The sequence below is a fragment of the Prionailurus viverrinus genome, chromosome A3, assembly GCF_022837055.1.
Source record: "Prionailurus viverrinus isolate Anna chromosome A3, UM_Priviv_1.0, whole genome shotgun sequence".
NCBI lineage: Eukaryota > Metazoa > Chordata > Mammalia > Carnivora > Felidae > Prionailurus > Prionailurus viverrinus.
In genome coordinates, this window is record NC_062563.1 from 27075219 (window position 1) to 27203822 (window position 128604).

Genomic DNA, 128604 nt, shown 5'->3' on the forward strand with positions numbered 1-128604 from the left:
TTAAGTCCAGGCCCTGACATTACTGGCTTAAACTCGCCGTTTATGATTGCTTGGTCCTTCCCTTTTAATTCCATTTACGTCCCTTGCTTTGTCATCCTGGTATTATAAAAGAGAAAAAGGCTCAGGGAAGTTGAGTGAATGTGTCTAAAATCAATAAATGGAGAAGGTGGAATTTGAATTAAGGACATCTGGTCCTAAAGATCATCAATAATCAGTTAGAAAATAATAGCAGCGAAAAGGGGGGAAGATCGCTGTAATAAAAACTACAGCATTTAAGAAAAGATACCTAAGACCTTTATCTGAAAATTAAAACCTGTAAAGCTTGGTTGAATAACTATAAAAATAAGTAAAAAATTTTATACTTTGTTAGTGGGTGGGGAGGTCCAATATTGTAAAGCTTTAATTTTCCATATGAAGGGTTCAAGGCAATTCCGATGAAATTTCCAATATAAAACGTTTTGTCATGGAACTTGCCAAGCTGATTCTAAAATTCATATTGAATAGGGGCACCAGGTGGCCCAGTCTGTTAAGCATCTGACTTCGGCTCAGGTCATGATCTCACAGTTTGTGAGTTTGAGCCCCGCGTCCGGCTCTGTGCTGACAGCTCAGAGCCTGGAGCCTGCTTTGGATTCTGTGTCTCCCTCTCTCTCTGTTCCTCCCCTGCTCGTGCTTTATCTCCCTCTGTCTCTCAATAATAAATAAACATTAAAAAAAAATTTAATTCTGTTTGACAAAAGGAAAACAAACAAGAAAGACTCAGTGAAATATTTCCAACACATAGTACAAAGAATTAGAACCCAATATATAAATAAAAAAATCTCCTATGAATCAGTGAGAAAAGGACCAAAACTCAACAGGAAAAAAAAAAAAAAAATGAGGAAGATGGGTAGTTCTTAGAAGAAGAAACAAAATTGGCCATTAAAGATAATGCAAAGGGGGTGTCTGGGTGGCGCAGTCGGTTAAGCGTCCGACTTCAGCCAGGTCACGATCTCGCGGTCCGTGAGTTCGAGCCCCGCGTCAGGCTCTGGGCTGATGGCTCGGAGCCTGGAGCCTGTTTCCAATTCTGTGTCTCCCTCTCTGTCTGCCCCTCCCCCGTTCATGCTCTGTCTCTCTCTGTCCCAAAAGTAAATAAACGTTGAAAAAAAAAAATTAAAAAAAAAAAAAAAGATAATGCAAAGGGACACTCCCTCTGTTTGGTAGATGGGATGCTGCCAGATTCATGAACCCCTTAATAAAGCCAGTTGGACCTTCAAATTAAAAAAGAAAAGAAAAGACAAGACATGCAAAGGTGGTTGGCCTCAACTAGTAATACTGAAATTTAAAATAAATTTAAATTTAATTTAAGCAAGAAGGTACCATTTTTCACCCATATCAAACATGTATGCCCTGTGACCTAGGACTTCTATTTCTAGGTTTAGTTCCAAGAGATATTCATCTACTTTCACATAGAGGTACAGAGGCACGGTTACTACAGCATGAATTGAGCACCTACCATGTGTCAGTCACTGTACTAAATGTGAGGATAGACTAGTGAAAAGACAGACAAAATCTCTGTCCTTGGGAACCTGACATTCCACTAGAGAAGATAGACTCTAAACAAGGTAAATAAATGATGTAGTATATTAGGAGGTGGTAAATGCAAAATCATTTGCTCTCCAGGCCCCAAGGGGCAGATAACAATGACAGGAGGAAGGCAGGGGCTGGACAGAGACAAAGGAAGGACAGGGTCTGCCTACACTGTGGCCGCCCACTTTCAGCAGACACATCAATCACCCAGCTACTAGGGACCTGCAGGGCCATGGAGTAGCCAGGCCCAGGCTGGGGTGGAGGTAAAGGGAGCTCGCTTTACATTAGGAGAGCAGGGGCAGCAGACCTGTGCTGGGTCCAGGGCGTACTAGACAGAAGGTGCTCAGTAGGTGAGTGAGTGAATGGGCAGTGCCTCGGGCCAGGATGTGTGTGAGAACTTCCCAAGTCGTTCCAAGGGGTGAGCCTGACCCAAGGGATTCATCTCCTGTCATTCCTTCTGCATTGATGACATTCTAGACGGAGTCTCAAGTTCCCATTCTTCATGAATGGCAGACCGTGAGGTCTGAAATCACCAAAGCAGCATTTTAGAGCTGAAAGGGCAGACACATCTGGTCCAGTCTACCCACAATTTCGCCATCACTGTTTTGGCCTCCATGTGAAGGAGTGTTGTAATTTTAAGTAGGGTAGTTCAGGGACATTTGGACAAAGACTTGCAGAAGGTGAAGAGTGAGCCATCCAGATAGCTGAAGGAAGAGCATAGCAGGCGTGTTTTAGAAATAGCTAGGAAGTCAGGGTGGCTGAATCAACTGGACAAGGAGGAGAATGTCAGGAGATATTCTGGCAGACCAACTGGGCTTTTGTGAAGACTTTGATCTTTACTCTGAATGAGGTGGGAGGCCTGGGAGGGTTTTGAGCATTGGTTAGCTCTCTGCTTTTAATGGGATAATTCTGCCTACTGTGCTGAAAACAGAGGGAAGGAGAACAGGAATGGAAAAAGGGAAATCAATTAGTAGGCTACTGCATTGTAGTTGTGAGAAATTGGAAACCACCTAAATGTCCGTAAGTAGGAAGGCATTTTAATGAACTGGGTATAACATGGGCTACTAAGCATCAGTTCAAAAAGAGTTCGATTGATCCGGACTGACAGGGAAGTATTTTTGAGACACATTTTTGGTTAAAAAACAAATTGCTGATTGATATGAATTCATTCTGAAGCCATTATGGTTTTGTTACATTTATTTTTTTAAGTAAACTCTATCCCCAACGTGGAGCTTCAATTCATTACCCAAGATCAAGAGTCGCACGCTCCACAGACTGAGCCAGCCAGGCCCCCCTGAAACCATTATGTTTTTTTAAAAATATGCAAATACAGAGAACAAACTAGGGGTTGTTAGAGGGGAGGTAGGTGGGGGGGATGGGCTAAGTGGGTGATGGGCATTAAGGAGGGCACTTGTTGGGAGGAGCACTGGGTATTCTATATAAGTGATGAATCACTGGGTTTTACTCCTGAAACCAATACTACACTGTATGTTAACTGACTTGAATTTGAATTTAAAAAAATATGCAAAACAATGCTGTACTTTTTCTGTGGGTGTGTATAAATAATGACATCTAGCACTTACCTGGCACTTACCATATACCAGGCACTGTTTGAAGTACTTTATACTTATTAACTTATTTCATCCTGATAATAACTCTATGAGGTAGGTAATGTCCTCATTTTCGCCTTGTAGATTGAGGAAATTGAGACTCAGAGAGCGTAGACAGCTTCTCTAAGGTCACACGATTTGAATGTGACAGGCCAGAATTTGAACACAAGAAGTCCAACTCCAGAGGCCAAACCCTTAACCGTTGCCCTACATTGCCTCTTCTAAACACAGATGTATGAGCCGCCTGGGTGGCTCAGTTGGTTGGGCATCTAGCTATAGCTCAGGTCATAATCTTGCAGTTTGTGAGTTTGAGCCCCACATAGGGCTCTCTGCTGTTAGCACAGAGCCTGCTTCGGGTCCTGTGTCCCCCCCCCCTCTCTCTGCCCCTCCCCTGCTTGCCCCCCCCTCAAAAATAAATAAAAATTTTAAAAATTAAACACAGATGTATATATGACAGAAAGGTATGAAAGAATTCACAACAAACTGACAAATGTGGGAACTTCAGAGGGAAGGAATTAAACTGGATTGTGGACAGAAAGGATAGATAATGTGGGTTTTATCTTTGCTTTAGAAAAGAATGTGGCCATGTATTATTTGTGTGATTTGAATTTATTGTTTTTTATAATGGAAGTATGGTAGGGGAGAGAAGTCTGCGAAGGAGAGAGGAGGAGGAGGAGCCAGTGGGGTGGAAAGTTACTCAGACTCTTCAAACTCTTATTTTTTGAAAGTGAGAGAGAAGAAAAGAACCAACTTCTACCCTTGCCCCTCCCAAATCTGCTCCTTCATTCTGTGCCATTAGATGTCAGTCCCTCCGACATCTAACCAGTGGTCACCAAACCAAAAATCTGTACTTGCCTTCCAGCTTGATGGAGTCCTCCTACTTCGTGGAGAATAGACACCAGCCAGTCATTGGCTATGGGTGGTGACTAACTCTCAAATACCTCCGGGCAGAGTGGCTACAGTCACCCAAGAACACTTGCCTGGAGAAAGTTGCAAGTGTGAGCCATTGGTGACAGCCATCCAAAGGATCCCTGAGAAGGGGGCACCACTCTGTCTTCCATAGTTCCCATCCACCCAAGCAAAGGGAGCTCTACAGGTGTTTCCTGGTCTTTTTCTTCATGGCTGATGTGTAATTCCTCTTGGGGAAGGATTATAGAGATCTTAGGAATCTGTGATTAAAAACAACAGATGAATGGATCCATAAGGGGTGATGAATGGATCCATAAGGGGTGGTAAATCCATGCAAAGGAGTAGTATTTTTTAACAAAATCAATTGTACTGATACATACTACAACACAGATGAACTTGAAACATACAAGTAAAAGGAGCCAGACTCAAAAGGACAAATCGGTATGACTCCATTTATAAGAAATTTCCTGAAGAAGCAAATTCATAAAGACAGAAGGTAGATTGATGGTTGCTAGTGCTGGGGGTGGGGGGGAGGGAATGACCGCTGATGCAAGGGTTTCTTTTCAATAAGCTCATGTAAAATCAGTGGTAGCCAGGCTCAAGTGGGGCCTTTGTCTTTTGGGAAGAGGAAAGAGAGAGAACCCCTTGAAATTCCATCCTCTTCATTTGTAGTGGCCACTGGCTTGGTCCGCAGGCCAGATACTTCAGTATGTGTGATCTTTTCTGTTTAAATAGGTTTTTAAATTACAAAAAAAAAAAAAAATGCTTATGACAGAGTGGAAGGTATATATAAGGTGCTGTACATCCATGACTTCACTTAATCTTTGCAACAACCTTGCCAGGTGGGTGCAATTACATCCAATTTCCAGATGGAAAAAACGGAGGCTCAAGAGAGGTGACATGAACGGCCCAAGGCCACATACCAGAGTTAAGATTTGCAGCGAGATCCATCTGGGTTCATAAACATACATGAAGTAAAAGTGAAAAAGCCCTATGCCTCTTACCACACCCCATCACCAATCCCTCTCCCTCAGTTAAAAAATTAGTATTAAAAGATGAGTATGTATCTTTCAGAGATCTTTTCATAAATATAGCAAATCCTCATATCTATATCCTTACATACTTATATTTATGTACTTTTATATTTTTGTATGTTTATTTTAATTTCTCATTTTAAAAGTAATGCTTTCTTACTTGTAATATATTTCCTTCCAGTCTTTTTTTTTGTCTAGTTTTTTAAGATTTTGTTAAAAAATTTAGTTATTCTGAGAGAGAAACAGAGCATGCAAGCAGGGGAGGGGCAGAGAGAGAGAGGGAGAGAGAATCCCAGCACACAGCTTGAAGCAGGGTTCTATCTCACAAACCATGAGATCATGACCTGAGCAGAAATCAAGAGTCAAACACTTAACTGACTGAGCCACCCAGATGCCCCATCCTTCCAGTATTTTTAAAATTGATTGTATGAGATATTGAGTAGGTACAAATACAAATATATGTATGTATAAAAAATGAGGCAAAAAATTCTGAATATATATGTACCATTCAATTGAATAAGAACATTTCCATTATCTTTCAAACTTTGAATTGTATCTGATTCCCCAGTTCATCCTGAGCCCACCCCTGTTAATGTGCAATAGCTATCTTGAATTTTGTGATTATTCCTTTACATTTTTAAATAATTTTACCACATGGGTATATATCCCTGTATTAGTTATCTATAGCTACAGTGCAGCTTAAAATTACAAATACTATCTTTATACAGTTTCTTAGGGTCAGAAATTCAGTTTAACAGAGTGGTTCTGGCTCAGGGTCTCAGATGAGGTTGTAGTCAAGCTGTTGGCTATAATCACCTGGAGGCTGGGGCAGGAGGAGTTTCACATGACTGTTGGCAGAAGGTTTCAGTTCCTCACCACACATGGGCCTCTCTGTACGGCTGCTCACAACATGGCAGCTGGTTACCCCCAGAGTGCGTGATGAGAGAAAGAGATAACCTAGTCTTGGAAGTGACATACCATCACCTCAGCCATTTGCCATCAGTAACATAGAACAGCTCTGATATATTGTGGGAGGGGACTACACAAGGACGTGAATACCAGGAGGGAGGGATCTTTGGGGGCCATCTTGGATGAGGCTGGCTACCACAAATCCTCCGTGGTATGTAGATTAGTTTTTCCTGTTTTCAAACTATGTATAAATGGAATCATACTTCATTATTCTCTTACAATTTTTTTCATGCAACATGTTTCTAAGATTCTTTCATGCTGTATGTAACTAAATCCACTTATTTTCTGATTGTATCATATTACTATGTATAAATATACTACTGTTTGTTAAACCATTTTGCTATAATGGACACTTGAGTAGTTCCAAATTTTTGCCATTATAAGTAGTACTGCTATAAATATTCTTTTAAATTTTTTTTAAAAATTATCTCTACACCCAACGTGGGGCTCAAACTCACGACCCTGTGATCGAGTCACATGCTCCTCTAACTGAGCCAGCCAGGTATTCCAGATGCTATGAATATTCTTATACTTGAATCAGTACATATGCAAGGGTTATTTTAGAGCACATATCAAAGAATAGAATTGCTGGGCATCATCAATTCTACTAGGTAGTAATCCATTTTTTTCCCCAAAATTGTTCCATATTCTTGGAACCACACTTGATTTTATTGGATTTTCTCATTTTTGCCAGTCTGTTGGGTGTGAAATGGTGTCCCACTGAGGTCTTAGTTTTCATTTTCCTTGTTAACTAGTGAGGTTGAGCATCTTTTCAGATTTACTGACCACTCTGTTCCATTTCTCTTTCGCATCTGTGTAAGGATTTTGTCTTTATCACATTGATTTTCTAGCCTTTCTCCTATGCATGGTATTTAGAGATGAGATTGTATCACATATCTAATTTTGTGTACTTTAAAAAAAAATTTTTTTAATGTTTTATTTATTTTTGAGATAGAGAGGGCACAACCAGGGGAGGGACAGAGAGAGAAGGGGACAGAAGATCTGAAGCAGACTCTGCGCTGAGAGCAGCAAGCCCCATGCGGGGCTCAAACTCACAAACTGCAAGATCATGACCTGAGCTGAAGTTGGATGTTCAACTGACTGAGCCATCCAAGAGCCCCTAATTTTGTATACTTTTCACTTAACATTACACCACAAGCATTACCTCATCATCTAAATCTCAGCAAACATGTTTTTAAAAACATGTTTTCCAGGGAGCCTTGATGGCTTAGTGGCTTAAGTGTCTGACTTTGGCTCAGGTTATGATCTCATAGTTTGTGGGTTCAAGCCCTGCGTGCAGCTGTGTGCCGACAGCTCAGAGCCTGAAGCCTGCTAAGGGTTCTGTGTCTCCCTCTCTCTCTGCCCCTCCCCTGTTCGCACTCTGTTTTTCTCTCTCTCTCAAAAATAAATAAACATTTTAAAAATTAAAAAATTAATCATTAAAAAAACAGTGTTTTCCAATTAAAACAATGTAGTCATGTTAGATAACACAGAAAAGTATTAAAAAAAAAAAAGAGAATCACCCATAATTTGACTACTCAACAATAACTACCTTTTGAACTCTGGTATAATTCCTTCTATTACATCTTGCATGTAACATATATTTTTATAAATCACAATTTTTGTAACTTTTAAGTGTTATGTTTGGAGCCTTTTCCCACTATATTAAATATACCTCAGTTAACAATCTTAATGTGGGAATTTAACCCATGCAAACCGTCACCCTATTTATTGCCCTTCTTAGTTTTAATGTTTCTTTCTGGTGTTATAAATAACCTTGCACAAACATCTCTGTGGATAAATCTTTGGATGCATTTCACTTCTTAAATTCAATTCCAATCAAAGATCATTTCTCAATGATCTTCCCAGACTGGCGTTTAAGGCTTTTGGTAAATATTGCAAAATTCCCTTCCCAAAAGGCTCTATCCATCTTTCCAAAATATAAATCTCTTCACGTCCTTTCCTGGCTGGCTCCTCCAGTGTCTATGCAGTGTCCTGAACACGCATTTACACATTTACATTCAGTCTCTGCTACCACCACTCCCTTCTCAGCCATCCCAATTTATTTCTAGAACACACAATTGACTCTCAGGTTAGACCTCCATGCCTTTGCTCAGGCAGTGCCTGCTGCCTAAAATGCCCCTTACCTCCCTTCTCTTCCAGGCAAAATCCTTTTCTCCTTTTAAGGACCAGTTCAATAAAGCCCATGTCTCTGGGCTGGGTTGATCTGCCCTCTGCTGGACCCCCAAAGCACATCATAGACTTCCATGATGATAATTTTCATATTGACACTGGAGGTTTCAAAAAGGAAAGCAGATCACATCCTGCCCCAGTTTAAAACTCTCCCATTGAACACAATAGAAAGTTCAGAAATTGGCCCCATACACTTGGGAATGTAGATTATGATAATACAGACATATCAAATGAGTTGGGAAAAGATGATAGTCATGGGGTAACTGGGTAGTTATTTGGAAAAAAAAAATTGTGGATTCCTGCCTCACAGCCTATATACCAAAGTGACTTTATGATGGCACAGGATTGAAATATAAAATATGAAGCCAAGTAAAAGCTAGATGAGTACAGATAATTTTTTTTCTAATATTGAATTGAAGAAAGTCTTCCTAAAAATGTCATAGAACCTGGAAGCCACAAAGGAAAAGACTGATACATTAAAATACATACGAAGTAAAAGTTTGTCCATGGTAATAAACTGGAAAAATATTTACAGCTTAGATGTAGAAAAAAAGGATAAAAATTCCTATAAATCAATGAGACAAAGCTCAATGGAAAGACCAACTGAAAAAAAGGCCAAATGAAATGAATAGAGAATTCACCACAACAAACTCCCCCCAGAAGAAGACTCATCAATACGAAAAACTGCTCAACTTCACTCTTGGTGAAAAAATAAAAAGAAGAAAGAAAAATAAAAGTGCCTCTTCGTTTTTATCTATCTCAGTGGCCACACACTGCAGTTCAGGATGTGAGGACAAGGCACTCTCATATTTCACTGACAGGAGAGGACAAACTGGTACAATTGATGGGAGAGGACTTTGCCAATATCTATTATAACAAAACAAAAACAAGTTCATGTACTCACTGGCATTCTACTTCCAGGAATGTACCTAACATAAACTCCCACATACGCAGAATAACGAATGGATGAGTTATAGTATTGTTTGTAATAAGAAAGGAATGGAGACTACCCAAATGTACCCAAAGAGAATATTAGGCAAGTAAATTAAGGCAGGTATTTATATAAAGTTGTGTGTTAATTTTAAAAATTGAGGCAGGGGCGCCTGGGTGGCTCAGTCGGTTAAGCGGCCGGCTTCGGCTCAGGTCATGATCTCGCGGTCCGTGAGTTCGAGCCCCACGTCGGGCTCTGTGCTGACCGCTCAGAGCCTGGAGCCTGTTTCAGATTCTGTGTCTCCCTCTCTCTGACCCTCCCCTGTTCATGCTCTGTCTCTCCCTGCCTCAAAAATAAATAAAATGTAAAAAAAATTTTTTTTTTAATCGAGGCAGACCAAAAATGTAGAGCTCAGCCAGAAGAGCAAGATGTAGAAGTGTCTATAGCAAGCTAGCATTTGTGTAAAAAATCTGTACACATAATTTGCTTGTGAATACAGTGACCATCTCTGAAAGACTACAGAAGAAAGTGATTGATGTGGGGGGAACTGTGGATTGGAAAGCAGACGTGGGAAGAGGACTTACTTTTCTCATTCTATGCTCTCTGTATATTTTTATTTTTTAAAAGGAGTTTTTTTAGTTTATTTATTTATTTTGAGAGAGAGAGAGGGAGGGGCAGTGAGAGAGAGAGAGAGACAGAGGGAGAGAGAGAATCCCAAACAGGCTCTGCGCTGTCAGTGCCGAGCTTGATGTGGGGCTTGATCCCACAAACCATGAGGTCATGACCTGAGCCGAAATGAAGAGTTGGTTGCTTAACCAACTCAGCCACCCAGGAGCCCTTTGTATATTTCTAATCTTCAGTGTTCCCGTATACCTATTTTTAATTAATTAATTTAACATAAAACACCTCTCAATGTTTAGAGTCAAGTCTAACTCACTTCTATGGTCAACTTTCCAACCTCCTGCCATGCCACATTTCCCCTCCCTCAACTTGCTTCTCCAGTTTCTGGAACATGTCAACATCTTCCTGTTCTGAAGAACATTCTGCATTAAGCTGTTCCCTCTACCGAGGTTGCTGTTCTCTAGTTTCTCACCATGGGTCAGCATTTTCTTATATTTTAAGTCTTGGGTTCTAGGTCTCTTTTCCAAGAGGCCACCCCTGGCCATCCCACATAAGCAATTGTTGAACAAATCCCTCTCTCACTGGGCTGGCAGGGCAGGGTTTACATCCCTGGGTACCCAGTCTAAAGCAGCACACGCCCTTCACTCTATGACAATAACCTGATTTACTTCTTTCATAGCACTAGTCACTATTTGCAATTTCCTTGTTTGTGTATTTTCTTAGTTGTTTACTGTCTCCAGCTCAAGGGTTTAAGTCTTCATGAAAGCGGGGATCATGTCTTGTCTTGTTTCTATCTTCAGCAACCCAAATGATAAACATTTGTTGAATACATTTATGCAGCATATACTATGGACCACACACTGTGCTACAGATTTTACAAACAACAACTCTTTCAATCCTCACAATAACTGAGTGAGGGAGGTTGTGTTTTCACCTATTTCACAGTTAAGCAAATTGAGGCACAGAGCAGTTGAATAACTTCCCCATCTGACAAGAGTTGGAATCCCAGACACAACGTTCTTAGTTATAACGCGACGCTTTTTAGATATATAAACACAGATAGAGGACACTGACTAAATGAACGCACCGAAATGTGAATATAAACGTTGACTTTTTTGGGGGTTTTTTGCGTCTCCATATTCCCCAGATCTGCCGCAAGGGGGCGCTCCCTCACAGGTCTTGACGCCAGTCCTCAAGGCGCGCACTCCCTTTGCGTCTCGGGCTCGCGCGCGCTGCCGCGGCACCGGAAGTGACTGAGCTTGCAAGTTCCCCCGGTCTCTTCAGGGGAAACTGAGGCCGGCTCGTTCGGAAGAGACAGCACGAGCCGTCAGCCAGGTAGGCCGGCCCGGGTCCGCAGCGCGGAACTTGGCTACGAAGAGCCCTCGCGTCTGGAAACTACCTGGCCGATGAAGGGGGGACGTGGCCCCCCACGGCTCGCGGGGCTCGCAGGTGAGAGCACCGCCTCCCCTGTGCGTGGCAGGCGCTGCGCCCAATGGGAGCCCTCGCCGTCCCGCTTCCGTGCCGACTGGACTTACTGATTGGCTACGCCGGGGCGGACCGCCGGGGGCGAGACCCCTCCTTCTTGAAAGGGCTAGGGGGCGCCCCTGAGGGAGAGCGGTTGCCTGGCAACGGGGCGGTGGCCCGGCGGGTACCCGGCCTAGCGCGCGGGAGAAGCCACCAGGCCGCAGCCCACCCGCCCCGGGCTCCGGAGACGTGCAGCCCCCGGCCCCCAAGGCCTCCCGGGGGCGCCAGGAAGCCACCTTGGGCCTGTCCTCAGGAAAACGTGGTCTCAGCTGGGCGGGGGGTGGGGGGGAGACGTTCGAGCAGGCCTCAGGCCCTCTCCCTGACCTGAGGAGAGGCCCGGAGCCTCACCCTCACCCCCTCTTTGTGCAGGGCGCCGGCGGCCATTGTGTCCGTGCGGGGAATGGAGGACCCGGCAATCCCCCACCACCGCCGCTACGTCCAGGGCCTTTGGGGAATTCAAAGAAAATCGGCGGTGTTTCTGGGGGGTCCCCGGCCGTCAGCCTCCCGGAAAGGCCCGGGGATGGCCTTTCCGAAGTCAGACCGCAGATCCGAGGCAGTTTCCCCCTCCTTCTGTCCCTTCTCGAAACCTTGAACCCCATTGAGAAGTACCTTCAGGGTTTCGGAAGCCTTACCCCGGGCTGGTACTTAAATAGAAACGACAACAACAACAAAAAACCTAAACCCCACACCAGCCACCTCCGGGAGAGTTCTCCTGGCTCCCAGTAGGAGGCGGAGAGCCAAGGGGCGTGCAAGAGCGAGGGGGCTGGGCTCTCGGGTGGCAGGAGGCCGCTGCCGAGTGGCCGCCCTCGATCCGGGCGATGGAGGAGGAAGCAAGCGAGGGGGCCGGTTCCTGAGCTTCGTAATTCCTGTATCGCCTTCTGGGCTCCCAGCCTGCCGGGTCGCATGATCCCTCCGGCCAGAGCTCCTTTTTTTGCCAGCCGCCGTGAGGCCGGCTGAGTTGCCGGCATCCCGGCTGCCACCTCTTCTCCCGACCTATGTTACAAAAGATCTTCCGGGGGTTGCACCTGCCTGCGGTCGCCTGAGACGGATTTGAATGTAGGTGGTGCGGGGGTGGGGATGGGGGGCAGACTGCCCGTGCGGGTGACTTTCTGAGGAAGGCATTTCGGAGAAAAAGGGGTGGCTGGAGTAAAAAAAAGAAAAAAGAAAAAAAAGCCTGTGTGATGATTCAGAAAGAGCCCACTGGTGCTTTCAATTTGACTTCATTGAAGTCTCCTGGAAGCTAGACCCAGACCTTCCTAAGGGCCACAAAGAAACCAGTTCTGGTACCTCTAGGGGGAATGGGATATTGTAGGGTAAATGGCATGCATATTAATTTTTTTTTTTTCCTGAAGCTCTTTCTCTTCCATCAGAACCTTATCTTGGCTTTGGATCTCAGAAGAGAACCACCAAGCAGAGACCAGACTCAGTGAGTGAGCAGGTGTTTTGGACAATGGACTGGTCGAGCCCATCCCTATTATAAAAATGTCTCAGAGCAACCGGGAGCTGGTGGTTGACTTTCTCTCCTACAAGCTTTCCCAGAAAGGATACAGCTGGAGTCAGTTTAGTGATGTGGAAGAGAACAGAACTGAGGCCCCAGAAGGGACTGAATCAGAGATGGAGACCCCCAGTGCCATCAATGGCAACCCATCCTGGCACTTGGCGGACAGCCCTGTGGTGAATGGAGCCACTGGCCACAGCAGCAGCTTGGATGCCCGGGAGGTGATCCCCATGGCAGCGGTGAAGCAGGCGCTGAGGGAGGCCGGGGATGAGTTTGAACTGAGGTACCGGCGGGCATTCAGCGACCTGACATCCCAGCTTCACATCACCCCAGGGACAGCATATCAGAGCTTTGAGCAGGTAGTGAACGAACTCTTCCGGGATGGGGTGAACTGGGGTCGCATTGTGGCCTTTTTCTCCTTCGGTGGGGCACTGTGCGTGGAAAGCGTAGACAAGGAGATGCAGGTATTGGTGAGTCGGATCGCAACTTGGATGGCCACTTACCTGAACGACCACCTAGAGCCTTGGATCCAGGAGAACGGCGGCTGGGTAAGGACCACGCCCCTTGTGTGTCCCTTTCTCTTGGCTTCTGGTCAGAGAGATCCCTAACAGCCTCTCCCCTGCTTCTCCATACTGTTGTGCCGGGTGATTATTGGAGGTATTGTTTGTTAAGGAGATGTGACCGGCCTCCTTGCACCACAAGAGGTTAGCTGTTCTCAAATACAGATGACCTAGATCTTGAAGGACCAGGCAGCTTTCATTCCGGTCACCCTCACGGCCCCGCTCTTTCATACTTGTGTTCCAGTTTCCCAGCGGAAGAAAACAGCTTGTGTGTTTATTTGGCCCCAAATCTTTGCGAGTGGGAAGTGAGTCCAGTCAGTGCTCCCCTCACCACAGAAAGGGCTGCTGAGTGTAATGCCTGTGAGCCCCTCCATTCTTACTCCCCCCGGGATGGCAGTCCTGTCCTGGGCTTCCCTCCCACAACTCAAGTTCCCCTTTATTTCAGCGTTTGCATACATGTTCCTCTCCTCTCAGAACAGGGCACGGCCAGGCAGAAGTTCCCACTGGCTTGGATGGCTGAGGATGGTCAGATTCTAGGGCACTGTAAGCTGTGCCAGTGGGCTGGCCGTGTTTGCGCTGCTCCCCTATGTTCCTTTGCTCCCAAGTGTGTAACTTTCTGCATGGCTGGCCTGTTTGCCGAGCTCTTGCTGTGTCACGCATTAAGCCCGGGGACTTTGCACCTCGCTGCCTGGGGTCGGTTGGGGAGCTCCAGCTGTTCTGCCTGTTGCTTTCCGGCCAGGGCCCTGGGGCCTCTTCATGGAGCACTGTGTGCTGGCAAAGCAAGAACCCGGTCTTTGGGACATTGAGATTCAGTGACAGACTTCGGGAACAGACTGACCTAGGCTTCAGTGCCAGCCCGGTCACTTAACCAGCTGTGTGACCTTGGACAGGCCAGTTTACCTTGAGCCTCGGTTTCTTCCACTAAAAAAACGTGGCAAGCCCTCTTTGCCTTGTAGGATATTGTAAATCTCGGAGCTAATGCGCGCAGTGACTGGCACCAGCAAGTTTCCATAGTAGTAGTTGTTACTGGTTCCAGACGCACTTTCTAGGCCCAGGAGTCATGCCTCATTCCTTTCTTAGGGAGGAAGAATTCTCTTGCCCATCACCAAATTAGGAGGAGACAGTGGTGAGAGGTTCTTTACCAATGGTCATTATAGGCAGTTTTTGCTCTTCCACAGTGAGATGGGTCCTAATTTCCTTGCTTCTGTCCCTGCGTAGGGGAGGTGCAGGGCTTCTGAGAGGTATTTGGTCCCCTCAGAATACCCAGAAAATTGAGCAGGCTTTGGGAAATAAGTCATCTATTGAAGGAGCTGAGGTGGAAGGGGCCTTGCACCGGGGACTCTGGAATGTCAAGAATGCAAATTATCCATAGGCTGGGCCTAGGGCGTGGCACTTCAGTTTACCTCTGAGCAAGAGACCTCCTAGTTTGCCCTGGAACCCTTCCCCCGTCTTATTTCCCATTTATTTGCAACTTCATTAACTCTTCCTGCTGCTAGTTCTTGTAAAATACAAAGGGGTCAAGTCAGTAGAGGTCAGATGACTGGGGTGGGGTTGGGGAGGTAAAGGTGGAGAGCTCTCCAGCTAAGGCCGACCAGACTTGAAAGCCATTCTGTAAATGAACTCCCTGGGGGGATAAATGATTAAATAGTTCCTGTTGGTTTGTGTGATGACCTCGCCGTTCCCTCCTGCTTTGATTCTCTTTGGGGGCAAATATTTGTTCAGCTGATTCCAGGAGGGATGGGATTCCAGCGCTTTAGACACACCCTCTGAGGCATCTCCTAGTAGACTTGGGCCTTATGCCCACCTTGCCCAACTATTGTCTTTGGCCAGTGGTGCTAATACCAGGTGGGTTGTTGCCAGCTATTAACAAAAGACAGTCTGGGAGAGGAGCCTGTTCCGTCGGCCAGCCTCTGCAGAGGGCTACGTGGATCAGAGAATTGCCAGTCGCCCAGTATTGTACGTAGAAAGGTTTTAGACACAGCAGCATAGGGTGAGTTCATCAGATCGCCCCTGGATTGAAATTCCATCTTCTGTCTCTTTGCTCAAGGATTTTCAGAGCCCGTTAGACAACATACCATATGTTACTTCCTCTTGGTGAACAGAGGGGTTGTGTGCAGAAGAGCAAGTTATGTCAGCACCATTTCTCGGCACACATGCTCCCTGAGGCCAGGACATAAAGAACATTTGGCTGGGGATCCTTTGGCTAGAAGCTACCCACCCATCCTGTTTGAGCTGCACAGACTGGCTGCTGCAGTGGCATCTCAAAACCTTCCTGGAGGCTGTGGTGGATCCACGAGTGTAGGACTTCTGGGCCATTATCACCTTGGGGTATGCTCTAAATTTAGCATCCCTACCGGAAAGGGGAAGGAAATGAACCTTTATGGAGTACATCTTATGTATGAGGCATTGTGTTGGGTCTTTTATTTACACAACCAAAATTTATTGAGCATCTACCATGAGGCAGGCACTGTGCTGGCCATAAGCTGCACGTGGTATCTTCCCTCGTGGAAATGACATGCTATTTCATAGAACCCACACAATAACTTTCCAAGGTAGGGGGGTTTATTCCCAGTTGACATGTGAAACTCCTGATAGCTAAATGACTGGCTCCAGGTATCCCTCAACCAGTTAAGTGACTGAGTGAGAGTTTATACCTAGGTCAGCTTGACTCCAAAGCTTGAAGTCTTTTCCATCCCATATCAGGTTGTCCTGGGAGTAATAAAGTGATCCAGACATGCTGGCACAGAAAGCCAGAGATGCAGTAAGGCCAAACAAAACATGCCTGTGGAGGTACTCACTCTGGTCTGTGATGCTGGCATTGTGCAGGTAGAACAGTGCCTTTGTTGGCCATAGCAGGTCCCAGGTAGTCTGATTCTGGCACTGGTAAAACTCAAGTGGGTATTAAAGGTTTTGCCTAGCCAGAGTGACCTTCTTGTTAGTTTTTTCATTGTTAAACCCTCTCAGGCTTAGATAAGAATCATGTGCATGTGGGGAGAAGGTGGCCTGCTTCAGATCTGTCTACTTAATTGTGGGTGGGTTCCAAGGACTGGAATTTCAGTCACAGCCACACCACGGCCTTACTGGAGTCACATGGCAAGATGCTGAACCTGTTTGTCTCTGTTGTCCATCCATCTCTCTCACCTGTAAAATAGAATAATGATAGCCACCTGCCATAGCTTGACTCTAGTAAAGGATCTAGAACAAAAGCCCTTCCTGGGCTTTAATTGTAGGGTGGAAGAAGCACCTCTTTAATGAGTGGGCTCTCTTCCTCAGAAAACTGAACTTTGGCCTCAGAGTTTCTCAAGAAACAAAGCCAGCTCCTGAGATAATCATCTAGATTGGAATATGATGTGACCTTCTCTGTAGGAACAGAGTGTTTCTGGGGCTTTCAATGGGAATGTGGACAGCTTTAGGGTGAGGACCCAGGTAGACTAGGCCATTTTGGGATCGCTGTGCCTGGGAAACCCCTAAGCCTGATGGAAATACCATTGCTGAGAGCAATGAACAGTGTGTGGGGAGAGGAAGCGTAATTTGGCCTTTCCCAGGTTGCATGGCTCTGTGATCTTCTAGTTTCTATAGGTTTCTTCTTGCCTATTCTGGCTTCTTTGGCATGGGTATATGCTTAGCTGAAGCACCTCAGTGACCTTTGCAGATCTCAGCAGCTGTTGGCAGTTCTGCGGTTTTCTTGGGGAAACCCCATTAGAAACCCCAAACGTGGAAATTTTTAGTAATCTCATTCAGGTCCCAAAGTGAGGTAGAAATGTCTCAGGGACTCCACCTCAAAACACCCAATTCTCCTGGATGTACATTTGACATTGCTTTTAAAATTCTGTCACCATCACAGAATTTTCCAGACTTCCTGGGACTAATTTCCCCAGTGGCCCCATGGAGCCCTTCAGCCTCTGCTAGAAAATTACCCAGGTGTTTTTTCAGGGGGTCTTGACAGAACCCAGAAGATTTTCTTTTCTTTTGTGTGGACAATCACCACATTTGTTTGGGCTGCAGGAAGCAGCGGTTGTCAGCTGTCCTTTCCCCAGCAGGTATCTGTCCTGAGACCATGGACTTCAGCAATTTTGCGTACCTACAGCCTTCCATCATGGGGCTTTCTTTCAGCAACCATGGTCTTGTCCGGGTTTAGCCTGGATAGATTTAGGGGTAATTCCCAGTGAGCTGCTCTTCGACAGAAGCATAATCTCCTACTACCTTAATTAGCAGGGCCCTGTCCCCACCCCCAACCTCCAACCTAATTCCACAGAGTCCTCCCTCGGGACTCCCTCTTTTTTCTTTGAAGGAGTCACTCTGCTCCTGGAGCCACTTCTCTTCTGTCCCTATAGCCGACAGTCTGTCTTCCCCGTTCCCAGTTGGCAGACCTGAGTCAGACAATCCCACTGGGTCTTTTTGTTTAGCCTGGGGAAGAGAAGACTCAGGAGAATATGATCACCAGTTTCAAATATCTGGGAAGAGGGCCTAAGCCTTTTTTTATTGGTAAAATACCCAGCAGAACTCGAATAAATGAGAGAAAAAAACAGTGGTAATATTAAATGAGTGTAAAGACATTTCTAACACGATCATATCTCTGCCAGATTTAGGGGTTTTCCTGAAGGTCAAGTCTGCATCTTGCCCAGAGGTCTTGGGCATAGCAGGCACCTAATGAAAGAGATGCCCACTAAATTTCTGAAGAAACACAGCTATCAAACCAGAAACCAGAATAATAGTAATGGAAACTCCTTTACCTGATGGTTCAGTCATTGATTCAAACAGTGTTTATTGAGCTTCTATGCACAGGCTGTCCTAGGTACTAGGGGTACTGCCTTAAGTAAAATGAAGTTTTGCCCTTGTGATGCTCACATTCTAGCGGGGAGAGACGGACAACAAACATATAGTTATGCGTATATGACATATCAAGTGAGAGTAAGCGCTGTGAAGAAAATAAAGCAGGTTGAAGTATAGGGCATGCCTAGCAAGGGAGGTGGGGCTGCAGTTTTAAGAGTGGTTAGGGAAGGCCTCACCAAAAAGTAATATTTGAGCCCAAACCTGAAGAATGTGGCAGGAGAAGAACTAGCAAGAGGGAGAGTGGTTGGGATTGAAGGGGGAGAGGTGGCCAAAAGCCAGATTGCACAGGGCATTACAGGCCACGATGAGGACTTGGCTGTGGTTGAATGAGTGAGAGACCAGAAAAAAGTTTGGAGCATGGGTAAAGTGATCTGAATTCTGCAAGGGCTGCAGCCAGGAACCCTGTGATGAGGTTGGTGCAACTGCCAGGTTAGAAAGAATAGTGGTTTGGATCAGGAGCCGGAAGTGGGAGTTGTAAGAAGGGACTAAGAGCATATGGCCAAGCTTGCGCATGGCATGTTGATGGAGGCCACATTTTTTAACCACTAGGAGGTCATGAAATCGAGGCTAAATAAGCTAGATGTTCTTCAGCGATAGTTCTGTCCAAATGTGGTATCCCGAATGGTTGTCCTCCATTCTAGCAATATTTCTGTTTGAAATGTTGTCTGGGCCTAGGTCCTAGCTCACCCACATCTAGCTGTGTGACCTTGGGCAAGCTTCTTGAATTCTCTGAACCTTGGGGCAGATGATATCTGCTTCATCAGGTCATGACAAAGACCTTATGAGGCGTGCCCAAGATGTGTAGAGCCTGGCACATGTTGTTAGCATAATGCCTATCATTTTTATCCCAGAACTCAAGTCAGAAACCCATTCAGCATGGATTCTCCTTTTTTGGGCTCCATGCCCCTCCAGCACATCCTCAGGGCAGGGTCCTAGCAGTGTTTTTGTCATGGCAGGAGTCCATGGTGTTTCTGTGCTGTGGTGGTACAAGCACTGGTCATAGAGTCAGGATCCTTGTTCTGTCATTCTGCTCTGACTCACTATCTTATCTTGGCCAACTCACTTCACCCCCAGGCTCCAGTTTCCCCCAAATCTGTAGGACAGAGGGTTGAAGTGGACAGTCTAGGTAGGAATCTGGTTGTCACTGGCCTTAAGCCTTGTGGCCAATTCCACCATTAAGGCATATTAATTACATTTGAGGATGGCTCTTTCCTATCAACAGCTACAGCACTTGAGCTATAAAAATTAAGTAATTCCAGTGTCAATACAGGGTACTTTCTCACTGACCCCACAGTAATAATATTCTACATTTATGTAGCACTTTGCAACTTCCAAAGTGCTTTCATATCCACCTTGCCTTTTTGATGCATATAGCCATGCAGCGGGGTGAGCCGGAGGGAAATCAGGCTGAGAGAGGTGAAATGGCTTGCCCAAGGTTACACATCGGGAGGAAGAGGCAGGGTTTGGATTTGTGGATCACTTGACCACTTACTTGCTGTGTGACCGTGGACAAGTCTTTTAACTTGTAAATAGCCGCAATAATAGTGCCTTGTTCTGAAGACTCAGTGAGTTAATCTACTTCTTAATGTTCTCAGAGTAGTGACTGTCAGTATCAGCAGCAAACAGCAGCCATGTCCTAGGGCTCCTTCTGGCTTCCCGTTTATTACATATTGATTTTTGCAAATAGTGTTTTTGCAGAAAGAAACTGCCTCTGGGACCTTCTGGTACTTGGTTTCATCCCTGATGAGACTCTCAGGCCAAGCTGGAGCCTTACAGCTAGCTCCAAGCTACAAGGCTTTTTGGGCAGACTCCAGAGCTCCCCTCGGAACTAGAGGTTTTTCTCTCGCTCTTCAGGAAATGCCATTGCAATGACTTCCATGGACTGCTTCCTGTCCCAGCCCTGCAGCCGATTCCTGCTGGTGAGAGTGTAGAAACTGGAAAGTAATGTCCCTAAAGACTCCCCCCTCCCCACAAACTACTTTTTTTGGACGTGTCCCTCCCTTTCCTCTTGTCAGTTACTTTCTTTGCTCCCTCCCCCTTCACCCTTCACCTAGCTTCTCTCCCCAGCCCTTGGTCAACCCTTTAAGATTTGAAAATGCATTTCCAGTTAGTTCTGTCAGAACAGTTCTGTTCTGGGGGCCGGCCAGAACTCCATCTCTCTCCCAGGCTCCATCACTCAGTAGCAGTTTCAGTCTGGGACTCCCCCTAGAGGGACATTAAGCCTGTCACTTGCAGTGCCTTGTGTCATCCATTAACCCTGAGTTTCCCCTGAGGTCCCTACCCCCCGCCCCCCCATCCCCCTGCACAGGATGGAGACTCCTAAGAGAGATCTTAGAGGTTTGGCACGTATAAATCCTGCCTCTTGGAGACTGATGACGGAGGATGGAGTGAAGTGGAGTCGGCCCCTCCCCCCTTCACCTTTCAAGAGGAAGCTAAAAGGTTGAAAACCTTGTTGGACAATCATCTGAGGAATGGGAGCTAGCTTGGGAGGGGATTGGAACGCACTCAACTATGCCTCAGATCCTTTGTTCCGCTCTTGAAAGGGAAACATTCCCCTCCCTCCTCCCTGGCCACACACACGTGCCTTTGTTCCCCCCGGTCAGGCCAGGCGGAGCCAGGAACACAGTGTCCCTTCCAAGGAGCCTGACTTGTCTCCCCAGAGGCTGGCTTCCTGGTCAGCAGGATTGAGATTTTTGCTCAGGAACCCCCCCCCCCCCCCCCCCAGCCTCTTGTCCTTTCCATGGAAGAGTCTTTCTCTCAGCAGCTGAAAACTTGACTACAGAGCTGTCCAGGGACTTCCCTGGAATTATTCCATGGGATGCCCACATCCCAGGATTAAACAGTCCCTCCCTCTTATTCCACTTGGTGATTAATATTATTGTTAACATTACTATTAATAGCACCTAACATTTATCAAGTGCTTACTCTATGCCAGGCATTGTTCAGAGTGCTTTATATGTATTTATTTATTCCATTCGTCTAGCTGCACTTTGAAGTTGGTACTGTTATTAACCCCATTTTACAAGTGAGGAAACTGAGGTACAGAGAAGTTAAGCAACTTACGCAAGGTAGCACAGGTAGAGGTAGTAAGTGGCAAAGCCTGGGAGAGTAGTTTCCAAGCTCCCACTTTTAGGTACTCGGCCCCTGCCCCGCATTGTACCAGTGTTTAGATGATGGTGGGTATTTATCCAGCGCCACTCACGTGACAGGCCTTTTACCAACATCATCTCTTTGTTACTGTCCCAACAACTTTACCATTATAGGACACTGAGATTTGGAGGGTTTACTTAGCAGGAGGCAGAGTCAGGATTTGAAACCAAGACCATCTTACTCCAAACCCTGTGTTCTTTTTCTCTACCCTTCTTAAAAGCCCTACAAGGTTATCTTCATTCTATGGTTGAGAAAAACTGAGGCTCGGAGAAAAGTGACATGCTCTGGGCCTCATAAGCTAATACCAGGGCGACCTGGGCTTCAAACTCGAGGTGACACTTTTAACACTTTACTGCCTTAGTAGTCTGTAGCGTGATGATAGTAGCTTTTATGTGCGTGTGAACGCTGTGTAATTTGTATACATCATTTCACAGCGAGGTAGGTGAGGTGGGTATGTTTAGACCCATTTCAGGAAGGAAACTAAGGCAAGGACTCTTGTCCCACAGTAAATGGCAGAGTCAGTCTTACAAGTCTTTTTCTGGCTTTTAAGGCCTGAATGCTATATATAATGTCTGCCTTCCCTAAGACTGTTCATTGCTTGAAGCTGTCCTTAGAGTTTTATTTCATTTGTTAAAGCAGCAGGTACTGATGAATGTTTTACATGTGCTAAGTGCTGGGGATACTGTGGGTACTGGGGTGAGTAGACCTGGGTCCCGTCCCTCAGTGGTCTGTTTCCGTGCCCCACACCTGGGGCCTTGCTAGTATCCTTCTGCCATCTGAGTCAGGCTATATGTATCACCCGTCTACCCCCTCTATTGCCAGACACACCAGGCAAGGTTCATTATAGTTAGTGTGTACTGATCACCTTCCACACACCCATAGATAAAACTCCGGACTCAGACTTGAAGCTTAGCTTGATTTCTTGCTCTACTACATAAGTACTAGGCATATCAGTTTCAAGTTCTCACCCTTAAATCTGAGAGAATACCAACTCATCAGAGTAAGGGAGGCTTAAGCAAGAAAGTGAAATTTAAAAGTGCTTTTTAATAATAATAACAGATACTGTGTGTTGAGTGTTTGCTCTGTGCCAAGTGCTACATTTATGCCCTTGATGTTAACCATCTTGTTTGGTCCTCACAACTGTGTCAAGACAGAGAATCCAGAGCTTCAAGAGGCTCTATAGGGGCGCCTGGGTGGCTCAGTCAGTTAAGTGTCTGACTTCAGCTTAGGTCACGATCTCACAGTTCTTGGGTTCGAACCCCACGTCGGGCTCTGCTGACAGCTCAGAGCCTAGAGCCCGCTTCAGATTCTGTGTCTCCCCCTCTCTCTGCCCCTCCCCAGCTAGCACTCTGTCTCTGTCTCTCAAAAAAGAAAATAGAAATGTTGAAAAATAATAATAATTAAAAAAAAAAAAGAGGCTCTATAATATGTCCACACTAACATACCTCTCAGGAGGCAGATCTGGGTCTCGCACTCAGATGTATCTGGTGCCAAAGCCTACCCTCAAGCCACTGCGTCATTGCTTCTTTGCAGGTCTGGACTGGCTTATTTTACCCTGAGTTCCTGGCACAGGGCCTGAGGTTGGGTAAGGGCTTGGCCAGCATCTGCTCAATGAACATGAGGTTATTATTAGATGCAGGTTAGGTGACAAAAATGTCTGTGTCCCTAAGGAAGCAAACTCATTTGCAGCAGGAGGAATAGACCCGAAACACTCGGTGAATGGCTCCAGGCAAACTGTGCCAAATCTGTGGTGTCGTTTCCAGAAGCAGAAGAGGGCAGACCCACTGGCTGCATCCCACAGATGCCCTGGAACTCTGCCAAACCAGGCCACTTCCACCATCAGCTATTCAATTGATGACTCGGTCCAGAGGCCTCCACTCCCAGGCTGCATCATCAATATGCGCCTTCTCCCTTGCCAACTGCACTGCCAACCCAGACCCTCTCCTGCGCCAATAGTGGAAAGTGTCAGGAGGGGAAAGATCACCAAAGGCTTGAATAATAGTCTTCTCAGCAGTGTGGCTTTGTGCAATGCAATGCACACTGAATCCTCAGTTTCCCCATCTGTAAAGTGAAGATAAGAGTCATCCCTTAATGAAGATAATAGTAGTAATGTCTTTCTCATGGAATTGCTTTTTCTTCAGCCTGGATCACTCTTCTCCTAGATCTGATCAGGGCTGTCATCTTACCATTTAAGTCTCGACTGAAATTATCACCTCTGGAGAAGGCACCCATGTTTACATGTTTACCGTCTGTCTCCTCCAGTAAAATCTCAGTCCCCTAGAGTGTAGGAGTTTTGTCTCATTTTTTCCTTCATCCCCAGCATCTAGCAGAGTGCTTGGCATGTAGGAGACACTCAGCAAATATTTCTTAAATGAGTGAGTGACCCTGTAGCCCACCTAGCACAGTGCCTGACGCAGTATACTCAGTCAATGTTAGGCATCATTATTACCTATTAGGAAGATGTGGACCATGAAGGCTTTCAGTAGTTGGAAGGAATGTGCAAGGGCAGCCTTGGTAGGTAAGAACCACTCGGGCAGATCTGGAGGGTAGAAAGTGATGCGTTTGGGAGGTAGCGAGAGGGCAGACTGGCTGAAGAGGGTCTGGGTTGTGAGTAAAGCTGGTCAGGGAAAAGGAGCAGTGACTGATGGCAGAAGTCTCTGGGCAGAGGGATAGGGATGGTTGACAGTACAGGTGGGCCCAGTGGGGAGAGGCCCAATACCAGAGGGATGCAGCCAGGTCTCCAGTGACGCCTGGGAAAGAGAATCTCTTGCCAGCTGGGACACAGCAGGGAAAACTGCAGGGAGATAAAAGCCAGAGGCACCTGTGACCTGTGGATCAGGTAGGCTGTCCGGGTTGTTATTTTGGGGCTCTGGGGCAGGTGCAGATTCAAAGGTTTGATTGAAGCCTTTTGGCAACTCTTGTCTCAGTAGGGTAAACATCACCTGTCTCCTGCCACCTGTGGCAACAATGCCAGGAAGGTACCCTAGGAAGGCCCAAAGGGGCCCAACTTTTTTGCTGCCCTCATGGAGCAAGAAATACCCACCATGACAGGCCACTCCTTCCCTGTCGTACAACCCCCTTTCTGAAGGTCTCAGGTGGCAATAAGACACCTCCTGCCCAAGAGGCCTCCATGGTTCTGGCCCATGGAAGGCAGGGGCAGGGCTTTGGGAGCCGTTGACAGCTGGGCCCAGCTGGGGGAAGGGATCAGTTTGGGAGCAGGTGCAGATTTCAGGGAGGGCGGGGCCTGAAGGGAAGTAGGGATCTTGGTAGACTACAAAATTGCCCTCCCCATCCCCCAGCCACAGCTGGCTTCTCTAGGAACCTGATGACCTAGTTACAATGCTTAGAAATTGTTAGCTTAGCTTGCAATTTAGGGCTGTACCAGTCTCTCCTTTCTGAGGCTTCTTAGGTCCAAAAGGTGCCCTGGCATTCCCCCAAGGGGGTTCCATGTGAAGGATATGCACTGTATCACATGTACGGGCTTCTTGTCCAAGAAAGGAAAGAACCAATCAGGTTTCTCCCTTCTTCCTTGATGTGCCCTCCACCCACCCAAGGGAGAAAAGACTCCCCTGCCCCCACCCATGCCCACTTCTTTCTCTCTCTGGGGGGTTGATGGGTGGCAAACAAAGGTCACAAACCTCTTACCTGGAGGTTCTGTAGAGAGGGAGACTCCTATTCCCCTAGAGATAGCTTGAGCACACCTAACCATTTCCTCCTTACCTTCTCATCTGTGTGATGTTAAGGCTGGATGGAAGGGGGTGAAGAAGAATCTTTTGGGGGCTCTGGAGGCTCCAGCCCTGCCAGGCAATAGCTGCTCCTGGTGTTCCTGGTGTCTGCCTCTCCATGGCCTCCTTCAGACAAATTTCATCACTGTTAAGAGGCACAAAATTTGGCAAACCAGTACTGGAGCCTACTTGCCCTATAGTTATCCTAGGACAAATTACTTATCTCCCCTAGCCTTAGTTTCCTCATTTATAAGAAGGAGGTAATAATATATAGTGCTTTTCTTGAAAGACTCTTGGGAGCATGAAAATAACTGGTAAGATACATGGAACACTTAGCATGGGGGCTGGCATATAGTAAATATACTAAGTATGACAGCTACTATTACTGCTATTATTATCAGAGTGTCTTCACAGGTGGTCAAGTTGCTGTGGTCACTATTGGCGCTACTCTCCAAGAGAAAACTTTTAGGTTGAGAGAGTATGTGGATATCCTTTGAACCAAGAGCTTGGAGATTTTAAGATCCTGAAGCTGAGGACAGTGGTCTATAACCTTGTCCTCCACCTCCTCCACAAGTGCCCCAAGTCATGCTCTGTTCACAGTAATCGTGGCTGACCTGGCATTTGGCAATAGGGCGTATTTGATCTTTGCTGAGTACCTCCAGGAAGGCAGGGCCCTCCTCCTCTGCATTATTTACCGCTGTGTCCCTAGAACCTGCCACAGAACCTGGAACATAGAAAGCACTCAATCATTATTTGTTGACTGAGTGGAAGGCTTAGTGAGTTGAATATTTAAAGTATATAGAAGTTGGGGCGCCTGGCTGGCTCCATCTGGAGCGTGTGACTCTTGATCTTGAGGTTATAAGTTTGAGCCCCACGTTGGGTGTAGATAGTACTTAAAAATAAAATATTTTAAATAAAATAAAAATAGAAGTACAGAGAAGCACACCTAGCACATAGTAGGTGTGTGACATGTGTTTGAACGATTAAACAAAGTGTTGTGAGGCCTCTGAGTTTGTCCAGGATGGCTCCACTCCTCGTTTGCTGTGTGGCCATAAGCCTCTTGCCCAACCTCTGCCTGTTGCCTCATCTGTTGCAGAAAGATAACACCCGCCTTGCCTCCCTCGTGGGCTAGCTGTGAGGCCCAGGGAGATGATAGATGAAAAAGCACTTTGAGAACTATAAATATTTGGTCTTGTTGCTGTTCCTTGACGAGGTCACAGCCATAGCTGTGTCATTCATTCATTCATTCATTCGTTCATTCATTCAACCAACAAGCATGTTTTGAGTAGAAGCAATAGCTGGCTCACTTATCTGGCTTCACGAATTTGGACAAGTTACTTTACTTCTTTAAGTCTGAACGTCCATAAAATGGAAACAATACTCTTTTCACAGGATTGTTGGGAGGAAGCCGAAAGCAAGGCCCCCTGAACTTATCAAGGCTGAAAACTGTCTCTCTCGCTGTCATCAACTATGATGAGGCCTAGCACTTGGTGGCTGAGGGTTTAGTGACATTAAGCCATTACTGCCTTCTGTAGTCAAATTACCAGACAAGGCCAGAACTCTTGAGTGTGACTCAAATGGGAAGTAGAAATGAGTGTTCCCTCCTAACCCCAGGATGTCCTCGCCTGCCTAGGCTGGACTGCTGAGTGGGAGATCTGACCCAGCCAGGATCAGTACTGCTTAAACATAAAACCATGAGGCACAGTGGGCCTCACCCCACGCTCACCTCTGATTCAGAACAAGAACATCCCACCCCTTGTTCTACCCACTTCTCCGTCTGCTACTCAGCCAGAAAAATTTCCCTTTGTTCACAGCACCCACATTCATATGAAACCCTAGGGGTTACCATATCAGGGAAATCTTCAGGGAGTCCTCAGAAACAGCCCTTTGGGGCAGGGTCTAGTGAGGGAGCCCAAGTCTAAGTTCAGGGTCTCCTGGGACTGGGTCAAACAGCAGGTGCAGGCATGAGGCCCCAGGCTGGTGGCTGAGTGACGAAACTGAGAGATGTATAGGGCCAGACAAGAAGCCAACCTAGAGGAAACTGCCTGCCTGTCCATGCAGGTGTGTGGGCACCTGGGGGCAGTTTCTGGTTTGAGTTAGTGGTGGAAGTTGGCTTTCGAAATCAGTACTCCAAACCTCAGTGAGGGAAGCCCGTGGAGCTCCAGGGCAAAGCCTGCAGTTGGCACCCAGTCTGGGCTATAGAGTCCGACACAGCTGAATTTGAATCCAGGCTCCATCACGTACCAGCTGCTTGTCCTTGGGCACATTCCTCCCCTTCTCTGAGCCTCTGAAAAGTGGAAATAAAATAATACCTGTCTCAGTTTTTCATAAGGATGAAATGAGATCATACATGTCAAGCTCAACACAGATGTTAGAGTAATTTTAACAACAGTATTTTTTGTGCAGTTCCACTTAAGTGTTCATATGTATTAATTCTCTGAATTCTCAAAACAGTAGCACTGAGGTAGGTACTCTTACTATTCTCATTTTACAGAGGAGAAAAGTGAGGCATAGGGAAGTTTAAGGAATTTGCCCAAAGACACAGCTACTAAGTGGTGGAGTCATGAGTTGAACCCAAGCCTGCTGGCTCCAAAGCCCACGTGTTCTACCTCTGGATAAGGAGGGCCCAGTAAATGTTGCTGCTGTTACTCTTGTATCCTACATTGTAGCTGTCTGTGGTTTTGGCCTATCTGCTGAATTCTGAGCTCAGTGAAGGCAAGAAACCCATCTTAATCACCTTCCATCCCCAAAGACCAACATGGTACTCATAGTACTCATTAATATGTGCTTAATGGCTGAGAATATTCCCCATCTTCATTAATCAATCAGTAGCTCTTTATCGACCATTTCCTGTAGGCTAGATTTGAACTAAATCCTGGGAGGAATGCAAAGTACAACTGTGTCTCTGTAAACGGAAGATTGGGTGTGTGTATGGTTGAGGGGGGAGAGGGGGAAGCATTCCAGAGCACTGTGTCATTGGCAGAAACTTCCACACAGGAGGCAAAAACAATACAGGTGGCTTGGGGATGTTTTGCAAGCTGGGATTCCCACCCCTCCCTGACTGGGCCGCTCCCTCCATCTTCTGCAGAACAAGGTGGCACAGATTCCCTACTGCTGCCCTAGGCAGAAACCGCTCCTTTGCACCCTCTCCAGTGAGGAGGGTGCATCTTTCTTGCTCATGCAGCTAGTTCATGGGAGCCTAGAATGACAGGGAAAGAATCCGAAGTTTGGAGCTGGGAAGGGACCTTAAAAAAAACACTACTGCCAAACCAGGTTGGGGGGGGGGCAGGGAGGGAGGGGGGCAGGGTGGCTCAGTTGATTAAGTGTCTGACTCTTGGTTTCAGCTCAGGTCTGATCTCACAGTTTGTGAGTTCGAGTGGAATCTGCCTCTGCACTGACCGCGAGGAGCCTGCTTGGGATTCTCTCTCTTTCTCTGCTCCTCCCCCACTGGTGTGTGTTTGTGTGTGTGCGTGTGTGTGCGCATGCGTGTCCACACTCTTTCCCTTTCAAAATAAATAAACTGAAAAAAATTTTTAAAAACCAGGTCCAGATCTTACCACATTCTTGCTTGTCAACCTCTACCCACTTAGAATAAAACCCAGAGTCCTTACCAAGTCTGCTAAGACTTGCATGATCTGGTCCTGGCTGCCTCTCCCATCCTCCATCCATTCCTCCACTCCCTCTCTGTACCCTGACCACAGAGGCTTCTTCTGTTCCTTGTTCCCGTCACACTTGTCCCTGCCTTCAGGCCTTTGTAGTTGCTGTTTCCGCTACCTAGAGTGCTCTGCCCTGGTGTGTGCCTTGCTGGTTCTTTCCATTGACTCAGCTCCCAGGTCACCTTCTCCAAGAGGTTCTCTTTGACCTTTTGTCTAAAGTAGCTGAGCTACTTTGTTTAGTCTTTTACCTGCTACATTATCTAGTCTTTTACCTGCTTGTATTTTTTGTCATAGCACTGATCTCTGACATTTTCCTTTTGTGTGTTTACTTGGTTTTTGTTTCTTCCACTGGAATACAAGTGTCATGATTATAAGGACTTTGGTTTGTTCATTATTTTATCTGTAGTTCCTAAAACTCTAAAACTGTTCCTTGCAGGTAGTAAACATTCAGTGAATGATTTTGGAACAAATGACTAATGACTGAGCAAATGAACAAACTTGAGATGTTGTTTTCATTTTACACATGAGAAAACTGAGGCCCAGAGAAGTGAAGCCAATAAGAATTGAGAGTGTTGTTTCAGCTCATCTTTTGAATGCTAAGGGCCAAGCACTGTGTTTAGTGATTTACTTGCATTATCTTTGTTGCTTCTCTTTAATTGTTGTAATGAGTTGTTTGGAACATCATTTTTTGTACACCATTATAGCATTTACAAGAAAACTAGAGGAGCGGCTTGGTCGATTGAGCATTTGACTCTTGATTTCAGCTCAGGTCTTGATCCCAGGGTTGTGGGATCAAGCTCCATGTTGGGCTCCTCACTGAGTGTGGAGCCTGCTTAAGAGTCTCTCTCAGGGCATCTGGGTGGTTCAGTCGGTTAAGCTTCCAACTTCGGCTCAGGTCATCATCTCAGTTTGTGAGTTTGAGCCCCGTGTTGAGCTCTGTGCTGATAGCTCAGAGCCTGGAGTCTGCTTTGGATTCTGTGTCTCCCTCTCTCTCTCTCTGCTCTTCCCCTGCTAATGCTCTGTGTCTCTCTCTCTCTTTCAAAAATAAACATTAAAAAAAATTTTTTTTTAATAAAAAAAAAGGTTCTCGTTCTCCTCTCTCTCTCTCTCTCTCTCTCTCTCTCTCTCTCTCTCTCCTGCCCCTCTCTCCCACTACTGCTCTTTTTCTTTCTTTCTCTCTCTCTCTCTCAAAAAAAAAAGGGAAAAAAACCCTAGACTCTTATTTTTTTTATTGGAACCCCATTCTGTTTTACAAAGAGCTGGAGGCAACTTAGGAAAATTCATGTAACTAGAAGGATTTAGCTAGAGATGTCAGGTGAAAGAAGAGTATGGGTAAGAAAACAAGAGCCAGAACTGAAATAGGGTCCACAGAAATGGATACTTGAGTCTCTTTGAACTGAGCAGTTTTTCTACTGTTGTTATGATTGATTACTAAATTATGCCCAGATTCTTGAAAATGGTTTTTTTATTTTTTAATCCAATCACCAGGCACTTAGCTGGCTCAGTCGGTGGAGCATGCAACTCTTGATCTTGGGGTTACGAGTCTGATCCCCACATTGGGCATGGAGCCTACTTTAAAAATAAAATCCCAGGGGCGCCTGGGTGGCTCAGTCGGTTGAGAGTCCGGCTTTGGCTGAGGTCATGATCTCGCAGTCTGTGAGTTCAAGCCCCACGTCGGGCTCTGTGCTGACAGCTCAGAGCCTGGAGCCTGCTTCAGATTCTGTGTCCCTGTCTCTTTGCCCCTCCCACACTCATGATCTGTCTCTGTCTGTCTCAAAAATAAATAAACATTTTTAAAAAAATTATAAATAAATAAATAAAATCCTCTCACACACTTGACCTTGAGATTGTCCCGACTGCATATAATAGTCCAGGATTGTTGGCTTCCTCACCACCTCATCAGCTGGACTCCTGGACTAAGGCAGCATGATCTCTTCCTTCTCATTTACCAAAAGAGCCAGTCCAGCAGGGAGGAGCCTGGCCCTTGCCTCAACCCCAACTTTGTCTCAAAGAGAGCCTTTTCCCTAAAAGATTAATTGAGATATCACCCAATTGAAGACCCAGTTCTTAAGACACTTTGAACCAAATTAAAGAGGGAAGACATCACATGAAAAGAGATGTTGTGAAAGCCACCAGTAAATGCTAAATGCCAAGTAAAAGAAGCACATCACAGCAGAGGAGCCATTAAAGCTGGAGCTTACCGTAGAGAGGGAGAAGAACTGGTGCTCCCAGCAGGGGGTCATGTGAGCTAAGATGTGCCAACTGGGATGGACTCTTGAGAAGAGACCCATGAGCAGCAGTAGTCCAGTTGGGAGTATGTGTGGACTGGCCCCTCTCTTACTAGTTGATAAAGCCAGAAAGGTCAGTTGGAGCCAAATTTGTGGAAGCCTCAAGTGCCAAGAAAAGATTCTGAGGCCCTCCTCGGCAGCCCTGGTATCCCAATAGATGAGTCATTGCCAGGCATAGATGCCCATCCTGGCTGCCTGTCAGTCCACTGATTCCCAGGTAGCAGTGCCAGCATCTGAAATGGGAGCCAGGACCTTGAACGGACAGTGAACAGAAGAGTAAGTGTGGGGCATTTGTCAGGTGAGACTCTGACCGTCCTGGGTGCATTCCTTCATTTTGGTGATTCATCAAATGTTCATTGGGCACCATTTACATGCCAAGCTTTGTGCTAAGTGCTGGGGGTGCTGTGATGAGCAAGACAGTCAAGGACGCTGCTGTCACAGAACTCTTATATTAGTGGGGAAGACAGCTAGCCTGTAAAACAAAATGATTCCAAATAGAAGGTTAAACAATGTAAAGAAAATGAAACTGAGTAATGGAGTATCTAGGGAAGCAACTTTATGCAGGGAGATCAAGGAAAGCCTCTAAGGAGGTGACAGATGACCCGAGTTAACCTAAGTAAAGGGAAAGAGCCAGCCTGGGAAGATTTGAAGCAAAGATTTTGCAAACAGAAAAGCAAGGCAGGGGTGCACTTGGCTCATCCAAGCTTTGGGCCAGTGCAGATACTCAGCTCTGACAGCGGCGTGCCCAGTCTGGGCCTTTGTTTCCTTTTGAAATGTTGTAGATGATGTTCTTCACACCTCCCTCACAGACATCCAAGGGGAATAAGGGTGACTGCCATTTATCGAGCACCTGTCGATAGCCGTGTCGGGTACTCTGTGCATTTTCTCATTTAATTCTGCCACCCAGCCTGTGTGGTACATGGTCTGTTGGCCCCAGTTTCTCTTCCAGTGAGGAAACTGAGGTCTGGAATGGTAACGTTCCACGCCTAGGATCCTGCAGCTTGTACACAGTAGAACCTGGATTCAGATCCAGATTGGTGTGGCTCTAAAACCAGAATCCTTTCCGTTGCCCCACCTTTGGAATGAATGAAGCATTGTTAGTTCAGGATGTGCAGAAAGCCACTTAGCAAAAACAGGGTAGAGGAAGAAGCTTGGGATAAGGGTCTTGAATGATACCTACTATCCTTGCCAACTGAGAGGACTCTTTTTGCTCATCTTGAGGAGGATGCCTCTGGAGCCTGGGGTTACTGTTGGCCTTTGCCAGAGGCATGTTCGGACTTAACCAGCTGAGTATCCCCCAGTTTCCTGCTTTTACCATCTCAGCTGCTGGTCAGGAGGTTTGGGAAGGTGACATCATCTAGCTGAATCAGCTGCTGCTTCTAGACACTTTAACAGGAACCGAAAGTCATTGCTCCTTCCTTTCTGCTCTGCAAGTCTCTTCAGAATGAGGCTAGGGTACAGGTATTCCACCTGTCTGCAGGGGGTTGGGTGGAACAGTGCTCCCACTTTTAGAGAGCTGGAAGGTTCATTTTCTTGGAGAAAGCTGTCCTCAAGGCTTCCCAAGCTAAAGGATCAGTGTTCTTGGGAAATAGAAGGATTCACAGGAGGGTGAATGTTTGTAGTACCTCTATTATTTATTTATTTATGTATTTCTTTATTTATTTCTGTGTCAGTGTGGAATTTTTTTCTAATTTTAATTCTTTTTTTTTTTTTTTTTTTTTTTTTTTTTTGAGAGCAAGAGAAAGTATGTGTGGGAACGGGAGGGGCAGAGCGAGAGAGTGAGAATCTTAAGCAGACTCCACACCCAGCGTGGAGCCCAAACAGGGCTCAGTCTCGCAACTCTAAGATCATGACCTGAGCCAGAATCAAGAGTCGGATGCTGGGGTGCCTGGGTGGCTCAGTTGGTTAAGCGTCTGACTTCAGCTCAGGTCATGATCTCACAGTTCGTGAGTTCAAGCCCTGTGTCGGGCTCTGGGCTGACAGCTCAGAGCCTGGAGCCTGCTACAGATTCTATGTCTCCCTCTCTCTCTGCCTCTCCCATGCTCATTGTCTGTCTCTCAATAATAAATAAACGTTGGGGGAAAAAAAAAAGATGCTTAACCACTGAGCCACCCAGGTGCCCCTCTTCCACCTTCCCTGAGCCCTGTGACCTCGGCAAGAACTCCGGACCCTTCTGATCTCTTTCACCTAAGTCCAAGGTCCAGGCCCAGCACTGTAGGATGGGCAAACAAAATGTTATTTGTGGACTTCAGCCTTCTGGCATTTAGAGTCTGGTCAAGGGGACAAAAACCTTAGATTTCAGAGCAGGGCAGCCGCCACACTAAGATCTGTTGAAATACCTGCCTTCGCCTCTTGACCCAGTGGTCATAACATAAAGGAGAAAGATAAGTGAAATACATTTAAGAAAGGAAAACAATCAAAAGAAAGTAATAAAAAGATGGCTCAGTGCCAGGTAAGTAGGACAACAGATGGCTTCTTTGTGCTGTGACTTCGCCTCTCTCAGCCTCACTGTTTTCACATGTAAAATGGATTTCACCAGGGTTTTGGCTCCTTGGGTCATTAGAATATTACGTAACACATGGAAAGCATTCAGCAGTGCACCCGGCACCCAGGGAGTATTCATTAAATGGTAGCCCTTTAGATAGGTTCTCAAAAGAGAGCCAGCCCATTGGGTTAAAGTCAGGGAAAAGGTGGGCTTAGAACTGGACTTTGGAGCTTGGATACACTTGTGGATGGATGCTGATCATCTGCTGTGTAGTCTTTGACAGTTGACTTTTTACCTCTCGGAGCCTCTGTTTTCTCTGTAAAACATGGGTCCTGTTAGAACTCACTTCACAGGGCTATTGAAGGAGTTATTAAAGTGCTATATTAATGGGGCACCTGGGTGGCTCAGTTGGTTGAGCGTCTGACTTCGGCTCAGATCATGATCTTGCAGTTTGTGAGTTCCATCCCCGCGTTAGGCTCTGTGCTGACAGCTCAGAGCCTGGAGCCTGCTTCGGATTCTGTGTCTCCTTCTCTCTCTGCCCATCCCCCGCTTGTGCTCTGTCTCTCTCTGTCTCTCAAAAATAAATACATAAATGTAAAAAAAATTTTTTTTTAAGTGCTATATTAATAGTGGAAACCACTGACTAGAGTCCCTCTCCAGTATGTGCTATTGCTGTTTCTTAATTTGGCAGGGGAACTAGCCTGGGTAAAGACTAGAAATGGGATGTGGGAAGGCCCAGCTATTGCTCATTCCCTCTCTCACCTAGATCAGCTGTCTGCTTCTGCCCTTGCCTCCCCCCCCCCCCATCTGATATCTATATAGCAACCAGTGATCTTTTTTTTTTTTAATGTTTATTTCAGAGAGAGAGAGAATGCACACACGCAAGTGGGGAAGGGGCAGAGAGAGAGGGAGACGCAGAATCCAAAGCAAGCTTTATTTAGGCTCTGAGCTGTCAGCACAGAGCCAGATGTGGGGCTTGAACTCACGAACCATAAGATCATGACCTGAGCCGAAGTCAGATGCTCAACCGACTGAGCCACCCAGGCTCCCCACAACCAGTGATCTTTCTAAAATAGAAATCAGGTCCTGTCGTTCTTCACTTCAAGACCCTCCAATGACTCATCATTCGTGAGAGTAAAAACTGAAGTGTATACAGTGCAGGGACAGATGGAGGACAGTCCCCCAGAAATAAGTGGCCTAGGCTTATTCCTTCTCTGAAGCAGCCCTGCTCCTGTGTCCCTGTGTGTGTGCGTGTGTGCAGGCACAAGTGAATGACACAGTGATGATGCTATGCACCCAGGACATTTCATAATAGGGCAGGACATTGACCACTGCCTTGGGACTCTTGAAGGTCATCAGGGCTGAGAAAGCTAAGGGCACTCCTCCCCTCCGAATCTGAGTCATTTCCTGAGAGATGTTGGTCATTCATTCATTTGTTCATTAACAAGTATTTACTGAATGCCTGCCATGCATTAGGCACTGAGCTATAGGTTCAGTACACAGAGCGAACAAACCAAAGCCTCTGTTTTCACTGTACAAGCAATGGCAGAAGCAAGAGACTAATAAGAAATTGGGCAGGTGAGCATGGACAGCAGCAAGAGACCAGTAAGAAGCTGGCTGGGTGACAGTAGGAGTTTGTATCAGGATGGAGGTGTGGCAAAAGTAGTGAGTAGGGAAGTCAGAGCTTCAGTATAATTTGAAGGTCGGGCCAACTGGGTTTGTTGATGATTGGATAAGAGGTGTGAGAGAGGAGTCCCAGGTTTTTGGCCTGAGCAACTGGAAGGAGCTTGCTGCCATTTAATGAGAAGGGGAAGATGTCATGGCCAGTGGAGTTAGACTGCCTGCATTCAAGTCCTAGGTTGCTTGCTGTTTGACTTTTGGCAAGTGTTTGACTTCACCAAGCCTCAGTTTCCTCAAATGTAAACCTGTCTCGGCTTTAGGCAGTTGGATGCTGCGAAAACTTCATGTTTCTGAAGGGTTTAGGACAGTGCTGGCATACACTAAGTCCTCAGTAAGATTTAGCTCTGATTATTATTATTGTGCAGGGCAGGGAATCCCGTGACCGAGCAGGCAGCAGGTCCCACCCCACCTCCGCCACCCCCTCAAGGAGCCCACCCTCCAAGAGGCAGCTCAGACACCATCTGTCCAGCAGAGAAAAGCCACAGGGAGACAGCTTTCAGGGGGCATTAGATAGATGAGCCCTTCCCAAGAAACTTAATCTCATTCTCAGCAGGTGCTAATCCCAGCAGCCTCCCTTGGTATCTGAGCCCAGCCCACCCAGTTCCTTTTCCACCCCCACCGTGAGTCCCAGACCCTCTTCCCCTTCTCACCAGCCCCAACTGCCAACCAACACACTTCCTTACCAGATGGAGAGGCTCCAATAGGAGGAAACTGCCATCTATCTGACTGAACCGAGTCCCTGACATGTATCAGGTCACCAAGGGCTTCAGGTGCCACCTGTCCAGAGCCCCATCCGCCTCCCTCCCCAGGTGCCAGTTCCTGGGCGTGGTGCTTGATCCAGGCGGATTCAGCCTGGAGCCAGCTGGAGCCGGGGACTCCCATTGTGCCCCAGCTGCTGCCTGCCCTCCTACCCACAGGCCAAGAAATAGGCTTAACCCTTTGGACACCACACATGTAGTGAGAATTAGTGGTTGCAGTTCTGACTGAGAATTGCATTATTTTCCAGCACACCATTTTTGTTTGTTTAAGAAACTTATTGTAAATACAACAGTGTATGTAATGTGTATATAAGGTTTCAAGAATAGGAAAAATGATCACCTGTAAACTCATCACCCAGTTTAAGAACTCAAACGTTGGGGCACCTGTGTGGCTCTGTCGGTTAAGCATCTCCTGATTGTGGCTCAGGTCATGATCTCATGGTTCTTGAGTTCGAGCCCTGTGTCGGACTCTGCACTCACAGTGCAGAGTCTGCTTGGGATTCTCTCTCTCTGCCCCTCCCCCCCTCACATGCACGTGCTGTCTCTCTCTCAAAAAATAAACTTTAAAAAATTTTAAATATTTTTAAATAATGGAAAAAAAGAACTCAAACATTCATGAACACCTTGGAGCTCCCTTGTGTTGCTGTCTCTAGTCACAGCCACCTCCTCCCATTCTCCTGAGAGTTGTATTTACCATTCCCTTGCGTTTAAAAAAAAAAAACAGTTTTACTATATAGAGAGTATTTTGCATGCTATTAAGTTTCATTTAAACATACTATGTGTGTATTCATCTGTAGTTCGCTTTTTTTAATTCAACGTTGTAAGATCCATCAGTGTTAAGTGTACAGCTGCAGTTGGTTCGCTTTCATATCCCCTTGTATGATTATGTGTCTGGGTATCCATTCTACTGTCAGTGGTTATTTGGGCTGTTCCCTTGTTTTTGCTATTTCAAATGCGGTTTTGAATGCCCTGTGTATGTCTCCTCCACATGCACATGTTCTCCAGTGTGGTGGTTCAGAGACTAGACTGCCCATCAGAATCACCTGGAGGCCTTGTTAAAACACAAGTTGCTGCCCCCCCCGCCCAGTGTTTGGTTCCGTGAGTCGGGGTTGGGATCCTGGACCACACTTTGAGAATCATTGCTGTAGGGAATGCACCCAGCAGTGGAATTGCTTGATGGAAGGTCATGCCTAGATTGCTTTCCTAGATCTGTGTTGGTGAGAGTTTACACTGCCACCAGCAGCATGTGAGTTTCCATTGCTTTACATCTTTGTTAATACTTGATATGGTCAGACTTTAAAATTTTTGTAGAGCTGGTGGGTATGAGATGGTATCTTGTGGTTTTAATTTGCATTCCTCAGATTACAAGTGGGGTGGAGAAGCTTTCCTTACTTCTATTGACCATTCATGTTTCCTTTTTTTGTATAATACCTGCTTAAGTCTTTGCTCTGTTTCTTTTGATTGGCTTTTTTAGGGATTTGTAGGAACTCTCTATATATTCTAAATACTAATCTTTTGCCTACATGTGTAGGCTCTCAGTTTATAGTTTGTCTTTTCAGTTTCTATATGTGTCTTTTGATTATTAGACTTTCTTAATTTAATGCAGTTTAGTCTTCTATGATTTATACTTTTATGTTTTGTTGAAGAAGTCTTCCCTTAACCTGTGGTCCTAAAGACATGTGCTTATATTTTCTTCTAAAAGTTTTAAAGTTTTGCTTTTCACATTTAAGTCCTTAGTAGATCTAGAATTGACTCTTTTGTCACCTTAAAGTTTTTGCTGGCGGGATACCTTTATTTCTGTGGGTTTTAAACGTCTACAGATCTGAATTATTTATAACTTGAGTTGTACCTGGAGCTTATTATGTACACTGCATTAAAATTTCATATTGAACAAAGGTGCCCTCTTTGGAAAAGAGTTTTGATCACATTTAAAGCCCTTCCAAGATTTTTTTGATTTTTCAGATCTTAGATATAATGGTATTGCGTTTTTTTTTTTTTCTTTTTAATATTCCTTCTTTTTTAGAAATACATACTGACCTATGTCTGGACTTTGCTACAAAATAATACCAGGGTGAAAGAGAGTGTTTGGGAGCAGATGAAATCACATTGGTATTGAGTTGATCATTGTTGAAGCTGAGTGAGTGGTGGATACATGGTGGTTCGTTTTATCATTCTACTTTTGTACGTGTATAAATATTCTCATAATGAAATATCCAAGGACTATTTTCAGAGTTACTTATGGAGTAAAGCATCTTTTCTTATACTTTATCAGGCATTTGTATTTCTTCCAGAGCCAGTTGGGTCTCCCATATACTACCAGGAGTCCCCAGTAGTGTTCTCAGCAGGAAAGCAGGAGATTAGTTGTTAAGAAAAACAGGAGGGACTGGGAATAAAGGTGGGATGCACCAAGAGCCCACTCCCTCCAGGACTAGTTTCCCTCCCTTCCTTTTTTTCTTCCAGAGCTATTAGGGATAATTTTTTATTTTAACCAGAGCCTTCTTTCCCTGTTATTCTACCTGGATAGCCTTAACCCGGGGGATAAAGGAGCATCCTCACTGCTGGTCCTCCCCCATCTTAATAGGACCCTGAGACAAAGGGTCAGAGATGGTGGCAACCCTAGTGCAGTTAATCACATAGTAGCAATGCTGTTTGGCATCCTAGGATGCAAATACCTGAGTTGTCGTTTTTCTTCTCATAGTGTAATAACTGGCCAAAGCGTCAGTCTCTGGGGAGCCCCAAATGCATGTCGTGGGAGAATCAAATTTTTTTCTCTCCCACTCTTTAATTTTGATGTATTTTCTTGGAATGGGTAATATATTCAAGTGTTTCAAAATTCAAAAGGAACAAATGCCTCCCTCCCACCCCTGGCTCCTAGCTGCCCAGTTCCCTTGCTAGGAGAATAGACTCAGTAGACACAAGCAAATGCCCGTATGTTTCACCCAGTTTTTACACAGATAGTCGTGTGCTATGCACACGGTACCTTGATTTTCTCACTTAGCAGTGTCTCAGAGGTCATTCCATATCAGTCTATCGAGAGCTTTCTCATTCTTTTTAATAGCTGCATAGTATTCTGTACATGATACTATCTTCAACTTTATTTATTTAATGTTTATTTTTGAGAGAGCAAATCCATGCGCTTGAGCACGGGAGGTTCGGAGGAGGGTGGGCAGCAGATCCTCACTGACAGCAGCAAGCACAATGAGGGGGTCGAACTCACGAACCTTAGAGATGATGACCTGAGCCAAAGTCAGTGGCTCAACTGACTGAGCCACACAGGTGCCCCTCTACTCTATTTAACTAGTTCCCATTAGTGGGCACTTTTTTGCAGTCTCTTGCAGTTATAATAGCGATACTCAGTAAATAGCCCTGTCGTATTTGTCATTTGGCCCATCCATGTATGAATATGGGGTTATCTGTGGGGGATAAATTCCTAAGAAGTGGAATTGCAAGGTCAAAGGATAGGTGCACCTATGATTTGATAGATATTGCCAACGTGGGAATATGGCAGTGGTGCCAGTTTACAGGAGCATCTTTTCTCTATGCACCCCTTCCACTGAGGCTGGGTTTGATTCAGCACGTTTATTGAGTGCCTTACAGTGCTGGGTCCTGGATACAAAGATAACACTTTCATGTATCAAGTAAAATGGTTACTATGTGTCAAGCACAGGCAAATACAGCCACAAGGAAGCCAACAAGGAAGGTTTTTGTTTTTGTTTTTGTTTTTGTTTTTTTTTCAACGTTTATTTATTTTTGGGACAGAGAGAGACAGAGCATGAACGGGGGAGGGGCAGAGAGAGAGGGAGACACAGAATTGGAAACAGGCTCCAGGCTCCGAGCCATTAGCCCAGAGCCCGACGTGGGGCTCCAACTCACGGACCGCGAGATCGTGACCTGGCTGAGGTCGGACGCTTAACCGACTGCGCCACCCAGGCGCCCCAACAAGGAAGGTTTTTAAATGAGAAAACTAAATAAAGCTCAGAAAGGTTAGATAATGTGCCATGGTCACTGGCCCAAGCTAGTAAGTAGCAGAGCAGAGTTTAACCCCAGGTTTAAATCCTCTAATACCTATGCTCTTAAAGAACACCCTTGACTGCCTCTCAGGAGGAATAACATACGGTCTTAGAGTCTAACACAGGTGAGAAATTGGGCTCAGAGAGAATAACTGGCCAAAAGAACACACAGCCAGGAAACTATGGAGTCCCCAAGGGGGAACCCCCATATGTCCATTTGAGGCCTATGGTCTGTCTGTACTGAGCTGCCTCCCTTCCTTCCATGGAAAGAATGTCCAATCTCATTAGGATTCCATGAAGAGAACGTTCTCCATCCAGTTGCTATAGAGAGCCATGAATCACCGGTTCTCTATGTGCATGTGTTGACCATTAGAGGTACCTATAGACAAAACCCATCTATGATTAATATACTAATGACAATATAGTTGCTGCTGTTTATTGAGTACCTATTGTGTGTAATATGCTATATAAAAGGTACCCTGTGTTGTATTTTTAACTCTCACAATAATCTTGCTTGGGAAACATTATTGTCCCCATTGTCCAGATTGGAAAACTGAGAATAAGACAAGTTAAGTAATAATCCCAAGGTCAAATGCTAATAAGAACAGAATGCAGATCCAATCCGTTAGACTCACAATCACTCATGTCCATGGTCTCCCTTGGCTCTCTCTTCCTCTTCCACTTGTCCATATCATTTAGTGCTCTCTCGGGAGGGTGAGTCTGGCTCACACTGAATGCTTTAGAGAAGAGGGCCCTTTAGCTTCCATTCACCCTCTCCCCCCCCACCCAACTCCTACCCCAGTATAGGGTACTTAGCATAGGGTAGCCAAAGAGCAGGCTGCCACGTGATGCCTGAGGTTTGATGATGCCCCCCCCCCCCCATACTGGCTTAGAAAGGACCCATCTCCCAATTGTGTAGCAGGTGTTCTTTGAACACCTGTCATGTACTGCTCCAGTGGGAGAGAAGTATAAAGTACAGGCCTGGTTCTCAATAACTTAAATCATAAGACTGCAAATACCAAAGTAAATGGAACAGACTAAAAGGATCAGGGTTCACAGGAAAGAGGAAGCATAACATAATTATAATAATAGCAAACAGTCATGGAAGACTATCGGGGGTAGGGCTTCTGCCCATTTTATAAACACTCAGAGTTTGAGTGATAAGCCCAGAGTCGCACAGCAAATAAGTGTCAGAGCTAGGACTCTGAACCCTCCACGGCCTCTGAGGGGAGGGCATTGTGGGCTCTGTGCTGGGTGGCCAGGTAATGGGGGTCTGGAAGGATGGGCCTGATGTGGATGAGAAGGGAGGTCAAGATGGAGGATGAAGGCTGAGAAATAGGGCTGTTATATTCCTAAGATATTATGGCTTGCACTTTAAGCTCTCCTTTTGAATGTGGGGAAACCCAGGCTTGGGTCATAAAGTAACGGAGCAGGATCATTAACTAAGGTTTGTCTAGTGTTTCTTTGTGTCCATACATTATCTCATTGAGCCTCTCTCTGACTATGCTAGGAAGCAGAGAAGGTCTTACCATGGAGAGAACTGGGGTCTTCTGACTTTAAATCCCAAGTCCTTTCCACCATCCATGCCACCTCCACATTTCTATAGTGAGAGAACATAGCCTCAGCAATCAGACACACCTGGGTTTGAATCCCTACCTCCTCCATTCTGTCTCTAGGATCCTAAGGTTTGCAAATTGGGGCAATTCCAAGTAAAGAACAAGCCCCGAGGGAGGCAGGCAGATGGCTAAGGGATGAATGACACAAAGGAGACACAATAATGCTAAAGTTCTTGTAGTGCTTTTTCTCAGTGCACTTGCAAGTATTTGGTTTACATATGAAGAAAGTGAAGTGACTTGCCCAAGATCACAGTGAGTTAATGAAAGGCAACCTGGGGATTAGAACTCAGGTCTCTTGTCTCCTAAGAGAGCTTTTCCCTTATGCGACACTGCATCTCTGAGGGGGCCCACGGGGAAGGCCTAGGAATAGAATCACGGCCTTGAAACTACTAGAGCCAGAGAGATCATCTGGTCCATTGTCTACACTTGATAGATGACAGAAGTGAGGCCCAGGGTGCTCAGTTGACATGTCTGCAGCCAGATGGAACCACCGCAGAGCAGGAGTAAACCCATGTGTCCTGACTCTAAAGTCCCAGGCCCGTTTTACATTACCATGCAAAACTTCCAAATTGCTTCTTTTCTGTGCAGATCGAAAAGCCTCCCTCCAATGCCAATAATTGACAGTTGGAACAACTGTTTAGTTTGGGGAGTTCCTTTCCAAATAGAATCTCATTCCCTCTCTCTATCTGTGTCTCTCTTTCTCTCAATTCTTAGGGTAACATACTAGAATAGGAGGGAAAAAAAAAAAAGCTTCAGTGGAAGATTTGGTAGAAAAAAGATGAACATTTGATAGAGTCTCCGAAATCTAGGGAGGTCCTCAAAGCCAGGAAATAATTTAGAGGCCAGCCCCATCATCTTTCCCAGCCAGCTTACCACTTGCCCTGCCCTCCTCACAACAGGCCTTCAGAAGGCCCAGCCTTCCCTTGGCAGCTGCATCTGGTGAACACCAACGGAAATCCCTGGTATTTTTCTTTGCATGCAACCAACCATGGAGATGTAGGTCAAGCATTGCTGGCCTGGCAGTTACAACAGCAATAGCTTTGCTCCCTGCAGCTGCAGCCATGTTTGCTAAGCCCCATGAGGATGGGAAAAGGATGTTCCCCTCCACACAGATAGTGAATCCTCAAGGGCCTGTGTGGGTGGAGCCGGCTGGGACTTAGGAGGGTGCTGGAGAAGACCATCTGGAATGTGGGGACTAGGAGGGTAGCTCTCTGTCTCTCTCCCCCTGAACGTCTGCTGTGTGTGCCTAGTGGCAGGATTGGCAGTGCCTCTTCTCCGCTCAGCTTATCATCAGGGATAGAGGAGGCTGGGAAGGTCCCATCCAACTCCCTGAGCTCAGCTGGGCCCCAGGCCTGCACCTGAACCCCCACGCCTGTCTGGTGTTTACAGGATTGAAGCTGCCACCCTTTGGGACCCAGCCTGTTTTCATTTCTTGCTCTCAGCTGTCTGGTCTCCATGGACCTCACCTACAGGTTTGTGCGTGCCCGTCCCCCACAATGCAGCCTCATGAGATTGCTGTAGCCTGGCACACTTCTCTTTGGTCTTTGTTCTCTCCAGCAGAGCCTCCAGTTCTGTGCCTGGTCCAGAGGATAACTTTTCTGGCCCCTCACACAGGCTCTGTTGCTTCAACCTAGCTGTACCTTTCCCAAGACTCAGTTGCTTTGTGTACATTCTTGGGGGGGTGGGGCTGTGGTTTTAAGGCACTAAGGGGTTTACCTGTGTGGTTCTTCTGGACTGATCTCCAACTGGCTGGCTGCCTCTGTCCTGAGCTTTCTCCTGCTCTGGACCTCCTGTGTCTCTTTTGTAAAGGTGTGAGCCCAAGATCGATAGATACATGTATCACTGACCTTCAAGGTAACTTATAGGTGATAAGCAAATGGACATTCTTTTAATAATGTTTTTATTTTATGTTGATTTCCAGTGCGGCAAATGATATTGGTGTTCTAGTTATAGTAGTAATAACTTAAGTTGCCTTTTCATTTCGTTTATTCACTTGGCAAATATTTACTGAGTATCTATTCTGTGCCAAGCACCATTCTAGCTACTGGGAATATCTGCCTTCATGGAGTTTATATTCTAAAAAGAGAGGTGGTAGGGAATGGAGGGTGGTGAGGCAGCATTTGGGGCTTGGGGGGTTGTTTGGTTTGTTTTTTTTTTCTTTTGGTTTCTGTTTCTTTTAAATAAAGAGTGATTGGGAAGGACTTTTCTGAGGAGGAGACACATGGACAGAGATCTACATGATTTGAGGGAATAAACCATGTATCGATCTGTGATACATTGAATTGCTTTCAATCTGTGGTAAGAACATTCCAGACAGAGGGAACAAGTACCGAGGCCCCAAGTTGAGAAGGGTGTGCTTGGCGTGTTTGAGGAAGAGCAGAGGAGGTAAGTGTGGCTAGAACGGAGTGAGCAGAGGTAGAAGGTAACGGTTTGTGCGAGCCACCACGGGACACTCTGGCTCCTCCTCTAGGTGACATGGGAAGGCAGTGGAGTGTTTTGACCAGACAGACTGTGGACGCTCTGGTAAAGAACCATAGCCAGGGGGTAAGAAGCTGGGAGACCAGTAAGGAGGTTGTTACAGGCAGAAAATGGTGTTGGTCTGGACCAAATGACAGTGGTGGAGTTAATGAGAAGTGGTAGGATTCTGGATAAATTCTGAATATAGTTTCAAAGAAATTTGCTGACAGATCAGTACTAGGGAGGATATTTAGGAATGCCTCCAAGGTGTCCCACGCTTCAGTACCTGGAAGAGTGAAACAGCTACCGTTTACTGAAAAGGAGAAAGATTGCAGGGGCGCCTGGCTGGCTCAGTCGGTGGAGCATGCAGCTCTTGATCTCAGGACTGTGAGTTTGGGCCCCACGTTGGGTGTAGAGATGACTTAAAAAAAAATCTTTTTAAAAAATAAGTAATAAGTAAATAAATAAAAAGGGAAAAGATTACAGAAAGAACGGCTTTTGGTGGGGGAAGAGTAGGGATTGAGAGTTTCCAATACATTTATTTAAAGTTTTTAAAAGTGAGTCAATTGATAGGAATGTCAATAATAACAGTGATACACGGAGAAGGCCAAAACAGTGATGGCGAAATTGTGGGTAGACTGGACCAGATGTGTCTGCCCTTTCAGCTCTAAAATGCTGCTTTGGTGATTTCAGACCTCACGGTCTGCCATTCATGAAGAATGGGAACTTGAGACTCCGTCTAGAATGTCATCAATGCAGAAGGAATGACAGGAGATGAATCCCTTGGGTCAGGCTCACCCCTTGGAACGACTTGGGAAGTTCTCACACACATCCTGGCCCGAGGCACTGCCCATTCACTCACTCACCTACTGAGCACCTTCTGTCTAGTACGCCCTGGACCCAGCACAGGTCTGCTGCCCCTGCTCTCCTAATGTAAAGCGAGCTCCCTTTACCTCCACCCCAGCCTGGGCCTGGCTACTCCATGGCCCTGCAGGTCCCTAGTAGCTGGGTGATTGATGTGTCTGCTGAAAGTGGGCGGCCACAGTGTAGGCAGACCCTGTCCTTCCTTTGTCTCTGTCCAGCCCCTGCCTTCCTCCTGTCATTGCCATCCAGCCCTCACGGCCTGGAGAGCAAACTGCTTTGCCTCCATGAGAGCAGAAATGATTTTGTCTCTTTCTTCATCCCGTAGCGTTCCCAGAGTTATCAAGCTGGAAAAACATCCTCAAAGGCCTCTTTCCCTGCCTGTTGTAGGTGAGAAACAAGGCCAGAGAGACTAGCAACTCCCCTAGCCCACAAAATCCATCAGCAAATCCTTTCAGCTCTACTTTGGTGTTGTTGTTGTTGTTGTTGTTGTTGTTGTTTTTAGTTAGTTTGTTGTTGTTGTTTTTTAAGTAAGCTCTACATCCAGTTGGGGCTTGAACTCATGACCTTGAGATTAAGAGTCGCATGCTCTACCAACTAAGCCAGCCAAGTGCCCATCAGTTCTACTTTTAAAAATAAACTCTGAATCTGACTGCTTCTCACCGGCTTCCCTGGCACCATCCTGGCCAAACCACTATCATATTTCTCTTGGATGACTACATCACCTTCTCACCAGACCTCTTGCTTCCACCCTTGCCCCTGGAGGTCTTTACCCAGCAGCCAGAGGGACTCCATTAAAACCAAAGTTAGGTTGTGTCCCTGCAGTGTTCCCTTGTCACTCAAAGGACAAGACCACGTTCTTGAATTGCATTCAAGGCCCTGCACAGTCTGACCCTTGCCTACTGCCAGACACCATTGTTACCGTTCTCCCTCATTCATTTTCCTTAGCCATACTGGTGTCTCCTGTTTCAAGAGTGCCCAGGTATGTTCCTGCCTCAGGGCCTTTGCGTTTGCTGTTCCCATTGCTTTCCTCACATCCTTGTGATGCCTGTACCCTCACTTCATTCAGGGCTCTGATCAACTGTTACCTCCTCAAGAAGCTTTCCCTGACTATGGGTTCTAATTCTCCTGTCTTCCATGTTTCTGTCTAACCCTTGTTTCTCATTTATTTTTCTTCTTAGCACTTGCTACCATCTGACACATTTATTTATTGCCTGTCTCTTCCCATTAAATTGTAAACTCACGCAGGTAGGAATTTTCATCTGATTTAGTCACTGCTTTATCCCCAGTACTTAGCATAGTGCCTGGCATTTAGTGAGCACTTAATAAAGATTTATGGAGTGAATGAATGTCCAGAGCCAGCAGGACAGCTTGTCTGGTCCTTCCTGCAACCTCACAGCTCAACCCACAAAGGGGTCATGATCTGTCTTAGAAAACTCAGATAAGGGGCGCCTGGATGGCTTAGTTGGTTAAGAGGCCGATTCTTGATTTCGACTCAGGTTAGGATCTCAAGCCCTGCATCGGGCTCTGTGGGCTCTGCACTCAGAGTGTGGAGTCTGCTTCAGATCCTCTGTCTCCCGCTCTCTGCCCCTCCCCTGTTCATGGTCGTGCTCGTGCACTCTCCCTCCCTCTCCCTCCCTCTCTCTCTCTCTCTCTCTCTCAAAAAAAAAAATAAACGTTAAAAAAGAAAACTCATATAAGAGTGCTGCCAGAGCTACTTGGCATCACTTTTGTTTCCAAGATAGTGGCCAGATAAAGGGAGGGACTGGCCTTGCAGCGGATGGGTTGATGGTTGGGGGGGGGGGGGGGAGGCTCTAAGCAGCCACAGCACACCTCTCCCTTTCCCATCCACGAGGCACCAGGGAGCATGCCACTTCTCTTCCGTGTCCTCAAAATAATTTCTGATTCATATGGCCTAAGAGTAGCAGATCTTCACTAAATAGCAGGCAGCTATGTGGGGTTAAAGGGGGAAGGAAGGAAGAGCTTAGTAACATCCCTGTGCATCTGCCCCATTGCACTCGCAAATTTAATATGCCCTGGAGTCAGACCCCCTCGTTCAGCAACTGGTGATCTCAGACAAAGCCTTGTCACCTCTCCGAGTCTTAGCTGCTTAGTTAGTAAAATAAGGACAACACCTACTTTGCAAGATTTTGAGAATTCAGGCAGGAACTCGGTAAATATTAGCTGTTGTTATGTATTTGTTTGTAGCTGTAAATAATGAGATGGACCATGAGAAACACAAATGAGGCCCCTCTTTTGAAACAGCTAACTTTCATTGAGTTCTGTGGACCATTTACTTCTTGCTGCCAAGCCTGTGATGTTAAGTACAGTGCTCTCAGGGAGGAACCCTGGTTTGGGAAGGTAATGGGTCTTGCCTTAGGTCCCGCAAGTAGGCAGTCATAGAGCTGAAGGCAAAACCCACACTGTCCAACTCCAAGGGTCAGGAGGCCTTGCAGGGGAGTCCCTTTACCTCCTGTGGGTCTCAGTCTTCCATCTGTTCAGGGAGGGAGTTGAAGTATACAGCTCTGTAAGCCACAGATCATGACACATGAATTCTTGAGTGATCCACATGTCACATCAGGTGGGACAGCAAGTTGCTTTGGGGCCTCCTGGTGGTGGTGCTCTTCTGCAGTTTATGGGTGCTCTGGGTGTTGACTGTGAACAGTAAACCTCCTGGTGGCCCCCACCCCGTGTCACCCCACTGCAGAGGCAGTAGTCCGGCTCTCCTGGCACTATTTCAGGCATCTTGCTATTCTGTACCTTGAGGCAACCCATGGACTGGGGTGAGAATGAACTGAGAAGACCAGAAGGAACCAGAATATAGGAAATGCAACTCAGCGGGAGCCTTCAGCTCTGAGTTTTTGGTTTCAAGCAGTGTATATGTGAGCATTCATATGTATAGGGGGGAGGGAAGGGTGTTGCTGGGATTTCTCCCATCCTCAAATCCTCGGAGCTGTTGGCCTTCTGCTGTGGAATTCCAAACATTTCCGATCAGATAAAGGTGGCTGAAAATACCCTGACTTGTTTGGACTAGTCAGAGGTAGTGCTAGGGTGAAGAAAGAGGTTGAGGCCACAGGGACAAAGCCCGGCAAGATCTGGCCTCTCTGAGGAGCTTGCCCTGGGTCACAGATGTGCCCATTGCCCTTTTCCCCTAGAATCCTACAGGTTAGAGGGCAAGACTCAGCAGGCTCTGAGGTGGAGGAAGATCAGACTCATTTATGGCAACAAGTCCTTCTACTCCAGAATGTTGCCTCTCACCTTCCACACTAATTATTGGGTCGTCTGAATACCCGTCAGAGAGAACTCAGGTAGTTACTAACCCATCCGTGTGTGAGCTACTTTCATCCTCTTCATGCTGTAGCACCAGTAGGAGCCCTTGAGGATGATCCCCCCCTTCATTTTACAGATGGGGAAAGTCCCAGACTTTCCCAGTATCCCAGACAGGGGAAGAGACTCAACCCAAGCGAGCCATTGATAGAGCTGGAACACAAAACCCACACCTACTGACTCTTGGCCTGGTGTCTCTTCACAGCACACAGCGTTGATCAGCACCAGACAAGGTAGTGGGGATAGCTTTGGGTGGAAATAAGAGGGGGGTGGCTGCTTTGGACCCTGGAGTACTTTGAGGCATAGATCCCAGAAGGAGTTTTAGGGAAAGGGTTGGCCCCAGAGACCAAGCCCCTATTCTTTGTAGGTTGCTAACCCCGGTCCCTCCTGCCTGTTGCCTCAACACAATTCAGATGATGTCTTTTCCAGAACCTTCCCATAAACTTCCATCATCCTTCCTGAGCCTGGAAGAACTTGGTTATCTAGGGAGTTCTGGTCACCCTGCCCAATCACCTGGTGTCTCGGGGCTTCCTTCTAGTTTCACCAGGCAGTGAGGATGGGGATAAAGAGAGAGGGAGCTGGCCTTTTCTTCCCTACCCTCTTCACTGTCCACCAATCAGCCATACTCATCAGCACCTTCTCTGGGACCAGGCTGGGCTAGGCCTGAAAGAGCTCATGGTAAAAAATGAACAGCTCAAAGCAAAATAAGTCAGCCAGAGAGAGACAAATACCGTATGATTTCACTCATATTTGGAATTTAAGAAACAATCAGAGGGGAAAAAGAGGCAAACCAAGAATCAGACTCTTAACTATAGAGAACACACTGATGGTTGGGGGGTGGGGGGGGGTGGGGGAACTGGGTAATGGGGGTTAAGGAGTGCACTTGTAATGAGCGCTGGGTATTGTATAGCTGAAACGAATATTGCACTGTAAACTAACTGGAATTTAAATTAAAAAATGAAGAGCACAACAAATTGGTAAGAGAGCTGAAGGAGACTTAGAGTCAGAAAGCAGGAGGCCTCCTTGAAGAAGGAACCTGTAGGTGAAGACTTAAGAGATAGGTAGGAGAGACCTTGGCAGAGAGACCAGCATAGGCACAGGTCCTGAGGCTGAAGAGAACATGGTGTGTGAAGAATGAAGCAGCCTAGCCCTGGACAAAGCTGAGGAAATCCTGCAGGGTCTTGCAGACCACAGAGAAGGCTCTAACACTCAAGCTGAGCCCTGGTCTAATAATAAGACCAGTAGTAATAGCCAACATGTACTCAAAGTTTGCTCTGCACCATGCCGAATTCTAAGAGCCATATGTGTATTACTGTTAAATCTTCACAGTGTTCTTGTGAAATAAGCACATCTTTAATCTCCATTTTATAGACAATGTCCAAAGCTAACACCTCTCAAGTCTAATTGCAAGACTTAGTGGGTAAGGTGCTGGCAGCCCAACTTGGTAGAGAAATAGAAGAAATAGAAATAGAGCCTTGGCCTCACCCAGATAACACTGCCACTTTACCAATGAGGAAATTCTACTCAGAGAGGAGCACAACCTGGTCCAGGACCCAGAACAAGGCCAGCAAAGCTTCCTCTGCCAGCCCCTGGTGATTTCTTGGACAGCCCTCGGGACAGAGCTAGAGGAGAGAGGACCATATCTGATGCCAGCCAGTGGGGGGAGATAGAGGAAAAGAGGCAAAGAGAGCTTTCCAAAAGTGAAGTGCTCCATGAGTATATAAGCAGAGATGCCCTAGAGATGACTGCGAACTCCCACGAGGATGGGCCATCGGGAGTGAAACACACCTACCACATGATCTTGATGTTCCACCTTTCTGAACCTGTCTGGGAAATCAGGATGTTAGGGATGAGCTTCAGCATCACATGAGAGGTTGGGTAGGTATGTTATGAGGTCATTTTTGAGTCTCCGACTCTTTTTCAAGGGTGAACCTTATCTCCCAGGACACTGGAAGAAGAATGAAAAGCTATAGCCATCCACTCATGAGACAGTAGGGGGTTAGCAGGGGTGGGATGAGAGACAGCAAAGTGAGGGAGGTCTTGGATTTCCAGGGAACGAATGCATATGAACATGCAGCAGCCTCCCAGGAGCCATTCAGTGCTTGGGCTCTAGAGCCAGACTGCCGCATGCAAGCCCTAACTCTGCCATATGAGCCGTACGTCCTTGGCAGGGTCCCTTGACCTCTGAGCCCATTTCCTCATCTGTAACATGGAAAGTAACAATAGCACTTCATGGGGTTATTGCTAGGATTAAGTGAATTCATATACATGATGAAGCTCTTAGCACCATGCCTGGTACACAGTAAGTTCTCAGTTAAATATCAGTCATCCCAGGGAAGGAGGTTGTAAGCCTCTAAATGAGCATCTGTGCCCCCAGTAAACGTCTCTGCCTCTAAGACTAGCATCCTGGTTCTGAGCTGAGGAGGTGGAGAGCCCACGCTTGCACTGCTAGGCCCGATAGCCTTTCTCAATTCCCCAGCGGAGGTGTTATCTCCTCCCGGCACAACCACTTCCTTTTCTGAGAAATGAGCACATCTGTCAGGCTTAGCTTCTGAGAACTAATGGTGAGGGAGGAGGCGGGGGAGGAGAGGCTGGCAGCTGACAGGGGCAGAACTGGAGAAAGATTAACGTGAAGTTTGCTGCAAGGATGCCTCCAGATATTCCCTGAAGCCCAGATGGCTTGAGCCCCCTCTCCCCCCCCCCCCCCCATGACACACTGTTGTGCCAGTAACACCGAGGTCACCTTGCTTTTTAGTAAGTGCTAAGTGCTTTCATCCCCTTTTCTCACCACCACTGTCTTGGGAGGTCAAAACAGGAGAAACTGAGGCTCTGAAGTACAGAGGTTTGCTATGGTGCCCACAACTGGGCTGGCTAGACTGGGGTCACCCTAGCATAATCTGGTCACTCGTCTCTGCCTCTGCCCTGAGCTGCCTCTCTGAATTGCCCACTCCCAGTAGAGGAGAAAGGCCGTGTTTCTTTCACATTGCTGACCCCAGCGGCTCCCCCGGGAAAGCCAAGGGAAGTGGATTCCAACCACAAACCTCACTTCTTCCGAGTCTCCGCCTGCAACTCCCTGCCAAGAGAGTGATAAGGCCTCTCCTTTTGCCCCATCCCCCCTTCCTGCCATCTCCCTGGGATCTCCTAACAAGGCCTCATTTATCTATTCAGCAGGCATGTATCAGCCTCTCCTTCAGGGAAACTGAGGCTAGCAGCAGAAAGTGACTCTGCAAGGGATCCCTGGCCTGCCCATGCTGGGCCGTGATGAGGCCAAGGGAAGGTACAGTGCTGATGTCTCTGGCACTTTCTCTGGGCTGCTAGGAGCCCCTTCCTCTTCTCCACCTACCTCTTTCCCAAAATAACCAAGCAGGAAGGAAGTGGTGGGCCTGGGCCTTCCAGAGTCACCCTAGAGGAAGGAAGGGCCCGTCTGGCACAAGCACTTGTTCCCCACTGAAGCCAGGACGGAAGGGTTTCACTTTCCCTCCTGGTCTTCGTCACATCCTTTTCCTGTGGCACCCAGTTCCCCTCAGCTGGCTGGGGGCCAGAGCTCATTCATTCAGCTGGTGGCCTTGGGCAACCTTCCCCCTCCGAGAGGGACTCAGGACTATAGCCCTGGCCCAGAAATGGGGTTGCTGCTGCACATGCTGGAACTTGCAACCAACTTCCCCACATACCCACTTTGGGCAGGTCTCTCGGTGTCTCTGAGCCTCGGTTTACCTGGCTGTAGATTGAGGTCCTCCTTCAGTAATACAAGTGCATGCACCTGGACCATGATGGGGCTTGAAAAGTATTGTCCTTTTGAAAGTAAGCATAGTCGGGGCGCCTGGGTGGCGCAGTCGGTTAAGCGTCCGACTTCAGCCAGGTCACGATCTCGCGGTCCGTGAGTTCGAGCCCCGCGTCGGGCTCTGGGCTGATGGCTCAGAGCCTGGAGCCTGTTTCCAATTCTGTGTCTCCCTCTCTCTCTGCCCCTCCCCCGTTCATGCTCTGTCTCTCTCTGTCCCAAAAATAAATAAACATTGAAAGTAAGCATAGTCTTGTATGGAGGTTGGGAGCAAAGATACTGGAGCCAGACTGCTAGTGCAGGCAACCCAGCCACTGTGTGACCTTGGGCAAGTCACAGATGATCTGAGGGCCACAGGGCCATCAGCTGTATGATGAATTAACAACAGTACCCACTGCCTGACAGTGTGGGGACAATTCAGTGAACTGATCCACAAAAAGGACCAGGAGGAGTGCCTTCTTGCAGGGTAAGTGCTCAGGAATCATCTCCCACCACTGCCACTGTGTAGGTCAGGTTCTCTGTGGGCAGGGGCAGCAGGGACTGAAGAAGGCAGAATCAGATACCAGAATGAGCAAGAGGCCAGAACTCTGACAAGTCCCAGGTGAACTCTGAAGCCTCCATTTTCACATCCGTAGATGTGGCTATTGATAAATAGTACGAGGATTAAATGAAAGTAATCATTTGTTCATCTAATGATGTGTACATCATGTGTATATATATATATATATGTGTGTATATATATAATCTATGTGTATATATATAATAGATTCATTTAGAATGGCACCTGCTGTGTTCCAGGTACAGCATCAGGTTCTAGAGGTACAAGGGATAAAACCACACACAATCTAGTGGAAGAGACAGGACAAAACATAGTCACTCAACTGTATGTGATTGTGCGTGTAATCAGGGAGTATGCCCCAGTCTGGGTGAAGTGCTTTAGCTCAGTGCCTGGTACAGCTAACATTCAAATGTGTAATAAAGGTCAGCTGCCATATTAGCAGTTGTTATTATTTTATTGTTATTTAACAAGTGAGGACTGGGCTGCTCAAAGTCACACCGCTGTGAAGAAGAATGGAAACGTGGGAGGTGAGAGAGAAGGGTGAGCATCAGAGGATTGATCAGTCTCAGGTGGGTGCTGCACTTCAGCCCCTGGCAGGGTGGATGGGCCGCTGCCTGAGGGGCATTGTGCCAGCCTTTTTCCTCACTTCACCAGGGTTGCAGATGGCTGCAGGGTAACCTGCATTGTTCAGTTGGCCTCTGGGCAGAGATCTAGCTTTAGTCCGTCTGTGCCTGTCTGGATGGGCCTGGCTTCAGACATATGTCAGACTTGAGCCCGCTGACTGAGGGGGGAACTGACACACAAATGGGGCTCAGCCTAGGGACACCTTGCCTCTCGTTCTTGCCTCAGGGCCTTTGCACTTGTTGCTTCTGCTGAAACAGGCTCTTTTTTTACCCCAGGTTTTCTATCCTCTCTTGGCTACTTGCACCTTGCCATTCAGCTCTCAGCTCAAACCTCACTTCCCCAGGGAGACCTTCTCTGACCACTCCACCTATATCAGTCCCCCAGCTATTCTCTGTCACCACCCCATGACTTACTGTCTTCAAAACCCCATCATCTCTGAAATTGTCTTGCTTCTTACCCTGTCTGCTTTCTACCAGGACAGTGTTTCTCAACCTTTTTTCCTATTGCCATCCGCCTCAGGCATCTTTTTCGACATTCTTGTCCTTGTTGCCTTCCTGTGACATTTGAATACCACAGCTGTACTCCGTATCTCTTTATGTGCTGTGGCCCCGTGGAAAGCCACAAACCACTGTAATATCCAAGAATTTTTTGCTTTGCCCCACTGGGAGTGATAGCCCTCCCGTTGAGAACACACAGACTAGAACAGAAGCTCCATAAAAGCAGAGATCTTCTTTGTCTTGTTCACTGCTGTGTCTCCCGTACTGGGGTTGGAGCATGGTTAGCACACGAGAAATAGTTACGGTGTGGGGCGCCTGGCTGGCTCAGTGGGTAGAGAGAGCATGCACTCTTGATCTCAGGATCGGGAGTTCAAGACCCACATTGAGTGTAGAGCTTACTTTAAAAAGAAGAAAGAAAGGGGCGCCTGGGTGGCTCAGTCGGTTAAGCGTCCGACTTCGGCTCAGGTCATGATCTCGCGGTCCGTGAGTTTGAGCCCTGCGTCGGGCTCTGTGCTGACAGCTCGGGGCCTGGAGCCTGCTTCGGATTCTGTGTCTCCCTCTCTCTCTGACCCTCCCCCACTCATGCTCTGTCTCTCTCTGTCTCAAAAATAAATAAACGTTAAAAAAAAATTAAAAAAAAAAAAAGAAAGACATATTTATGGTGTAAATGAAAGTCCAAAAACCCTGGAAGCACAAAGGAGACCTTTGTCATGGAGTCTCGTAAGCTGAGTAGCGGTTGGCTGAGGAAGATGATACGGGGAGGGTGACCAGTTAAGAGGACACACAGGGGTGAAAAGCACCCTGGAGTATGTTGGGTGGAGCCCTTCCATGTATGTGGCCAGGACTGTTGGAGGCAGGATCTTGAAAGTGGTCCCAGCTTTGGCTTCTCCTGGGGACCCTGGTTCTTGGCTCACTGCTCTAAAGGGCCCTGATGCCAAGTCGGGAGACACCAGTTCCTAGTCCAGGCTCTACCACAAACTAGCCGTGTGAAACTATAGAATGGGCAGGTGCATTGGTCTTACTAACTTGTGGGGGATCTGGCTGGCGGGGGAGTCCATGATCCTCCCATGGAAGTCATTAGCCATTGCCTATCCCCGGTGGCCCTGAAAACTCCTTTACGAATCCCATGGCAGCGGTCACAGCTACAAAGAGAAAACTTCCCCCACGTTGCTGTCACCTCAGCTGAGAATGCAGACAGCCTCATGCCCGGGTCTCTTGAAAGCCTCTGTGACATCAGAGACTTCCCTGCCACTCACCCTTGCATCTCACCCTCCTGCCCACCATGCCAGCTCTGGCTGAAACTAGTGGGAGCCATTGAGGAGCACCGGGGCTTATCTCTGCTTTTCCAGAACCAGGCTGCTCTGCAATGCTGCTTGTTTATCCAGGGCAACCGCCCACTGAGAAAATGGCTGTGTTTGTTTCCAAGTGTGTCGTGTGAACCTTGAGCTAAATATACCCACACCACTGTCTCCCCAGCACCCGCCCTGCAATGGCACACCCCATTTTGCTCATGCTCTGTCTGCAAAAGCAGTCCCCAGAATCCGTGGCCTCTGGAAATCCTACTCCCCCTCCCCAGGAGAAGGAGCTCCTAATGAAGGTTGTCCTGGCCAGGAATGCATGAGTCGGGGGGTTGGGCAGGTCAGAGTCTTGTTCTCTATGGCACCGAAACGAGAATGTTCCCTCCACCCTGGAATGACTGTTCCTGGACAGTGAGTGCTTTGTGCCCTTGCAGGGACAGGGCCTGTTTACTCCAACCCAGCCCCAGAGAGGAAAGTTTCCCGTGGCTGCCAGCCCTCTACTTTAGGAAAGTTCCCATCGAGAGAGCCAGGCCTCTCCCACTTTGGCTGCAACCCCAGTGTCCCTGGTTTCTTAAGAGACATTGGGCCCCTTGGGAGAGCCAGTTCCTTCTGGCCTTGGCCTCACTTCTCCCATGCCCCCGATAGCCCAGTCGTCTTCCCCCATCACAGATCCATCTTTTTTTGTGACTCCACTTGGGCCTACTTCACTTAGGACCAGAAAAATTACAACTCCTGTAAGAATTTCTTTGTCCGCCAACAACCCATGAGGCTAGCCGGGATGAGGGGGGAGAGACGGAAGCATATCCACACGACGATGCCTGGGCAGCGACAAGGCCAGAGAATTAGGAGGCTGGCTGCTGCCACACCACTGCCCTTCTCTCTCCAGACCCAGGGCTCCTCCTCAACTCCACCGCCTCTTTCTAGAATCCCATTTTAGCGCTACTGACAGGACACGTCATCCCAGTCCCCCACATAGGGAAGTGTCCTGCTATAGCCATGCTTCCTTTGGAGCTGAGTGTCCCTGCGTCCTGGTCCTGGCTCTGCCACCTGTTAGCCGGCTGACCCCAGGCAAGGTCTTCCCTCTCCAGTGTGAAATGGGGCTCAAATCTAGCTGATGAAGGTGAAATGGGTAACTACGTGGCACTTAGTAGACTTGTAGTACCTTCATTCTACTCGTGTTTATGGAGCACCAACACGTGCCAGACACTGTTCCAGGCACTGGGTATGTAGAGACAAGACAGGGGCTCTGCCCTCGTCAAGCCACACCTAGTGCAAGAGACGAAACAAAGTGTTGAATCTGTTCATTATGCACCGTTATGAGAAGTGCTGGGGAGAAAAATAAAACAGGGTAAGAGGACAGGTAGAGAGGAGGATGGGTACCATTTTAGACGAGGTGGCCAAGGCAGGCCTCTCTGAGGAGATGACATTTGAGCAGAGTCGGCAGTGAAATGAGGGAGTGAGGTGGGTGGTGATCTGGGGTCAAGTGCTCCAGGCAGTGAGAACAGCAAGCTCCCAAGCAGATGTTGGAGGAAAAGCAAGGAGACCCGTGTGGCGAGTGTGCAGCAGGGAGGGAGGAGCAGGTTCCGAGAGACCTCGCTGGCCGTGGTGAGGAGTGAGGGCTTTATTCCAGGTGTGATAGGAAGCCTTGTGAAGGCTGAGAGCTTGGGATGAGATGGGAAGGAGTGACATGGCCTGAATGGAGGGACTTTTTCTAGTGGTTTTCCCCCCATACATCGTAAACTGTCTGGTAGGGGCTGCAGCTTCGGTGTCTCTGCTGTTTCCCTGATGGCTTAATAAACACTCAGGAGTCTTTGAGTCATCTTGGCAGTTTGGTGCACAGGGCACTCTGCTAGCTACCAGGATGTGAGCAAAAATGACACTGGCTTTCTAAGTGCAAGGGAAAGCTGTTGGAGGACTTTAAACCCAGGCGTGCCGTGATCTGATCTATGTTTTTAAAAATCCTCTGTGTGGAGCATGGACTGAGGGCGCTTGTCAAGACCAGAAGGAAGGCCAGGCACACATCACAGTGAGCAAACTGGCCTGGTGGAACTTGGAACCAACTGGTCTGAGGGAGCAGCCACCACTCGGCCAGTTGGGACCAGGTGGAAATGGGGGCCCACCTTCTTGGTGGAGAGGAGGAACATGGGCCCTGGGACCAGCAGGTGATCCATTCACACTCTAGACACACACCTCCCTAGGCCCAGAGGCTCCTGGTCTGTAAATGGGAAGAGAGGGTCTGTACTGCAGCATTGTTGGGAGGATTAGAGGACAAATAGGGAGCAAAGCCGCCTCACTAACGGGTACTGCAAACCCCCTCTCCCTGCCCCACAGGCTGGCTCCGCCCTGGGCTGGGTAATTTAACCCACAGCCCTACCTTCCCCATATCATGTGCTTCCCTCCTGACTGGCCTCAGGGCTGAAGGCTGTTGCTCACCTCCTCCTGGGCCCAGAGTCACGCCCCCTGGGGGCAGGCCGAAAGACATGGACAGGGCCTCCTAGATCCTGTCCCAGTCCTGCGTCATCATTGCTGCCCCTCCACTCTGCCCCGCTCTGTCTACCCATCACTCATCCTGGCCAGAGGCTCCCTCCAGCGGGAGAAGGAGCCTTTGGCTCATAATCCCCAGACTTGACCTGCCCCTGAATCACTGGGAATTTAGCCCCATCTCCTCTCCCTCCCTGTCCCCTCCCTGTGTCACAGCAGTGGGAAGGCTACTCACAGACTCAACTCCATGCTCCTCCTCTGCTTCCAGACCACACATGAGCCAGCTCTCGCTCACCACTTTACCCTCTTCTCCCCTGTCCCCTTCTTTCCTGCCCTCTGCTCCAGCCACCTAGCCTCCTGTCACCTCCCTGCCCCTGCCTATCTCTTTCCCGCAGGTTCTCCAGTACCACTTTTTAGCCAGCTCACCTTGGACAAAGCTCCTTCCCAGCTTTGCACCTGTTATCTCAAGAATAATGTGTGTTGGTCATCCCCAGCTGGGCATCAGGAAGAAGGGCTGCCTTTAACCCTGTATCTGGCCCAGAGGAGGCACGGATGGCTATAGTTTTTCAAATCACCATTGCAGCAGATGGCCCCCTTCTCCTACCCCCCATGTTACTGTCAAAGGACTCAAATAGCACCTTCTCTTCTTCTCCCTGCAGGACACTTTTGTGGAACTCTACGGGAACAATGCAGCGGCCGAGAGCCGGAAGGGCCAGGAGCGCTTCAACCGCTGGTTCCTGACAGGCATGACTGTGGCTGGCGTGGTTCTGCTGGGCTCACTCTTCAGTCGGAAATGACCAGACACTGACCACCCACTTAACCCTCCCTGCCCTACCCTGCCCCCACCACATCCCTTTATCCAGCAACCATTGCCACCAGGAGAACCACTACATGCAGCCTGTGGCCACCTACCCATCACAGGGTTGGGCCTAGACCTGGTCCCCTGCAATTAGTTTTCTAGAAATCTACCATGCTTCTGTGAAAGCCGCCTTCCCCACACCTCTGTTCTCCTGGCCTCAGAACCCACAGAGTTTCCCCAAAATCTGCCCCATGGAAGCTGGCAGGTGTGGGGATATATGTGGTTGGGGGCTGGAGGGCCCTGCCTGTTTGGTGGAACCCCCCAACCCCTTAGCCTCCCTGAGAATGCTTTCTTGCCAGGGAGCTGGAAAGTTTTCTGACCCTTTTCCCCAGGAGAGACTAGATTGCCTTCGTTTTGATGTTTGTGGCCTCAGAATTGATCATTCCCTATCCCTTCCAGGATCTAGGTCCCCTTCCTATCATCCCCACCTTCCCAAGAGCCACTTAGGGGCCACTTTTGACTAATTAGGGATTCAAGCTGCTTGGGATAAAGAAACAAGGACCAGGACCCCCTCTCCACCTCTGGCCTGGCCAAAGTCCCTGACCCCAATCCCAGTGTCCTCCAGAGGCCTCTGGCTAGAGGCCAGCCCCACCCAGGGTGGGGGGCTGTAGCTGCAGGAAGCACCCCATGCCAAAGCTAGGGTGGCCCTTGCAGTTTAGCACCACCCTAGTTCCTTTCCCCTTCCTTTCCCTTGGCTCCCATGACCATTACTAAGGGACCAACTGGGCCCGAGGCAGGTGCCCCAGAGCTGTTTATGGCCTCAGCTGCCTCACTTCCTGCGAGATCAGCCTGTGGCATCTTTGCCTTGGGCTGCTGCCCACAGAGTTCAGGGGTTCGGGGGCCTCGGCCCAGACGTGAAGGGGAGCTACAGGGAGCAGCTGTGGGAGCCCTAGAGTCTTCCCTACCTCAGGCAGGAAGGGCAGGAAGGAGACCCTGATGCACGAGGTGCAGGTGGGGGTGGCTGGAAGGGCCAGTCCTACCTGGTCAAACAGGTGTGTGCCCCACCCCCATTCAGCCTGGGTCACCAGGCTGCCAAGGTCAGAGTGGCCTGGCCAGGAGTCCTTCAGGCCTCCCTCTACTCCACCCATGGCCTGTCTCATCCCCGGGGGTCCCGGCCTACCCCTAGCCATCCCGGGCTCTCTGCTGTACATATTCGAGACTAGTTTTTATTCCTTGTGAAGATGATATACTATTTTTGTTAAGCGTGTCTGTATTTATGTGTGAGGAGCTGCTGGCTTGCTGTGCGTGTGCACGTGGAGAGCTGGTGCCCGGAGACTGAACGGCCTGATGCTCCCTCCCCTGCCCTGGTCTGGGGAAGCCAGCTGGGGGTCCTGGCTCCTTAGGGGCAACTGTCCCCCCCCCCCCAACTCAGCCCCCACCCCACACTTGTTCCAGCTCTTTGAAATAGTCTGTGTGAAGGTGAAAGTGCAGTTCAGTAATAAACTGTGTTGACTCAGTGAGCAAAGGACCTGGGCTCTTGTGTGCCCCGGGCTGGGGAAGGAGGGGATGTGCGGCTGGCTGCTGGGCAGGGGTGCTGCAGGGGAGCTCCCTCTGGGCCTGAATCTCTCCACCTGCCATTGATGGGGTTTTTATTGAGTGCCTGCTGTGTGCCAAGCCACTGGGGCTGTGCGTGAACAGGAGGGACACAGTCCCTGCCCCCAGGAACTGACATTCTAGGGGAAGAAACAGCCACTTGGCAAGTATTTACTGAGGCCTGCCTGGCACAGGCACAATCCTAGAGCCCTGGGGATTCTGCAGTGAACAAGGCCCTTCCTTTATGGAACTCCCATTCTTGGGAAAACAGACCAATACAAGGATGGGTCTGGCTGCTGGAGGGCAAAGGTGGAATCTGGGTGACCATGAGGAAGAATGGCAAGACTAATGAAGGACCTAGTCGGGCAGGAGGTAGGAAGGAGTCAGACTTGAGGTAACATTTTAATGGTAGATCCCACAGGATTTACTGATGGATTAGAAATCGGTCAAGAAAGAGGAATCAAGGGTGATTGGGGAGTTTTTGGAATGGTGACACCATTATAATTACAAAAGTGAAGCACATTTCTGAGGCCAGTGCAACTTAAGAGGCTCATAGTGCCCCAACAGTATTTAATGTGGAGCCTGAGCTTGTCTGGGAGTCAGGAGTCAGGGAAGACTCCCTAGAAGACGAGGTAATGAGATCTAGAGCTGGAAGAATGTAGGAGTTAACTAAAAGAATGGGGGAAGCAAGAAGAGTGGTCCTGGTGAAGAAGAAGCAAGTGCACAGGGTGAATAAGTTTTCTTCAGGCTGAAGGAAAATGGGTGTGTCGAGTTGAGAAGGCCTCCTGGGTCAAGGTGATGCCAGAGCGGTGGGATGAGGGGGCTGCACTTGATCCTGAGGGCAGTGAGAGCCAGAGGGAAGTGGTCAGGGAATGATATGCCCCCGTAGGGCCCCAAAACACCCTCTGGCAGCTGTGTGGAGAAGGTTCTGGAAGGGAGCAGAGTAGAAACCTGGAGACCAGTGAAGGAGCCATGGTTTGATTAAGGCTCTGGTTCTCAGGGTGGGCAAGTCAGGTGTGTTTCCTGGGTCACCCTTCCTGGGCTTGTGACTTTGGGCAAGCTACCTACCTTCTCTGTGCTCCAACTTGCACCTCCGTAAATGGGATTGATGGCAGTACCCATCTCACACGACTGTGGTCCAGATTGAATGAAATAACCCAAAAGAGCTTGGGGGAGGCTGGTTGAGGGAGTGGGGAGGGTGCGGCAGCGATGACCCCACCATGGGGCGGGCTTCCTATACAGTTCCACCTGTAGCAGCCGAGGTCCCGAAAGGGTCTGGGAAAACGAGGACCCTATGGGCGGGCGCTCCAGCCGGGGACGGAGCTGGAGGCGGGAACCTGCCTCGGACGCTCCGCCCCTCACGCCTTCAGGAGCAGGCTTGGCTGCCCCCTGGTGGTCGAGGCTGGTGAGACCTGAGGCCACGCCCACTCCCTCTGCCCTTCCGTAGCGCCCATGACCTCTGTCTCCCACCTGGCCAGATTTCCCCGGTGTCCTGCGTCCTCCATCCGGCTCACCAGAAGGACCTCTACACTTCCAATCGTTGGGTGTTAGATTCAGAGCTTGCCACTGCTGTCCCTGTGCTCAGGGTCATCATTCTCTTTAGTTCAACACCAAAGTCTCCAGCATTTCCCCCACCCCTATCCCCACAATGTGTCCCTTGCCCCTGCTCTTTTACCTTAGCCACTCAGGCCCCTCTTCAGATTTTTGATCCTTCTGGAAACATCTTTTCACATACAGGCAAATACATGGATTTAAATATACTTTTATCCTCCCTGCCTTTTTTTACACAAATGGTAACAGACCTACACTGCCTTGCATTTTCTCCCTAAGTAATGTCTTATACACGTTTACATACTCATACAGGAATCCCCGTGTACTCATCATACAGGTTCAACAGTTATCAGTACTCATGACAGCTTCATGATTTATTCTAGCTGTGTAGTATTTTAACCAGACCTCTATCTAACTCAGTGATTTCCAACTTTATACATGCTATGGCATGTGCATAAAATACTGAAATTGCACACTGAGGAAAAGCTGGAAGGAGTTTCAGACTGTCCATGTGGGTCCGGGGAAGGGGACGGAATTCATTTCTATATACTATATTTATAATGAGAAAAATGAAATATATTTCATAATGAACTTTGAAACAGCAATATACCTATTTTAAAATTTATTCCTTAAGAGACACAAATATTTTATCAAAGTTTATTTATTTTTGGGACAGAGAGAGACCGCGCATGAACGGGGGAGGGGCAGAGAGAGAGGGAGACACAGAATCGGAAACAGGCTCCAGGTTCTGAGCCATCAGCCCAGAGCCTGACGCGGGGCTCGAACTCGCAGACCGCGAGATCGTGACCTGGCTGAAGTCGGACACTTAACCGACTGCGCCACCCAGGCGCCCCGAGACACAAATATTTTATATGGGCTTTTATAATCAAAATGGTTCACACAATTTCCAATCAAGGCTTATTGATGATGATCCCTTCAAATTCTTGGTAGTTGACATCAACAAGAGACTTCATAGCTGCAAGTAGGTGCTAAAAGAAAAAATTTAACCATCCCAAAGCTTACAATTGAAATTATATTTAAACATTCCAACAGCTCTTCCCTTTATTTAATTGACAAATATAATATATTCAAGTGGATTTCAAATCCAAATGAACTTTTTCATTTCAGGTATTTAAAAATATATTTTTTTTAACGTTTTATTTATTTTTGAGACAGGGAGAGACAGAGCATGAACAGGGGAAGGTCAGAGAGAGAGGGAGACACAGAATCTGAAACAGACTCCAGGCTCTGAGCTGTCAGCACAGAACCCGACGCGGGGCTCGAACTCACGGACTGTGAGATCATGACCTGAGCCGAAGCCGGCCGCTTAACCGACTGAGCCACCCAGATGCTCCTCATTCAGGTATTTTAAAGTAATGATGAGTTCCAGAACACAGGAAATGACATAAAGCTTTCCAGTCTTTTTTTTTTTTTTTTTTTTTTTTGAGAAGATTGTGACTTATTAACACTAGGCAAGGCTGCACAGCACACAGGAAGAGAGGAAAGGAGGCAGGGAAAGAGGGAGAAAGGAAGGAAAGAAGGCAGGGACAGACTTTGTGGTAAAACCATTTAAATTTCATAAGAACTCATGGGCTGTTTGCACGGAATTGTTCAAGCTAAGTGTTCATGTATGAGCCCTCAGGAATGGGGCAGTTTCAATAATTTAGGAGGGAATTAATACTTCATATGACCAGAATTCTAACATTAGAGCATGGATATTTATTAAAAATCAAATAAGACAGGGACACCTGGGTGACTTAGTTGGTTAAACGTCTGAGTCTTGATTTTAGCTCAGGTCACGATCTCATGGTCCAGTTCGTGGGATTGAGCCCTGTGTTGGGCTCAGTGTTGACAGTGCAGAGCCTGCTTGGGATTCTCTCTGTTCCTTTCTCTGCCCCTCCCCCACTTGCTCTTTCTGTCTCTCAAAATAAACATTTGAAAAAATCAAATAAGACAAATCTATCGGGATAATATTTGCCAATCTTAAAATTTGAGGAAGTCACTCTTAAAACATCGATACTTAAAAGTATCAAGGTGTCTGGCTGGCTCTTGATCTTGATCTCGGGGTTGTGAGTTCAAGCCCCACATTGGGTGTAGAAATTACTTAAAGATAAAATATTAAAAAACAAAACACTGAGGTACCAAGAATATAAGCATAAGAAAGAAAAAGTTCTGAAAATAAAATAAAAGGGAATATAAACAATGCAGTGGCTAGCCAACAAGCCTAGTCAGGAAGGCTCAGCTCAAATTGCACTGATGTAAAAAACAGTGCCCCCTACCCCGCCCCTGCAAAGCAGAACAACTATTCAGTGCCCCCCACCCCGCCCCCTGCAAAACAAAACAAAACAAAACACCTGTTCGCTGTCCTAAGTGCCTTGTAAAAATAATAGCAATAAATAAAAATAATGATAAAGCCCTTATTTACAAACCATTCATGTGGCAGGACATCTCTCTGCAGCTGGTTGACCATCCCTTCTAGACACATCAGTCTCACCTGGACTTCATGCCAAGCTCCTGGGGCACCTGGAAAACAAATTTCTCCGGTGGCTCCACAGACTTTGTGTGAAGGTCCTTGTGGAGGATGGGTGGCCACGTGCCCCGTGGCTGATCCCTGCAGTAGACATCCAGGAAAAAGAGCCCAACCTTCGCCGTGCTCAACGCATCCTGGTGGAGCGGTGAGGGCCAGAGGAGACATAGGCTGTGTAGCAGTTAGGAGCAGGGCTCTGAAACCATACTTCCTAGGATAGCCCGGTGCCCTTAACCTCCCTGTGCCTCAGTTTCTTCACCTGTAAAATGGAGATGATAATAATGGGTGGTTATGCAGATTTAGTGCAGGTTTTATGCTTGTGAAGTGCTTAAGAATGGCATCTGGCACCATAAATGTACGTGCTTTTAGGCTAAGCTGTCAGGCCACCCCCTTCCATCATCCCCTACCGCTGCTCTAAGGACCCCTGAGGGGATTAGTCTTGGGACTCCAACTGCCCAAGCTCTGTGTCTTCTTATGGATATCCACTAAACACGAAGTCTAAAGTAAGGATTCAGGTGTAAGCAGTTTAAGTGGTGATCCTAGAACAGCAGGGACAGTAAGGCAGGGCAGGCCAACACAGGGTACAATGGCACGTAAATTGCCACTTGAGACAATGGGGCTCTTTTCCAGGGCATCCTTTGAAAAACTTGTAGAACGTTCTAGGGACAAGAACCTCAATGTATTCATTGAACGACTCCCATCCCTCATTGGCTGAGGGCTGCTCCCGTGTATTTCTCCCCAGCATTTGGCACTTCCTGCCTGCCCCCAGGCTTGGGCCCGGCATAAACCTATGGTCAAAAGGACAAGGCAAGGCGCCCGTTCCTTGAATGAGAGCTGTCCACCAAATCTACACATGACTTCTGAGGACGGGCTTACGGGCACATGGCCGGGGCAAAAACATGTCTGCCACAGCTCACGAAACTATGTAGCACACCAGCTGGGAAACTCTCCTGGAGGGAGGAACAATTTGGTAGTTCTCAACTCTTGCTAATCCAAACAGTACTGCAATCAACAGCCTGGTGTATCCGTCATTTTGCACATACACATGTACACCCACGGGATGTTCATAGAAGTAGAATCACTGGGCCAAAGGATATATGCATGTGTTATTTTGATGGAGACAGCCAAAGCTGTCATCCCGTGGAACTGCGTGTCCCCTGCACCCTTGCCAACATCCGCGTGAACACTCTTTGATCTTTTGTCAATCTGGCTGAGGAAAAAAAAAACAGTACCCTATACTTTAAAATTTCATTTTCAAAACTCTAATTGAGGTTGGCGTCTTTTAATAATTTGAAAGCCATCTGTGTCCCTGATAAGTTAATGAATCCACACAATGACCGGCAGGGGCTGCAAATGGCACCCAAGGACGCTGCCATCGTGCGCCTCCCGGTCAGAGAACACAGCACGCCCCTGAAATGTTCTTGTCGAAAGTCGGCTCTGCGTGTGACCGAAGCTTCTAAATGTAACCACCATGGATGGAAAATACAGGGGCACAAGAAGTGCTACACGGAACGCAATCGGTAAAATGCAGCCTGGCAGAAACTCCTCCGGACAAGTGACCCTGCTTCTATCTATACTCGCACTTTTAGGAAAATGAAGCAGATCTGCTTTTTCCTTTTTCACCTAATTAAGCTAAAAACCCTGGACATTGCATATAAAACAAGCATAAGAAAACTGAAAAGTGAAGAGAAGGCAGACAGGCCAGGGACCTCAGGACCCCAGGAATGACCCAGTGGCAAGTCCTATGGGTTTTCTTTTTGTCTCAGAGATCCCAGACTTGGAGCCAAAGAAGCTGGAGCTGGCTTTTTTGGCTGCCCAAAAAAAGCCAATGGGCACAGAAAAGACAACACAGCCCCAACAAAAGCCTACTTTGTCTAGTCAAGGGATTAGGAAAGGAACAAGCCAGCAGGGTAGAACATTTCTAGACAGTAAGAGCTCCACTCCAGCCAAACACCATGGGAAAAACAGTGGCCTTATCCACATCAGCGAAGGCCAAGTGGGGATTTGGTGACTCCGTCCAACCTCATGAGTCAAGGTGCCCAGACACTCCCACCAGTGTGGGATGTCGTAAGGCCAAGGGAGCCAGGACTTAAATGTCTGCTGGCCAGTAACGAGCCCTCCTCGCCTGCCTCCTCCTTCCCACACGTCGATGCAGACACACTGGGAGCCCACGATTCCACCCCCACCTGGCAACAACGAAAGTGGGTAAAGGGATGTGAAGAGGGTAAAGTTTCTACCCTTCACTCAAATTGCAAAATGAGGGTGCCGGTAGACTGTGTTATGTGCACGTGATGTTATACCTACGGCAACCACCATCACGGTTTGTGGGTTCGAGCCCTGCGTCTGGCAGGCTCCGCTCTCCGTCTCTCTCTCTGCTCTTCCCCTGCTCACGCTGTCTCCAAAGTAAGTAAATAAACTTTAAAAAAAAAAAAAACAAAAAACCTCACTTCAAATGTATAGGCAGATGGAGGAAAAAAGGATAAAAAAGATCACGCAAGCAGCAAAAACTGATGGAAAAGAGAAACAGACAAATCCACAATTAACAATACACTTCTCTCAACAACTGACAGAACGACTAGACAGAAAATCACCAACAATATAGAACTCTCTACAGCACCATCAACAATGGAATCCAGTTGACATTCAGAGAACGTGGCATTCAACAGCAGAACACTCACTCTTTCCAAGTGCCCGCTGAATATATCTCAGTATAGACCATATTCTGGACATAAAACAAAAAACAAACCCCAACAAATTTAAAAGAATGGGAATCACACGATGTGTTCTCTGACCTCAGGAGACTCAAACTGGAAATTAACAACAGGAAGATGAGACGAAATCTCCAAACACTCAGAGAGCTAAACAACGCATTTCTAAATCATGCACGAGTCAAAGAAGAAGACTCTAGGGAAATTTAAAAACACATTGAATTGAATGAGATGAGCGCATGACATATCAAAACTTGCAGGACACGGCAAGGGCAGTGCTGAGAGGGAAGTGTGTACCAGAAATGCACACATCAGAACAGAGAAAAAGTCGGGGCGCCTGGGTGGCTCAGTCGGTTGAGCGTCCGGCTTCGGCTCGGGTCGTGATCTCACGGTTCGTGAGTTCGAGCCCCGCGTCGGGCTCTGTGCTGACAGCTCGGAGCCTGGAGCCTGCTTCACATTCTGTGTCTCCCTCTCTCTCTGTGCCACAATCCCCCCTGCCCCCGCCCACTCATGCTCTGTCTCTCTGTCAAAAATAAACATTAAGGGGCGCCTGGGTGGCGCAGTCGGTTAAGCGTCCGACTTCAGCTCAGGTCAGGATCTCGCGGTCTGCGAGTTCGAGCCCCGCGTCGGGCTCTGGGCTGATGGCTCGGAGCCTGGAGCCTGTTTCCGATTCTGTGTCTCCCTCTCTCTCTGCCCCTCCCCTGTTCATGCTCTGTCTCTCTCTGTCCCAAAAATAAATAAACGTTGAAAAAAAAAATAAATAAATAAACATTAAAAAAAATTTTTTTTTAAAGAACAGAGAAAAAGTCTCAATTCAACAATCTAAGCTCCCACCTCAAGAAACAAGAAAAAGAGCAAAGTAAACTCAAAGCAAGAAGGAGGAAGGAAATGATAAAGAGTACAAATCAGTGAAATTTGAAGACATATAAAGAAATAAAGAACTCTGATAAAGGTAACTACATAGATATAAAAGAAGCATTATTATATTTTGGGGTTATAACTTTCTTTGTCTCCTACATGATTTAAAATGCAAAGGGATAGGGGTGCCTGGGTGCCTCAGTCAGGTAAGCGTCCAAGTCTTGATTTCAGCTCAGGTCATGATCTCATGGTTCGCAAGTTCAAACCCCACGTCAGGCTTTGTGCTGGCAGTTCGGAGCCTGCTTGGGATTGTCTCTCTCTGCCCCTCCCCCTTCCCTCTCTAAATAAATAAACTTTTAAAAAATTATTTTAAAAAGCGTGTATTTTAAAAACACGAAACACAAATGGATTAAAAAAAAGGGAGGGCATCTGGCTGGCTCAGTAGGAGGAGCAGATAACTCTTGATCTCAGGGCTGTGAGTTCAAACCCCATGCTGGGTATAGAGATTACTTAAATAAATAAATATTTAAAAAATAACATACAAATGCCTAAAAACTTAGAACTCTATGTTAATGGGCACACAATGTATAAAGATACAATTTGTGACAAAATAATAGAAAAATATTAGAATGATAGAATAATTAGAATAACGGAAAGGGGGAGCATGGAGCGGTTTTTATATGTTACTCAAATTAAATGGGTATCAATGCGAGATTGTTCTGAATTTCCTATGTTAATTGAAATCCCCATGGTGACGGTGAAGAGAATATTTTAAAAATATACACAAAAGGAAATGAGAAGAAATCGACAATGTAAGCATCACTAGAAACCAACCAGCCCTACCAGACATCTATAGAACACCCCACCCGACAACAGCAGAATACATATTCTTCCATACACATGAAAACGTGCTACAGGGTAGGCTGTGTGTTCAAGCACAAAACAAGTATCAATAAACTTATCTTATTTTTTTATGTTTATTTTATTTATTTATTTGAATGTTTATTTTATTTTTGAGACAGAGAGACAGAGTGCAAGTGGGGGAGGGGCAGAAGAGAGGGAGACACAGAATCTGAAGCGGGCTCCAGGCTCCAAGCCGTCAGCACAGAGCCCGACGGACGCGGGGCTCGAACTCACAAACCGTGAGATCATGACCTGAGCCGAAGTCAGACGCTCAACCAACTGAGCCACCCAGGCGCCCCAATGTTTATTTTTGAGAGAGAGAGAGCATGAGCAGGGGAGGGACAGAGAGAGAGAGACAGAGGGAGACACAGAATCCAAAACAGGCCTCAGGCTCTGACCTGTCAGCACAGAGCCTGATGTGGGGCCCAAACTCAGGAATGGCAAGGTCATGATCTGAGCTGAAGTCGGATGCTCAACTGAGGTGCCCCAATATTTTTTAATTTGAGAGAGAGAGAGAGTGAATCTTAAGCAGAATCCACACTCACTGCAAAGCCCAGAGCAGGGCTCAATCCCATGCCCTTGGGATCTTGACCTGGGCCAAAATCAAGAGTCGATGCTCAACTGAGCCATCCAGGTGCCTTTTTTTTTTTTTTAAGTAGGCTCCACACCCAATATGGGTCTTGAACTCACAATCCTGAGATCAAGACCCGAGCTGAGATCAACCAACTTAGCCACCCCAGCACCCCAGGTTGGTTTTTTGGTTTTTTTTTACATTTACTTATTTATTTTGAGAGAGACAGACAGAGAATCTGCACTGACAGTGTGGAGCCCGACTCGGGGCTTGAACTCACAAACCGTGAGATGATGTCCCAAGCCGAGCCAAAGTCAAGAGTGTGACATTTAACTGACTGAGCCCCCCAGGCACCCCCCAGGTTTTTTTTTTTTTTAACATATTAAGGAAATCAGCCCTCTGTCTCTCATACAGATAAATACTTGTTAGTTCCTTATCTGTCTTTGCAGTCTCTCTCTTTCTTTGTTTTTACTGATAATTTTACTATTACAGGACATTTTGACCTCATGGTTGTGTTTATCCCAAGACTATTTTGACTATGAGTTTTGACTCCAAATATTTTTATCAGAATTACACTAATTCTAATACATCAAGAAAGAGCTTTTTTTTTTTTAAGAGAGAGCTTTCTTGAGCAAGCTGCCTGAAGTCAATTTTATTCCTCAATCAGTTATTTTATGACCAAAGTCAAATTCTTTCCAATGTTTGCCATTTTAAATTTAATTTTACAAAATTATTTTTTGCATTGCAATCAACTTGACCTTGTGGAGTAAATGCTGCCAACAAGATGTGATTCTCCCCTCAGTCATTTTTACCCACATTTCATTCCTTTTTTTTTTTTTTTTTTAACATTTGTTCATTTTTGAGAGACAAAGAGAGACAGAGCACAAGTGGGGCTGGGGCAGAGAGAGAGACACACACAGAATCCAAAGCAGGCTCCAAGCTCTGAGCTGTCAGAACAGAGCCCGATGCGGGGCTCGAACTCATGCACCATGAGATCATGACCTGAGCTGAAGTCGGATGCTTAACCAACTGAGCCACTCAGGCGCCCCATCCACATCTGATTTCAAGGGTGTTCTGCCATTATGCATTGTCTGCTAGTACCCATTATTTCTATTTGGTCCGATTTAAAAAAAATTTTTTTTTAATGTTTTATTTTATTATTTGAGAGACAGAGAAAGACAGAGCATGATCAGGGGAGGGGCAGAGAGAGAGACAGAGGGAGACACAGAATCCGAAGCAGGCTCCAGGCTCTGAGCCGTCAGCACAGAGCCCGATGCGGGGCTTGAACCCGCGAACCGTGAGATCATGACCTGATCCGAAGTTGGACGCTCAGCCCACTGAGCCACCCAGGCGCCCCTCACCAGAATTCTCAGGTCTAAATTTGACAATCTAAATGTCAAAATGTTACTGTTTGAAGTTTTGTCAACATCCAAGTTACTGTGGGTCAGTTTTAGCTTTTATCAACATGATTGTGTGTTGGTTACTTCTCCCCATCTGTGAGAGGGGGTGGTATTTGCTCACAGTTTCGCTCCACCCCACGCTCGCCACGTGTACTCCGACGGAGGCTATCTCTCTGCCCGTTGATGTTGGGCTTGGCTGTGGGTGGCAGACTATATTGTCCAAAGGTGGCCACAACCATATTTCCCATCTCACGTGCATCTTGCATCTTACACTGTGACCATCGGGTAGGGAAGTCCACGTCCGCTCCCCCTTGAACGCGGGTGGAGCTCTGTGAGTGCCTTGACCAACAGGGTTCGGCAGAAGTGATGCTATGTGTCTTCCGAGGCTAGATCGTGAGAGTGCAATACCCTTTCTTCTTGTTCTCTTGGAGTGCTCTCTTGGGACCCGCCCACCAGGCTCTGAGGGAGCCCAAAGTAGCCCACACAGAGAGACCACCCGGGCAGGCCACAAAAGAAGGATGTCCCGTTGACAGAGCAGGCCGGCTCGGCCAGCTGACAGCCAGCGTCAACCACCAGAGTGAAAACACCTCCAGAACATTCTGGCCACTGCCTCTGGAGTGTTCCCAGCCGAGACCTCAAACATTCTAGAACAGAGGCAAACAGTAACCGCTGTGCCCTGCCTGAATTGCTGACCCACAGAATTGGCGAGCAGAATAAAATGGCTGCTTTGTGCCACTACGTTTTGGGGTGGTTTGGAAGGTAGCAACGGTAACCGGAACACCAGAGGACTTGCTTGGACCAGTGGAAGGTGGTGCTGATTCTGTGGAGCCCGGCCTTTAAGAGCATCACGTGTCCCTAACCATTCCCCTGCCCCCTCGGCAGTCTCTGACTTCTGCCAAGAGACAAAAATGCCCTCAGTGCCCACAGCTCCCAGAACAAGGAGACACATGGAATCACTTTGAACCCAACTCTTGTGGGTTGAGTCACGTCTCCTCTGAATTCGTTATGTTGAAGCCCTAACTTCAGAATGTGAGGGTATTTGGAGATAGGAATTTTAAAGAGGTAACGAAGTTAAAATGAGGTCATTAGGAAAGGCCTTAACCCAAGCTGACGGGCGTGTCTGTAAGCAGAGGAAATCTGGACATACAAAGAGACACCAGGGACGTGCATGCCGAAAGGAAAGAACATGTGAGGATGTAGCAGGAAGGTGGCTTTGCAAGCCAAAGAGAGACGCAACAGGAGAGACCAATCCTGCCAACATCTTGGACTTGGAGCCTCCGGAACTGTGAGAAAATACAGTTTTCTGTTGTTTAAGCCACTCAGTCTGTAGTATTTTGTCACGGCAGCCTGTGATGTTGTGATCTATACTAAGAAATCTACCTATTTGGCTCCTGGCACAGAGCTTCTGAAACCCTTGGAATTTCCTGAAGTGGTGAGAGCCACAAAGGTGTCTCTTGTTATGTCAATGATGTGATTTTTTTTTTTTTTTGGACCCCATCTTGGGACAGGTTGCCCAGAGAACAAACCACAGGATTAGAGGGTTGGACTTTCAGTTCCCACACACCCCGCCCCCAACCCCATCCCACTCCTGGGGAGGGAGAGGGAGGCCCCCCGGAGGTTGAATCAATCCCCAATGGCCAATTATTTCATCGATCATGGCTATGTAATGAAGCCTCCATAAACCCCCAGAAGGACAGGGTTCGGAGAGCTGCTGGACTGGTGAGCACGTGGAGATGTGATGACAGCAATGCCCGGACAGGACATGGCAGCTCTATGCCTTTCCCTATGCTCTCTTCCATCTGGCTCTTCCTGAGTTATGTCCTTTTATAAGAAACTGGTAATCCAGTAAGTGGGTTTCCCGAGTTCCGTGAGGTGTGCTGGTAAATTGATCAAACTCAAGGAAGGGGTCGTGGGATCCTCCGACTTACAGCCAGTCCGTCAAAAGTGCAGGTAACAACCTGGGCTTGGCCTTGGGGGGGGGGGGGGGGGGCGTCTTAAAGTAGGGGGCGGGGCAGTCTCACGGACCGAACCCTTAACCTGTGGAAGCTGATGCTATTTCCAAGTACACAGTGTCCGAATTGAGTTGAATTTTCATACACCCACCTGGAGTCCAGGGAATTGTTTAGTGGGTCCAAGAACCTAAAAGACGCCCCAGAAAACCAAAGTACTAACCCGCAGTCCGGAACTAAACCTGGCTGATCCCAGCAGAGCCTCAGCCAACCCACAAGCCCATGAAAGTAGAAATAAATGCTCAACGTTGTGAGTCACCAAGTTTTGGGGGTTGTTACACAGCATTACTGCAGGCGAAAAAACTGACGAGTTTAACATCTGATTTGTTTGCCTTGGCCGAGGGGCTGGGTCAGAACAATGAGGTCAAAATGTACTGCTGACCATTTCTGTAGCTAACACCCCATGAGCCTCCAGCTGGCTGTGTCTGTATCAGTCCTGCCCAGCTGGCTGGGGGATCTGGAGGGCAGGGCTCCTGTCGGCTCTGTCTCTGGATCCCTAGCATCTCTCATGCTAAGGCAGTGGCTAATACAATGGGTCTCTCATACCACACAGAGCCCAGGACCAGGCAGTTGCCTTTCAGATAAAAACCAAATCGATGTGCAAGACTCCCCATACTCTGGCCCCAACACACTCCCCCAGCTCCATCTTTCCCTGCTTTCCCCCACATGTGTCTCTTCGGTAGGGGCAGCAGGGCCTACAAAGTCCTGTGTGAGTCTCCTACTCCCCCACCCGTCCTAGTCCAGATCTTCCTTCTCTTCTGTGTGATAGCCCAACGGGCTTCCTTTATTTCCTTTATCATGCCGTGGTCCTCACTACCACAGGGCCTTTGCACATGCTTTTCTCTGCCTAGAATGCTGTTCTACCACCCCTGTTACCTAGTTATGAGTCACCTTCCATATCACAAGTCTGAGGACACTTCCTCAGGGAAGCCGCCTCCGACTTCTCTAGATGAGTGCAGTTTCCCTCTGTTGGTCAGTTCAACCAGGTACCGCCTCTTCTTAGCATTCATTTGCACTATAACTTATTAAAGTGGCCGTCTGGCTAATGTCTGTCTCCCCATTGCAGCATGTCAGATTCATAAGGACCCGGAATTCATGACACTTGAATGAGGTCTCATTCGCTCTGTACCCCCCTGGCACACAGTGGATGCAAATAACTATTTGGTGATTGAATAAATATTGTTGTCCTGACTGCCCTGTTAAATGCCTCCAATGGCATCGAGGGTGTCCATGGAGATGTGCTGTTCGGGTCTCTCTTTGAGAGAACCTGCTGTAAGGTGGGTGGTATGACCACTTCCTGCCACTGCTCTTTCAGAAGTGCTGCAGTGCTCGCGCACGCTGAGGCTACTGTCCCCCAGGGCTGCTCCCTGCTGAGGACGGAGCACAGGGGTGTTATTAGGGAGGAGTCCCTTTCGGCCAACACAGGACTCCCTAATGGATATTTCTTGCTCTGGGGCTCCCCACTGGCCTGGCCGAGACTGTCACAAAGATGCTGCGCGGCTATCGACCTCTCGCTTCTCGGCTCCAAATTCACCCTTCAGTACCTGCTCTGCCATAATGATCTGGACTCGGCATTTCCTCCTTTACAGTGAGACGCTAAGCTTTTTGCCAGGAGAGGGTGCTGGAGGGGACATTTCAGGAGGAAAGACTTCTCTTTCTGGTTCTGGGATGTGTGTGTGTGTGTGTGTGTGTGCACGTGCACAGCCGTGTGATTAGTCAGCAGTGTGTGAGGATGCCCGGCCATGATCTGCCACAGCCATGAGCTCAGTGTTCACAGTCTCTCAGCACCTTGCAGCCCTCGGGCCTAAGGACCATCTTCTTGCAACGCTCCTAATGCAGATACCACACGCTCCAAGCCTCACATCTGCAAAGGTGCCCCAATCCCACCTGCCCACCAGCCTCGGCTCCCTCGGGCCTCCGAGGGTTGCTTCTTGCCCACCCCGTAACTATGGATCAGCTCTGGTCCGGGTGACCCAGCAAAGTTCCTTGCGCTGCCGTGGGCTTCAACCACACCTGCTCCAATTAGGTCTAAACCCCAGCTTGGGGAGGGCACTCCACTTCCAAGTTCAACCCTCCCTGGGTGCTCTCCGTAGGATAGCTGTCACTGCTCTCTTTACATCTTTGTAGAGTCGCTTGCTTGCTTATGCTGACGACTTCCTATTAAACAGCGCCATTTACAACAGCACAGTAGAGTCTGAGGCTCTCCCTCCCCTGCCCTCCTTCCTCCCTCCCCTCCTCCCACAGAGCTCAGACCTGCACCACTGCGCCGCTGTCTGAGGGTTCTCGACACCTGCTCCCGCTCCCTCTCTTCTCTATCCTTCACAGACATCAGCCCCTTAACTCTCCACGTTTAATTCCTTCTTGGCATTTGCTTCTCGGAGGTCTTCACACTTAGAATAAAACCCCACGGGGGCGCCTGGCTGGCTTCCCCCAGGCAAGTCAGTAGAGCACATGACTTGATCTCAGGGTCGTGAGTTCAAGCCCCACGGTGGGCACGGAGAAATAAATAAATAAATAAATAAATAAGAAAGACTAAAACCCTGTGAGGCCCCATATAATCTGCTCTCTGCCCCAAGCCCAACCCTGTTCCCCAGCACACACCTTCCTGCTATTCTCTAAGTCATTCCGCTATAGCCCCTGTGGCCTCTGGGAGGTCCCCCACACGGACCAGAATCCCACCTTGGAGTCTTTGCCCTTGCTCTTCTGTCTTTTTATTTTATTTTTTTAAGATTTTATTTCGGGGGCGTTTGGGCGGCTCAGTTGGTTAAGCGTCTAGCTTCGGCTCAGGTCACGATCTCACAGTTCGTGGGTTCGAGCCCCGTGTCGGGCTCTGTGCTGACAGCTCACAGCCTGGAGCCTGCTTCGGATTCTGTGTCTCCCTCTCTCTCTCTGCCCCTCCCCCACTCATGCTCTGTCTCTCTCTCTCTCTCTCTCTCAGAAATAAACAAACATTAAAAAAAATTTTTTAAAGATTTTCAGTGATCTCTACACCCAACGTGGGGCTCGAACTCACAACCCCGAGATCAAGAGTCACACGCTCCACTGACTGAGCCAGTCAAGTGCCCCGCTTTTCTGCCTTTGATACAAGGTTTGTTCCCTCATGTCATTCAGACCTCTTCTCAGATGCCACCTCCTCTAAAAGGCCTCCACCTACCACCTCCAGTCTCCTTTTAACTCTGTCCCTTTACCCTACTTTGTTTTGTTTCTTCATTTCTGCGTAACATACTGTGTGTTATACTTACACATTCATTTTTGTGTCTCCCAATGCTGCCACTATGCGGCCAGAGACTTCGTCTTATGCACTGTTGGGCCCCCATGGCCTGGATTAATACCTGGCACACAGTAGGTGCTCAATAAATATTTGTTAATTGACTGAATAAAGGAGTGTATTTGCCTTTGCTCAAGCCACTCCCTCCACCTGGAAAACCTTCCCTTCCCCTTCCTCCCTTTCCTAATGCCATATACCTGTTAAGACTAAGCCCTAGTCCCTACTCTTCCATGAAGCCCTCCCTGACTACCTGGGCTCTGGGCCCCCGGAAGGTGGCTTATTCCTGTCCTCCCCTCACTACACTGCTTGACTTTAGATGTAATGAAGGGTTTGTGGCAAGTAAAGAGGTGGAGATTGAAGGCAGAAGAGAACAGGCCAGCTTTATTGGGATTAAGAGGAGGAAAGGGCCGTCCACAGGCCCTGGGCCAGGGTGGAGCTGCAGGGACAGCAGCCAGGATGCCATGTCACTTCTTCCACTCCTTCTTCTCATAGTCCCACCGGGAGGCCAGCCCTTGCACGGGGTTGCCCTTCATGTCCAGGATGCGCTGGAGCTGCTGGGCCTTCCACTCATCCGTCAGGGTGACGGGCTTCTTAGGGAACACTGCGGGGAAGGCACGGGTGGGGACAAGGGCATTTTAGATGCCTCGAGGTGTGCATCAGGGAAGGTCTGGGGGCAGAGCTCCCTACACAGCTCATACCTTACTTCCTGGTCCATTTGTCCCTGAGGCTGACCCGGCCTGCCTGAGTCACTGGTACTTTCTACCCCAGTGTGTGGTAAAGAAGGAAAATATCTTTATGGGCACCTATTAGCCCCAAACACTGGGCTAGGATAAATTTTTTCCCAAAGGCTCTCTCATTTCATCCTCAAGCAAAGCGGGAATTCACATCACACTCTCGCAGAAGAAGAAAGAAGGTGAGGCCATCAGAGGTGAGGTCAGCTGGCACAGAGACTGCCAGCTCTTCCCCAACATCCCCTCCCTTCTTCCAGAGTAGTGCCTCTCCAACCCGAGTGGGCAGCAGAATCACTCTGGAGAGCTTGTTAAAACACAATTGCTGGGCTCCACCCTCAAAGTGTCTGACTTGGTAGGTCCAGACTGGGGCTGAGAATGTGCATTTCTAAAAGTTCCCAAGTGATGGTGTTGGTCCAGGGTCTCACACTCTGAGAATCACTCTTCAGCAGTAATAGACAGCTGGGCATGTGACGGCCTCGCTGAAAACTACATTTCCCAGCTTCCCTTGTGGCTAGACCCAGTCATGTGATCGCCTCTAGCCAACGGGTGGTGAGCAGAAGTGGCGTGCGCAACTTCTGGACCTTAAAGAGGTCTCTCTTCTCTCTTCTTGGGTGGAATGTAGGCTTTAATGGCTGGAGCTGGGGCAGCCACCTTATCAAGAAGAAAGCTTCACGTTAAGGATGGCAGAGCAGTATGACAGAAGGAGCCTGACACTGCAGTCTTGATACTCCCCCAGGCCTTTTTTGTGAGAGAGGAACAAAACCTGTATCTTGTTTAAGCTCTTGTATGTTGGTGACTCTTTGTTACAGAAAAATCCATGGCTAATAACAGCAATCAGTAACATTACCATTCATGATTATGTGCCAGACGCTGGCTTTCGGCTCTCTCATTAAATCCTCACAAACCCTGTGATGTGGGCACTGTTATTTTCATTTTACAGACAAGGGAATTGAGGTCCAGAGAGGCAGAGCCCCTACATCCCAACCGAGGCAGCCGTGCTCTGCCCTTCACCCTACACCTCTTTGGGGGACTTTTCAAAACTCTTCAGACGAGTTGCCTTATAAGAGTTTGGCTGGTGGCTCTGACCACAAGGGCGTGGCCCCGGGTGGTAGCAAGGCGGGGGGGGGGGGGGTTGTTGCCACTCACCATAGATCCGCTGCCACCAAATCATCAGAGCTGTGAATCCAAAAAAGAAGAAGACGCAGCCCATCACTGTCTTCCACTCATTGGAGCGACGGTTCATCTCCGCGAAGGTCTCATGGAACTGGAGCCGGTACACTGGAGGCAGATGAGGGGTGAGGAGGTAGGGGTCTCGGGTGCATGGATTCCGAGGACCCTGGACCAAGTCTTGGCCTCAGGGATTCCCAGCCGCCCCCTCCCTGAAACAGGTGTTGTCCATTCAGCAAATTCTTATTGAACATCGACCGTATGCAAAGCATGGCCAGAAGCAGGATCCAAATGTGAGTCCTTTGGGGGCACCTCTGGTGGGCAGGACTTGGGATTGCACATCCCTCCGGTTTCCCGGGGTCAGGCCCCTGCTCTCCCACCCACCTGCCTCTCTGCTCCTTCCCCCCACACCACTCAGCGATGCCCACACTTTCCTGCTCCTACATCCCTCCCCATGCTATTCCCACTACCAGGCAGCACCCTCGTCCTTGTCATTCAAGGCCAGCCAGAATGTGCCCTCCTCTGAAAGGCCCACCAGGATTCCATGTCTCTCTCCTTCCGGTCCTCACAACCCCTTGGACACACACACCTCGCCCTAGCCGCAGAATTCATATTACAGTTATCTGGGTTTGTGTCAGTTCCCCCACTGGCCTGAGAGCACCCTGAGGGCAGGAACCATCTGGGTGATTCACTCCTGTATCCCCAGCATCACCTCGCGTCTGACTGTGCACAAACAGTTGAATGAATAAGAGAATAGATGAACAAAGGGATAAACTTCACCCCTCAGGTATGAGTTCAGGCGTTCAGGGGGTTTCTGGCTGTCTTGAGTGGGGCCCTTCTTTTCAGAGTCATCCCCCCCCAGCCCGCTCTCTCCAGCCAGCCCCCCCCCTCCCCCCGATACCTACAGGCCACCTTCTCCTCATGGGTCAGCTGGGTCCAGCTGCCCTTCTCTTTCTCCTTCAGGGCCCGCTGCTCAGCGTTGAGCTCTGTGCAGAAGGGCTCATCGGGCATGGGGTAGGAGCGCTGGGCATGGTAGTTAGTGTAGGGGGGCATCTTCTCCTTGCTGTGGGCTGCAGGTACAACAGAAGAGCTACATTCAGGCTGCACCTGGGACATCCCAGCTCTAACCATAATATTAAAAAAGAGGGCTGCACCGGGGCGTCTGGGTGGCTCAGTTGGTTAAGCATCCCACTTCGGCTCAGGTCACGATCTCATGGCTCGCCAGTTCGAGCCCTGCATCGGGCTTTCCGCGGTCGCCACGGAGCCCGCTTCGGCTCCTCTGTTTCCACCCCTGCCCCCTCTCTGCCCCTCCCCTGCTTGCTCTCCCTCTCTCTCAAAAATAAATAAACATTAAAAAAAAAAAAGAGGGCTGCATTTATTGAGCACTTACTGTGTGCCAGGAGCCACTCTAAGGCCTTCAGGTGAATTGACTCATTTACTCCGCGTCACTCTGAGCCAGGCGAGACTGTTATCTGTCTACTTTACAGACAGAGAAACTGAACAGCTAAGTGACTTGCTGTAACTCACAGAGCGAAAAGGAGCAAGGCAGCCCCTCTGGGTTCAAACCTTGTGCTCTCTGGGAAGAGGTGAGGTGAGGAGGGCATGGCAGGCAAAGGCAACGGTGGGACGAAGGCTGAGTGAGATGAGCCTGACGTGGCGGATGTACTCCTGCTCTGCAAACTGTAAAGCGCCATCCGCGTGCCTTTGACCACCGGTCAAGGGCACGGCTTTGCAGTCAGCTGCGTTTGAACTCCAGTTCCACCCACCCCAGCTCCAGCGAGCCCCTTGACCTCACTGTGCTTCAGTGTCCTCATCTGGAAAGCGGGGACAGTAAGCTCCCGCCGCACGCTGTCGTGGGCAGCCTCAAGATAATATACTTGAAAGGGTTAGCGCCGCGCCTAGCAGCAGACGCTCGGTCAATTCCACTGCTAGAGGGCCGTTTTACGACTGGCTTCCTTCCTAGAAGCTTTCCCTGGTGGCTAAGCGTCAAGGGCTCCGTGTGGGTGTCCAGGGTGTCCAGAGCAAGGCTGGGCACCAGGAGGGTCTCGATCAAGCTTCTGTTTATTGTCACCAGAGGTGCCCACATGGAGGGCATTGATACCACCTTGCCAGGACAGTGCTGGAACTGCTTTGGGCTCTTTTAATACCTAGGCCTCCGGGCCTCAGTTTGTTCATCTGAAAAATGGAGATAACAGCCCAGCATCCACCTCACACGGTTGTTATGAAGACTGAGTGTTTTAGTCTGTGTGAAATGTTGATCACAGCTTGGGGCACATAGTAAGGGCTCAGTGAACGTTATCCGTTATTCTCCGGAGGGTCAAGAAGGCCCTTCTGCTATGTGGTTGAAGTCTCTCCTGCTTTAGGCCTCTTTTTTCTGAATAGGGTTTGGAAAGGAGGTCCAAGGTCCCATCAGCACACTCCACCTCAGGACACAAAGGCCCTAGGAGCCCAAGGTGTGGGGGGGTCAGGCCCCGAGGAAGCTTGGGGTGGAAGGGGACCCTGTCAAATGTGAGCTCCAGATCCTGGAGCATCCAGGCCCAAGGGGTGGGATTGTGGAAAACAGTCTAGGGCAGACCCAGGGCAGCTGGCAAGCAGGAGCCCACCCCTAGCCTTGGAGTTGGACAGGGGTGGGGTGTGCGGGTCTTACCAGCGCTTCCCGGGCTGTGCATCTGCCGCATCCTGGGTCCTCCTTTCCTCAGTACCAAGCTCCAGACAGCTCTGAAGAACATCTGTGTGTGTGTGTGTGTGTGTGTGTGTGTGTGTGTGAGTCCTGCCCCACATTGCCCTCTGCCCCTACCCTCAGGGCCCAGATACAGAAACCCTTTTTCACAGGTGGTGGTGGGGTCCGTCTGTGGATTTCGAGGTCACCCTCATGCCCCTGACCCTTCTACTTTTGTCTGCGATCCTGGTGGGGGGAGATGGGGGTCCTAGACATTTGGAGCCCCCCTCGGGGAGACCTCAGTGAACCATCTGAGAAGTGGGAGGAGGCCTAACTCCCGGAGGCAGGGTCCCAGCGGTTTGGCGCTGTGGGCCAGGGTTCTGGTCCCAGCTCCAGCTCAGCCAGGCCAAGTTGGGAAACCTCCCTGGGCTGTTTGCTCTCCCTCCCTGAGGAAACTGGGTGGGAGTCCAGGTAGGGAGGGAGCAGGGCCTGGGGCTACCTCTCTTCCTCACAGGGCCATCTGCCAAGGTCTCTGCACAGACGTCTGGCCCCCACCCCTTCCTCCCTAATTGGCTGCCTACGTGCTCACAAAGCCTGCTCTGCGGTGGATCTGGTGGGGGAAGGGGACAGGCTGAGCCCAAGCCCCCACCCCCCAGGGAAGTCTCAGAGTCTGGCTCCCATGGGGGTGGGGAGGGGCTTTAGAGGAGGACAAGGACCAAAGTGGGTCAGAGGGAGGAAGAGGAGCACACGTTTTGGGGAGAGGAAGGAGGTATCTCACTTCTGGAAAGAAAAAGTACCCCCCCTTCCCGCATCTGGGGAGAGAGAGGGGCACCCAATAGAGAGAAGGAGGGGGTGTACCATGTGTGGTGAGAGGGGGCCCCCGCATCTGGGAAGGAAGGGCTCCTGTCTGTAAGTGGGGAGCCCCACATTTGAAGAGAGGGCAGGAGTCATCTACATTTGGGGAAAGAGATGGCGCCCCACATTTGGAGAGAGGGTAATTCCCAAGGAGTCCTCAACTCTCAGCTGCCAGGACCCGTCCCCCCCCCCCCCCCAACCATCCCCCGCTCCTGACCCTACTCGATGGCAGGGACCACACGGATCCTCACCGGTGGCGAAAGCAGGGGTCCAAGCCGCCGCATCCCTCACCCGCCAGCCTTGGGCAGCCAGGCTCTCCCACCCACTCACTCACCTCCCTGCTCAGCGCAGCGAGCTAGGTCAGCCCAACAAGTAACGGAGAATGGGCGGCAGAGGGACCAGAGCGCGGGCGCCCGCCCCCAGGCCCGCCCTACAGCCTTTCCCAAGGCCAACCCCTGCGTGGGAACGTCCTGCCTCAGCGGGGCGTGGGAGCGCCCAGCCCGCGTCCCTGGAGACACCCAGGGCCCCCCAGCCCGGGGAGGGGGGCCGCAGAGTGAGTCCCCGCCTCGATTTCCCCGCCCCCGGGGGTCCTGCCTCTGGAGACAGCTGACAGCGCCCAGGACCCAGCTGGCGGGGTGTCCTGGGCCGGCCCAGCCCTCTGACTCTGGTAGTCCCAGGAGCTGAATCGCCCTCCCTCCGCACCTTTGCTCATTGCCTTCTTTGCACTTGGAATGCTCTCTTAGTGACTTTGCCCAGACCCAGTCTTGCCAACTTTCCAGCCCAGGCTCAATGCTTCCTGCTCCAGCAAGCCCACAAACATCTAGAATCTGGGAGCTGGTCTGTGGTGTACCTACCACCCTGCCCCCATGCCGCCAGATACCCTGTGGGGGTGAATAAAAGCCTCCCTCTGGTGTTCAAATCTTAGCTGTGTGGCCCTTAACAAGTGGCCTAACCTCTTAGGCCTCCTAGGACGAACCTCTGAGTTCCTGTCTTATGTTCTAGAAAAGGGAGCTAATGATAGTACCTACCTGACATGGCTGTTGTAAAGGTTAGATAAGTCAACAGAAAAGCATCAGGTACATTTACTCAAGAATTATTTATTAAGGGGGAGCCTGGGTGGCTCAGTTGATCAAGCGTCCAACTTTGGCTCAGGTCATGATCTCAGGGGTTGTTGAGTTCTAGTTCCAGGTTGGGCTCTGCCCTCACAGCTCTGGGCCTGCTTCGGATTCTGTGTCTCCCTCTCTCTCTCTGCCCCTCCCCTGCTCTCTCTCTCTCTCTCTCTCTCTCAAAAATAAATAAATACGCAGTTAGGGGAAAAAAGAATTATTTATGAAGATCTATTATAGCTGGCATTTATTGAGTGCCCCCAAGGTAAATGCTTGGGGATATAGAGCCAAACAAATCCAAAAACAGTGCCTGGCCTTTTAGGGCTCACAATCCAGTTCCAAGCAGAAAGTCCTGTGCAAAGGCCCAGAGGCAGAAAAACACAGGTGTATTCAAAGAACAGAGAGAGGCCATCTTGGCCAGAGTGTGACAGGTAGAGGGGAGAGTTGGAGAGGGGCTAGACTCCCAAGTAGGGCCTCAGAGGCCATGCTATGGATCTTAGATTTTATTTTAAAGATGGGAAGCCACCAGAGGTAAGTAGGGGAGCGATATTGTTAAATGGAGTGGAGCATGAGTTTAGGAAATGTGGCGTGGGATTGTTAGAATACTAATGGTGGACTGATGAATGAAAGCTGGGGATCCCTTCTGTGGCCTGGGATCAGAGCTTTCTATGTCTCTCGGCTCTGGGCCTATGAAGTGTGTCCAGTGCCCACCCATCCATCAGGGTTCCTCTAGCCAGTGAGGCCACAGGGACCTGCTCTAGCCAGTGTCTGGAGGGAGGGGCTTAATCCCCAGGGGGTAGATGAACCTAGAAGGGCAGAGACTCAGGGAAGGTGCTAGAGAGACCCTCGGGTGGGCAGGATGCACATTTCCATTCTGAACTTCAGCAGCAACAGACACAAAGCTGTGAGAAGGCAGTGTGGGACTCTCCTGGATCTCCATGAGAGGAAACCCTCAGCTCCCAGGATTAGCCCTGGTTACTCCTGGGAGCTGTCCCACCCTCTTCTCCATGACCAAGGGAATTCCAGGTTTGAGCGACCCCTAAGAGGACCACCTTACCTCTTTGATGCTGACCAGGGTGTCCTGAAGAGTAGCCCTACGGACAAAGGATCAGGGAACACCCTCCTTCAGGCAACCTGGGGAGAGCATGCCTTAAGTCCTGTCAGAACTTTCCAGGGGCAGGCAGATGCCTGCTGCGCTGGAGAGAATGGCTGGTGTGTAGGCTTTGCTGCTGCCGTGCTGGTAGCCAAGCTGTGCCATTTCTGGGCCTCAGTTTCCCCATCTCTCACAGGATTTTACAAGGAAAGGCCTTTGGGGAATGTTCTGCCCTGCCCTCTCCCCCACCCCAGCTTCTGTCCGAACTCTAGGCACCAGATGTGGGGCGATGCCGTGATGAGGAACATCTGTAGGAGAAACCGGCTTGGGATGAGTAAATGGAGGCAGGCTTCCGGTGGCCCAAGACTGGTATAAGGCAGCACAACCGCCTGCGGGGTGATGGCCCTGAACCTGGAAATAGGCTCCCCCATAAGGTAGGTCACCCAGGGGTCCCCGGGGCCAACGAGCAGGAGTCTTCCCTGGGAACCTTGGAGGGCACTGGAGGGGAAGGCCTCGGATGGGGCTTTACAGGCTAGTTACTGCGATGGACCCTACACGAGAATGCAGGGTGGGGTTGCAGAAACTGCAGGAAAGGGAGATGAGCGGAATCTGCCCCTTTCCCCTGGCCCCGCCGCTCCGACCCTTCAGTGGGAGCCTACAGAAAGGGGCAGCCCTTACTCGTTTTATCAGATCCAGGGAGCTCCCGAGATTCTGCCAAGATACAAAGACCTGAGCCACGTCCCCAGCATCCTGCTGGTAGGACCCCCAACCCCTCTTCCCCTACAGACTATTCAGGCTTCGGACAGGACCATTCCCAGAGGGAATACTAAGGAGGACCTAGGCTTCGCGAAGGACCCGAAGACGAAAGTAGGAAAAGGCGTTGGACAAAGCGCCGGGGCCCCCTGCCCCCAGCCCCTCGGGAGCCCCGGGAGCCTGTTGAACCAGCCGAGATCTGGGACTGGAGGAGCGGGAGGGGGGAGATAGGGAGGTGGGTGTCGGGGAGAGAGGGGCGGGGCAATGCAGGGGTGGGTGGAGCTTATTCTTAGGGGCGGGGACTGTAGTGTTAGAACTGGGACTGGAAACGGAAAACCTAGGGGCCCTAAGCAAGGGGGGCTAGTTGGGCGGGCCTGGTGAGCAGAGGGGGCGTGGCCAGGATCGGGGGCAAGGCCTATCCCGCTCTGCCGCAGAAAGGCGGGCTAATTAATGGCAAGGGCCTGTGATTTCGGAATCCGCCGACCCACAGCTCCAGGGGCCAATCCAGAAAACGCTTCGGCAACTGTGGGCCGAAGGGCCAGGTCAGAACAAACGCCGAAACAGAGCTGCCACAGAGAAGACCGCTAATGACAGTTTTTCCGGTCCTGGGGACGACGCCTTGCCTGGATTTCGCTGGGACGGGAAGGGACTGTTGGCCTGGAAGGTGGAGGAAACCTCCTTTGGGCGGGTCTGACCACTCTGCACAGCTCCCGTCCCAGGGCAGAAGTTCCCGGAGGAGGGGGCGGTGCTGAAGGTGGGGTCCGGCTGGTGGCAGCAACGGCGACCGGTCCCCCCACTTTGCACACGAAATGAGCGAAGCTAGCGGTGTTCGGCGGAAGGGGAATTTTTTGCAGAGCTGCAGAGGCAATGTTTGAGAACGACCCCTCTGGCTGTCACTCATGCCCCCTTAGCCCCGCCCCGGAGGCGTCAATCCTCTCGCCCCGCCTACAAGCAGTCCTCACTCCGGGTCCCGCCACGTGCCCTGTCACTCATACTACACCACCTACGTCCCGCGTCTCCTCCCTCCTTCCCCGGCCTCGGGCTGCCGGTCATCCCTCCCCGGCCCCTCGGACAGTCTTCGTGTCCCCCTCCTGCTGGGCTCCACCTGGCTGTCCCCCGCGCCGTCTGCAGCCCGACCCCGTCCTGTCAGTCATCCCTGGCCCCGCCCAGTCCCGCTGGCCTTCGGGGCTTACCCGGCCGCTGGCCTCGCCCCTACCCTGAGAGGCTCCTCCTCTATCACTCAGCCCCTGGCCGCCCGGGCCCTGTCCGTCTCTCCGGCCCTGCCTTCACAAGCCACACTAGACCCTTGCCCTGGCCCCAGGCTTGCTCTTTCAGTTCTCTCTGGCCCCCCGCACGGCGACCGCCTCCGCTCCCTGACCCTGACCGCGCTGTCGTCCTGCCGGCCGCTTCACGCGCCCAGCCACGCCCCCTCCCTGTCAGTCACTTAAGCCCCGCCCACAAGGCACCGCCCCTCCCCGCCTTCTCCGTAGGCCTGTTCCCGAGGTCCCGCCCACTCTGTCACTCCCCTCCCGCCCCCTGCCAGCTCCAGCCTCTCCCGGCCCGCCCCCCGTCCCCGCCACCACGCCCCGGCTCAGGTCCCGCCCACGCCACGCAGTCGGTAGGGGTGCTGGGCGGAGTCGCACGCTGACGGCTGCTGCCGCGGTGGCAGGGGAGCCGGAGGCGGCCCCCCGACGCGGCGAGCTCCGACCGCGGGAAGGGCGGCCACTCGCCACCAGCTAGAGAAGGGGCGTGGCAGTTCGTCAGAACTCGCTGCAGTGAAACCCCGGGGCCCGGGTCCTCGTCACCACCCCCTCTCCTGGGCAGATGTATACAAACGACAACCTAGCTAGTATCAGGGGCGGTGAAGCTACCCTCCTGCCCCCCGCCACCCGGGAAGCCCACGTCTAGGATTCTAGTCCCAGCTCCACTCTCTGCTGGTTTCCTTCCCTCTTCCCTGCCTCCCCTCCCGCCCCCCCCCCCCCATGGCTTCGGTTTCCACATCTTTACAGTATCGGTCAGACTCAAGCTCTGTTTATGGGTGTGGGGGTGAATGCCATGGTCTGAGCAGAGATTCTCCCAGAGGCGCCCGCACCGGTGACGTATCGGCCAAGCTATGGATAGGGCTATGGGTGGGGTGGGCGCCACCTCAGAGGAGAGCAGCAGCGTCACCACCAGGAGACAGTCCAACTTGGTAAAGGGGTAAGGCGGTGGGATCCTGGAGGTGCAGCGGGTCAAGTCGGCCCTGGGGTAGGCCCAGATCTCTCCAGATACTGCTCTGGGGCTCCACACTAACTCGGAACTGTTTAGAGCTACCGCTCCAAATCTTCCAGGGCTTTCTGCTCCACAGGCCAAAGGGGGTGCACAGAGCAGGGGACAGACCCCAAGACCTGGGACACACCTGGCTCATGGACATGGCCATATGGCCCCCTGATGTGGCGGCGCAGGCATTTGTGGGGACCTCATGGCTTCCTTGAACCTTCATTAGCACCCGCTGGCCTCCCGATAAGCTACTTAGCCTGATATTCCGGGTCCCCCTGCCAAGCTCTCCAACACAACTCCTTCATCACCTCTCCTCTCCTCCCCTCCCTCCCCCCTCCCCCCTCCCTCCCCCCCCCCCCCCCCATGCTGCCCTTTAGCTCTTGGAACACACTCTGCCCTTGCCTGTGGCCAGGCCTTTGTCACTGCTCTCCCCTCTGCTGAAATGCTCTTCTCTCTAGAGCAAGACTGATTTATTCCCACTCACATGTTTCCGCGTGAGAAAGCTTTACTGGCCCAACACCCGCAGACCTAGGCCTTGGTCTACAAACAAATTTGTCACTATTTGTGGCCTCAACAAAAGCTCCAATTCCACATGCTTTTTTTTTTCCCCCAATGTGACCTTGACACTCTTCCCATCAGGTGGTGGGATCGATGTCCCCATTCCTTGAACCTGGGGTGTACCTTTGTAACAGCCTTAAACATAGAACATGGTGAAAATGACGCTGTGTGACCTGCAAAGCTAGATCATAAAAATGGCACGTACTGAATTGGGACACTATTTTAGAACGCAGCCACGCTGTGCCAAAGCCACCTTAGCCCATGTGGAGAGGCCATATGGACATTGTGGAAGGTGCCCTTCCTCATCCGTCTACATCTATTTTCTTCCCAGCAATTTTTATTTTCCAAAAATGACACACAGAAACCCCCAGCCTTGGTGGCCTGCGTGCGCTCCACACCGGGCCTGTTCCCTCACGTCCCCCCGCTTCCAGGACCGGGATGCAGTGGGATCTGGTGGGGCAACGGACTGAATGCTTGTATCCTCTTAAAATTCATATGTTAAATCTAATCCCCAATGTGATGGCATTTGGAGGTGAAGCCTTTGGGAAGTGATCAGGTCATGAGGGTGGAACTCTCATGAAAGGAAGTAGGGCCCTTATCAAAGAGACCCCAGAGAGCTTCCTCATCCCCTCTGCCGTGAGGTTGCAATGAGAGGCTGGCTGTCCATGAACAGGGAAGCCAGCTCTCACCAAACATGGTAGCTGCCAGCACCTTGATCTTGGACTTCCAACTTCCCGCACTCTGAGAAATAAAGTTCTGTTGTGTGTAAGCCATTCAGCCTGTGGTATTTTGTGATAGCAGCCCAAGTGGGCTCAGACCGGGTGTTAGAATGGTGCCTCGGGGCGCCTGGGTGGCTCAGTCGGTTAAGTGTCAGACTCTTGATTTTGGTTCAGGGCATGATCTCGTGGTTTGTGAGTTTGAGCCCCACACTGGGCTCTGATATGACAGCGTGGAGTCTGCTTGGGATTCTCTCTCTCTCCGCTCCCTGCCCCTCCCCTGCTTGTGCTCTCTGTCTCAAAATAAATAAATAAACTGAAAAAAAAAAAAAAAGATTGATGCGTCGCTCCTTTTTGTTGGTGCTTTTGTCGATGCAACTTTAAAACGTTTCCAATTGACAGTCACTGCTATTATGTAGAAATGCGATTGATTTTTGCATGTTGGCCTCATATCCTCTGATCCTGGTAAATTCATCTATTGGCTGTGTTAGTTGGCTGGGGCTGCCGTAACGAAGTGCCACAGACTGGGTGGCTTCAACAAAAGAAATATATTGTCTCACAGTTCTGGAAGCTAGAAATCCAAAATCAGGGCGCCTGCAGATTTGCTTCCTTCTGACATCGGTGAGGAAAGGCCTCCTTGGCTTACAGCTGGCGGTCTTTTTCCTGTGCCTCTTACTATCGTCCATGGAGTCTCTGTGCCCAAACTTCCCCTTTTCATAAGGAGACCAGTCATACTGATCTTTCCAAGAACAAGCTTTTGGTTTCATTGTTTTCCTGTGTCCAGTATCATCGATTTCTGTTATTTCTTTCTACTTGGTTTGGGCTTAAGTTGCTTTTCCTTCTTCTAGTTTCTGAAGGTGGAAGCTTGTATCATTGATTTGAGACTTTTCTTCTTTTCTCACAGAAGAATTCACTCTTAACCCTGTTTTAGCTGCCTGGTGCAAATTTGATACGTTGTATTTTCTTTTTAATTTGGCTCAAAACATTTTCTAACTTCTCTCCAAACCTCTTCTCTAACCCACCGTTTATTTAAAAGTGCATGGTTCAGGGGTACTTGGGTGTCTCAGTCAGTTGAGCGTCTGACTTTGGCTCAGGTCATGATCTCATCATGCGTGGGTTCTAGACCCGCATCATGTTCTCTGTTGTCAGCACGGAGCCCACTACAGATCCTCTGTCTCCCTCTCTCTCTGCCCCTCCCTTGATCATGGGCTCTCTCTCTCTCAAAAATAAGTAAACATTAACGACAAAAAAAAAAAAAGTGTGTTGTTTCACAACATAAAATATTTGGATTTTTCCAAATATTCGGATTTTTCTCTCCAGGTATCTTTCAGTTCCTGACTTCTTTAAATTTTTTTTTTTAACGTTTTATTTATTTTTGAGACAGGGAGAGACAGAGCATGAACAGGGAAGGGTCAGAGAGAGGGAGACACAGAATCTGAAACAGGCTCCAGGCTCTGAGCTGTCAGCACAGAGCCTGACACGGGGCTCGAACTCACGGACCGAGAGATCATGACCTGAGCCAAAGTTGGCTGCTCAACCGACTGAGCCACCCAGGCGCCCCTTTAAATGTTTTTTTAATGTTGATTTATTTTGGTGAGAGAGAGACAGAGCGTGAGTAGGGAGGGGCAGAGAGAGAGGGAGACACAGAATACAAAACAGGCTCCAGGCTCCGAGCTGTCAGCACAAGAGCCCGACGTTGGGCTGATCTCATGAACCGCAAGATCGTGACCTGAACCGAAGTCGGACGCCCAACCCACTGAGCCACTCGGGTGCCCTTCCCAGTTCCTGATTTCTGATTTAATTGCTCTATGACTAGAGAACATACTTTGTATCATTTACGTTTTCAAACATGTGTTCAACATAAGAGGCCCCAAAGAGGGTCTATCGTGGTGAATGTTCCATGAGTACTTGAAAAGAACGTGTTCTGTGCTACTGTTAGGTTGCGTTCTCTAGAAATGTCAGGTCAAGTTCATTGATAGTGTTGTTCAGGTCTTTCATATTTTTGCTAAATTGCTATTTTATCAGTTACTGAATGAGGAGTGGTGGCATCCACAAGTATAACTGTGACTTTATTTCCTTTTTCTTTTTTCAGATCTACCAGTTTTTGCCTTATATATTTAGAAGCTTTGTTGATAAGCCCAGACACTCAGGATTGCCATGGCTTGATGAACTAACTCTTTGTTCATTGCACAATGTCCTTCTTTATCCCTTGTGATTTTTCTTGTTTTGAATTCTACTTTGTCTATTATTAATATAGCCATGCCAACTTTTGAATTTTTATTTACGTTTATTTTTGTAATGTTTATTTATTTTGAGAGAGAGAGAGCACAAGTAGGGAAGGGGCAGAGAGAGAGGGAGAGAGAACCCCGAGCAGACCCCATACTGCCAGTGCAGAGCCCGATGTGGGGCTTGAACCCACGAACCGTGAGATCATGACCTGAGCTGAAACCAAGTCAGACATTTACTCAACTGAGCCACCCAAGTGCCCCTAATTTTAATTTTTTTTAATGTTTATTTATTTATTTTGAGAGAGAGAGTATGGGGGAGGGCAGAGAGAGAGAGAGAGAGAGAGAGAAGAGAGAGAGAACCCCTATCAGTCTCCATGCTGTCAGCACAGATCCTGACTTGGGGCTCAATCTCACAAACCATGAGATCATGATCTGAGCTGAAATCAAGCGTTGGATGCCCAACCGACTGAGCCACCCAGGTGCCCCCCAACTTTTTTTTTAAATTTGTGGTTCCATGGTATATTTTTTATATCCTTCTTTTAATCTGCCTACATAATTATATTTAAAGTGGGCCCCTTGTGAACAGAAAATAGTTGGGTCTTGCTTCTTTTTTCAACTTTAATCCAACAGTTGCTCTCTTTTAATTGGTGCATTTATGTAATAATTAGTATATTTATATAATTATTGAAATGCAAATTTAGGCCTGCTAAATTGTGATTCTTTTTAAATGTTTATTTATTTATTTTTGAGAGAGAGACAGAGAGAGAGAGGAAGAGGGGCAAAGAGAGGGAGAGAGAGAATCCCAAGCAGGCTCCATTCTCAGCAAAGAGCCCAATGGGACGGGTCTTGATCTCACAAACCGTGAGATTGTGACCTGAACCAAAATCAAGAGTCCGACGCTTAACCAACTGTGCCAGCCAGGTGCCCCTAAAGTATTCTCTTTGTTCTGGCTGCTTTCAAGGTTGTTTTTCCTTTCTGTTGGTTTTCAGCAATTTGGTTATCGGCATCCGGACTCAAAGTTGTCTTTGAGTTTACCCTGTTTGGAACTCACTAAACTTCTTGAATCTGTAAATTTATATTTTTCTCCAAATTGGGGAAAATTGAAGTCATCATTTAAAAAATTTTTTCTGCACCAATAAGGGACCCCAGTGGCATAAATATTAGGTTTTTTAAAACTTTTTAAATGTTTATTTATTTTTGAGGGAGAGAGAGACAGAGAGAGAGTGTGTGCAAGCTGGGAAAGGGCAGATAGAGAAGGAAACACAGAATCGGAAGCAGGCTCCAGGCTCTGAGCTGTCAGCACAGAGCCCGACGCGGGGCTAGAACCCACAGACTGTGAGATCATGACCTGAGCCGAAGTTGGACACAACCAACCGACTGAGCCACCCAGGCACCCCAATATTAGAGCTTTTGATATTGTCCTACACGTCCCTAAGTCTCTGTTCGGTTTAAAAAATATTTTTCTTGGGGTGCCTGGCCGGCTCGGTGGGTGGAGAAGGTGCCTCTGGATCTCGGGGTTGTGAGTTTGAGCTCCACGGTGGGTGTAAAGATTACTTAAAAATAAATTTTAAAAAAATGTTTTTCTCTCTGTCCTTTAGATTGGATAACTTCTACTGATCTCACTTCAGGTTCACTAAGTCTTTCCTTTGTCACCTCCCCTCTACTATTAAGACCATCTAGCGAATTTTTAAGCTCTGAGATATTATATTTCTCCTAAAATCTTCATTTGGTGATTTAGGTTTTTTTTTTCTTTCATTCTCTCTTTCTTTTTAGTATAACAGTGATTTATTTATTTATTTTGTTTGTTTGTTTGTTTGTTTCTTTTTTTTTTGAGAGAGAGTAAAGCGGAGGAGGGGCGGAGAGGGGGGACAGAAGATCTGAAGTGGGCTCTGTACCGACAGCAGTGAGCCTGATGTGAGGCTTGAACTCACGAACCATGAGATCATGAGCCGAAGTCTGATGTTCAATCAACTGTGCCACCCAGGTGCCCCAACAGTGATTTTTAAAAAATCATTTCATTAAGATGTAGGAACGCGTGGGTGGCTCAGGCAGTTGAGCATCCAACTCTTGATTTCGGCTCTGGTTGTGATCCCAAGGTTGTGGGATCTCACCTGGAGTTGGGCTCTGCACTGGGCGTGGGGCCTGCTTGGGAGTCTCTCCCTCTCTGTCTCTCTTTCTCCCTCTCTTTCTCTCTCTCTCCCTCTTCCCTGTTCCCCTGCTTGCACACACACACACACACACACACACACACACACTCTCTCTCTCTCTCTCTTTAAAATTAAAAAAAAAAAATTAAATAATTTTATTAAGTTGTAATTGGTATATGAAAAGCTGTAAATATTTAATGTATACCACTTGATGAGTTTGGTTAAAAATAAAATAAAATAAAAATAAAAACTTAAAAAAATGAAGTACTCTTAGCGTTCTAACTGCTGGTTCCCTCTCCCAATTCCTTGCCACTGGGCCTGCCCTCAAGGCAAAGCAGCAAGAGAAAATAGAGAAGAAAGGAGATTTGGAGGATTTCCCACACTATTTGCACCACAGGGACCCCATTTTCCATGTTCTTTTCCTTTAGAGGGTCAACGGGATTGGGGACAGCAGAACAGACTGGGGCTGCCCTGGGGCAGAACCGGGTGCAAACATGATTAAACACAAACAATGAGGAGGAGGACTCTCCTCACCCTCCAGCTCACAATGGGGGGCGTTTTCCAGCTTCTCTGGCCAGAATGTTAGGCTTTCCTTCTTATTATATTCTTATTTTATTTCATTTCATTTTGAGAAACAGCGCAGGAGCAGGGGAGAGAGGCAGAGGAAGAGACAGAATTTCAAGCAGGTTACATGCCTGGTGCAGAACCCAACCTGGGTATTTATTTGTTTATTTTCCAACGTGGGTTTTGTTTTTTAATTTTTTTTAAACGTTTATTGGGGCGCCTGGGTGGCTCAGTCGGTTGGGCTTCCGACTTCGGCTCAGGTCATGATCTCGTGGTTCCTGAGTTCGAGCCCCGCGTCGGGCTCTGTGCTGACAGCTCAGAGCCTGGAGCCTGTTTCAGATTCTGTGTCTCCCTCTCTCTCTGACCCTCCCCCATTCATGTTCTGTCTCTCTCTGTCTCAAAAATAAATAAACGTTAAAAAAAATAAAATAAACAAACATTTATTTATTGAGAGACAGAGAGACACAGAGCATGCGCAGGGGAGGGGTAGAGAGAGGTAGAATCCGAAGCAGGTTCCAGGCTCGGAGCAATCAGCACAGAGCCCGAGGCGGGGCTCGAACTCACAAACTGAGAGATCGTGACCTGAGCCAAAGTCGGTCACCCAACCAACTGAGCCACCCAGGCGCCCCTCCAACGTGGGTTTTGATCCCACGACCCTGGGATCATGACCGGAGCCAAAATCAAGTCAAGTCGGACGCTCAACCGACTGAGTCACCCAGGTGCCCCCAGAATGTCAGGCTTTTCCATTGGCGTTTTTGCTGCACTGGTCAACTGTACAGTTTCTGATTCAGAGCACTCTGGGTCAAAGCAAGAAGATACAAGAAGAACATTTACCAGGAAACGCACCGATGCCATACTAGTTGGTCTTCACATTTGGACTTTTCACCCCAATCTGCTATTATTTACAGACTCCTTCCATAAGTGGCTGCTTTTTGTGTTTGCCCAGAGTTTTCAGTAGTAATCCGTGGGAGGCAGGGGCTGTCGTGGTGGGCCTGCTCCAGTTTAGCCTTCATTATCTCCTTCTCTTTCTTAATTTTAATGTCAGTTTTTTCCCTTTGAGATACTTTATTTATTTTTGAAGATGTTATTTTTTGGGGCACCTGGGGGACTCAGTCGGTTGAGCGTCCAACTTCCGCTCAAGTCAGGATCTCACTGCTGCTTGTGGGTTCCAGCCCCGCAGCTGTGCTGACAGCTCAGAGCCTGGATCCTGCTTCGGATCCTGTCTCCCTCTCTCTCTGCCCCTCCACCACTCGCGCTCTGTCTCTCTCCCTCTCCCTCCCAAAAATAAACATTAAAAAAAATTTTTTTTGGGGGGGGCGCCTGGGTGGCGCAGTCGGTTAAGCGTCCGACTTCAGCCAGGTCACGATCTCGCGGTCCGTGAGTTCGAGCCCCGCGTGGGGCTCTGGGCTGATGGCTCAGAGCCTGGAGCCTGTTTCTGATTCTGTGTCTCCCTCTCTCTCTGCCCCTTCCCCGTTCATGCTCTGTCTCTTTCTGTCCCAAAAAATAAAATAAAAATAAACGTTGAAAAAAAAAATTTTTTTTTTTAAAGATTTTATTTGTAAGTAATCTCTGTCCTCAATGTGGGGCTTGAACTCCCAACCCGGAGATCAAGCGTCACATGATCCACGGACTGAGCCAGCCAGGCGCCCCTCCCTTTGAGATAATTTTTAAACTTACAGAAGTAACAAAAATAAAACAAGTTACAGAGAGTTCACCCAGCTTTCCCATTTGTCAATATCTTGCATGATAGAGCCCTTATCAAAACGAAGAAATTAACCTTGGCCCATTACTACTGACTAAAGGACAGAGATTATTTGGATTTCACCAGTTTGCACTCCTTTTCTGTTCTGGGACCCAGTCCAGTCCTCATGTCTCCTTACACTCCTTCAGTCTATGACAGGTCCTCAGTCTTTCCTTCTCTTTCATGACCTTGACACTTTTGAAGAGGCCCAGGCAGCTATTTTGTAGAATATCTGTCAGTTGGGGGTTGTCTGAAGTTTTCTCATGATCAAGTTGAAGTTCTGCACTATTGGGAAAAATATCACAGAAGCGACGTCACGCCTTTCTCAGTGCGTCTTATGGGGGGACGGGGGTGGGGTGGGGGGAACCTGAGGCTGGTGACCCTCACCTTGATCACTTGTCTGAAGTGTTATCTGCTGGGTTTCTCTGCTATAAAACTACTGTTTTACTCTGCATGATGATTAAATGTGTTAAGGGAGATACTTTGAAATTATGAAAATAGCCTGTGTCTGCTTAAAGTTTAATGCATTGAATTTAGCATCCTTTAGTCGGTCATTCTCTCTCTTTTTTTTAATGTTTATTTACTTTTGAGAGAGAGAGAGAGGGCGCGCGCGCGCGCGAGTGGGAGAGGGGCAGAGAGATTCAGACACTGAATTCAAAGCAGGCTCCAGGCTTTGAGCTGTTAGCACAGAGCCCCACACCGGGCTGGAACCCACTAGCTGTGAGATCATGACCTGAGCTGAAGTCAGATGCTTAACTGACTGAGCCACCCGGGCGCCCCCTAGGGGATCTTTCTCTTTATAGTAATGGGGCACCTGGTTGACTCCGTCTGAAAAGCATGTGACTCTTGATCTCGGAGTTGTGAGTTCAAGCCCCACATAGGGTGTAGGGATTACTTAAAAAAAATCTTAAAACAATAAATAAATAAAATGGGGTACTTATGAACCTGATCCCACTGGGCTGTGGAGATATTGACATGAGGTACCACAGCAAAAGAGCCAGCACAGGGCATGACGCATAGTAGGTATCTTGGGATGAGGACTGTCATGGTTTGAGGACTGAACTGTGGGAGAGAGGGCTCTAAGTGCAGGTTGGGAGGTGACAATGTGGGAAAAAGAGGTGCTCCGAAGGCACTGGGTGGGGCTGATCGCAGATGAATCCCTGCAATTGTCTGTGATCAAGAAGCTGGGCACAGAGTGGGGTTTATGGAGGCCAGGACCAGCCTGGGACAGTGCCCAACTGGGCCAGCTTTCTGGAGGCAGTGTCCTGAGATAAAGGAGGCCTCCTTAGGCGAAGTCTGGAGGACAGAACGTCATGGAGAGGCCGTGGCAGGTAGCACTTACCGAAGGGCGCCGAAGCCCCGGTGAGCTTGTGACCAGAGCCACTCTCTGTACCTTCTTCCAGGGCTAGGGACTGGGCCGCCAGGGGATGGCAGCAACCAGAAATCTTCCCAATACTGAGATATCTGCAAGATTATCCCAGAAACGCTCCTCAGCAGGGTGAATGGAGCTGGGCCCGAGTATGGTGTGCCTACGTCTATTCACCCATCGTCTCATTTATTCAACAGGTTGTTATTGAGCACCAACGGTGTGCCAGGCTCTGTGCTCCACAGGGTGCACACAGCCCAGAACAAAGCAGCCCATGGAGCACCTCTTCTGGAGAAAGGAGACACGACGGACAAGGAAACAAACAAGATTGTTCCGGGGATAAATTGTTCTGCAACCAACTACCCCAAAACTTAGCTAAAACAACACCCATTTTATTTCTTTATTTCTTTATTTATTATAGATATCCTAACTTTTATTTATTTATTTACTTACTTACTTACTTATTTACGTACTTTAAATTTACATCCAAGTTCGCATATAGTGCAATAATGACATCGGGAGTGGAATCCGGTGATTCACCCCTACATATAACACCCAGTGCTCCTCCCAGCAAGTGTCCTCCCTAATGCCCCTTGCCCATTTAGCCCATCCCCCCACCCACAGCCCCTCCAGCACCCCTCTGTTTGTTCTCTGTATTTAAGAGCCTCTTTTGTTTTGTCCCCTTCCTTGTTTGGGTATTATTTTTGCTTCCCTTCCCTTATGTTCATCTGTTTTGTACCTTAAATGCCACATATGCGTAAGTCATATGATACTCGTCTTTCTCTGACTAATTTCGCTTAGCCTAATACCCTCCAGTTCCATGCACGTTATTGCAAATGGCAAGACTTCATCCTTTTTGATTGCCGAGTAATACTCCATTGTATATATATACACCACATCTTCCTTATCCATTCATCTGTCGATGGACATTTGGGCTCCTTCCATACTTTGGCTATTGTCGCTAAACAACAGCCATCTTATTACATGTCATAGATTCTATGGGTCAGGAATTCTGGGAGGGGTTGGTTGGGTCGTTTTTCTGTTCCCTGTGGCATCAGCTGGGGTCTCTCAGGAGGGCTCAGCTGGCTGACAGGCTAGTCTGAAGGATCCAGTGTAGCTTCACCCCCACATGAGTGGCTGGAAGGCTGAGCTCAGCTGGAAGTGTCATCTGGACTGACTACACAGGGCCTTGCCACCGTGACAGTCTCATGGCAGGCTCACAGGACGGCTACTTCCTCCAGACTGAGCGCCCCGGGAAAACCTGGCAGAAGGCTGCATGACTTTTCATGATCTAGCCTTGGAAAACAGAGCATCGCTTTTGCTGTAATCGGTTGGTTAAAATAGTCACAAAAGCCCATCCAGGTTCACATAGAGCCACCTTCTGATGGGAGGAAGTGTCAAAGAATTTGTGAGGCGTGTGTGTGTGTGCGCGCGCGCGGTTATTTTTAAAAACCACCATGAGGATCAGAAGCCTCTAAGTGCATGAGAGGTTAAGCAACTTCCCCCAAGGACAATGACAGATGTGAATGGGGAGGACCTCTCTGAAGAGGCAACAGCGGGCTTAGCCCTGAAAGACAAAAGGATTTGTGGGGCACAGAATCTCAGGCAGCAGGCACAGCATGTGCAAAGGCCCCCCGGGGTCAGGAATGAATGACTGGAAGGGGACCAGAGGACAGCAGGGTAGATGAGGGGGAGTGCAGGAGAAGGAGGACTCAGGTGGGAACCACACCTTACTGTGCCTCGGAAGCCGTGGGAAAGAAATGAGGATTCTTTTTAAAGATTTTACTTTTGGAACAGTTTTAGGTTTACAGTAAAGTTGAGAGGGAAACAATTAGGATCCCATTCTAAGTGCAACTGGAAGCCACAGGAAAGTTTTAAGCAGGCAAGCAACAGGCCCTACCTATGTTCTAGAATGGTCCTTCTGACGGCTGTGTGGAGAACATGGGGCAGACACTGGGAGAAGCAGGGAGAACCAGTGGGGAGGCTACTGCAATGTGCAGACGAGACATGATGGCAACCAGGGGGTGGGGGGGGGGGATGGGCAGAGGTGCGTGGATTTGGGGAACATTCAGGGGTTAAATTGGCAGGACTTGGAGATCCGGTGAATGTGAGTCTGTTTGTCCGTGGGACGCTCTCCAAGGAGCAGTCGGTGCTTCCACTTCGTCCAGAATTCTAAAACCAGCCGCGAGGACAATTTTGAAGGTTAAATAGGAGCGCCTGGCTGGTTCAGTTGGAAAAGCATGCGACTCTTGAGCTTGGGTCGTCAGTCTGGGCCCCCAGTGGGGTGTAGAGATTATTTATATAAATAATCTTTTTAATAACTAAATAAATAAGCTTGCTACTCCTCAAAATGGGAAGGAAATGTCCCTCAAATTACTCCGGGGCCATGATAGGAGACCAAGGCTGTGGGACTCTGGGCAAATCACTCTTCACTTCTCTGGGTCTCCTTTTCTACAATAAGTGTGTTGGGTTCAGTGATACCTTGGGGACCTCCCAGTTCTGACTCCTCTGTTTAATTGACATAGAAGAACTCTTGGGGCGCCTGGGTGGCTCAGTCGGTTGAGCGTCCGACTTCGACTCAGGTCATGATCTCACGGTTTGTGGGTTCGAGCCCCCCATCAGGCTCTGTGCTGACCCCTTGCTCAGAGCCTGGAGCCTGCTTCTGTGTCTCCTTCTCTCTCTGCCTCTCCCCTGCTCGCGCTTTGTCTCACTCTGTTTCTCAAAAATAAATAAATGTAAAAAAAAAAATTGTTTTTTAATTAACATAGACTCTAGTCCAACCTGGTAACTTTGAAACTGTGCGCGTGCCCTCCCTCCTCACACGTTCACTGGGAGACACACGCAAAGACATTCAGAGCAACACCACTAGACAATAGCAAAACTCACGAAACAACCCAAAGGTTCATCCACAAGAGATCAGATAAATAAATCACATCGTGGAGGACTATGCAGCTAAGTCTACACCCACCAACATGGATGATTCTTGTGTAATTTATGAGCACGTGACAAAACATTGCACGTAGTATGATTCTATTTACATAAAAGGCAAAAACCAGGTAAGATTAAGTAATAACGTATTTCAGGATACAAATTGGTGCACGTGTGGAAAAAATAAAAGAACAAATGACTAACACCAAGTTGAATCGTGACAATGTGTTGCAGGGAGGGTTGGGGTTTGTATCTAGAGGGGCACACAAGGGCCTCAAAAGAATAAGTCTGTTAGGGTGCCCGGGGGGCTCAGTTGGTTAATAGTCTGACTTCAGCTCAGGTCATGATCTTCTGGATCGTAAGTTCAAGCCCTGCATCGGACTCTCCACTCTCAGCGCAGAGCCCGCTTTGGATCTTCTGTCCTCTCTCTGCTCCTCCCTGGCTTGTGCATATGCTCGCTCTCTCTCCTTCAAAAATAAATGAACATTAAAAAAAGAAACTAATCTTTCATTTCTTAAAAAAAAAAAAATTTGGTTTTTTTTTAATATTTAGAGAGGGACCAGGGGTAGGGGCAGAGAGAGAGGGAGATACAGAATCCGAAGCAGGCTCTAGGCTCTGAGCTTATCAGCAACAGAGCCCAACGCGGGTCTTGAACCCACCGTGGGTGGGTTCGTGCCCTGAGCCTAAGTCGGAGCCTAAGTGGGATGCTTAACCACCTGAGCCACCCAGGCACCCCATCCTAATCTTTCATTTCTTAAGCAGAGTGGCTGGTACTTGAGTGCTCATTATTACCTTCAAACTGTATACATTGGCCAATATCTGTTTTTCTGTATATATAGTACATTTCACAGTTTTTGAAACATTTCAAGGATTTGTCCAAGATCTGCTTTTATAGATGAAGTAATGAGGCCTCAGAGGGGGTTGTCACAGAGCAAGGAAGAAAAAGGGGATGAAAGAGTTGGGGAAAGGGTAGCTAATGCCCTGATAGGAGCAAGGGCTGAAGGCGGATATATCTGGATTCCAAGCCTGCGGCGTACCTGTACACAAACATTCACAGACACAGAAATGCTCTTCCAATGTGCGCACAGCTCTAGCCACCTGCAGTTTCCAGATAGTCCGCCAGAGGCCGCCAAGGCACCAGCTTTCGCCGCCCGCGGTACGGCTCCGACGGCCCTGCTTGGTTTCTCACCGGCGCTGGCGCACTTCTGGATCTTCCCGCCAGGGGGCGCAAGTGGACCGAGGAAGGCCGGAGCCAGCAGGGCGCCCGCGTTTGCGGGGGCGCGAAGTTGTTCAGCGGCGTGCGGGAGTGCTCTCATCTACCCAACTTTCCCTACCACTGGCAGAACTTGGGGGCTGTAGCTGAAGAAACGAATAACACCCGTAGAATTGATTCTGCTGCGCCTCTTGCACCCTTGCCTTCAAGCTTGGATCCTGTGGCGCCACCCCCTTTGTGATTATTTTAAAGTTTATTTATTTTGAGAGAGTGTGCGAATGGAGGAGTGCCAGAGATAGAATCCCAAGCAGGCTTTTGCACTGGCTGAGCGGAGCCCACGCGGGGCTCGAACTCATCGTGAACCCGAGATCATGACCCGAGACAAAGCCAAGTATCCGTGGCTTAACGGACTGAGCACCCAGGTGCCCCTCCCCCTTTGCATATCCAGGGGAGAATCTAGGTTTCATGGAACCTAGATTTTTGCAACCTAGGCACAATGGTTTGCAAATTTTACAAAACACACACACACACACCATGAACATGTTTCTAGGACTCTTTCCAGGCAAGAAGACTTGAAGTTTAAGCTTCAGTAATTTCATGAAGCTGCCTCTACTTATACCTATGCATACTTATTTCCTGTCTGTCTTCCTCCACTAGAACGTAAGTTTCAAGAGGGCAAGGATTTTTTATCTAAATTGTTAGTTCCTGCAGCCCTGTTAGTTCCTAGTACATGGTAGGAGCATTATAACTATTTGTTGAATAAACCAGTTGAGGCTGGCACAGTTTTCCAGGTGGAGATGACAATAGCCTAGCCTGGGGCTTGAGGAGTGGATGGGATCAGGATGATGTCACTGAAACCTCTGAACAATGACTGGAACACCCATTTTAAAGCTGAGGATGTCGAGGGCCTGGAAGGTGCAGCAAGTGTGCGGTGACAAGTGGCATGGGGCCTAGAAGCTGAGTCTGCCTCTTCTTGCCCCTCTTGGCCTGCAGGCACTGCCCCATTCCCCTGTCCCCAGCTGCCCCTTGCACAAGCCCCTGATGCAACCCTGTACTAGCCCAAGGCACCCACCTTGGGGGCAGCGCTGGGAAAGAGATTTTGCAAGAGCTGGGGCAGGAAGCACCAGCCAGGGCGGGTCTGGGAAGATAAGGGCTCCCCCTCCAAGCATGTGCGCCTCCAGGCCTTCTGGTTTCCTCTTCCCTTCCCTTCCCTTCCCTTTCCCGGACCCTGGCCTGGCCATGACTCACCTCCTTTCTCTCCGGCAGGCAGCCGTGCTGGGATCATAGGCCCGCCCGTCCCAGGAAAGCCTTGCTCTGTATGACCTCTGGCGGTGGAAAGCCCTATCTGGCCAGAAGTTCCTGGACCTCAAATTGGAGTAGCTGGCACAAATAAAGGTTATATGGCTGAGCTTTTCAGTCTCAGGAGACAAAAATGTGGGGGGTACCAGGGTACCTCTTTATTAAGCCAACTCTGAGCCCTGGGCAACTCAAACAGGCAGGTGCAAGGTTCGTTGGTTGTGTGTGAAGCACCCTTACTTCTGCAGAGGGAAGAGTGTGCATCCAGAGGTAAGGGCCTGGTGATCCCTCAGCCTCGGAAGGAGCAGACATTTCCACAGATTGGTTGGTCTCTACCTGCTTCGAGACCTGGGTCTAGCTATGTGACCTGCCTCTCACAACCGGCTCCCACAGAAGAACCTGCACCCACAGCACCTCTTAGAGGTCAAGAAAGCCTGGGCCATTTCCATCTTTTGGGGCTATAATTCGATTTTTTTTTAATTAAGAAATGCCAAAACATGGGTTGCAAAAATTGTGATTTGCGTTATGTGTCTTGCATTTTTCCAGCTTACACATTTCAAACAAAAATATATAATGACCAGGTGTGATTTCGACCGGAACTATGATGAAACGGCCCAACCGGATGTCCTATGGGAACCTGAAACCCCTCATTAGCCTTGTTTGGACCAACCTGATTTCTGAAAAGCCCTCTAAGTCAGTGTCCTGTCACCTCTCTGATTGATGCCTCCACTTTACTCAGCTGAAAAGCAGAAATAGCAATAAGCCCGTAAAGCACCAACATACACTAAGTGTCCACTATGAGCCAGTCACGATGCTAAGCTTTTTATATACTCGGGTTCACCTGATCCTTGGTGGCAAGGTTCTGGATCCCCTTTTTCAGATGAGAAAATGGAGGCTGAAACAGGTGAAGTGATGAGCGGCAAGGCTGAGCCCCAGGCTGATCCAGCAGCCTCCCAACTGAAATGTTAGCCTATTATTATCGTTGTTGCTGTTGTTTTGATTGAAATGAGCATGATAGCACTTCTCTGGTACAGCTGTGAGGAGGGCTAGATGACGTAAATTTTAAAAGACCTTGGTATGATATCTGGCACATAATAAGTGCCCTATAGATGTTTGTTAAATTAAAAAAAAAAAAAAAAAAAAAACTTCGAGTCTCAGACCCACAGCCATGGACAGGCAGGGTCTAACGCCCAAGACACCGTCCTGGTGTTTCTCTGTGGCTTCTGTGCCTGCTCCTCCCTGCACCCTGTCCGGGAGGGGGGTTAAGGAGTTAATGGTTTCCCAAGCAGCACTGAAAAGGAGCAGGGTTTTGCATCTGACCCCCCCCCCCCCAACACACCCCACAGAGCAGGGTTTTGTGCATACACAGAGCAGGTTTTTGCGTGCTACACACACACACACACACACACACACACACACAGTCACGACGGCCCCTGGTCGTGTCCCCCCACCCCGCCCCCGCCCTGCGAGGCGAGCCTGATGCAAGCCCGGCGCCCGCCCGTTCCCAGGCCCGGCTGCAGCTGCGGGCGGAGGGGCAGGGCGGGGGCGGCGCTGTTTGTCTAGCGCGGCCGTGCCAAGGGCGGCGGGCCCCAGACAGCCAGGCGCCTCCGTACACCTGGGGATGCTCAGGTTAAATAGCTCCGCATTCCTCGGGCCCAGCTGATGGAAACGCTCCCAGGCCGCCGCCGAGCCGGCCTCCAGATGGGCTGGGCCCCGGCCAAAGGGGAAAAGAGGGAAACGTGGAAGCCAGAGTGTGCCTGAATGGCGGGGGAGGTGGCCGAGGCCCCCGCCACAGCCCCTTCCTCCCCTGGAGGAAGGCCCTCCCGTGTGGGAGGACACGCGGGGGACACGCCCACGTGCCCGTGGGTGGGCTTGCGGGGGGGGGGGCGCACACGGGAGGGAGTGGGTGCACACGTGTGCCTCTGAGGACACTCCAAGGACACACAGGCGACAGTTAATAATGATAATTTATAACTACCAAACACTGCGTGCGAAGCGCTCCATTCCATTTATTCTCTACAACAATTCTGAGAAGTCGATGCCACAAAACAGCAGCGGGGTGGGGTGTTGAGCGGGGAGTAGCAAAGGACATGATTTACCTCCAAATGCCGTGTTCTTTTTTTTTTTTTTTTAATTTTTTTTTCAACGTTTATTTATTTTTGGGACAGAGAGAGACAGAGCATGAACGGGGGAAGGGCAGAGAGAGAGGGAGACACAGAATCGGAAACAGGCTCCAGGCTCTGAGCCATCCGCCCAGAGCCCGACGCGGGGCTCGAACTCACGGAGCGCAAGATCGTGACCTGGTTGAAGTCGGACGCTTAACCGACTGCGCCACCCAGGCGCCCCCCGTGTTCTTTGATTAAGTCCATAACGTGCTCCGGGTGGGAAGGTACCTGGCTCAATGTTAGTGCTCAATGGGTGATAATCTTTCATTGGCTGCTGATGCTGTTCATCCCTTCTGAGCCTGTTTCTTGTAAATTGGAATGCAGCCGTTAGCCCCACAGGGATCCATGGGATCCGCTATGTAAAGAGTGGAGCATGGAACAGGTTCGTGGTACTAGGTGCTGTTTACTTTATTCTATTTATTGGAAAATGTATTAATAGGCCTTACCCTCTGGGGGACAAGTTCTTTGCCCTGGCAGGGGGCTTGGTTGTTCCCCCGGAACCCACGTGGTAGGGATACTTGAGGGGTGGTGCCCCAGGGCCTAATAATTGCTCCCAGGGTGGGTACTTGAACTCCTGAGGGAGGGTTTGCCGGAACACAGCTGCCCACACCTCCACCCCAGACCAGTGGAGGCCTAGGAATGCCAGCCGGCCTACGGAACAATTACACACTTAGAAACCCACAGTGCGGTTCCACATCTCTGGGACACACAAACCCATCCATCAAGCCAGACCCATGCAGAGATGCCCATGATGCATTTAGGCAGAACACACAAGCCCAAATGGCTGGCGGCTGCACACACTTATCTGTAGAACACATGTGCTCACATTTGCCCTCCTGCACGCACCCCCGTGCACATCCTTATCCACACTCCCAGGCCTGTACCCCAACAGATGACCCAGCCCCGTGGGGGAGAATTACTAGTTGGCTCTTGTCTCTCACACACACACACACACACACACACACACACACACACAGGGCCACCCCGTGTACAAACTCACACATGTCCAGGCAGATAGTCCCTTGCGAGTGACACCTTTTTCCTGCTCCGGAGCTAGGGACGGACTCGCCCACTCCTTGGCCCACACGGGAACCCTGGGGGAGGGAGAGACGTTTGTCTGAGCTGTTGGCATACCCAGGCCAGGGTGAGGGGGCCAAGTCCGGACCCAGAGCAGGTGGCTCAGCAGCTGTGCCCAGGCTGGCCCTGCCAACTTGCTCACCCACTTGGACAAGCCAGGAGCCCCAGGGCAGCCTGCTACAATCCAGGGCTAGGCGGCCCAACAGGGAGACACCTCCTACTGGGAAATGGGGTGACAGAAGTCCTACCTCAGAGGGGCTCTGGGAAAGTCTTCCCTTTAGATCTCCCCTTCCTCTACCTCGGGTGAAGAGGGAGGTGGCCCAGTGACCTGGTTCTCCAACTTACACGGTTTGTTTGAATACTCAACCCGGAGGGGGACTTAGCAGGTTGATCTGCATTTTAACCTCCCCAGGTGACCCAATGACCACTTGGCAAGACTCTAGAAGTCTAGAGGATTTAATTTTATGACACTGGGGAGCAGGGAAATGGCCAGTGATGGGAAAAGAACGGACTTTAAAGACACCGGAAAACACTCAGTGCAGGTCGGTAAAAGCGACAGTCCAGATGTGGCCTTCTAGTCCCCCTCCCTCCTCCCAGCACCAGCTGGGAATGGGGTCAGGGGTCAACCCCCTCCCTCAAGGCCCTCCCCTGAGTCCAAGAAGTCACTGCAACTGTACCGCAGTCTAAAGTATTTGTTTAATAACAACAACAACGAAAACAAAAACACCCCACAGAACTATTGTAAAACAATATTCTCGGTGATCATTGTAATATACAATACAAAGCAATTAATTTCCTCAGAAATCTGAGAAGCACCAAACGTGACCATTTTTTAAAATGTTTGCTTTTCAAAAAATAGAAACACACGGGGGGCCGTCCCCCAAGTCTCTGGTGGCTGGTTGGTGTAGAGGGGAGGGTCGGCCTGCCCTCTCAGTCCGCCAACCCTGGGCTGCATTCAGCAAGCGCCCCACGGTCGCTGATCTCAATCTTGTTCCTCCCCACCTCCGGCGAGGCGCTCGGTAGGATCAGAGAGCACGAATTCCTCTCGCTCCCTGGAGGGCTGGGGTCTGCCAGTCCTTGAGGGAGGCGCTTCAGCGACACAAAATGCGATCGTCCGCTGGAACACAAGCCGCCTGTGGGAACGAGAGAGAAGAGGTGAGACGGGCAGGTTGGAAGGGACGAGGCTGCAAGCCCTTCCCCAAGAGAAGCGTCAAGGGAGCGCTCTCTCCGATCTCGCGTAGGCAAGTAAGTGCCCGAAAGGAGGGCGACGACCTCGGGCCAAGTTTCCCCCCACCCCGGGCCTCAGTTTCCCCATCTGCAGAAGGACAATGCTCTCGTGCTCCAGTTCGGACCTCACCTCGGCCGCCAGAGCGCTGATCTCGCCGTTGAGGGTGCTCAGCGGAGCCCGGGCGGGGAGCCCCCGGCCCCCGGGGGTCCCGACTTGGGATTCCGAGTTCAGCTCCAACTCCAGGTCCCAGATGTAGTCGATGACGTGCTGGAGGATCTCCACCCGGCTCACCTTACGGTTCTGGGGGAGGGTGGGCACCAGCTCCTTGAGGCGCGAGTAGCAGCCGTTCATGTCGTAGAGCAGCACATTCACCTGCTGCTCGTCGAGCAGGGCAGGCAGGCGCGCCCCGGCGCCCCCCGCGCAGCGCGAGATGGCCACGCTCTGCTCGGACAGACAGCGCACCACCTCGCCCGCGCCGCCTGCGGTCTTGCCGGCCTTCAGCGCGCAGCTGGGGCCCGCGGCGGCCGCGGCGCTGCCAGTGGCGACTTTCATGATTCTGGCGTCGGAGTAAGAGGGAAACGAAGCGCACAGAGGACGCCGGGCGAAGGTAAAGAGAGACCCCGGAGCAGGGAAGAGACGGTTGTAGAATGCGAGGTCTGAGCCCCGCAGCCCACATTTTATAGAGACGCCGGGCTCTCCCCCGCCAACCCAACACACCCCACTAGAGGCGGGCTCAGGGGTTCAAAAGCAGCCAATGGGAGATCTCAAGGCGTGGCCTCGAGCGCCTCTGGGTTCCGCCTCCTGCTCTGCTTGTGCACCCTCGCGGCCTTGGAAAGGGAACCCGAGTCTCAGCAGCAGAGAGAGTGGGAGGGCACGGGGCGGGGTGGCTAGTGGAGGCGAGGGCTACCTTGGGCTCCTCGCGGAGGAGGCTTTGCCGACAGGAAAGTGACTTTAACAATCCGTTTTCTCAGGTTCATTTTCTCACCTCTCAGCTCCCTTTTATAGATGGGAGAAACTGAGGCCCCCGTGGGGAAGGGGCTGGCTCTGGGTTATCTAGAGAGCCCTTGACTAGGGCCTGGGCTTCTGGGAGCCTGATCTCTCGGCTCTTTGGACCAAAACTTAAAGCGGGCCCCCCTTCACACACTGCTTCCCAGAGCTGGTCTCCCTTACCCAATTTCCAGAGAAAGTTGCTGGTTAATGTTTCTGGGACCTTTTTTTTTTTTTTTTTTTTTTTTTTTTTATACCCAGGCACCTCGGGCTGGGAGCAATTAATTCGAGAAAGTCTTCCTCTGGCATTGGGGGCTGGTCCTCCGGGACACGAATTAGATAGAAGGAGCCCCGAGGGGTCTGCATCCCCTGATTCTACCCTAAGTTTGCATCGCCCTGCAAAAATTCCCCATATCTGCATCAACTAGTTATTTTTGAATTTTTCTCCCTTTTTTGGCTGTTTCCTGTCCCCTCCTTCCCCCCCACCCCCAAGACCTCCGATCAGGGTCTCCCTCCCACGGCGCGGCAGCTGCGGAGCTCGAGTCTCCCCCCCCCCCCCACCTCCCGGGCGGGTCTGTGTCAGCGTCTGAACAAGCGGCTCAGACCGTTAGACGCCAGGCCTGTGACGTCACCCATTCATAAAACCGGGACGGGCTGTCAGGCTGGCGCCGCGCGGGCGGTCGCCATGGAGACTGCAAACCCGGCTAGAGCGCTCCCCCACTGAGCCCGCTCGGCCAGTCACCTGCGGACCTCGGGCGGGCGGGAAGGCTGGGAATGCGCTCCTCGCGGGCGCGGTCGCTGGGAAGGGTCACCTTACCTCCCGGCTCCACACCTGGGAATCGCCCCACCAGGCCCACACCTCAGATCACTGGGACGTTTCTTCACCTCCTTATCCACCCCAGCTTCCCCTCCCGTCTGGGGAGAGTTCTGATCCCAACTCTGAAGCTGGGTGAAGTTGGTGGTCTTCGGCCCTCTCTGATTCCTAATACAGTATCTGCCTGGTATTTTGATAATAATGACAAAGGTGACGGCTTCTTGAACTCTGAGTTCGCGTCGGGCACTGTGTACTTCACCGTGTGTGAGGCGTTTGCCCTTATCGTCTTCTGTAACCCTGGCCCCAGCTCTCAAGTGGGGCTCTGTTGTTTTTTTGGAAAGGAAGAAACTGAGGCTCAAAAAGCCTCCCAAGAGCCATGGCTATTGTAATGGTTGCATTATTATAAGAGGGGCACTTTATTGTAATGCAATCCCTTCCTGCCGGGGTAGGCAGTCTGCTCCAGAGGCCTAGATTGGCCAGAGGCGGGGACATGGTGGATTACAATAGCCACCCAAGGGCACACAGCTTTAGCAGGACTAAAATACTGTGCCCACCAAAGACAGAATTGATATTATGGTCCCTCCCCACCCCCCACCAGCAATTAATTCACTGGGCATCCGCCGGTTTGCTTTTCCCACAGAAGTCTAGGGGAGGGGCCAGTAAACCCTGGCTTCTGCCTCCACGTGGGGAAACCAGGAAAACTGATCAGTGAGACCAGCTTCAAAGGAGAGACACATTATTAATTAATTAACTGGATTCCTCATCCCCTTTACCACCCCTCCCCCCAACTCTCCAAAGTCCCTAAGCCTTGTTTAGCAATCTTCTAATGACCAGAGAGAACTTTTTGGTGTGCGAAACAATTCCTGAAGAATTGGAAGGACAATGACTGGCCAGAGGAAATTACAGTATTATTTCATTACCTAGTGTTTATTAATTGACGGATCAATTCTACCTGCTGGCATTAATTCCAGAGAAACCTACACTCACAGACACAAAGATATCTGCTCAAGGATGTTCACTGAGGTGCTATTGGCAAGAGGGGAATTTGAAATAACCTAAATGTCCACCAACGGGGGCATTATGTAAACTATGAATGGAACATATACACTATGAATGGAACATCAGTGCTGTGGAATGGCCATGCAGCAGACGGGAAGTATGGCTGAGAGATACCTAGATTCTGCTGTTGGGAAAGCAAGTGTGAGACTGGGGGTCAAGGTAGGACCTCTTGCATGTAAAAAAGCAAACATATTGCTCCCAAGTACAAGTGTATCTGGAAATGAATGTTTAAAAAGAGAGGAAATAGGGGTTACCTGGCTGAGTCAGGTCACCAGTCAGCGGAGCATGTGACTCTTGATCTTGGGGTTGTAAATTCAAGCCCCATGTTGGGTGTAGAGATCACTTAACAATAAAATCCTTAAAAAATATAAAAATAAAAATTAAAAAGAGAGGAAATCAAGCTCCAGGAAGAATTTCAAACACAGTGCTGTGTGATTTCTCCTATATCAAGTTCTAGAATAGGCACAACTAATCTATGGTGAAAGAAATCAGAATGATGGCTGCTTATGGGAGGTTGCCAAGGAAGAGGTGTGAGGGAACTTTCTGGAGTGATGGAAATGTTCTATATGATGATGAGGTGTGGGGTACACAGTGCATGAATTAGTCAAAACACGCTGGATTGTATACTTTGTGCATTTCATTGTATTTAAATTGCACCTCACCAGGGGTGCCTGGCTGGCTCAGTCAGTGGAATATGGGACTCTTGATCTCAGGATCCAGCCCCAGCGTGGGGGTAGATATTACTTAAAAAAAATTCTTTTTAGGGGGTGCCTGGGTGGCTCAGTTGGTTAAGCGTCTGACTTCTGCTCAGGTCATGAACTCACGGTTCTTGAATTTGAGCCCCGCGTGGGGCTCTGTGCTGACAGCTCAGAGCCTGGAGCCTGCTTTGGAGTCTGTCTCTCTCTGTCTCTCTCTCTCTCTCTCTCTCTCTCTCTCTGTCCTTCCCCCGCTCACACTGACTGTCTCTCAAAAAATGAATAAATGTCTAAAAAGTTTAATTTTTTAAATTAATAAATAAATTGCACCTCAACAAAAAATGTTAGAAAGAAAAAAAAAAGATAAATAAACATCAAATTCCTGACATGACTCACCACTGTGAAGAGGAGTAAGGGAAGGAGAACAATATGAAGTAGGAATTTCACTTTTACCTTCACATAGGTGTTTCATTCTTAGATTTGTCCTTAAACAGTGTTATTGAAGTGTAATTGACACATGCAAACTGCAAATATTTAACTGGTACATTTTTTTAAAATTTCTTTTTAAAAGTTTATTTATTTTGAGAGAGTGAGGGAGTGCAAGAGAACGAGTCGGGGAGGGGCAGAGAGAGAAGGAGAGAGAGAGAATCCCAGGCAGGCTCCAAGCTATCAGCGCAGAGCCCAAGAGCCCAATGTGGAGCTCGAACTCATGGACGGTGAGACCAGGACCTGCGCCCAAGTCAGACACTTAACCGACTAAACCATCCAGGCGCCCCTAACGTGTACACTTTGATAACTTTCGACACAAATACTGCCCCTTGTAATCCTTCCCTCCCCCCTCTTCCACCTAGTGCCCAGGCAACCACTAGCTTTCTCTATAGATTAGTTTACATTTTCTGGAATTCTATATAAATGGAGTATAGGATATACTGTGTATATACTGTTTTCTCAAAAAAAAAATTTTTTTTAATAAATAATAAGTAAAGGCTTTTCAGCCTCATTTCTTCAACTCAACATAATTAGTTGGAGATTCATCCATGGTCATTCTTCGTTAGTGCTCAGAAGTAGCGGTGTGTGGATATGCCCCAATTTGCTTATCCATTTGCCTCCCTCGGACGTTTGGGTTGTTTGGAGTTTGGGGGTAGGACACATAAAGCTGCTGTACGTTTGTGTACAAGTGAGTCTATGAATCTTTGCTTTCATTTCTCTTAGGCAAATACTTAGTGAAATGACTGGGTCACAAAGCAGGAATGTATGTAACTTTACAAGAAGCTCCTAAACTGTGTTCTGGAGTGAGTGTACCATTTACATTCCTATCAGGGGTGCTGAGAGTCCTGTTCTTCTGCGTCCTCTCAAAGAGGTGGTATGCTCAGTCTTTCTCAGCCATTCTAATAGGTGGGTGGTAGAAGCTCACGGCGGTTTTAATTTGCATTTTCCTAATGACTAAGGATGTTGAGCATCTTTTCATGTGTTTATATGCCATCCATATATCTTCTTAGGGTCATTCACTTCTTTTGCTCATTAAAAAACCCCTTATTTTAGATAATTGTAGACTCACCTGTAGTCATAAGAAATAATACAGAGAGGGGCACCTGGGTGGCTCAGTTGGTTAAGCATCTGACTTCGGCTCAGGTTATGATCTCACGGTTCATGGGTTCGAGCCCTGCATCGTGCTGACAGCTCAAAGCCTGGAGCCTGCTTCGGATTCTGTGTCTCCCTCTCTCTCTCAAAAATGAATAAACGTTAAAAAAAAGGTTTTTTTAAATAATAAAATTAAAAGAAATAATACAGAGAAATCTCTTCTAGCCTTCACCCAGTTTCCTAAGGGTATCACCTGGCAATACGAAATCACAACCACATTTCACCAGGTTTACACACATTCATTTGTAGGCATGTTTTTAGTGCTATGCGATGTTATTACATGTGCAGATTCACACGACCACTACCACAGTGAAGACAGAACAGTTCCATCACAGAGACCCCCATGCTACCTGTCAATCTTTTGCCTACTTCTTTTTTCTTTTCTTTTTTTTTTTTTTTTAAGTTTATTTCAGGGAGGCTCCCTAGAGGAGGTGACTTATCCTCTGGGCATTCTGTATAGGAAAGGCACAAGGAGAAATGGGCTGAATGACCTGTGAGGGCACTGGTGTCTGGACACATGTAAAACTTTGACAATTTGAGGAGTCTGTTGGCTGTGGACTAGTTGAAAGGGCTAGGGCTCAGGCTCCATCAGCTCAGGCTCCAAATCCTTGCTATACCGTGTGACCTGGAGGAACACCCTTCACCTCTCAGAGCCTTCTGCTTCCCCACTGGCAAAATGGTAAGTTCAAAGACGAGGAAACTGAGGTCCTGTGGCTTGGTCACGGTAGAGCCGGGATTTGAAGGTACAAGTCTCCCTAAGTTACTAAGAGGAGTCACTGAGATTAGGCTGGCAAAGTGCCTGCCATGGTCTTGGGACACAGTAGATGCTAACTAAACAGCCGATGGTAGTAGCAACTGGTCAATTCCAGGCCAGGCCCTTAGGACCCATTTGGTTACGGTTCTGCTTCTGGGGGTTTTTAGTGGGCTCTGTAAGACAGGCTTCCACACCCCCTGAAACATTCTCTTCACAGCACTCCCTTCAGACTTTCCAACTGAAATAAGGACATCCTCCTATACGCACACTGATCCCAGGCCTAGGGGTAAAAGTTGGCTTCATTTCATTCCAGAAAATCTTCAGTAGTCCCAGGCATTGGTTATCATCTCTTACAGTTTTTTTTTAAATTTTTTTTTAAAGGTTTATGTTTTTGAGACAATGCGAGAGACAGAGTGCAAGCAGTGGAGGGGCAGACAGAGGGAGACACAGAATCCAAAGCGGGCTCCAAGCTCTGACTTATCAGCCCAGAGCCCGACGTGGGGCTCGAGCTCACGAACCGTGAGATCATGACCTGAGCCAAAGTCGGACGCTCAACCGACAGAGCCACTCAGGGGCCCCTCTTACAGTTTTAAGGCCTGACAAGGAATTTAAACAAAGACTCCCTGTGTATCTGGTTGCCAAATGGGCATTTTTCTCACCCTCTCCTTGGCGCTATTAATTGAGGGAGCATTTCCCTCCCAGTCCTACCTACCGGTCAGCTGAGATTGACAGACTCCTCTTGGTGGCCAGGAAATTTGGAGGACTCATTAAATGAACTCCCGTGGTCCCAGCCCAGGGTTCGTGCTCGTGGTCTCTTTGGAAGCCCTTTACACGCACCTGGCACCATCTGATTTGTCGAATGAAGGAAAAAACAACCCATGACAGAAGTAGTAATATTGTGTTCCCTTTATAACTGAGGCCACCGAGGCGCAGAGAAGTTGAGTGATTTGCTTCAGATCAGCTGGGACATGGCATTGAATCTCAGGGCACTGGCTTCTGAGGCATTGGGCGTGTGGGGCCGAAAGACTTGTGTGCATGTGTGTCTACACTGCAGAGCGCATCCTTTTTGACACGGGTTCGTGCCCGGCACGTTCACCGCTGCCCCTCTCGGAGTCTTGGCCTTGTAAGCTCCAGGGAGGGCCAGCCTGTGCCACGTGACCTGCTCTGGCCCTGGCCCGGCAGCTGTTCCCCAGATGTGCCCACAGCATGGTCTTCCAGCCGCCAGGCCGGCGCCTCTGGGCTGGGACTGCCGGAGCTGCGGGGGAGAGACCTTTGGCTCTGGCAGTCCCCGCCCCCTCCCTTGTAACAGGAGACGACAAGCCCCCCCCCCCCACCCCAACTCTACCCCCAGAACCGTGCCTCAGCCAACATTGCTTCTCTGCCCATCACACTGAGGATAAAATCCAAACCTCTCCCCAGCCTGCAGGCCCGGCTCACCGCTTCAAACCTCGCTGCTTTCCCCGCCCTTCCTCTCACTGACCACAGGGCATCTTCTGCTATACTAGCAGGTCCTACCTCAGGGCCTTTGCCCTTGCTGTTCCCTCTGCCTAGAACACTGATCCGGATCGGCACCAGACTTCTCCTTCTTCAAGTCTCAGGTTAAATGCCACCTCCTCAGAGGCCCACTTAGAACCTCCTATGGGTATTCAACTTTCTTTCACATTCCTCTGGTCTTAATTATGCATAGAATTTATTACCATCTGAAATGATCTTTGTTTTCTTGGGTGTTGCCCATCTTCCTAGCTCCATGCTCTCCCTCCCAACTCTATCCCCAGGAGGTACAGTTGTGAGCCCTAGGAGGGCCCTGGGAGGGTAGGAAGCATGGCTCCTTTGGTCACTGCTGTTTGCCTAGAGCTAAGCACAGGCCCTGGCCCAGAGTGGGTAAGTGAGTTGCTCGAAGTCCCACAGCACAGGGGATGCCTGGCTGGCTCAGTCGGCTGAACATGCAATTCTTGATCTCAGGGTCTCATGGTCACGAGTTTGAGCCCCGTGTTGGACATAGAGATTACTTTTATTTAAAAAAAAATTTTTGTTTTTTTATTTTTGAGAGAGACAGAGACAGTATGAGTGGGGGAGGGACTGAGAGAGAGAGAGAGAGAGAGAGAGAGAGAATCCCAAGCAGGCTCTGTGCTGGCAGCACAGAGCCCAACACGGGGCTCAAACTCACGAAACTGCAAGATCATGATCTGAGCCAAAATCGAGACTCATAAGCTTAACTGAGCCACCCAGGTGCCCCATAGAGATTACTTAAAAAAACATACAATTGGGGCTCCTGGGTGGCTCAGTCGGTTAAGCATCTGATTTCAGCTCAGGTCATGATCTCACGGTTCATGGGTTCAAGCCCTGCATCGGGCTCTGTGCTGACAGTGTAGACCCTGCTTGGGATTCTCTCTCCCTCTCTCTCTTTCTGTCCCTCCCCCTCTTGAGCTTTCTCTCTCTCTCTCTCTCTCTCTCTCTCTCAAGATAAATAAATAAACTTTATTTTATTATTGACTTATTTATTTTAAATATTTATTTATTTTGGGGAGAGTGCAAGTGGAGGAGGGGCAGAGAGAGGGAGACAGGATCTGAGAGGGCTCTGTGCTGATAGGTTGACAGCAGTGAGCCCGATCTGGGGTTCGAACCCACGAACTGTGAGATAATGACCTGAGCTAAAGTTGGACGCTCAACCAACTGAGCCACCCAGGTGCCCCAATAAATAAACTTAAACAAAAACAAACCAGCTGTGAAGTTGCACTCTCCATCAGTGAGGTCAAAGTCGCACAGCATGGTACTTAGAATAGAGTAATATTTAGAGTAATATCTGTTGAATCAATGAATTGTTACCTTATGGCCCTCAGTTTCCTCATGTGCCAAATGGGGACAAAATATAAACTTAACCTACAGATACGACACTTCAGTACTTAGCACCTATGGTAAGCTCTCAGAAATGGGAACCAGAGGTGCCTGGGTGGCCCAGTCGGTGGAGCGTCTGACTTCGGCTCAGGTCATGATCTCACGGTTTGTGAGTTCCAGCCCTGCATTGGGCTCTGTGCTGACAGCTCAGAGCCTGGAGCCTGCTTTGGCTTCTGTGTCTCCCTCTCTCTCTGACCCTCCCCTGCTAGTGATCTCTCTCTCTGTCTCTCTGTCTCTCTCAAAAATAGATAAACGTTAAAAAAAAAGGAAAAGAGGGGTGCCTGGGTGGCTCAGTCAGTTAAGCGTCTGAGTTCAGCTCAGGTCATGATCTCACAGTTTGTGAGTTTGAGCCCCGAGTCAGGCTCTGTGCTGATGTCTCAGAGCCTGGAGCCTGCTTCGGCTTCTGTGTCTCCCTCTCTCTCTGCCCCTCCCCTGCTTGAGCTCTGTCTCTCTCTCTCTCTCTCTCAAAAATAAATAAACATTTAAAAACATTAAAAAAGGGGCGCCTGGGTGGCGCAGTCGGTTAAGCATCCGACTTCAGCCAGGTCACGATCTCGCGTTCCGTGGGTTCGAGCCCCGCGTCGGGCTCTGGGCTGATGGCTCAGAGCCTGGAGCCTGTTTCCGATTCTGTGTCTCCCTCTCTCTCTGCCCCTCCCCCGTTCATGCTCTGTCTCGCTCTGTCCCAAAAATAAATAAAAAACGTTGAAAAAAAATTAAAAAAAAAACATTAAAAAAAAAAAAGAAAGAAAAGAAAAAGAAAAGAAATGGGAACCAGAATACACCTGTGTGTCCTTCTAGGGATTTCACTGTTCCACCCCCCACACCCAGCAGGGGCCCTGGAGGGGCAGATGAGGGTGTGGAGGCTTCAAGTTCTCTGTCCTTAACAGCCGTGAAACCTCTGCCCAGTCCCTTTCTCATTCTGGACCTCAGTTTCCCCATCTGCAAAATGGGGACTATTACCGACCCTCCGCCCTAGGGGTTCTGTGCTGGACTCCTGGGTCATTTCAGGGAGTACAGGGGTTCAGGCTTAGGTCCACCTTTTGCCTCTCATCCTGTTTTCCAAAGAGGCCCCAGAACAATGGACAGGGAGGCTGGAGCCCGCCAGTCTGGGCCCCTCCCTGGGTCCCCTGCAGATGGAGGGGGTGGGGCCTTCCTGTGGCCTGACAAAGGACCACTGCTGTCCTGGGGTCTCAGGGGCCAAGAGGAAGGGCAGTCAGGCCCAGGGAGCTCCACACTCAGCACAGGCCAAAGCCACACGGCTGCACAAACACGGTGCTACCCACACCCACAGAGCGACTACAAACACACCTATCTGCACACCAGACAGAGCACTTGTGTGTAACTGCCACATCCGATGGACAGCAGCATCTCACGACACACAAGAGCAGCCCGTCAGCACGCACGACACAGCTACGCACCCTCTGTCCACGCTGACCTCAAGCCACACCATCGGAAGCCAACTTCGCACAACTAACACACCAGCAAGAGTTCGGAGACCAAGGAGGCAATGCATCAACACACCTGACCTTCACACCTCCCAGAACCTCACCACAGCCACACGCCACAGTAAGGCTCCCAACAAACACAGCACACACAGGCACACGCCCTCCTCTGCGCCACACGTCCACCAGACACGACCGGCGCTGGCCCCACGGGTGCCCACCGACGGTGCCCGCAGCCTTAGAGAAAATGACATGCAAATTGACAGAGCAACTCCCCGCCCCCGTGCCCCTCCTCCCGATGGCAGTGCACATCCCTGAGACACACTCACCGCCACCGGTTGGTTCAAGCAACCACACTGCCTCCTCTCCTCTCAGCCGTTTCGGGTGCGGACGTCACCCCCGCAACACACACGCGGTTCAGAATCCCGAGAAAACCCGGGGACACGCACCATTCGACCACACCCGCGCGGACCCCAGGAACTCCTGCCAGGGAATGCAGGCCTGGGGCCTCTCGTCCTGCGGGAGCTGGTCTGAGCTCGGCGGCCGGAGGCCGATGGCACCAGCCAGGAGCACCCCAACTCGGGGCCCTCTGCAGAGCCCCGGCAGAGACGACTGGCCCTGGGCAAGCTCAGTGTAGGACCAGAGGTGGGATAAGGGAGACCCGGCAAGAGGCCTCCAGTGGGTCTCCAGTGGTGTTTCCTCATATGCCCTCTGGGGGGCGGGGGGGATGGACGGGAGGCCCCAAAGTCTCCCCTCCCGGAAGCCGCACCTCTTCTCCTACCTCTACCCCGAGCTGGCCAAGCCCTCCCTTGACTCACCTGCCTTCCCTACACCTGGCTCCTCCCCCTGCCTGGGGGCCCGGAACCTGGAACCAGCTGAGGGTACATCTCTCAAGACCTGCCCAGGACCTGCCCACCCAGAAGAGCCTGGAGCAGTCCCCACCCTCTCTGCTCACCCCAACCCTAGTACCCTGTCACTAGGGGGTGGCACCTCCACTGCGCCCTTGCCTCAGGTCACAGGAGTGGCTCTACTCTTCAGATACTGTGACTCACGACGATCTCTTAAGTTTTGAAAAAGGCTTATTTTTTGCTGATGCAAAAGCAAAGCTGTTCCGGTTGAAAGGAAGTCGACATCTCAGAAACACTTAAGAAGAGACCTTTATTCTAGAACACTGCAGACCGAGGTCTCTCAGAGAGCCAAGGAGCCCCCGTTTGCATCCTGCCCTCTGCTTATGAGCTGACTGCAAGTCACCTCATTTCCTCTTATCAGTTTCCTCAGTTTCCCCATCTGTGAAAGTGAGGAAGGTATGAGTTCCCATCTCCATGAAGCTTAAATGAATTGAGTCACAACAAAGAGCTTAGAACGGTGTCTGGCAATGGCAATGTTCCATAGATTCTAGTTGTTATTGTACTTTTTATTTTACTTTATTTTTTTATTTTTCTAAGTAGGCTCCAGGCCCAACGTGGGGCTTGCACTCACACCTCGAGATCCAGTTGCTCTAACGACTGGGCCAGCCCGGGGCCCCGACTCGAGTCGTTCCTAGCACTGTGACTTTTCTACCTCTCCTCCACGTAACCCCTGTTAGGTAATTGGGTATATGCTCCACCACTGAATTACAAAACTTTAGAGTCGTTACGTGCCAACCATTCATCCCATAAACAATTAGTGCACGTCTACTTCGAGCTAGGCCCAACGGTGAAAGAACAAGATGACTGCGGGTTGACGCTTTTCAGGGAGCCATGTGCCGCTGGGAGTAACCAAGTGGAAATGAACAGTAAGAGCCGAGCCGGGTGGTCGGTTCCTGGCTGCTGTGGCCACATGCTGGGAGGCGGACGCCTCAGATCTGTGGGCTGCTGCCATCCCAAGGGGGCACCTTGTAGGAATTAGCAAGAGGAGCCCTTTGGGGCGCCTGGGTGGCTCCGTGGGTTGGGTTAAGTACCCGACTTCAGCTCAGGTCATGACCTCACAGTTCAGGTCGAGTTCAAGCCCGGCATCGGGCTCTGTGCTGACAGCTAAGAGCCTGAATGAAGCCTGCTTCAGATTCTGTCTCCATCTCTCTCTGCCCCTCCCTTGTTCGTACTCAATCTCTCAAAAATAAACGTTTTTTTTTTTTTTTTAAGGTTTATTTATTTTTGAGACAGAGACAGAGCATGAACGGGGGAGGGTCAGAGAGAGAGAGGGAGACACAGAATCCCCAAGCAGGCTCCAGGCTCTGAGCTGTCAGCCCAGAGCCCGATGCGGGGCTCGAACTCACGGACTGCGAGATCATGACCTGAGCCGAAGTCGGATGCTTAACTGACTGAGCCACCCAGGCGCCCCAAAGATAAACGTTTTTTAAAAATTTTTAAAGAAAAAGAAGAAATAAAGAGGAGCCCTTTATTTTGGGTAGATGAAGGCTTCCGAGGGCACTCTTTGTAGCCCCTCGGGGCTCCTCGCAGCCTGCCCAGTGGGTCTGCAAACCTGGGTCCTGCCTGGGGAGTTCCCAGTCTGCTGGGGGAAGTGGTCACGTCCCTATACCCGATGCTGTGATGGGGAAACACAGGAGGCTGAGGAGGCGTGGCCCGGAGAGACCTCCCTCCGCTAACGGAGGTCAGGGAGGGCCTTCTAAGAGGAGGCAAAATCTGGGCTGAGATGTAAAAAGATGAGGAAAAGCAAGACAGACGCTCCTGAGTCCCAGCATTTCACCTGTGGAGCGAGCCAAGGATGCAAGTGCCACATCAAACTGCAAAAACTTCGAAGTCCATAATATAACACGTGGTGAGAATGTGGGGAAACCACCCTCATCCCCTGCTGGTGAGAGCGTGTAAACTGGTATGATCACTTCGGGGCTCAACTGGCAATATCGAGTAAAAGTGCACCCTGGGACACCCTGTGACCCGGCACTTCACTCCCACGGACACTCCCTGCAAGTTCTGCACACCAGACACCGGAGACAGGGGCGGGGGGCAGACATGGCGGCTTTGTCTACAGCAGCAACAGATGGAAAACTACCTCCTTGTCCAACCACGGAAAGCGGAAACAAAATGACAGTGGCACAATCGGCAAGAGTTAACAGGAAGGAATTAACCCTATGTGTATTCTGCTGGAGACACGCAAAATCTGATGTTACTTAGGGAAAATGCTGAATGATTTTTTTAAAAAGCGGAAACAACAGAAACACACACAAGTAACACTAATATCAGGGCGCCTGGGGGGCTCAGTCGGGTTGAGCGTCGCACTTTGGCTCAGGTCATGATTTCACCCATCTGTTAAGTTCAAGCCCGGCATTGGGCTCTCTGCTGTCAGAGCAGAGCCCTCTTGGGATCCTCTGTCCCCCTCTGTCTCTGCCCCTCCCCTCTTGCCCCCCACTTGTGCTCTCTCCCAAAAATAAATAAAACATTAAAAAAACCACACACACAACAAGTAACACTGATACATGTATGTGTAGTCAAAGTATAAGGAAACATGCCCAAGTCATGGCTAGTTGGGGAGTGGGTGACAAAAAATCTTGGAGAAAAGGGCAGCGGCTCTGGTTACAAAATGTTCAGCCCGATCTGTGAAGTCTTATTGTTAATTAACTAATTATTTTTAAGACATAATTTTATTTATTTTCTCTATTTTTTTGAGGGGTGGGGGAAGGGAAGAGGGAGAAAGAGGGAGAATCTTAAGCAGGCCACACTCAGCAGGGAACTCCATGCCAGGGCCATGAGATCGTGACCTCAGCCAAGATCAAGAGTCCCAGGCTCAACCAACTGAGCCCCTAAAGTTTTATATTTTAAAGGAGATGAAAGGGGGGCAAATACAGCGCGCTGCCCACAGTTGGTAGCTCTGGGTGGTGGGAATGTGGTGTTAGGAGCACAAATCGCTGTTACTAGTCGGTAACTTTTACATTTCACAGCACAAGTTAGGCGAGCAATGAGAGACAGACCGCGGCGTCTCCGGGCAGCGGGAGCGGCACAGTTACGGGTCTAGGGGCTGGAAGTGGAGGGGTGCGCAGGGGCACCCCGACGGTCCGCTGCAGGCGGCAGAGGTGGGGGGCAGAGGGCGGGCAGGTTGGCAAACGGCCCCGAAGGGAAGAGCAGGAGGCCGGGAGGAGCCCAGGGGCGGGGACTGCGGGCCCAGCGGTGCAGGAGAGGCCCCGCACCCCGGGCTTTGTTCGGGGCGCGCACCCGCCTGAAAGGCATTCCTGGGCACGGCGCCCCGCCCCCTGGGGACGCCTGGCGGCTGGACCCGCCGCGCCGGGCAGATGGGCCGCCCGGCTTCCCGCGCTAGACCCGTGGGAACCGAGCCTGGAGGGCGGGGGCGAGGGCGCCGGGAACCGCCCCGGGGGGGAGGGGGCGCGTGCAGATGGGCGGGGGCCGCGGGCGCCGGCAGATGGGTGCGAGGCCGGCCTGGGGCCGGGCGACAAAGTCTCGGGGCAGATGTTCGCGGCCAGATGTTCGCGGGATGGGGTGGGGAGCCTGGGAAAACCCAGCTTGCTTTCCCGCCGCCCTCCCCCTGCGGCTGCTGAGGGCGAGCAGCGAGCAAGGTGCGGCCGGGGTGTCCACCGCCGGGCAACTGGGGAGGAGGGGCCGAGGCAGGGTCTAAGGGCTTCTCTAGGGCAAATATGTTACTTCTGGCCCTGCCCCCAGCCGCCCCACTTGTCTCGGTTAAGTGCCAGAAAGGAATCTGGGCTGAAAGCTCTGCCCCTATGCCCTACTCCCGCCAGCCACCCGTATTAACGCGGCGTCCTGGCAGGTGGACGTGTGGAGGTGTCCGCGCACAACCCGGGGCTGCACCACCACCGTCCAGGCAGCAGTGCTGGCTGACGTTTATTAAGCATTTATCGGACTTAACATCATTACCTCAATTGTCACAACCACGCTGTGCCGAACGTGCGCTAAGTTCCGCTCCGGATCGAGGGAGCACGAACATGGAGGTCATGAAGGATAAGTGACTTGGCCGAGGTCACAGCAATTTTGTGGCAGGGCTAGAGTCGGAGTTCAGGATTCTGGAAGCCTGTGGGTTCCTGGATACCACACTTCTTTTCCTGTGTGCTACGTGCTTTGCAAACTTTATTCTTACCCTCGATGGACAAGAATTTGGGGAGCACCTATTGTATGCCTGGCTCTGAGCCAGCTGGGATGTCATAGCGAACACAACAGACAGAAGTCCTTGTCCTGTGGAAGTTTGTGTTTGGGGGGGGGGGCACACAGTGAACAGGGTCAACACAACATATATTATCTAATGATAAATATTATGGAAAAAATTAAATCAGGAAGGAGGGAATAAGGAGGGCTGGGGTTTGGGGGGGGGGGGTGTCAACAAAGTCCTCTCTGCAAAGGTGATATTTCAGTAAAGAACTTGTTCTCCGGGTGCCTGAGTGGCTCTGATGGTTGAGAGTCCAACTTCGGTTCAGGTCATGATCTCACAGTTGGTGGGTTCGAGCCCCATATTGGGCTTTGCACTAACAGCGCGGAGCCTTCTTCAGATTCTCTGTCTCTGTCTCTCTCTGCCCCTCTGCTTGTGCTCTCTCTCTCTCAAAAATAAATAAATATTTAAAAATTTAATTAAAAAAAAAACCCAAAAACTCGTTCTCTCACTTCCTTCAGCTATCGGGGGAAAATATTCCAGGCAGAAGTCACAACCAGTGCCAAGGTCCTGAGGCAGAAGTGTGCCTGGTGTGTTCAAGAGGCCAGTGTGACTTTAGCCAGAATGAGCAAGGAGGAGGGTGCTAGGAAGTGAGGTCAAGGAGATATGGGGGAGTGGGTAGAAGGTATAGCTAGGATCATATAGGCCACAGTGAAGACTTCGGTTTTTACTCTCGGTGAGGCAGGAGCCAAGGGAGGGTTTTCGGCAGAGAGGACTGTGTGACCTGACTCTGTGCCGAATCTCAACAGCTCTGCTGCTACCCCTGCAAAGTTATTATCCCCACTGTGTGAAGCATGGCCCTGACCACCTCGGGTCTTATGTTTCTCCATTTGAATGATGGCAGCAGTTGGTTTAGATCAGAGTTTCTTTCTTTCTTTTTTCTAAAAAAATTTTTAAATGTTTTATTTACTTTTGAGAGAGAGAGCGCAGGGGAGGGGCACAGAGAGAGGAAGACATAGAATCTGAAGCAGGCTCCAGTCTCTGAGCTGTCAGCACAGAGCCCGACATGGGGCTTGAACCCACGAACCGCAAGATCATGACCTGAGCCGAAGTCGGACCCTTAACCGACTGAGCCACCCAGATGCCCCCAGATCAGAGTTTCTTAACTTTGATGCTTCTGGGTAGGTTTTCAAGTTGGGTGAATTTGATGCATTTTTTTTTCCCCTGGGGGTGGCTGTCAGAAGTGGGGAGGATCCACAGGTCCTAACACATTGCTCAAGGGGTCTGAGAGGGATGTAAAAGTGTTCATAGCAGATTTATTCGGTTCATAGCAAATTTGTTCAGAAGCGCCACCAATTGGAAGCAACCTAAGTGTTCAACAAAAGGAGAATGGTTAAATAAACTACGAAATGCCATGTGGCCCTGGGAAATCATGAGACAGCACTTCCACTCTCAGGAATTTATACTAAGGACACACTCCAATGTGTGAAATGATGTATGTACAGGAAGAACAGGCAACTGGAAAAAACCCATCACTAGGGGATTGGTTGAATGAAGGATGTTCTCTCCATATAACGGAATCCAAGCAGCTGTAAAAGAGAAGGAGGCAGCTGCCTGTTACAGGGATCTAAGATCGACACGGTACATTGTTAAGTGGAAATAAACCCCAAACAAGATGAGTTGCCGAGTACTATGCATATAGACTGCCGCCACTTAGATTTTATCTTATTTTTTAAATTTTTTTAAATGTTTATTTATTTTTGAGAGAAAGAGAGAGTGACAGCAGGGGAGGAGGAGGAGCAGAGAGAAAGGGAGACAGAGGATCCAAAGCAGGCTCCGAGCTGACGGCAGAGAGCCCGACGCAGCCCGAACTCACAGACCAGGAGATCATGACCTGAGCTTAAGTCTGACGCTTAATGGACTGAGCCACCCAGGTACCCCATCTACTTATATTTTAAACAGGAGAAAAATTTAAAAAAAAAATTAAAAAAGAACAAGAAAAGGGGTGCTGGGGTACCTCAGTCAGTTAAGCATCCGACTCTTGATTTTGGCTCACGGGTCATGATCTCATGGTTTGTGAGTTCAAGTCCCACGTCAGGCTCTGTGCTGACAGTGTAGAGCCTATGTGGGATTCTCTCTCCTTCCCTCTCTCTGCCCCCCACCCCCCGCTCTCTCTCTCTCTCTCTCAAAATAAGTAAATAAACTTAAAAGAAAAGAAAAAAAGAAAAAGGATCATATACCTGTTTTGCATTTGCTTGTGTCTCGCTGGGACACCGATCAATCTCTGCCTCTGAGGAGGAAAACCCAGATGTTTACACTTGTTTATTTACTTGTTTAAAAAATTTTAAGGATTTATTATTATTATTTTTATTAAAAAAATTTTTTTAATGTTTATTTATTATTAAATAAATAATACTTCCTAATAAATAAATATTATTTATTATTAAATAATAATACTTCCTATTAGTAGGGGGCTCAGACTGAAGGTGGACCTTCTCTTTTTTGTTGTATGTACTTCTCTAGGATCTGCTTTTTCATAACAATGTATTCATTCTTGGTGTAAAAGCTGGTTACAATGGTAATACATACTCATTATAGAGAATTTGGATATGCAGGTCAACTCTAAACAAAATTAAAATCTTCCTTAATCCTATCCGTGCACACATAAATGCAGAGAGAAAACCTCTGAATACTTAAGTGTGTGTGGGGGGGTGCTGGATTTGGGCAAGTTGTAGGAAGGCACTGGGGAGCAGCCGGGGGGTGGGGCAGAATCCAGTGATTTCCAAAGACTCCGTTTATTATGACTTATTTCTTTAAACAGGTAATACATTTATTTTTTAAGTAAACTCTCTGCCCAATGTGGGGCTTCAACTCATGGCCCCGAGATCAAGACTCGTGTGCTCTACCGACTGAGCCAGCTGGGCTCCCCCAAGACTCCATTTAAAGAGGCAATGATTTGGGGGCATCTGGGTGGCTCACTTGGTTAAGTGACCAACTTCGGCCCAGGTCATGATCTCACGGTTCGTGGGTTCGAGCCCCGTGTCGGGCTCTGTGCGGACCCCTTGCTTGGAGCCTGGAGCCTGCTTCGGATTCTGTGTCTCCTTCTCTCTCTGCCCCTCTCCCGCTTGTGCTGTGTCTCGCTCTGTCTCTCAAAGATAAATAAATGTTGGGGCGCCTGGGTGGCGCAGTCGGTTAAGCGTCCGACTTCGGCCAGGTCACGATCTTGCGGTCCGTGAGTTTGAGCCCTGCGTCAGGCTCTGGGCTGATGGCTCAGAGCCTGGAGCCTGTTTCTGATTCTGTGTCTCCCTCTCTCTCTGCCCCTCCCCTGCTCATGCTCTGTCTCTCTCTGTCCCAAAAATAAATAAACGTTGAAAAAAAATTAAAAAAAAAAAAAGATAAATAAATGTAAAAAAAAATTTTTTTAAGAGGCCATGATTTTGATTTTCTGTTGCTTGCTGTAACTGGTAACTATCCCTGCTCTCAGAGACCTGCTGGGAATGCTCTCCCCCTGCACCCCACCCCCACCCCAGGTCCCTGTTACTTGTCACAAGGCAGAAGTATGCATTTATTTGGGGACTCATGTATTCAGGAGCCTTTGGGTTTCTGCAGGGTGTCAACCAAATAGGGACAACAATTTCAGCCTCACTCAAAGAGCAACAGTGCAGAGACAGTCTGAAACCAGGCAGGGCACAGGGCCCGGCATTCAGCAGGTGCTCAACAGGGTAGAGGAGATGAGGAAGCAGACTCTATTCGGTCATTAGGCACCTGCTGTGTGCCAGGCTCTGGCCAAGTCCTACATGAGTGACATTTAGGCCTTCGTCCCTTCCTAGCTTCCTTAGGGACTTTATGAAGCCTTTTCCAGGATCATTATCTAACTCGGTAATTGTGAGGATAATAATGGTGGTAATGATCTAATGTAGGGGTTGAGACTTCAGGCTCTGGGGTGAGGCACACCTCGATTCCAACCAGGGCTCTGATGCTTTGGGGACCGTGGTGCTTTGGGCACACGGTCCGTCTTCCCTGGGCCTCAGTGTCCTCTTCTGCAAATGGGATTCTAGCAGTGCCACTCGGAAAGGTTGTGGTGGGGACGCATCCTGACAAGGATGCAGCGACTCCTGACACTTTGTCATTGATCTGACTCTCCGTTGTCCATAGCCCACGCTTCCTGGCGCCATCCCCCACGGAATCCTTCCAGCCACACCGTGCCCCAGGTACATCGCCTCCATTTTGCAGATGAGGAAACTGAGGGGGCAGACGGCTGAGGGGCGTGGGGAGTCGAGGACCTGGGCGCTGTCCCCGTGTCTGACTCCCAGGACCAGGGAGCAAATGGGGCTGGGGGCTGGGAGGAAGGGGCTCTTCTCCTCCACCCTCTCCCCCCTTCCCTGGGAAAGTCCAACAGGTGGCAGGCCGAGGCGCTGGGGGCCATTGTGCGGGGGGCCGGGGAGGGTCGGAGGGCCCAGTGTGTGTCTGGGAGAAGATGGATGCCTTCATTACCATGTGAATCCTGGGAAACTGCCACCGGGGCTGGGTGGTGGGTGGGCGCGGGCCCCAGGGCGGGGGGCTTGGCGTTCACAGGCCTGGACCACACAGCAGCTGGGAAGGGGGTCCCTGTGGAATCCTAAGGGACCCATTAAAAAAACTCAGATAATGGGAATTCCCCTCTTGTCTAATTTCTTATTTTAGGACATCTCCATCCTGTGGGGCTTGAGAGAGACATAGATTGAAAACAAAAAGATTTTTTTTTTTTTTTTAAAGGACAAAAAAACCCTTGTTTCCCCCCTCTCCGTTGATAGCGCTGCACATTTGGGCCTGAACAGTTAAAGTCAGAGCCTTTCACAGCATGCCGCACAGATCAGCAGCTCCGTGGGGGCATTTTCCAGGCGGTTCCCTGAATGGCTCTTTCATTCCTGTAAAATATGTCCTAGGTAAATCCAGGGTGATTAGCAAAGAGTTGCTGAGCAAATTGGGAGAAGCAGGTTTTCGGCTTGAAAAACAAAGATGTCATCAATTTGACTGGAGCAGAAAGGACTGGCCAGTGCTTGGAAAGGAGGCAGGCGGTGGAGGAAGATAAGGGTGATCAGAACAACCCCAACAGTGACCAGTCACCAGGCACCCGCGTCTCACGGGTGGGAGAACTGAGGCTTCAGAGGGACCCACGCAGAGGGGAGCAGGGACCACAGAAGGAGACCTGGAACACAGACCCACGCACACGTAGGCAGGAAGAAGGCTGCAGAAGTTCCTCCAAGTCAAGCTTTTCCAAAAACCCTTTCATAAGCCTAGACACTCTCCCAGTCATGCACGATCGATCTTGCTCTCTCTCACACGCACACCAGGGCAGGCATTTGCTCACAAACACACACCCTTAAACACAGCACAAGTGCATGTTCACAGACGTAACCAGGTGGAGGCGCGTCTACAACACTGTCCCACATAAGATGTCCTCGTGCTTACGACATACTTGTACAGACCCAAGCACACAGGGATTCTCGAAAGAACACATTCGGTCTCGCTCTCGCAGGCACACACACGTACTCCTAAGTGCACAGGGCAACTCTCCAGAAGAGAGGACCCGGGTCCAGCAGAGAGGGCCTTGGCCCCTCCCCCACCTCCACACTTGGGCAGCTGGCTCCCCAGCCTTGGCCCTTGGGTTTTCTCTACTGTCCCCCACCATCTGTGACGCGTGTGTCTAGTGTGCCTCCACCCCCTCTCCCCCATTCCAGCTGGGGTGCCCCAGCTGGCCCTTGGGGGAGCCCGAGAAGCGGTGGGCATCCAGCTCTTAGCAGCAAGGGTGGGCACCTGCCTGCGGGGGACAGGCACGTGGAGGCCTTGAATGCGGAGCCAAGGGGCTCATTCTTCTCTGGGTTTCCTTCCGCTGTCCCCGCAGGGCTGCTCCCAGGCGGGCATGGGGCTGGGCCACTCCACTCTTTAGCTTTGAGGAGGGCAGGGCCCAGAGGGAAGGGCTCACCGCAGATCCCAGCGGGTCTCATCCGCCACACAGGGGTCTGCCTTCACATGCAGATAGCCTGTTTGTCTCACCTGGTCTGCCTTTAAATGACAAAAAAGGTTGGATGCAGTCAGGGCATTAGCTGAGTTGACAACTGACCAAAATGGGAAGGGGAAGGTTGTTAACTGTGGAAACAAAAAAAGATGTCAACATAGATGCAGCCTAGATATAATTTGCGTTACAAAAAAGACATAGTGAGCATTAAAAAAAAAAACAACCCAAATCTGAAATCTATGTTAAAGTATCAACGGCAGGCAATAATCTCTGGGTGGCAGGAATATGCTGTTTTCCCATTTTTAAAACACATATTCTAATTTTCTACAGGGCATGGATGCAGCTTCTGGATAGTAACAGCTTTTTGTAAATGATTGTTTAATGGCATAAAAAATGACAAGGAGGTGGTGGCCTCATGGGAGCCCAGAGCTTGGGCAGGCTCTTGATTGCAGGCGGGCGGTGGCTGGTGCCATCTCTTCTGTGCCTTTATTTTCCTCATCTGTATAATGGAGACTCGCCACATGGAGGGCGATGTGAGCTTTAAGGGTGTACTGCATGTAAACGCTTGGTGCTCGGGACACAGTAAGTGCTCGATAAAGGCAGCTGCTCTTCTTATTCTTCCAGTGAAGGTTTTCTGCTTACACTGCCAGGGTACAGTGTCATCTGTACTGCCCGCAGGGAAGGGTGTGCGCGAGTCCCCTAGGCTGACTTCCTGTGCAGGTTCACACGCATAGAGATCCGCCCATGTGCGCACACCCAAACCGTGCACCTTGCACACACGTGGAACATCACGTACATGCGCAAAGTGCATGCAAACAGGAGCCAGACCCTTGGCCCAGGGCCCCTCGGTGGGCGGTGCTGACACCCTCTCCGTTCTCCACCTCCAGCACCCTTGTCCCCGATTCTTTCAGCTGAAAGTCGCTGGAAATCTAGGCTTTTTCCTGGCACCTCACCAGGTCCAGGGCTGCTTCAGGGGTCTTAGGACATTTGTAAGGGTGAGAGTGGTGTGGGTTGAATGACCTCCAGGCAGGGGTGCCCGGGTGGTTCAGTTGGTAAAGCATCAGACTCTCGATTTCGGCTCAGGTTAGGTCATGATCTCAGGGTTTGTGAGATTGGAGTCCCACATCCGGCTCTGCGCTGACAGCACGGAGCCTGCTTGGGATTCTCTCTCTGCCCCTCCCCTGCTGGCGTGTGCACTCTTTCTCTCAAAAAATAAACATGAAAAAACCCCCAAAACCCTCCAAGGACAAGGACAGAGGTAAGTAGAGCTGGGACATCTGGGGTTGTGGCCCTGCTGTGCTACAGGGGGACATCTGGATGAACTTGGGTCTACTCTCTGGCCTGCTCTCGTCTATTCATGTTCATGGCCCTTGCCCTAACATCACTATCACTATCACTGTAGCTCCACACCTGGCTTCCTGACCTCCATTTCTAATGCTTAGAAAGGACCATGTCACTCCCTTGCTCAGAATCCTTCCTTGGATCCCCACTGCCTCCAGGATAAAACCTACACTCCTTGGCCTGGCCTGTGGGACCTGCTTACCTTTCCTCATTTCTTACTCTTTCTCACTCTGCTGGCTCTTTCACTCTTTCTCACTCTCGCTCATCTGGCCCCTCTGCTCAGACTGGATCTCTCCTGGAAGCTGTGATCTCTCCTCTGTGTATTTGACTTGGAGTCCAACAAATTGGCGTGCAAATCACATCCTTGCCATTTGCTAGCTCTTCAGGACCCTGG

General features: G+C 49.3%; 3 protein-coding genes across 11 annotated transcripts; 1 reads left to right on the forward strand and 2 right to left on the reverse strand.

The window, feature by feature from the left end:
- The first annotated feature begins 11076 nt into the window (after nucleotides 1-11076).
- BCL2L1 (BCL2 like 1) lies at nucleotides 11077-59818 on the forward strand. Of its 6 annotated transcripts, none has more exons than XM_047852490.1 (3): nucleotides 11077-11168; nucleotides 12710-13403; nucleotides 58158-59818. In XM_047852490.1, the coding sequence occupies exons 2-3, from the start codon at nucleotides 12840-12842 to the stop codon at nucleotides 58293-58295; spliced, it is 702 nt and encodes a 233-aa protein (XP_047708446.1). In that variant the 5' UTR covers nucleotides 11077-11168; nucleotides 12710-12839; the 3' UTR covers nucleotides 58296-59818. The 6 variants fall into 6 exon arrangements, with proteins under 6 accessions (XP_047708446.1, XP_047708448.1, XP_047708445.1 ...); XM_047852492.1 differs by having other exon boundaries at nucleotides 11088-11168; nucleotides 12728-13403; XM_047852489.1 differs by having other exon boundaries at nucleotides 11140-11282.
- Nucleotides 59819-76039: 16221 nt separating this feature from the next.
- On the reverse strand, nucleotides 76040-81512 carry LOC125163090 (cytochrome c oxidase subunit 4 isoform 2, mitochondrial). 4 transcript variants are annotated; one of them, XM_047854661.1, is made up of 5 exons: nucleotides 81432-81512; nucleotides 80231-80312; nucleotides 78489-78653; nucleotides 77563-77694; nucleotides 76040-76286 (listed from the first exon to the last, which is right to left on the reverse strand). In XM_047854661.1, exons 2-5 carry the CDS (start codon nucleotides 80310-80312, stop codon nucleotides 76150-76152), a joined length of 516 nt encoding a protein of 171 aa, XP_047710617.1. In that variant the 5' UTR covers nucleotides 81432-81512; the 3' UTR covers nucleotides 76040-76149. The 4 variants fall into 4 exon arrangements, with proteins under 4 accessions (XP_047710617.1, XP_047710616.1, XP_047710619.1 ...); XM_047854660.1 differs by having other exon boundaries at nucleotides 81349-81449; XM_047854663.1 differs by lacking the exon at nucleotides 81432-81512 and adding an exon at nucleotides 78974-79059 and having other exon boundaries at nucleotides 80231-80309.
- Nucleotides 81513-104984: 23472 nt separating this feature from the next.
- On the reverse strand, nucleotides 104985-106713 carry ID1 (inhibitor of DNA binding 1). Its single transcript, XM_047854261.1, has 2 exons — nucleotides 105665-106713; nucleotides 104985-105440 (listed from the first exon to the last, which is right to left on the reverse strand). Exons 1-2 carry the CDS (start codon nucleotides 106085-106087, stop codon nucleotides 105399-105401), a joined length of 465 nt encoding a protein of 154 aa, XP_047710217.1. The 5' UTR covers nucleotides 106088-106713; the 3' UTR covers nucleotides 104985-105398.
- Nucleotides 106714-128604: the final 21891 nt, after the last annotated feature.

Coding starts and splice junctions, on each gene's coding strand:
- BCL2L1 (XM_047852490.1), top strand. CDS start 12,840: ATGTCTCAGAGCAACCGGGAGCTGGTGGTTGACTTTCTCTCCTACAAG. Junction 13,404..58,157: donor TCCAGGAGAACGGCGGCTGG/GTAAGGACCACG, acceptor TTCTCCCTGCAG/GACACTTTTGTGGAACTCTA.
- LOC125163090 (XM_047854660.1), bottom strand. CDS start 81,381: ATGCGGCGGCTTGGACCCCTGCTTTCGCCACCG. Junction 78,654..80,230: donor GCACAGCCCGGGAAGCGCTG/GTAAGACCCGCA, acceptor TTGTACCTGCAG/CCCACAGCAAGGAGAAGATG. Junction 77,695..78,488: donor CCATGAGGAGAAGGTGGCCT/GTAGGTATCGGG, acceptor ATCTGCCTCCAG/TGTACCGGCTCCAGTTCCAT.
- ID1 (XM_047854261.1), bottom strand. CDS start 106,087: ATGAAAGTCGCCACTGGCAGCGCCGCGGCCGCCGCGGGCCCCAGCTGC. Junction 105,441..105,664: donor TCAGCGCTCTGGCGGCCGAG/GTGAGGTCCGAA, acceptor TCGTTCCCACAG/GCGGCTTGTGTTCCAGCGGA.